We start from the raw sequence: 119,079 nt of genomic DNA, 5'->3' as shown, positions 1-119,079 counted from the left end.
GTGCAAAATGTGATCTCGTTTAATGCCTAAGACATTATGCTAAATGCTAAGTTATATATGTTCAGAAATACATTATTTGTATATTTATTCTAGATTTTTTTTCTGCACCAATAACACTTTAATATATCTATATGCATTTAGTCAGAATTATTGTTTGTCAGTATTTCTTCTATCTATTACGGTACCCAAGCAACAACATTTTGTTCCCAAATTCACTGTTGTGTCTTTGTGGAATGACAATAAAATATGTTTAAGTCTAGAAAGGTGGCTCTAACCTCTAACACACATACAATGGTTAAAATTAAATGGAAACATGAAAAATGACCCCTTGAGAGATGCAAAACATCAACTTAAAGCTATTCTCTAAAGGCTAACTTGATTTCTGCCATGTGTTTAGATGTGAAGTTCGGCCCGGTCCAGAGTTCCTCACCCGATCCTACACCTTTCATTCCAACCGTCACTTCCAGGCACTGCAGCACTACTACACTGAGAGCAGCTGTGAAGACCCGGCCTACTCCCTGATGATCAGAGGCAAGATCCGTCTGCTCCAGGCCTCCTGGATCACCCGTGGGGCCACCGAGGCACAGCACCACCTCAGCAGAGTGGGGATTGTGGTTCACAGCGTGGCAGCCAAGCAGAGGCTGGCCTCCAGGCTGCCTCCAACCTGCGTGAGCCTGAGCCTCAATGAAGCGGTGCCGGGAAAGCTGTTTGAGCTGTACAACACCCGCGCAGGCAGGGCGTGTCTAGCAGCCATGGGCTTCTCTGTGACGGAGATGGGTCTGGTACGCGTGGAAACGCAGCATCGCAGCCGTGGAGGGAAGGTTCAGGAGCTGTTTTTAGGGGATATTCACACAGACTGGGCCCAAAGAATCCAACACAGACCCGCAGGGTACCAGCAGCCTCTGCAGAACGCCATGGTGAGATTAATAAGAATCATTGATTGATGATCTCAAGACTGTCCAATAAGCAGATCAGCTGAAGTAGTACTAGCAGGGCATATAGGGGGAAAAAGTTATGACAATTCCAATTAAATTTTTTGTCATGGGGCCCAAGATTCCTGGCGACTGCCCTGAGTACTAGTACAGTACTAGATAACTTAACAAGTAACAACTAAAATGGCCAAAGATTTAGGTGTATTCACATCAGCCCTGTTTAGTCCGCTTTAATTACACTTCAGTTTGTTTGCCTAGAAAGTCCGGTTCCTTTGGGGAGGTGTGAATGCACAATCAAACTGTGATGCAGACCACAACCACATCAGCAGAGTGGGGATTGTGGTTCTAAATACTCTAAAACCTAGGTCTCAGGTCGGTCGAAGTGTTCGAATGCATTTGCACTATAACAAACTATAGTGCTGGGAACTCTGGGTAAATACAAATACAACCAAAACAAATGTGAGACTAGCTCTCGTGGTTTTTTAACAAAGACAAAGGAGAAATCCTACAATTGCTAAAATCTGATGCTACTCCATTTTTGTTTACATTTTGTGAAAAAGGAAGTTGTTCTCAGTGTTTTCTTCAGAGGTTTTCATGTCGTTTCCTTCAGTAGTTCTTGGTGCAGCGCCACCACAGGTGAACGTGGGAACAGATTGCTTAAAGGGTTTGGTTTGTTTTGACAGTGATGGCATTTATGATTTGCACTAAAACAAGTTAAGATTTGTTTTAGTGTAAATGTAAACTTGAAACACATTTAATAGCAAACCCTCTTATTCATGTAGTTTATTTTATGTAGTCAAGTTTGCATCTTAATTGCTGTCATCAGACAGATCAAAGCACTAATTTCTCTAAGGTTAAACAAATTTTTCTAAAAACAGTTATTAAAATCATCAAAGCTTCTCACCTGTCTCTGTCTTTTTACAGCATCACATCCATCCCTGCCCTGTGTGTGCCCTGGTGTACCGATCCTCAGAGCAGCGCCCCCCTGTGTTACCCCGCGGTCCTGCAGTTCCTCTGTCTCTGGCAGGCCACTGGGTCAGCCTGCGCTGTGAAACCCGACCCAACGTTCTTTTCCTCACCCGAGACTTCACCTTTAACCCAAGCCAGCACGCCTGGGAAGGCATCTACCGTCACTACTTGGACTCCGCCTGCTCACAGCCCACGTTCACCCTGAGAGCCTGGGGGCACTTCGCTCAGGGAAACCCCTCGTCCAAACTCTCAGGAGCCTCTGAGTTCGTCTTCAAGGTAACGCAGGTGAGAGTCACGGCCATGGACGAGTCCACTTCCAAGCTGCTGAACAGCACAAGACCGGGAAAGTGTGGACGAGCGGGAGAGTGGAGGGTCGGTGTGGAGCAGGACTTGACCCCCACAAACGGATGTCCTATGCTGGGCATCAAGCTGCCACATAAGGAGTATGAGCTCTTCAAGATGGAGCTGGACCACAGAAAACGCCCGCTGTTATTCACAGGAGAGAGACCGACTGACGGGTCCAGTCCAGATAGACCATTAAGGCGGCCCACCTCCTTTCAGGCTCCCATGGTACTTTGCAATGGGGGGGAGACACACCCCTCCTTCTCAACTTTTAATAGCAGGCAATTACAGTTAGCCAGTGGGACAGCAGGTCTGGAGAACCTGGTGCTACTGGTGTTTGGATCCGCACTGTGCAGCTGGCTTGTTGTTTACTAGAGACGTTCTCACAAATCAAACCTGGTTCTCAGCTCAAGGCGGAGATGGCTGTTTGGCAGCTGAAATCATCTGTTCCCTTTAAAGACTAGAGCTGAAACAAGAATCAGGGGACAGTTTAAAAAGCGCTGAAAGATTTTTCACATCTTGAACTCAGATGTCCACCTCATGAGTAAAAGACTAACCTGTTCAACAAGACCCCATTCGAGAATGAATTGAAAGAAGATGGGAAAGTATCTTTGACAATATTTATCCAAAAGTGCCATAATCCATTAAATAAATGAATTCTGAAATAATTATTCCAGATTTCTAGTGCAAATATCATAGTACACTTGAAATAAGGCAAAACTAACTTACATGTAGCTTTTCAGCAAGGCAAGACATAAGAGCTTGTTTAAAGTCAATAATTCATTAATATTGATGAAAAAGTATTAGTTCCATTGACAGATTATTTCACTTTCACATTTTTCCCATGTCTTGTTATAAAAAGAGATTGTAATAGAGCCACTGAATGCACTCAAATTCATTAGATGGCAGAAATTGTTTTTCTGGTTGTTTGGATAGATTAATGAGTTTTCATTAATCCTGAATATAAATAAAGCAGAAATCATGGTTTAGCCTGCAAATTAGGTTTTCTGGACAAGACTGAAGAAAAAAATAACTATGTAAAAGGCAAGTAGATTTATAGCTTTCCTAGTTACTGATCTATTTAATCATGTAAATAAGGATTATTTGTGTATATATTTCAAGAATTAATGACACCCAGATATTGATTAAATGACATATTTATTAATGGAGTATGGCACTTTTGGACCTCCATACATTTTAGCTTTGGTTTGGATTGTGCAGATGTTTTCCTCCGATGGCTCACCTGCATTCTTGAAAATCTAAGAATGTTTGAGGTGTAATAATTAAACAAAATACTAATACTGACATGAGTCATTTCCACATTAAAATTTAAGAGATGCATATTAATTCACATTTATCAGGAGACACCATAACCAATTCAGTTTGTACAGAACATTTTTTATTCTTCATTGCCTAAAGACTAGTAGCTAGATAACCACCGTCACTGATCCACAGACACTGTGGACTGAAATGTTATTTTATCTTGATGCCTTTCTACCAGCAAAGTAATCTAATCAAATGAGTATTTATTTTTTACCATTTATTTTGTATATTTACACAAAAGATCATTTTTTTGCTAAAATGGTTCCCTTGTCATTTAATATTTTGTATGTCAATTAAAAAGGACTTTTAATAACACATGGGGTTTATTTGTTATTTCAAACATGATCTCAAAGTTGTTTGTTCATGCAAGTTCCTCTCTTGAGAAAATTGCCTGTTTCCATACAGATAATGGAAACTGTCTTAGCAGTATCACAAATGATGACATCTACTGTTTTCCTTATCTGCCAATCACTGTCAGCAAAAATGAGTGGCACTCATGCACTGCAAAAACATAAAATCTTACCAAGCTTTTCTGCCTATTTTGTAATGCAAATATCTTAATACACTTGAATTAAGTCGAAACTAACTTACAAGTAATTTTTCTGTAAGATAAGAGCTTGTTTTAAGTGGGTAATTTCTGAATATTGGTACACCTGAAGATTATTTTACTTATGTATGGATATTTTCCCAGAAGTGAAATATTCTTCCAGTGGAACTGGTATTTTTTTAAAAATCAATATTAAGGAATTATTTACTTAAAACAAACTCCTATGCCTTGCTGAAAAGTTACTTGGAAGTTAGCTTCGCCTTATTTCAAGTGCATTAAGATATTTACACTATCAACTAAACCAACAATACTTGGCAATATTTTGTGTTTTTGCAGTGTAGATTGTTTCTGCTGTAGTTTGTCAAGTTTCTATTTCATGTTCTTTCAAATTTATTTAGACATTCTCTGTGGAAAAATATGCAGATATTCAAATTTTCCACAGACAAAAAAAGTTGCTGTTACATTCCACAGAAAAATTCCTAAATGCTGGAATACGCCGAGTGTTTCAGATCCAAGCAAAGCCCGGTGTTAAAGTAGCTCAGTCAAAGTCCAAATCTAAATCCAATTGAGAATCTGTAGCAGAGCTCAACAATTCCTGTTCACAAATGTTTTTTCATCCAGCCTGACTGATCTAAAGCTAAAAGATCTGTAGCTGCAACTGGAGTACAAAGGTGTTTGTTCAAAATTTTGACCTGCAGCGATTCAATACATATGCATGCCACATGACACTAGTAAGATTTATACTTTTTAAAAGGATTTGGAAAACGTTTATATCGGTGCTGCCATGTGGAAATGAGACGGTGATTTGTATTTCCTGATACTTTAATAGGAGAACAAGAGTGTAAAGACTGTTTTGATTTCATGCACATAATAAAAGGATATTGTTAGAGGTGGAGCACAAACATGGCCGCAAGTTTCACTTCAGTTATGAGTGGAGACAATATAGACAAAAAGGATTCTCTATCCTTTCCAACCAGTAAGACAGTGAATTTGTTGCCTTTGAATCAATCGTTTAAATTTATTGTGACTGCTAATATAAACCAGTTATACTGCACTGAAGGTGCAAGTTTGATTTAGGCCTTCACATTATTTTATTATATTATTCTAACCTTTCAATGATAGCACAGTAGCTGTAGAGGAAATACATGGATTTTGGTCCTGTAAAGTAAACATTTTACAGTTTAGCACAGACAGCTGACAAAGCCCAAATTAGAGCTTATGGGAGTGTTTGGACAATTTTATAAAAGCCTTCCACTTTGCAGCCCTGCTTGTCCACTTTCAGGTCTTGTTTTCCCCAAAGTTTGCGTGAGAACTGTCGTGTGTAACATTTTTATACGTCCACACAGGAATATACACAAGGCTCTAGAGGGTTCAGCATTCAGTAATCACTGACAATCTGCTCAGTAACTGCTGAAATATTTATTCTTGACCAAAGAGGTGAACTGACCACACTCGCAACAGCAATAGCGAAGCTTTGTTTGAAACATTTCCTGATGCAGCTGCTTTATTTCAAGAAGAACCAGAAAATTGAAGTGAACTTCATCTGCAAGTTGTCGTCTTTAGCCTGATTCAGAGCCCAGATAGTGAGTTAATGTACTGGCATTTAATAAATACCTGTCATATCTGGCCTGCAAATTATTCCAAAGACAACCCAGTGCAAATTCTCCTGAAAACACACAGAGAGGGACATCAGACAGCTGTCAGCACAGAAAACAGTCTTTGCAGCCAGTCTGGGAAGAAATGAGCCGAGGAGAGCTAGTGGAGGGAAATAAAACTCGTGCAGTGTTATGGCTAAGGCAAGTCAAGAGTTGTGAACAGACCTGTATTAATAACATACTGACACCTGCTTCCACAAAATGAAGATTGTTTTTAGTTTAACTCACTGCCGTGTCTCGAAAGAAAAATCCATCACAAAAGTTCTTTAGATTTTTAAAATCAAAAATAACTTCCATGTTTCTATGGTAATTTTTCACTACGCTCTTTATTTTTTTATTATTATCGTTTTTGAAATGCCCCCTATAATGATTCAGCTGTATGTGAGTGAGAATTTGATCATTCTGCTATAGTTAAATAACAACAGTCTATGTGATGCAAAAATCCTGCACATTCCAAGAAATATTAACATTTTTGCCTCTTATCTTTTCAATTAGTATTTTTTATTAGCTTAAAATAATGTCTGATTGATCTTAGGAACCCTATAGTTTACTTCTTCACAGCAGAGATATACACAAATTACTCCCTGACTACATAGAAGAGAAGCACAGACATCTTTTAGTTATTTCTTATGAAACATACTGGTGAATGGAGCAGACTATTTATGAAAAATGTTATGTAAAATGAAAATAGTTGACCCTGGAATGAATTGTTCTGGACACAAAATAGATTATACTTTTTGAAAAATCTTAGAAATCAGGTGGAGATTTGTCCCTGTCCTCCAGGGAAATGTGCAGCCTTAGTAATCCACTGTCACAGTTTTCGCTCCAGCGTTCAAAACATCTTGAGAAAATTAAATGGTGGTTTTTTTAATGAATTAGATGAATAAACAAAGATCGATTTGATTTTAGCAACACATTTTTCAGAGAATCTACATTATGACATCAAAGTTTTATTTACATAGCACACAGTTAAATACCAACTCTCCATCAAATACAGAACACACAACACTGCTAAATCTCTACTGCAAGAAAAACTTACTCAGTGGACTCGTCATTGAAAAAAAAAACCCAGAAGTTTAGTTTTTACTCTGTATTTAACCGTCAAAGTGAACAGTCTGTCAACCTTTTGGCTCTGTAACATCGTTTATCTTATTTATTCTACGATTATAAATTGAAAACGTTGCTTGTCCAATCAGAAAATGGAACTATTTCCACTTAGTGGCTTGTTTTTTTGCATAGACTGCACCAAATATAAAATCCACATTTATGCTCTGCACATTTTAAAAAATTATATTCCAATAAAATAAACAATGGTGCAAGTTGCTTACATTCAAGAAACATAGGAAAAGTAGTTTCTATATCCCCCAAGAAAGAAAGAAGAAATAACAGAAGAAAGAAAGAGTGTTCAGAGGATACATGCTGTTTCCATTAACTCCTGTGAAAATGGTGATGGCAGCTGCTGGCCCCATGAGGTCATCCTTCAGGCTCGGATGGAGGATACAGGTCTGTACCCCCCATACTGACCCCAAGCCAACATAGAGCAAAACGAAGACTGATTGGAAGAAAAACAGAGACTGGGTGAGCGCCATTTATCTGTTCAACAATGCACAGACTTTGTAATTAAGCCAATCATGATCCTGGATAAATCCCGATTCCCTTTCACTGAATCCAAAAGCAACCACACGGATCCATCTGGACGGTTGCAGGCTGGGGAAATCGCTGCGCTGGGGTCTGTTTGTGGTTTCTGTTGCACACCAGAAAGGCAGAGAGGAACACGATGCCAACCTGTTAGCAATCAGAACCGGTGGCTTATTAACTGCATTTAGGAAAATATAAAGCACACTCACAAATCAATTAATTACATCATACAGCGCTGTGGGTTTGGCTTTACACCAAAGTAACAGATTTCCTCTTTTCATTCACCATTTTTAAATTAATTTTGAGTACGCTGCATTTGAAGCCAGTTAGCTCACAAATTGTGAGCGTATAGATCTAGTTTCAGATTTGTATAAATGAAAATTAAATGACAAACACCAGGCACGGCTGTCTTCATGTTTTCACTCCAAATAATGTCCGTCATCTTTGTTTTTTGTGTCTCAAAAAACAAAGATGATCTCTGTCGCACGAGAGATTTATAACTCAATCCGCTAAATAATGAGAGGATTGAGTTATAAATTAAAGGCTCAGGATGTGTCTGCTTTTTAAATCACAAGTAATAGAGTGGACATTCTGTTTGTAAGTGGTACAAACAGTTCCCTGCTGATGTGTTGAGAATAGAAACAATCATAAATTATGATCCCAGATGCAGCCCATGTTATGCTAAATAGGCACAATTTGGTTCAAATGTTTTGTAACAGAGGTAACTCTTCAAACTTGGCGTGTAATGATCAACTGGCCCTGATTTTTTTTAATTTTGGGAGGCGGGCAATCAGCTGATCCTTACTTGGAAAAACAGTGTCTGACTTTTCAGACAATAAAATCAATATCAGAAAATTGCAATCGGAGCTCTCCTGCTTAAAACCTGTTATTAAAATTTAAGTTACTTCTTTTACACGTCATAGCAGAAGCCATAATACGAACTGATAACAATAACAATACATTTTATTTAGGACACAGTACAGATCAAGCAGCATATAGTAAATAAAGGCACTTTGTTCTCGAAGGCGCAGCTAAGTCCAACCAGGCGTTTTGCACAGCTGAATGGTTGTCATGGAGATTAAATGATTTCTTAAACATGCATGAAAGAATCAAGGCAACACTACAGGTATGATTTGGATGAGGAAATAACATTGTAACATGATGCAAAACTGAAAAACGTCTATTTTATATGATCCAGCATCTTTAAAGAACTAGATATTTGTAAAAAAAAAAAAAAAAAAATGCATTTAATGAAATACGAATGACAGCCAATAAAATGGTGTGCCTTTTCTTTAACTGTGTAAAGTATTGTAGAGTAACACCTTTTATTAAGATAACTGACACAACAGTTTTTAATCTAAGTCACATTTCTAAATCCACATTTTTGTTTTTTACAAAAAGCTTTATTTTTGAAAACTTGATAAACAGAAAATCTTTATCTTTTGCAGTGTGTTGCAGCACGACTCTCCCCTTCTTTCTTTGTCTTTTGTGCCCATCAGTAATAAATAATCATTGGATACGCGTAGCGCCAGTTTGAGCCATGAGGCTCATTCAAGACCTCAATAATAGCAAAATAACTTTCCTAGCTTTAGCAGAAAACATAGAATCAAACTATCAATAACTAGATTAATGTTGCTGAGACTAAAATATATAGATATTTATTACAGGTTTAAGATTGGGTCAACGTTTATTGAAATAGGTAGAGAACAAAGATAAAACAAAAATTAAAAGATTATACAACCACCATTTGACAGTGATTGTCTGTGTTGATTGCAGTGATACTTTAAAGCCAACCAAATGAATGTCCTGTTGTGCAGGAAGTCTTGTTTTTGGTGTTTGCTAGTTATACTCACAGGCTGCACCAGTATCTGTCCAACATTTTCCACTGACCACAGAGACACACAATCATCAGACGATTGGACCCCAGATGGTGAGAAGATTAATACCATTTTCAAATCTGTCTGCTGAAGGTGCAGCTGCAGCCAGCAGCCAGTTAGCTTAGCTTAACATAAATACTGGAAACTGGGGAATCAGCCAGCAGCGCTCCATCCAAAGGTAACAATATCTGCCCACTGACAGAGCAAATGCTTACCATCTAACTGCTTACATCTAGCCTGTGGAGAATAAATGTCAGGTGAGCTGTTTCACTTAAGTCATGGGAGAAAGTGAAGACAAAATGACTCCTTTTAGGCATAAAATGTGATACTGCAGGATTTTGTAAGTGCCAACCATTAAAAGACTAACAGAAATATTAAGAGACAGATGTGGTAATACATGAGAAAACTGGCCAAAATTCCTCCATTTGAAACCATCCAGGCTAGAAGTGTGATCCAAAATGATGTCAATCAAAAGAAAAATAATGTAAGAGGGAAACTTTTATGAAGGGCCAGTTGAGGAGTTCACAAAGTTGTTGTAAATCTCTGCTCCTCATCAGTTTTTTTGTTTAGAAATAGTTTCTTATGACTGCTGGAGTGCCTTTATTTTGACTCCAGGAACACATTTTTTGGTCTTAAAAAATAAAAGCAAGATTCCAAAAGTTTTTTTTTTCAGTCAAACCAAGTTTCCAAACCACAAATAGTTTAGTGGTTTAGTTTGACAAATGTTCTAGTAAAAGAAGGGCCGACTGCTGACTTTGGACAGGCTTTCTTCTGGTCGCTTCTCCAACATTCCCAAGAAAATCTTACATGTGCAGTTAATGCTCACAGACATGACTGAGATGATTTCACTGCGGTAGTATGGGTAACTTCCAACTTCTCCCACTCATTCAACATTTCAGGCTCGGTTTAGAAAAACCCATTATTTCTATAAGAATATGAGCTGCAGCCTGCATCAAAAAAAGAAAACATCAAAAACAGAAAACATGAGCCACAACTTGGTTGGCTTAGTTCAAACAATTGAGTTTCTATTTAAACAACAACCTTCTGTCCTGCTGGCCGCAGAGCTGCAGCGTAGAGCAGCAAAAGAGTTTTCCTTGATCTCAGGCCAAACAGAAAGCGGGCTCCTTTCTGTCATGACCTCATGCTCATACTCACTGAACCAACTGAACAGAACCAGCACTGCATTCTTTTCTGCTTTTTCAAGATGAACTCCTCATCTGTCACACCAACAAGCTGAAAGTTTAGACTTTTTTATTTCATTATAGGTAAAAATATATATTAAATGTATTTTTCTGCAGCTGCTATAAAATGCAAATCGGCTTCAAAAGCTTGTGATTTCCTCTGGGTCGCTTAGATTCCTGCATAGAAAATGATTTAAAAGAAATCAGATATTGTATCAGCACAACTCACAGATTAAATATTTTAACTGGATGTTTGTCCTTTCTTAGATTTGAACTTATTGCACTCCAGGTATTTTAATGTTTATTTATTTATTTATTTTGACCATCTGAAACATCTGACAAAATTAATCAAAGGTGCCCGTACAAAAATTATTGATAATATTTTCTTTTTTCTTGTCATTTATATTTTATTGATTTTTCACTTTTGTCCATTATAAATAAGCTTGAGTAAACAAACTGCAACATCAGGAAGAGAAAAAAATACAAATAAAATAAAATAAATAAAAAAGTTAATATGTTAAGATTTTGTGCTTTTGTAGTGTTGCATAAATATTACACTGCAAATACACAAAGTATCTTTGGTCTAATTTCAAGTGCAAATATCTTCATACACTTGAAATAACACAAAACTAAACAGCAAGTAACTTTTCAGCAAGACATAAGAACTTCTCTTAAATCAATCTTAATATTGACAAAACAAAAAAGTACTAGTTTCACTGGCAGATATTTTCACTTATAACTAGACATTTTTCTTATAAGTAAAATAATCTGCCATTCGGAACTAGTCCTTTTTTGTCAATATTCAAGAATTTATTGACTTAATATAAGCTCCTATTTCTTGCTGACGTTACTTGTAAGTTAGTTTTGTCTTATTTCAAGTGCACTGAGTTATTTGAGCTATAAACTAGACAAAAGTACTTGGTGAGATTTTGTGTTTTTGAAAGTGTATGTATAAACCTGGGTGACCGGGTTTTATGCAGAGTAAAAAAATAAATAAAAAAAAAACATCCAGAAGCCACAATTATTGCAATTTGCATATTACATATTGTTTGTTTAACCTTCTTCAAATTTTATGTTTTACCATGGTTACAATCTTCTGTCAAAGTCACAGGCTTGAATTTTGAAACTCATACTTTTCCTTTAAGTGAGACTTAAACCACAAACCCATCGTTTTCATCTTCTCAGTAATTTCAAGCATTCTCCAGCAATTTATTTGAAAATAGATTCTTTCCAAATTGAATATAAGAGCATAAAGTAATCTTGGTAGCTTACCGGGTTTGCAGCTGTGCTCTAGTCAAGCCAAGCCAAACAGCCGAGGAGCTACTGGCCCAGAAGGGCAGTTTCCTGACCCAACCTCAGCTGTGCTGCCTTCATCCAGGAGGTACACACAGAAACATTGTGTGGTTGCTACTCATGCAATAACACTGAGTGATTTACAGGAATTTATTTTTTCTTAAAACCACAACTGACTGAGTAAAATTTTAAGCAGTGATTAATTTGCTTGCAGCTGTAAATATTTTACCATTAAATCCACTGCAGATTGTGGTTCTGCCAAATCAAACAAGAAGGAGCAACCAGCAGAGCGGCGGCGTGGGCACAAATGGTACTGGCTGCAAGTCACTGGGGGAAGTCAGTTAATGATCTGTTAATTTTTACTCCTTACTCTCATTTTTTAAATTGCATGCTATATTCACATATTTGGAGTTTCCTAAGTCCTCAAAAACTATGTTTTATTTCCATTAATTAAGAATTAGACTCCTGAAACTAGCTGACATTATGAACATTAGCTACCAAAGGCTGGATCAGGGATCAACCATTCTTCAAATTCAACAAAACTCATTTTCATTGTAGTTTTTAAGAAATGAATATTAAATATGTTAGTATGAATTTGTCACTATCTTCAAATCTAAGCTACAAACCTGTTTAAAAGGACTTACAATTTATATCTATCTTTCTTATTGACTCTCAGTGTAATACCTGTTGAATGTTATCATGTGCTTGTATCATTTTTCTATTTTTGTAGATTATAATGATTTTTTGTAATTTTCTCCTTTTTTTTAAGCACTTTGAAATGTATTGATTAAATTTAACAGAATTTGATCTCTAGTATGGAAAGAAACATATTCCAGCTTTTGATTATCTGTGATTTTACTAGAATAAATGGTGGGTTTGGACATCTGTTGCCTTTGTGGATAAACCTGTGTGGCAAGACCTGTCATGCATAAACACATTAATGTAATTCCAGGGATATCGATGTTTACAGGTGCATGTCAATAAATTAAAACTTTACTAAAAAGTTAATTAATTCAATTATTCTTTTTTTTTTTTCAACCAAGAAAGGAGTACCTTGCAATGGATAATAAAAATAAATAAAAAGCATTTCCTTTGGAGAAAATAACTTGTCCTTAAATCTTATTTAAAAATGCTGTAACTAAAAAATCCAAAATAAATGATTCTAAAAAAAAAAATGCTGTTAAAATATGATTTTAACAGGAAGAAACCTCCAGCAAAACCTGGCTCAGTGTTTCATGAGTTTTATCAATCACAATAAAAAATAAGCTTAGAAAAACATTTTGAGCTCACGTAGTACTGTTACTCAGCAAACTTTCTTTAAGTGCTGTGTCTCTCTAATCCCATAATAATCTCTCTTCACATAACTTTTTTTTTAAACTAAAAATTATTTTCTGGTGTTCTGAGTCAGTAATAAAGCTTCGATGTTTAACAGAAAATAACGTCACACATTTAGGAAGAAGCTTTATTCATTTAATTTATTAAGATGCTACATAGTCCAACCAGGTCGGGTTGGATTGTTTTTTTTTTTTTACACCAGACTACTCGACTAAGAATTTTAATCATCTTCTCAGATAGACTTTTTATTTATATACATACAAAACAGTTTGAGTGCTTACAATGATCACGGTGATGTTCGGAGACTTCAGGAAGGTTCAGCATAGAACATCTTACAACCAGGCCCGAATCCGTTAGTGTTCACACATAACTGCTTTATTTGGTCAGTTCCATACGGTGAAATTTACAGCATCAGTCAAATTTACACATTTGATTACCAAGTTATAATCTGGTGTTTTTAAAAGTGCCAAACATTTGGACGCTCCAAACTGGATAGAACTAAAGAACAACTTTGTGGAAACACGAGAGACTGAACTGTAGCTCCGGTCTGCTCTGCCCTCCCTTCAAAGCAGAAAGTGATCCTCAACCCAAAAACCTCAGAGATACAGTAAAAACACAAACTCATGTTTATTTCCACTTACTTACTAACCAATCAGATCCATACCAACTTTTCCCTCCAACTCAACAGAAGAAAAAAAAATAGAACATTTCTGACATTTTCTTTATTTCTCAGCAAATGTGAACTGAAAGAAAGTTTTTGTCAACCTTTTTCTGATTATTTCATTTGTACAGATGAAGATAAATATCACCAGCTGCTTATTTTTCCTTCAAAGAATGACAACTAAAAAAAGACACTCGTCTACCACAGAATATGAATTTGAAGATGATTTGTGAACATGGTCCCCCAAGTTATAGCCCGACTGCATTCATTCTCTGCAAATCAGCTGCAGAAGAATCAGTGATCCTTTTCAGTTTAGTGCATTACAATGTTCGTGATGCAATGCAGAGATGAATTCACAAAAATAACTAAACAAAAAACTCAACAAAGGCGTGTATTTTTTTTGTTTTTTTAACATGCAATTTGCCAGAAATAAGACAGAATGTCAACAAATGTCACAATGAGACGGAGGAAAACAAGAGCTGAAAAAAGTAGTTTCCCCCTCACATTCAGGACCCTGATCCTGCTGATGTCAGGGAAAGCCATTTGATCTCCTTCAGTCTATTATGTACTGTAATTGTACCTCCATCTTGGCCTGAGAATAACTTGCCCCAACAGGTCACAAGGCAAAGCTTTCATATCGATTTACAGAAACGATCCAAACGTCACTTCAGTTTGCTGAAATACTTTTGACTGCTTTACCTCCAACCAAAGAAAAAATATATATAACATAAAACAAAAGAACTGCAAGAAAAAAGGACAAGGAGAAAGAAGGAGAAAAAAACAGCAATTAAATTGTGCAAATCTACAGTCAAATGACAAAAGCAATTAAATTAGATTCAAAAGTTCAGATGCAACACTCATGTGAACGCATGCAAACATCCTCCTCTGACAAGTGAGGATGTGGTGAGCAGTGATTGACAGGTGGCGGGAATAAATTAGGGCAACAAAAAAAAAAAAAAAAGGGCATGAGGAAATAAAACACCCGTTGTAGTGTTTCTTACACACATCAAAGCTGTTCCACAATCAAAGACGAGATTTTACAAAGCCTTAGACTGGAGAAGACTGTTGTAGCCCTGTGCGTGACCCCTGACCTTTTGGGTCCTCCCTTCCTTTAAAAACAGGGTTCCACCGGAAGGAAAAGCAGGATTTACTGTGCGGTGGAGTCGTCACATGTCGGAGAAGATTGGCTCTGGCGTGCATCAATTAGAAAAAGAAAGTCAGTCTAATCAAATAAAACGACATTCGCACAGCAGCAATCTGACCGGTCGCATCGACGCTATCTCGCTCGTTGTTAGAAGACTCACTGAACTGAATTACCAGTTAAATTATGAATCTGTTTCCCCACAAACCCCTGAAACAAATCATCTGAATACATGAAACTTTGGGAAGAAGGCCAGAAGGATTATGCGATGATTACAGAGGTGTTTGTTCTTAAGATGAGTCATTTTTTTCCCTCTTTTTCTCTCATAGATTACCCTTTTAAATTTAAACTTTTTACATAAATGGGACTGAATCAAAACTAGTACCGCCCCACCCACCCCCACCCCAACCCCAACCAGCAAATATGGCATTCTGATCCAAAAATCCCAGCTCCTGTGTGTATTTTCATCCACCATGAAAGCATGCTGCGGCTGACCGAAGTGCTGCGCTCTACAACACCAACTTCCCCACGATGACGCCGACGATGAAGAAGAGCAGGATGAGGGCCACGGAGCGGGCACTCAAACCTTCCTCCCTCTTCATGGAGCCTGAGGCATGCTGGGATGACATGATGTTGCTCTTCCTCATCCGATAACCATCATCTTCCTGCATCGGGTCGGAGGAGGAAGAGAAACGGAGGAAGAGGTTAAAAAAAATGTCCGGTTAGATAGTTTTCCTGCTAATATTATGACTGGGGTGGACATTTATTGCACCGTTCATCATTTATCGTGATAATTTTCTATGAATTTTGGTGCATCATTGTCACAATAAAATGCCAATTAACAATATTTAAAAGCCTCCAAAACTGTCCATATTGCTAGTTTATTTTCTCCACTGTTCAACAACAGAATCAATAAATATCAATAAAATTTAAAATATGTTTAAATGCAGTTACTGTAGTGCATTTAATTCACACTTCTTTAAGTGATTGGTGTCCTAAAGAAATGTATTATGAATGGACATGTTTTTCATGTTTTCGGAGGTATGATTGATGTATTGATGTAGTCACAGCCATACAGTTAGGTAAAAAAGAAATAATAAATAGTTCTTATGGTCACATTATCACCAAAAAATATTGTGATAAAAATTTAAGTCCATATCGCCCCTATTACCCCTAGTATATTCTCAGAATTAAACAAAAATTCTCGTAAGTCCGGCCCTAATACTCTGTGGGACAACTCACAGAAAGAATTATTAAAATGAAAACCACTTTTTGAAAACATTTTCTGTAACTTTCATTCTGGAAAAGATCTGATAGTTTTTCAAGTCATATCGCCCAGCCCTAGAAAAGAGTTTATTTATCAGCTCAAAGAAATAGGATCTGCTTAAAGTTTCATCCGAACCAATCCCCCGAGGAACACACAAGGCGCCAGGCTTTAACACACTTCATTTCCCAGCAGCGGGTGGGGCGGGGTCGAGGCGCTCTGTTAGTTTAATCTGAGCCGCAGGACCAGCCAACAATCGCTCTGCCTCTGGCAAAACCTTAAAGGGAGGGATGGTGGTGATGTTAGAGAGGAGGCCGACTCTTTCTTGGCAGCCTGGTGGGAGCGTGTGTGACTCATGCCCAGCCCGACTTTTACAAAACTCCTTTTCAAAACTTACCTCATCGATAGTTGTGACTGATAGCAGGCTCATTGATTTAAATTACTTATCGCAAAACTGGGCTTGAATAGCTGTCGAAGGGTGGAGGGCTCTCCGCTTTCTTTGACTCAACAAGCTAATTCATTTGCTTTACTTTACCGTGATTATTAATCAGTACCAAAATGACGGTTTATTGAAGTCATATAAACTTTGGATGAAAAGTTTATTTGTTCAATCTGTCTTTCATTTAGGAGACAGGATTAATTTCTGCCGTTTGGTTTTATACGCAGCACACATGAGAAGATTTAGGCTTATTAAGTTGCTTTCATGATTTCTCAGACACTCAAGACCAGGACTGAAACAATTAGTTGGATTAATCAGATTAATCTTTATTAATCGATTGTTGAAATAACTAGTTTAGTTATTGATTAATCATTATTTTGAGTGTACAGACGCAAATGAAGCCATTTTCTGAAGGAGCAGCATACACAGAGCAGTAATTAAACCAAAATTGTAGGAAAAATATGTAGATTTTGAATTTAAGAAAAAAAAACATTTGTCTGAAAATATGTTCTACCCAAAACTCATCAAATGGTATAATTTTAGTTTCACCTCGATTCACATGATTAAAAAACTCTCTCCATTTATTAGTTAGTGAATCCAAAAAATAATCAGTCAAAGAGAAAGGGCCAAACTTTTCATATATTGATGTTAGAAGCTTTTTTTTTAGCTGCTGATGCATCCTTTGCTGCAAATAATAAAACATACACTAAAGGAATACTATGTTATTGCATTTTAGGCAATAAATTATTTTATTTAAAAAGCAATTGAATTATTTGTTTATTTCTATCTTTTAATGTGTTTCTAATGTTGTGTAAAAGAGTTAGGTGAAAACTGTACAAACTGTGCCAAATTTTTTTTATCCAATTATCAGATATCAGATCAGATTAATTGATTAATCAATTACTAAAATAGTCATTGGTTGCATAAATATGACAAGACCTTCTCTTAGCAATATTTGAATATGACCTATAGATTATTTCAGCGATGAAACATTGTTTAGTTTTCTGAAAACAAACAAAAAATATATTTAAATAAAGTGTTTCACATACTTTTTTTTTGCTTATCAGCCAAGTGTTTTCCATATATATATATATATATATATATATATTATATATATAACATGTCATTTCTTGGATTGATACTCATAATGTCATTAATAAAAGTTGAAAAACTCTCTCTTAAAAACAAAAAAGAACATAAGACAGATATAAAAGATCCCTTTAGCTGATCTAATGCTAGCCAAGATCTTATTTAAAATGGTCTTGATGGAAGGATGGATGTCAAGCAGTTTTCCTTAGAAATGTTAAAAAAAAACTAAGATAGACTTGGAGAGACTTAACATAAATGGAGTTCAGCGTTTGAAACCAACTTTAAATCCTTTAAATAACTGAGCTCGTTGATCAGAAGCGTCCAAACATATTTTATCATTTGACACTCTGGTTTGAAAAACCAACAATGTTCATTATTTAGACTGGATGTCCCAGTCTTCAAAACAAAGAATAAATTTTAAACCACAATTAAAACAACCTTTTAGCCAAGCATTTTTAAACTTTATTTAATTTCCCCTTGGGCTCAATAAAGTATTGTTTGAATCGAACAAACTGAAGTTCCTGTCTATCTATTGACTTGTGAGCCTTTGAGAAATGGACAAGAGAATCAAGGAGGACGAGAAGGAATGAAGTAATTCTTGTCTTTTGAGTTGTTTTACTCACTCTAATCTGTTTGTTTTCTTCCCGTAGCCTCTGAGCCTCCATCTGCAGCCTCTTGCACTCCTCCATGATCTTTTTTACTTCTCCGTCGTCCAGGGTGGAGCTCAGCGACTTCACAGGCAGCGCAGATGACTCTGACTTCAGCAAGCTCGACGACATCTTGTTGGACTCCATATCATGCTGTAAGTGGGTTACGGAGAGTTGATGCAATCAGTAAACTGGTGCTAAAATGTTTACACTGAGATTCCCAACAACGTCTAAGTCGCCTGGCACGAAGTTAGAACCATCTGTTTACATTTGGGAACTTTAACACTGTTCACTTACAACGATGGAAAGACACAGACACCTTTTTAGGGGAGTTCACCCAGGAGTGCCTTTCATAAGAGGATCAAGCTGGTTTCCATCACCATTATGTCTGCCTTAAACACTCCATGGCACACAGCCCCTACTGGGAGCCCAGCAAATGTCTCATGTAGGTCAAAACTAATTCAAAACAACTACTGAAGGTTGTTTTTGCTCCTTGTGTGCAAGAAGCTGTTAGACTAAGCCGCTATCTCTGATGAAATGCTGTTTATACAGCTGAACGGAATCAGGTGGCCAAGGAAGAACCACAACAAAAATAAACTACATGTAAGGCTAAAACAAAGTGACTTTCTTAAAGGCTGTTTGAGTTAAAGTATGGTTGTTGTAAGAAAAGGTAAAGAAACACAAGAGGAAATGGAAAAATAATTGACAACCAGAACTTGTAATTTTGAAAAAGAAACCTGAGAGCGCAAAAAGAAAATAAATAAGCAGCCTCTTCTTGTAAAAGTATATATTAAATGTTGTAGATGTGCTGGAAAGAAAGAAATGTTAAATAAAACTATACTGTAGTACAACAGTTTGAATTATATGTAGTGACACAATCAGCATGCACAATAAAGCAAAGCAAAAAGTACAAGAGCTCACCGTTTTTTCATTCTCCATTGGCATCTCAAAAACACATCTCAGCTTAGAGTCCATCAACTCCTCTGGCTTTGCTTCTTTCCACTGCAGACAGAAAAATATAGGGAATGTTTTTATTATAAAGTCATTGGTAAGAAACTTGTGTTATTAGATAACACATGTCTCCTAATAAGCTAAAGGCTTATTAAACAATATGATAAATAACCAGAGTTATAATGAACAGCCAGCAGCACAAGAAATATTACATTAGCAAAATTAACCACACAGACTGTTAAAAATCACTTATTTTACCAATAATATATTAGACAGATTTAAAATAATATATATATATATATATATATATATATATATATATATATATATATATATATATATATTTGTACCATAACAAAAAAAAAATAGATTAATATTGGTATTATTAATAACCAATAACAGTGACATTAATAATAGATATTTGTAGGCCTGTCACGATAGCAAATTTTGCTGAGCGATTGTCTCAAAAAATTATTGCGATAAACGATAATATTGTTTGAAGACCTTTTTACACTGATTTAATGGAAATGACGTAATAATGCATGTGATTTCCTGCCAAAGATAGATACACTTTATTTTCAAAAGAATATTTAACACTGGAACTGATAAACAAAATAAACAAAACAACCAAAAACAAAATGGATTCTCAGTCTCCATTAACAAAAAATGTACTTGATAAAAACTAAACAACATAAAGTCAAAGTGGAAATAAATACTGCATTCAACCAAAAGAGTGCAGATTATGAAGTCTGTATATTATGTTGCCCTTCAGTAATAATTAGACGTAAATAGAGAAGATGGGCACATCGACTACCTGATGCAATAGTTCACACTACATGATTTTTTGCTCCTATTTTTCCCCTTACAACAATCTTAGACCGTTGGTCTTTCTAAGATTGTGTGGTGTGTTACGGTAGATCGTCGTTTCCGCTCCGATCTAAATCAGGGGTTTTCCCCGACTGGGATCTTTAACGCAGCCTGTTAAATGTGACAGGCAGCCAATCAGAAAGCCCGGATTCTCCTCTGTGTTTTCTGAGGGGAAATTACGTCGGGGAATCCCAAACAGCTGACACGGCGCAACCCGAAGTCCAGCGGACATTGGAGATGATATGTGGAAACAACATTAATGTTTATTCAACATGCAAAGAATATAGAAATGACAAGGGGAGGAGTTGGAGCGAAATTGCTACTGCAGTTGATAAACCCGGTAACTTTTCAGCTGTTCTTCGTTAACGTGACGTAAATATGTTCTAATGATTTTCATTCAGTCAGGACTTTACGCTGACACTAGCCACATGCATTGCAGGTAGATTGTAGTAAAGCATTGATTAATGTCTGGTTTTAAAATTAGTTAACTTAACTTGTAGCCATTATTTTGTGCCCATTGTTTGACACCACGCGGCAGGACCGAACCCGATCGAACAGTTATACCTAGGATTTCTGTCGGCTAATGTGCGGTCTGTCAGGTTTTGAAAATGGGCCGACAATCGCCGACAGCTCTAAGATCGTGTAGTGTGTGCTGGGCTTTACAGTAAGGAAATGAGGAAGGGAGGATCAGTGGAGAGCACCGGAGTTGAGCTTTTTTTCATTCGGTGTCATTAACAGAAAGAGAAAAAGGCCGGAAGAGACGATAATGCCGATAATTGAAATGACGTCGGTAGTTTTCATTTATCGTACGATTAATCGATTTATCGTTTATCGCGACAGGCCTAGTTATTTGTATTTATTTGAACCAGTTCATGATGCTCAGAACTGGTAAACAAAATTTGTGTTTTGTTTATCAAAAGCACATATTTAGTCTTAGTATTAAAATCGTAATTTGCAATGGTTGACACACTTCTGCTAATGCGCCAACAGTGGAGCTAATTTTTAATTTAGCACTTCTGCTAAGTTTGAATGAAAAGATAAATCGGCCGCGATTTCCTTAATTTTGGGTGATACTTGCGTGAGAAACCAATCATATCTACCACAGCAAAGGTTTGAAAGTCCGCCGATGTCACTGGTTTTTTTTTTGCTTTTATATTTGTTGAGTCTAACAATAAAAATGACAGACATGTTCATACTGGCATACTTGTTCAGTTTGAGGAGTAAGATTTAGAAAAGTTTGGCAGATCTGAGTCACAATTTTCCCTCCGTGGAATAAAGTTGACAATTTAGCACAGCTTGATGGAAAATGAAGGACCTTGTTAACGGTGTGAAAACATAAAAAGATAGAAGTAAGTCAAATCCCTACAGATTTCTATAGAATTTCACTTTTTACTGTGAGAGAAGGGTAACAAGTCTTCATCTTGAAAGATGAACATGGATACTCCATCATTTTAAATATAGTCATGCACTTTTAGTAAATATAAGATAAAAGTTTAGATAATCACACATTAATGCTTTATTTATCAAGATAAACCAAATACTTAAGTTATCATATAGAAAACGTTTAAATATTTAAAACTCTCTAAAGTAAAAACAGATGTCTTAACAAGATTCCACTTATTCTGACAGTAAGAACTAAATCTTCAAAATTATTTAGCTTTTGAAAAGTTAAATACATAAAACCAGTTTAGTGTCCTTCTCTGTTTTTCTAGATATTAGATATTTTGCCTATTGATTACACTAGAGCAGTGTAAACAATCAGCAAAAACATTATGACTAGGAAAACTTCAGAATCTTTTTTATCTTAATGAAGATAGTGAGAATGCCAGCCAGAAACAAAAATGATACTGTAATGGTTTAAGTGTTTTTAATGTGTTTTCCACATTTGCAGAACAAAAAAAAATGCAGAAACAGTTTAGATATACAGAAAGTATTTGAGTAAATATTCCAAAACTACAACCAAAGAATGATTAGAAACACTTACCACTCCCTCCATGTCAGTCATGTCAGGAGGTGCTAGCATGGACTGGACCATAAACTTGTGCTTACTTTTTTCATTTGGGTCGTATTCAAAGGGTTGCAACATGACTGAAAAACAAAAGGACAATCAATGACAGAAAAAATGAGCAAAACATTACTCTAGCTTATCTGAGTCACAATATATTTCAGATTTGCTTTAGGGAATTTTTTTAAGCCACAGCAGTAAATCTGAAAAGAATTTTGGTTGGAGATGAAAGAAGAAAGAAACAGTTGTTTTCAATATAATAATTTTTCATTTTCTTTTATTTGAACTGGCAACATTTTTTGAATATAAAACATAACTGTGCTTGATTTAAAAATCCCTTCCTATGAATAGTGATGCAACCAATAAATCTGCCAGCAGATGAAATGGGACAGTTTTTTTTCTTGTCAATGTTTGACAGATTAGACAGAAATATCTGTCTTTTCCCTGCTAAATAAATGCATCAAAATTTTATGAACCGAGTTTGAGTTTAAAAACATTAATGATTCTAAAATTATTTAAATCTAACCTCAAGTGCACAGAACCACAATTTCCAACATGTCATTATTTGTCACACAAATAAGATGTAATGTTCGTAAAAAAAAATTTTTTTAAAGTACCTGCCCTAAACCTTAGATATGTACAAACTATTTAAAATTATAACCATTGTACTTTCTTACCATTACTATATTTTTTTATTCACATTTTATTGCTTTACTTTTTTAGTTTCTATTGTCTGACCAAAGTCACAGCATGGTGTATGTTAGTTTTGTGGGTTAATAAAAACAAAGATACAATTTTGTCTTATTTTCTCCTTTTTATAAAAATGTTTATTCAAAAAAGTAAAAGGAAAGGAAGAAAAACAAAGTAATGCTGAACCCTTTCCTCCCACAGAGTATGAGTATTGTTTTCACGCCTTTAGTTTATTTATCACCTTCAGCCTCATGGAAATCAAAAATAGAATTTATTTTTGCATCAACAGATAAAACTGAACCACAGGCAGCATTTGTTACAGCTTGAAATGTCCATCATGTCTACATAAAAGTCAAAGGCTTTGTGACTACTTGTACAGCATGGAAAAAGTGGTGAATATGACTGGTTTCTGTTACCATGATGATGATACAGTGATGGACCAACAGATACCCCTGGGGCTAATCTTTCTAACAACTTTAAAGCCTTTTTCTTTCCAAACATTACATATTGCCCTAACAAAAAGCAGGTGTGGAGAATATTTCTCCTCAGCCCCTCGCTTTATCAGTCCTCCTAGTATTTGATGTCACCGAGAAGGTATTTTAAAGCTGTAAAAATGATTTACAGTAATCACTTACTCGTGTCGTCAAACGGAGGTCTGGAAAGATGAAAATGGTTATAAATGGAGGATAATTTACCTCCCTTGACTCCAACTTTTAAATCAGGATGTAATCAGAAGCCATATTTCTACGTCAGTGCTGACTACATCCACTATGTTTGTGGGATTTTTTTAAAATTATTTTTATTATAATTTCACTGAAAACAAATGACCTATATTCAAAGCTGGTCTGGATATCAGCATGACTTTCATATATGGCACATGCCAATGCTCCCAAGAGCAGAGTTGTGCACCATTTCAGCAATCAATGTGGCTCAACATTGCAAATCAGAAACAGACGGCATGAACAGATTGAGAATGTCCTGTTTCAGTCAGACCCAATTTGCACAACCATCTAGCTTGGGTCCGCTGGGACAACACCAGAGAATGGAGGCAGGAAAGTATGAATGCTTTTTAGAGTAATAATGGAGAGTGTTAAAAAGATTGTTTGAGATGAGAAAATGTCATAAAACCTCAAAAAGGGCTTCTTTTTTAAGTTGTGTTATTTATTGCTCTAGTCTAATGCCAGAACTAGCACTTTATGAAACTCTCAGGAGCTAAATATAATAAGCTCAGCAAAGGCAGCTGGGTAAACAACAACCCTGAAAAGAAGCCTAAAAAAAGGATCAACAGAATGGTTTACGTGTATAATTAATATTCAATACTCCACAATGACGTAAGTTGACCTCCTGAGCTAAAGTAGAAGATGTAAAAAAAGATATACAACTTATATTCTTTTGAGCTTATTTAACAGCAGATGAGGAGATACGTTTCAAATCAAAAGTTATGTACGTTTTGGCAAAACAGACTGAAATCACAGCTGCATTCAAATGTAAAAGAAAACAGTGCTGCTATGACGTGATGTCTTAGTGTACAGATTTTTACGGATAAACTCTTAAATCAGAACGTCTATACAAGTGGAAACTGACCGACATAAAGTGGTTTATTTGCATCAAGTCTGTAAAATCTGAAACTGGTGCACAGAAAACACTTTTCCCCTTTCTGACAACTGAAACAATGCAGTATTTTGTTAGATAGTTGTCTAATTCACAAATCAATTCATTCAGACGTAAAGATTTTACGCCTGGAAGCTAAGCTGCTACAGAAGATAAACATCAAACAACATTAAAGAGCATAACCAGGTCTTCCATGAATGCTAGTTTTCTTATTCTGTCTAGTAAAATACGTTTAAGATGTTTCCCAGATTTAAAACTTTTTAAGGAGTCTTATTTTGAAGTATGACAGGAAGAAGTTCTTGAGTTGTCAACCCAACAAGACAATTTCCAAGCGTCTACTGCTTGGAAATTGAGGTGTTAGCATATTATGACAGTCATGAACCTTCATGCACTAACATACTTCACTCAGAGGCCTCTTCACATATGTTGCAAGACTGACTGCTATCTAAAATGCTTCCTGCTCGTAGCATCACCATCCACAAAAACATTCTGTAGATACTTGGATGATACTAGTTATGACAATGTTTAATTTCCCTTTGGGACAGATAAAGTGATTTTGTATTTTAATTTTTGCATTGAATAAGGACTCCGCCACTTTTCATTTGTTTGTATTCCAATACCTTGGGTATCCAATAAAATTACAAACGGTCACAGAGAGAGAGAAGATCTATTTCTGAAAACACAAAAAAGACCGTAATCAGTTTTGTTTCATTTCAGATTCAGATTGAATTCAGATTCCTTAAAACTCAGTCTGTGATATGTGAAACTTTTACTTGTGGAAAGAATAGCTTTCCCTCAAAATATTGCGATAAATTTGCCTTTTCTTTTTCACATGGACCAAATACTGTGCATCAGCTGGTTTCTCGTCAGCTCACAGTCCAAATATCATTACTTTGGTTTAGATTTGTGTTCAAAGCAAAAACTTGTGAACAGAAAATCAAATCTACAAAAGACGTTACATACAGTATAGTGTGAGATTAAAGAACAGAGCTTTGTCGAAAAGCTCTGTTCTTTTTGACAAAGAACAGAGGTCTACATTGACCTGAAGACAAAACTAACAAGAATGTGAAAGCAAACTCTCCAAATGTATTCAGATTCAGATTTCTCAGGGCACAATGCCTTTACTCCCCTGATTATGTGCTTCTGAGACTGTCCTAGTCAATTAAATCTGAAAGGGAAATAAGTGCTGAGACTACACAGAAATAACCTACAAGTCATCGGCTTCCACTTTATACGTTGAACTTTGTTATGAAAATATATTTGACTTGAAATGGAGCTAGTACGCCCTCTGATTATTAGAAAACATCAGACATAACTCGGAGACTTTTGAGTTGATATATTGAGTAAATATCTACTCAGATCTCAGCTTGGACAGATGAATCAGTCTCTGGTTCAGTCAAAACAAAAAGCCCACAGGAAATAAATGTAAGGACAAGCTAATGAAATGATAACACTATCCAGAGCAGTCTATACTTTGTCATAAAAACATTCACAATGAGTTACATACATTTTAATAGTTGTGGATATGAAGGATGTTTTTACATGGTCAAGTTCTACTTTTCCATTTAGAAGATGTTAACACCAGTCATGAACAACATTCTTGTGGTCGCAGTCAAACTCAGCATATAGTTACAGCAAAGCGGTATATATAATTATATTAGGGCTTGGACTTTAATGCATTAATTTTGATTAATTATTTTGATACACTTCAACCTGTTTAAATGTAATTAATCGCTTACATAAATTTTATTTATTTTTATTTGCATGTTTTTGGTGTACCTATAAATCTGACACACAAGCAACATCCACAAACAGCTCAGTGGATTACATTTCTAACTTAATTACCTGGGATTAGTCTGCAAATAACTAATCTCACTTAATTGCATTTTAATTGTACACCATATATTGAGAAAATAAGTAACTTTCTCAATTCAAAAAAAATTTTACTGCTAAATTACTCAATATATAGATTAAGTGAAATGTTAGAATTCAGATGTTTCCAATTTTCTAAATGTTGCAAACCCACAGCAGCTCTTATGACTTTACATTAATAGGCTTAATTGGATTTTATATGTTTTAGTACCAAATCGCCACCAAAAGCAACAAGCGATGTAGATCCTGAGCTAAACCTAGACTCTTTTAAAACAAAGAAAGCATAAGGAGCAACAATTTGAATTAAATTTAGTAAAACAAGTCTAGTCAAATATGATTTGAGATAGTCAGTATAGATAAAATTTTACTATTTTTACTTTTAAAGGTATGAAAGACCTTAAATCCATCTGGATGTATCCATCAAAACAATGTGCTCTGTTTTTAATAACAATTTTCTCAAATGCAAGAATCCACATTTCACGGTTCTGTCTTCTGCAGTGCTTTAAAAACACCATATAAGCCCGAGTACTTGCTGGAAAAAGAAACTGGTTACAGAGCACACCTTTAAGTTTGCCAACAAAATTCCATTCTAAGGCAAGAAATCCTGTTTTGTGACTCCAAGCTGACCCTTTTCAGCCTAATAAGGGTAATAATTGATGGCAGCTGAGATGGGACTCAGCTTGTCACCTACTGTTGACAGCGAGCAGCAGTAACTCAGTCTAGGGTTGTTGACACCAGATAGGGGAAGCTGTAAAATGAGCATCTGGTTGGGGTGTCACAGTATGGAAACATTCGTCTCTTTACTACAGAGTGAGTAGAAAAGCAGCCTGGTAGAACTCGCTGTACTACCTGGCTCTTTTGAGAAAATCCTTGGGGAAAAAAATCTTGTGACAATCCAAAGAGCTGTATAATTAGATACTGGTGTATTATATTATTTTATAGTTACTGACTAAATATCCAATATTTTAATCCTAGTCAATAAACTACAGTGGCTCCCAGCAGCACATACACAAGTTTGATTGACGGCACTAAAATCCGCCTCCTGGCTCTGATTGGTTGTTTCTAGTTTCACTGGCAGGAGGCAGAAAAGTACATTTTTTTCACAGATTACCTGTCTCAAACTACGGTCATGATATAACAATCATTTTAACACATTTTAACAAATAAATAAAATTAAATAAAATAAAGTTACATATGCACAGTTGAAGCCATCTTTGAACAACTACATAAGCTAACACCCACTCCTGAGGGAACAGCCAATCAGTAGCAAGGAAAATAAATGGTGTTCCTGGACCCGCTGCTTTGCAAACACCGGCCAATAAATTCCACCTACATATTTCATCTTCTTACGCTCCATTTTATTTTGATTTACTATGAAAAAAATCCAAGAATAAGCAAATTTGGAGTTACGTTCCAGAGAAAAATTACCATAACGATTGGGTTTCACTGAAACTTGAAGGAAAATCTAACAAACAAGTCAGTACTACTAATTTATCCTTACCAGAGACATTGATTGAGGTGCCTGCATCAATGATGCCGCTGTTAGGCCGCACACAGTACCGGCGGGGCGCTGTCGTCTTGACCTTAAAACATACATTCCTGTCTGTCGGGTTGGAGAGCTTAAGATTTGTGGTGACCACGTCTGAAAACGGACCTGAGAGAAAAGTAAACAGAAGAGACCCGTAAAAATATGAACTTTACGTAATCTTAATGGTTGGGAAAAATAAGAGAAAAAAGAAAAGAGAGAAATAATTCTCGGGAAGAAACACATAAACTAAACCTGCAGAGAGATTCTTTTCATTTTATAGCTGGGGATGTTATGATTTGAGCGACCACACAAACGGGTTTATACCACTCCTTGGTCAGACTACTGCAATGCCAAATGCTAGAAAAGTAAGACAAATCAAAAAAGACAGACGGAGAATAAACTGTAACAGGCACGCAAACTCAAAAGGTTCGGAACGTCTTTAAGCTACACAGTAAAAAAAAAAAAAAACATGAGTCTAAGCAAATGATCAAGATTCATCAAAGTATACATCCATCATTTACTGCTACAGGGGAAACACCAGCAAGAGAAAAACAATCAAATAACAAAAAACCATTTCAAACAAATGCATGTTTTAATAAACTGGACTGAAAAGTATCTGTAATCCAGAAAAAATAAATCTAAATCACATTCTTCTTTTATCGTAAAACCTAAAAACAGGACAGCTAACGCACTTTGGCTTCAATTAACTACAGGCATCATTATAGATGCAGCCCACATCTCTACAAGGCTCTCCAAGGCCAGCTGCATTAGGTTGCACAGATTTGTCAATATCGCAGAAAACAAGAGTCCATGAAAAAAAAAAAACACCGCTTAATCTAAAAGGGTTGGCGAAGCTTTCATTAATTATTCATATAGATTGCTAAACAGCATTAACATTGTTCTCGTAACAAAGTTAAATCCTAAATGTAGAACAGACAGAAATTCCTGTTATTTGCAAAAGATTTGAAATTGAATGTAATTTAAAGTATTAAAGCTGGGGGCAATGAAATCTCAAAAATGATGACAAACAGCAGTTTCATTTGGCAGAGAAAACTCATCACATTTAGTTTGTATACTGGTCCCATATTGTGTAAATAAAGCAAGATGGCTGACTCAAGCTTGAAATACTTTAAAGACCTTGTGTTGTTCATTTAAAGCTGAAATAAATGACTCTTCGTGGAAACCCTCAAGGACTTAATAGGGCCTTGCAAACACAAATAAAAATTTCATGAATAAATAAAATTTGAGTCAAATTACAGTTTACATCCTGATAAATGTGGGGTTGACAGAAAGCTTTCAGGCCCTTCATGCTCTTTTTCTCATCCATTTACACAAAATTTATAACTATAACAAAGAAAAAATGTGGATTAGTAGTAATCTGGTATCAATTTAATTAAAATAAAACAGAAATATACAATTTAGTAAACAACACTTTCGGAACAGTATGAATGTCAAAACAGACATTAATGCATTCCTTCACAAAGAAATATGATTTTATTTAGTATTCAAGTTTACCAAGTTGAATTACTCTGATTTTTCCTGTATTATATAAAAGCAGAGGCAGTATAAAAATCATATAGCATAGAAAGGGATACATGGCAAAGTTAATAATAATACCAACTTATTTGTCAAATTTAAAGGGAATCATGAACTGTAATAATCTATCAGCAACTCCTGTAGCAGTCAAAAGTCAAAATACAGCTGAAGACATAAAAATAACACCATTGATAACAACACAGCAGTGTCAGCCCCCTTCTTTTACTTCTCTGTTCAGTAGATAAGGATTTAGCACTAATAATAAGTAAACATTAACAAATGTTGTGCTCACATGGAAGCTGACAAGTAGAGTAACTGTGGGAACCTACTCTGCTGAATAAAACAAAAAATATGATGAAATATAACCAGAAACAGAAACAAAACAGGCCTGTTGCTGGATACATTTTCACTGGCTGGATCCTTTACAAAACAAACTAAACTTTTTGTACAAACCAGATCCTTGTTTACATTGAATCTGGTTTGCCCACCTGAATCCAAAATTAATACTTCCATAAAGGACACTACTACTTCTAAGTGTTAGCTTATCTATGGATTAGCTATATGAAAAAAATAGCTAATGGGTACTAAATTCCTGGCTTCTTATTAGTTTTAATAAGAAGCCAGCTGTTGAACATATTCTGATCGTTGTCAGAGGCAACCCTGTGCTTTAAAAAAGGTTTCCACAGTATCAAAAAACAGTGGAGTATTTTTCAGTATCGAGTTTCAACTTTAATTGTGTTTATTAGTCCTAACAACTTTTCTGTGGTTAACAGGAATATGTTTTCATGCTATATAAGATAATAATCATGCTAATTCAGAATTATTTCCACTAGGGTGAATACGATTCGTTTTTCTCATTCTGAAACATAGCATACTAAATTCATCAAAACATGTTTTTGTTCAATTTTTGCTCCTGACTGGACAAAAGATGCATTGAAATGAATACAATACAAAGCGAAAACAAACAACGTCTCCTCGGAAACGTATCAGCATACTGAATGTTTCTTTCACCTTCTGCACAAATAGCATTGATTTGTTGAAATGTTTTCTACATTGGCAGAGAACTAACAAACTGAAATGAGTCCCTCCCGAAATAACAGTGATAAAGACAATTCATAATTGACTAAGCAACAATAAAAAAATCTATGATTAAAACTTGAAAGCAGATGAAATAGCAAGATCATACATACAGTTTACAGGCTAACAGTTTTTAAATGTAATGTTTAACTTCTAGAAGACTATTTTAAAATATACATATTTGTAATAAAATCCTTATTGTTTATTTGTAGCTAACACAAAATTAATATATTATATCAACAGTAATCCCTGTCTGCAGATCTTCTATATTGTGAAAAATGTTACAGCTTACAAAATACTATTTGTTTTCCTAATTAACAAGTATAAATTACTCCTATTGCTCAAATCAAATATATTTTATCTATAGAGGCAGCTACTCTGAGTATAAAATTTGAAACTGAGTAAAGCAAACTTTTACTGATAAAAACATGGACATAGACCAGATTTAAGATAAAGTTTCAGATCAGCAAACATCATCAACTACTGATACTTCCCTTCTTTTCTGAGCAAAGACAAAAGGTAAATTCACACCTTCATAATCTTGGTTTGACATCTAAAAATAAACTTTAATGAAACAATCCAAAATACTGTAACACCTGATCTACTTCTTCCTGGAAGTAGCTTTGGGTCTAATCCAATTTATGAAAACCATAAATAAAAGCTGAAGACTTATGAAAAGATTATATTTAAGAAAACATAATACATAGCTAGATCTTACAGTCGAATACTTTTTTCCTTGGATTATTATTAAGGTTTGTGCTGACAATAAAACTGTTCAAAGGTGAGAAAGTTCATTTCTTGATTATTTAGGATATTTAATCAAGAGGTCATTAACAAAGCTAAATGGTCTAAACTTTATTCACGGGGTTTTCACACTGTGTACCTACAGAACTACTTAGGGATTAATTATGAAGCATGTGATTTGTGGTTATTACCTCATGTGCTAAGACTGAAATCTTTCTGTCTTGTGCAGAACCATAGATTAACACAATTAAATGAAAAAAACAGCAAAGTCATGTGCAAAGGTCTAAAGACTTATAGGATTACATTGTTGCCCACAGTTATAAAAAACAATAAACTGCAGAAAGAAATAAAAAGCGGCTTTGTAGGAGTGGTTGCTGTTTTTACTACCTGGCATTACATCTGGGAGGCTGTAGGCACAAACAAATAAGAAAATACCTTGCAAGCTGATGTCAAATGCATCAACAAAAATAGTGCCACTTTAAATAATGATTGTGACTAGCTAAACCACAAAAAAGGTTATGTTTAAGGCTTTACAGCTTTTGTACAACACTGTATACATGTCCTACAAACTAGTGTCCAACAAGTAAACTATGTGAGAGGTTGCTTCGAGCCAAAAATATGATAGTGTGATAGATTTTAGTGTGTGGTAAAAGTTGTGCAAAAGTCAAAACTTGGACTTTTTTAAATAAATAAAATCGTGATTTTTTTTATACTCACATCCAGGTTGAAAAAATAAGCTGACCTCAGGCTAAGAGGAGAGACTGTCAAAAGAATAAAGAAGTTGCAAAACACAGATAGACTATTTATTTTATTCCACTACATGACCTCGCGTTTCACCTCTTCTTCGGTTACCCCGACCTGGCATGTGGCTCAAGTGATAACAAGATCCCAGCAAAAGTGAAACAACAATTTTTTTCTTCATGCATGTGGTAAAGTTGCCACTGTGTTATTTAAAACAATTTTGACCAGATGTGTTGGAGACTTAAAAACTGATATACCAATAATATAATTAATAAGACTTAAAGCCTATGAGTCACATTTTCACTCTAAAATTCTCCATTGTCTCCTTTGTTTGGAGTCATCATTGCTAATCAAGAATGATGATTATCTGTAAATCTTTGCATATTTCTGAAATCCTAATCACCTGTACATTGAAAATACATGACATGCATTACTTTGTGTAGTTGATAAAATAAGATGTGCATTAAATATGTCCTCAACAAAATTGCAATAAGTGCTAGTGCAAAAAGACAAATGTAGCAATAATTAAACATTTTCACTGATATTTTAATTCATCTAACTAAAGATTGAGTATTGAACTGCATAGGAGCGTGATTAGACTTTATGTTTCTTTTGAACACATTAAAATTTCAACTTTTTGCATTTTTAATGCCAACTAAAACAAACATAATTAATACATCATTTAATGAATGATTTGAATCATTCATTAAACCCATTCAAGCAAATATTTCACAATTACATGGTGGATATAACTATTCAATTTTTTTTTCTGTGTCTCTTATAAATATCTATCATTGTCTGAGTAGTTTATTTTCTTGAGAAATCAACTTATCTCTTTGTGCATTTCAAGAGCCAAAGTTTAATATTTGGAGCTGTGTCAGAGCGTTTTAATCTGCTGCAACATGCTGAAGTAGAGTACAATGAGAGTTTATGTAATATTATTTGGGCCTAAACGTGACTATCTCTAAACCCAATACAAGCGTAGCTAGGATGTTTGCTACTGTTGCTGAACCCTCAACAGTAAATGGTAATGATGTTAAACAGCAGAAGCTGCCCAGTGTCCCCGTCCTGTGTGCTGTCAAGTCATTAGATGACAGCTGGCTGGCCAATCAGAGAGCAGGCTAATGCTACTAAGCTATCATTGCTAGAGGTGATTTAGCTGTGGAGTATAGGCATTTTTACCATTTCACAAAGCCTTATTACGCACAAGAGATTAACAATACCTTCTATAAGCTAACAGGTGTGCGTTTCATGCATTAACTCTTAAATATGATTGCTGCAGGAAAAATGAGCGACAAGGCCCAGCTAACTTCACCGTCGAAAGCTAGTCCAGCTAGCAGATCACCTAGCATGAGTCCTTTCAGAAAAGCCTTGGGTCGTTACAGAGCAATACTGTCAAAATACAACTGTTCTGCAGCCTCTCTCCGTTTTGATTATTCCTACACTGGACTGCCCCCCATTTTCATGCTGGCAGAGGAAGCTCCCCCTCCCCTCCTCTCGTCCACAGCCGGGGCCCTCCCCTCTTACCTCTGAATTTCAGTTCGTGCTGAGGCTCCAAGAGCAGAACCTGTTCCGGCCTGGCCATATCCCAACAACTGGAGCGGGGTTATCGCACTGCAACCACTTCCTGACACCTAGCCCCGTGTTAGGATGTTGTTAAACCTGCTAAAGGCTGCTGTTTTCTGTGAACTAGCGGTGTATATTCCGTCCCCCGCGGTCACAAGTACTACCAGAGCTGCTAAAGGCTGCTGTGATGCAGCAGGAAGGGAGTCAGCCTAGTGACGTCACTGCCTCTGCATAGCCGCCCGGCTGGGGAGGGGTGATGCCGGGCTGGGGAGGGGTGATGCCGGGCTGGGGAGGACCCAAGGCTGGGGGGGGGCCTTCACCCTGCTGGGGGCTTTAGGAAATCTGAACCCAACAGATAGGTGCAGGTTTCAGCTTCAGAATGAAACACCTGTTTACACCCTGTCACTCTCAGTGCTGAAACAGACTCTCTAGTGTGCTGTTGCAACTTCTTTCTTTAATTCAGCATGTTAATAAATCATTGAATATTTTTAACTTAAGAATAAAAAAGCATAACTTTTTATTTAACCACAACGACAGGACAAATAATTGCACTGTGAAGTGTAGCACAAGACATATTTTCATTCATTTTTCATTTTATTTATTATTTCATTTACTTAATAATAAACATAGTTAATGTAGCAACTAAAAGAGCAGAGACAAAATATAAACTTATATATGCCCAATATTCACATAAACTAAATTAGCTATTCACCTCAGAAGACTATCAAAACGTATTTTAAATATACAAAAAATACACAACAAACCATGAGCTTATTCAACCCCATATCACTTCACCATAGTAATTTTCTATTTCTTTTAAATGCAGAAAAAGATTTAGATTGTTTTATTTCACTAACATTGTTCCAACAAACTTACAAGTAACTTTTCAGCAAGATATTGAAGCTTGTTTGAAGTCAATAATTCTTGAATATTCATAAAAGTACTAGTACTGCTGGTAGAATTTTTCACTCATAGCAAGAACTTTTTCCAATGTTATAAGTGAAAAAATCTGTCAGTGGACCTGATTTTTTTTAATCAATATTCAAGAATTATTGACTTAAAATAAGCTCCTGTGTCTTGCTGAATAGCCACTACTGTGTTTTTTCTTATTTCAAGTGTAACAAGATATGCCCACTAGAAACTGGATAAAATACTGGGTAATATTTGTGTTTTTGCAGTGAAGGAGAACATATAAAGAATGTTACTTTCTGTTTCACTGGGGCAAAAAAATATGACAAGATACAAGAGTATATTTCTCTCTGCCACTCTTCAAAATGGGGAAGACAAGAGAATGTGGCATTTAGATTGCATGCAATTCAAAATCCCAAAGGAAAAGAAAAGTTGTAATTCATGTCATCCAAGCATCTTCAGTGAGTTGTTGTGGATGGTGATGCTGTGGAGAAGGAAAGATCTCCAGCAGCAGTCAGTCTTGCAACAAATTTGATGAACCCAGTTGCTGGTTGACATGCTAGTAGCTCCATTTCTAGGTAACAGTAACATGTCCTGGATGACAACATCAGTTGTTAGTAAGTACTGCTAATCCACCTCATTTGCTTTTGCAGCTCATTTGTCTGAAAGTCGGGCAGAGAGACGAAGGCGTCAGAAATACGATCAATTAAAGAGATGGTTTGAACTTCCTCCTTCTCTCTGATACCCTGAAGCCTTTTCAGTTCTCCTGGGATTTGGGGTCAAAGTTCAGGTATTATTTGAGCTGTTGAAATGCTAATCAGTCCCAATTGTGAAAAAAAAAGAAGCAATACTTTGTTGCAATGGTTCGACATCATTAATCTTGTCTGTAATTGCCTAGAGCAGGATCCAAGTTTATTTTTCCACCTGTTGCACAGTAAGGAGGATAGTCATTGAGCTTAGTGTTGAAAGACTCCAGAATATGCATCTGTTGGTGTGAAGTTGTGCTATTGCTATAAATAATTAATTTATTTAAAACGTTTTTAGACATTTTTATTATGGGTATTAATAAGTCGAGAGCACTATAGTTGCTTTGACTTTTCCCCATGACTTAAAGTGTGTTGAAAGCCTTCGGCCACTTAACCACGCATCTCAAGTGTCATATTATATTATATATATATACAGCTTGGCAGCTGGCAGAAAACTAAACACAATAAACCGCCGACAACATTCTTACTGTATTCCAATGGCTAAGCGAGACATTTCTGTTGAGTATGAACAACTACAATTAAAAAAAGAACATACTCATGCTTACTTTTTTAATCAGTTTTATTAGTAAAAAAAAAAAAAAATCCCTTTTCACATATTTGGCCTTACACTGCAAACAAGTCTTAGGCATTTTGCTACAATCAATATGAAAAAATAAAAAGCTAAATATAGTAGCTACACTGCTGATATATGTATGTACTCAATGTGGTGTACAGAGATATTGTGTTTGCACAAACAATGGGAAATAAAGAGTAAGGATTGTGTGCAATATCTACACTGTAAAATGTACATGTTACAGACTGATCAAATTCCTAGGGCCAGCCCAAGACTTTTTGTTAATTTCAACGACAAAATCTAAACTGGTGCATTGTTAATGTCACGCCGTTGAAATAATCAGAAAAAAGATATGGGTTATAAGGAAACTGTAAATCATATCACATCAACAGTCAAGATGGGTAAATGTGCTTAAAATGGCTTTGGCACCAAAATCTTAAAAATAAGAGATAAAAATGAAATAAAAATCCAGGTACATATAATAGTTGGGACTTATTAAACTTCATCAAGTGATGGGACATTTACCAAAGTGCAGCGTTTATACTACTAAAGTGCTGTCCCTTTTCTATATATTTGCTGAAGTTGTGATTTGGGCAAACAAGACAACTAGAAGTGTTTTTTCAGGTTCTCAGGTCTTCACAAGTTAGAAAATAGCTAGAACAAAAATAATTACTTATTTAAACCTGCCAATTAAATATAAGTCAGAAAAAAAATTGTTTAAAACAACTGGATCTGTGACAAAAAAAATGCAACCAAAATGAGAATTATTCCTTCTACAACAGGAGTGCCATTAAGTGTGAAGGTTGTTGTATGTCTGAGCAAAACATTGACCAAACGCCATAATACAACATCTACTTAAACTCTTGGAGAAGGAGAAGAGGGGTTTACACTGATAGTAAAGGAAAAAAAGGCAGTTTGAACTTCAGTCTCAATATTCCAACATTTGTTCTCTTTCAGTTGCATTTTCAACTGGATCTAAAAAGCAAATTGTGGACATACAAAGACAAAAAGTCCAGTTCATGCTAGAAGAAAGGCTGAATAACTCTTCCACTGCAACTCAGAATTAAATTCATATAGAGGACAAGAAACGGCTCCAAAAATCATATTGTGTACAACAATTGAAGCAAGAATCAAGGCCCTTGTGTTAAAGAAGAATGAGGCACAAAAAGTAAAAAAAAGAAAAAGAAAATCCAAGCTCACAGTCAATTAGGGTCAAATACAGAGTTCAAGTTCAGTGAGGGGTCAACATTGTTAACACAAAACCACGTCTGATGAAGCTTTCTCACTTCTAACATGAGATCAGAGCTCTAAAATAAAAGTTTTCTTTAAACGAGGTCTCGTTTCCAGATCTCAGTATTTTCATCACAAGCCAAGTAGTAAAACAGCACTTGGACATGCAAGGCAGTGCTGATTAGGTTAAAAAAAAAAAAAAAAAAAAAGGAAGGATGAAAACATCTTTATTGGACAATTAAAGAATCAGTGGGGAAAAAAAACTGCTTTCCCCATTAAACAGTTTGGAAAGTAAAAGAAGGATGAACAGTTAGCACGGGCATGTGAAGCGGAGGGCGTCTTCTGTGACTATAATGAGGAAATGCAGAACAGATGGCAGGAGATGGCGGCGTTAACACAGAATAATTAGCCACTGTTTAAAGCCCTGATTAAACACAGAGCTGCTGCATGTGAGGTTCTTCTGATCAAAGAGGTTAAATTACAGTAATAACGTATTATTCCCTGGAACCTTACAAGTGCCAAAGAGACTACTCTTCAGAGCCAAAGAGAGAAGAATAACAGCAATTCAAATAAGGACTTCTAACATGCATGCACACTAACTTCAGATGTTTTTAACACAGGTTAGCCTGCTTTTGTCCTAATAATGCATCAGTAAACTAACACTTAATTTTAGTCCACACGCTGGACAACGGTACATAACATAGTTGAGACTTATTAAACTTCATCAAGTAATGGGACATTTACCAAAGTGTAAATGTCCCATCACATTTCAACATTTCAACCAAAATGTTGAAGTATTCCCTCGGTGTAAAGGAAGTAGGCTCCCACACATATTTCATTTCTGCATTGTTTTCTGCATGATTGTTGTTTGCATCTAGAGAACGTGAGGTGGGTTTGAGGAGCAGGGTTGCTTTGTCTGGAACAAAAAAAAGAAGTAAAAAATCAGGCAATAAAAGGAGCATATAAATAAATCACATATAAACGTCAAAGAGGAGATCCTTCATGAAGCTGAGATTATTTTTTATCTAAAAAAAATAACTTAGAACTTTACTTCAATGCATCTTCTTTTTTTGCTGACAGAAAATGTTATTTTTTTTTTGTGTTTTTTACAAATGTACAAGTGTACAAGTATAAATGACTTCCATGAAGAACACTGGAAAGCTTCACATATCACCTTTAAGGTATGAATGTTTGGTTTAAAACCTGAAAAGTTCTTTCTCAGTCATTTTTAATATGAATCATGATGTTTGGGGAAAAAAAAGGTCTTGGCTGCTGCTGTCCGAGTCATGCTGCAGTGACCAGATATGAGTGTTTGTTGGGGTTTTTGAAAAAACATTTTGTAATGTGTTGTGTCTTTAAGCTGAAGCACACCAGGAGAATAGTGGGGTGGGTAACGTTTAGTTCTTAGGTCACGTTGAGTTCAGCCACCAAAATTATCAGCAGCATGTCCTTCGAGACTCTGAGACCTGCCGTCCCAATTTGAAACTTTTGCCTGATGTTGCTGCTGCACTGTCAGCAACAGGGATCCTCTTACCTGCAAGGAAACACATAAACACGTTGATATGAGCCTTCACATTTTGTGAGAGATTGTATGTAATAAACCAATAATCAGTAGCGCAGAATTACAAAGTGGAAGAAAGTAAATTCTTGTATATTTTATATTTAGCTAGTTTTGCAGTGGAAAAGATCTGACATCAGAATCCTACTAATTAGTTAAATAGAGTTATTTAAATAGTGTTTAGTTTAATCTCAGTATAAAGGATAAGTTTCCAAAAAATATCCCAGGCTTTGAAGAGAGAGCACTGTTCAAACCAATATGACCGTCCACCTTAACGTACAGGCAAAGCAAAGAGCCGCATGGTGCTATAGTAAAATGAGACTGAAATGTAAATTTTTAGCGTGCATGTAAAATACTACATCTGGAGTAAAACCACCACCGCAAACCATCCTGAATACACAACCAAACTGCGAAACAAGATGGTGACAGCATCATGCTGTGGGGATGTTTTTCATCAGAAGTAGCAGGGATGTTGCTCTGATAACACATAGCAAAGAAAAAGATTATGGAAGAAAATCTGTTAAAATACTGAGGTTAAGGAGAACAACTATTGGTTTAGATCAGGGATGTTCAAAGTGTGGCCCATGGGCCATTAGAGGCCCCCCACTTCCCACCAGCACAGATGATTGATGCAGGAAGAGTCTTTGTTTACTTTTACAATAGTAAAGATGAAGAGCACAAAGCAAAGTATTTTTCTTTAATAACTACATCTTGGTCTTATTTTTTTGTAATTGACCATAAATTAGACTTTTATTTGAAAGCAGACTTTGTACCCAAACGTCTTTAAAATCAAGTTATTGAACTTTGAAAAACCTTATTTGTGCTTTGATCTGCAATAATTTGCACATACATTTTCTACAAATATCCAACTACTTTACTCTTTTAATTGATGTATAGCACATTACATTTATTTTGAGCATTTTAAAATTTTTAGGGCCCGGCCACTCTTTCTTGACAATTTTGGCCCATACAGCAAAACGTTTGGAGACAACTGGCTTAGATAAAAACAAATTCATGTTAGAATGAGCAAATTAACATCAAGATCTACATCAAGTGGAGAATCTGAACTAAATTAATGTTCACTGATCCATACATCCATCTGAGTACTAAGAGGAACTAAAGACAAATACACACCACACTAATTAGATTTATTTTAAGAAAAAATGAAAGCCATAAATTGTTTTCTTTCCACTTTGCGATTATGTGGTACATTGTGTTAATCTGTCATGTAAAATCCAAATTAAATGGATATCAGACTGCGAATATATTTTTAACGGACCAAAAAGAAAATATTTCACTTTTGTTTTACTTGTTGACTTATTTACACTGAGTTAAAACTCTTGAAACATTTTTTAATAAAAAATCTTAAATTATTCAAAAAGGTATCTGCTTTTAGATACAAAAAATAATAATTATATGAGGAGTTATGCTGAGGTGAAGAGCAGAAACTCACTTATCTCTACAAACACCTCGTTGATGTTTATGGCGTTCTTGGCGCTGGTTTCCACAAAGATTGCATGGATGGAATCAGCATAGTCCTTGGCATCTTTTTCTGGCACTTCTCTGTAAACATACGAGATATATTAGAAACAATGTTTAGCAACCTGTAAACCAATTCTCTCACTAAGCATCACTTTTTTTTCTGATTACACACAGAAGATTTCACAAGTTAACAGATAGAGGAGGGAGAGTGTTTATCAATGTTCAAGAAGATAACAGTGAAATAAATTAACAAAATCCCTTTTGCATCATTTTGAAGGAAAAGTCGAGTGTTTTCTGAAATTTGATTGCCCCCCCTTTCTTTGTTGCTGTGAATTGGGAGTAATAACCATCAGATAACTTCAAAACATAACTACTGTATAAGATCAAGCAAAAGTTTACCTGGAGTCTAACAGGTCACATTTGTTGCCAGCAATGGCGACCACTATATTAGGAGGTCCATGCTGGCGAAGCTCTTTCACCCAGTTCTTCAGAGTTTGGAAGGAATCCTGATGAGACAAGAAATATGTTATAAATGAAAGAATGCATGGAGAGGCTAATAAAGTTCAATCTCCACTGACAACAGGAAAACTGAAGCTTTTTTTTTTTTTTTTTTAAATAATACTTTTTTATTTTAAAAAAGGATTAAACAAGATCCAGATTGGTGCCACTCTCATGTGAAAATGCATAAATTAATTATAAAAATGTTATTGTTTGCAAGATTTTTTTCTCTTAAAGAACTTTTATTTCTTTTCGCACAAATGTAATGAATGTAAAAAGCTTATTAGTTGAAAAAAGAAAAGTTAAAATCACCTCTTTTGTGATGTCATAGACAATGATGGCCGCCGCTGAACCTCTGTAGTACATCGGCGCCAGAGCACGAAACTATGGGAAGATTGAGAAATCGTTGTTTAAAAAAATAAATAAACAATACTGTGTGGACCTTTGAAAGGGAAGCAACATAAATGATGAGTCTAAACTGTACAGTGAGTTTAATCTCTGCTTAAACCTTTTTTATATTCAGACATCATCAATCCTGAAAATAGCTTAAAATCCAATGAAATGTGAGAAGGATTTAGAATGAAGAATGCGACTGTAAATAATCCTATTACAAACAATCGACGCTGACGCATCAGTGAAGACCTTCATTTCCTTCCAGTCATTCATTTTGTGATATATGAATGCTAAATATATCAGTTCAGTATAACTGCACAGTTTTACACGATTACCTCCTACAGATTGTGGTTTTTCCATAGACTCTGACGCAGAAATGACATCACTAAGCTGGACAGTAGCAAGTCAAATAAAACTCTGATCGACACGTAAAAGATGCGTTTTTAAAAATCAAGCAGTGCAAGTCCTTTCTCCTTACACATTCAGATGTTATCAAGGGGAAAAGGAGCAGAAAGTGTCAAAAGATGTTAACAAGTAGACATTTATGAATGATCACACATTTGATCTAAACCAAAAGCATCATGGAGAAACTCCTTGATCAGAACAACCTGTGCAGAATGTGTAAACTCTGATTTACCGGGTTCTGGTTTTTAAAGAAAAAACTCTCCCCAGCTCAGACCTGACCTCATTAATAAGCCCGCTCAGCAGTGTTTGAATTTCTTTAAAGGAAATTACTATTTTTCTGTTGCAAGTGTGAGATTAAGCTACTGAAATACATGACTGATTTGTCTATAGTTTCTCACATATTGTTGGTAGATATCATCTACTTTCAGCATTACAGCATTAAACTACTGGTACTTGAAAGAAAACTTTTAATACAATAAGAAGAGTTTTTTAAAGTATTCTTTTGGCTGTTGAAGCATCCAGCAAAACAATGACTTGTTTTTTGATCTTGTAAATAAAAAGTAAAACGAAATGTAAAAATATTTGTTCATTTTCAACATATTGCTATCAGTCTAATATCTAAACTACAAACCTGACTCACTTACACCAGTTCTGTCAAGAGGAACTTCAACAAACTATTGTGAGAAACTTGGGAAAGGAGATCCTAAAAGCATGATCCAAGTCAAACAGCTAAAAGGCAATGTAATCAAGTACTTAAAAATACGTATAATGACATTAATAAATGAATCTGTGACATATTTTCTCATTATTGTGACATTTAGCAATTTTAACTGACCTAAAACAAGTGAAGTTTGGTCTTATTTTCCTTCAGACAGTGAGAATTTTTTAAAAACTTTTTATCCTATGTATGTAAACTTCTGGTTTAAACGGGTAACTCTGCAGCTGATAAATTCAAGTGTCACACATCAGCTAATGATATTTATTTGTAAAGCAATGACCCAAAACTCAAAATCCTGGGTGACCCAGCCTGTACGGCAATTCGGTTTTCCTTCACAATAGAACAAAACAAACCATTCGTCTTGGAGTGACAATGTTACCTCAGAAAAGCACACATTCCCCATAATTACAGTTGTTACTGGCCTAACGTCTAGCAGCAGGAATCCAGCTTGGGATTTTTTGGCAGAGGCACTGAGCAGAGCTCTGTCTGTTTCGCTGGCGAGTGCTCGGGCTTCGCCACAGCAAGACCTGTGTGGTCGATCGCCGCCTGAACCCAAAGAGCAATCACACCGAGGCCAGACGTCTGGCCACACAGAAGCAAAAAAAAAAAAAACAACTACAGTGATACCCTGGCAGAGCTGATTAATAGCTGAAACCACAAGCTGGGTGTACGAAAGGGACTTTCTTTTTCCAAGTGGATGTGAGGCTTCACTTCGCTTGATTTCTGTGAAACAGGGCAGTCAGAGGCAGTAAGCTTGGTGGGTTACAGTTGGGATCAGTTGTCGCTTGATGCCTGATCTGACTTTAAGATAATGGATGCTGAACTTGGGGAATCTCAGAGACTTCCCTTGCTGTATTTATGTTTCAGCTGGTTTTGTATTCCTTTCTTGCAATTTGTCAGATTTTGATGGGCCAAAGCTTCAAAGAGATTAGAAAACAAGGCCTTTAGATACCACAGCCGCTTTGTAGAAACAGGAACCCAAGAACACATGGTGCATTTGACTCTTTTACATTTATAGATATGGACTTGTTAAGCAATCAAGAGGTTGAAATGGTGGTGCATAATAAATGGGGCTGAAACATCCTGCATCCTTTGCTACAAATGACTGTATATGCACTAGAGGGATGCTATGTTACTGCATTTCAGGCAAGAAAATCTTTATTTTCTTATTCAAAAAAGGAACTGATTTACTTGCTTATGTATTTTTACTATTTTGTACAAATCTGCAGAATGCAGCAAATTTTTTTATCTAGTTATTCAATTAATCATCAGAAGTAGCGATAGAATCATAGCTAACTCAAATAATTGTTATTTGCAGCCCTAATTAAAAAGTAAAAAACAAAAACAGGGGACAGTCTGATGTAGAGTGGCAGAAAGCGTGAGATAAGATACACCAGAAACAGCAGCACACTGCCACAGGGCTGAGACGCTGAGTTCATCCTCCGGTCTTATCTTAAATAGGTCTGCACGGATGTCCCCTGAAGAGCACAAGGAAGAGGAATCCTCCAGAGGGAAGGAGGATAAAAGACGAGCCGTATCTTATCTCAGCTCTGCGGAGAGCGCTGACGCAGGGGACAAAACATTACAATAGCAGAAGGTTGAGCTTGAGACAGGGAAGTTCAGAGGAAAAAGGGAAGTTATGTTGGATATCTAAGGCACAGAGAGACAGGAGTTAGACAGTGAGTCAAAGGAGAAATGCTGCTCCTTTCACACAAAAAGACTGTCACTAGGGCTGGTTTCACTTTCAGTGTGGATTCGCTTTTATTCTATATGTCTTCTATCGACTTCAAGAAGATATTTTAAGAAAAGAAATGCACTTAGTATATGAACAAAAGTCAAGTTTGTGTCAGGGGTGACATCAATTTGAGACAAACACGTATCAGAAGCATCAAAATACAAAATATGGTAGATTTGTATTTGGCTTTCAAACAAAACAAATATCCCTCTCCGATTAAAAAAAAAAATACCACAGAAAATATTCCAGACCTCCTTCTATAGAAAGGAAAATGTTGCCCCCTTTCAGAAGAATTAGCTAACTGCAGGGGCTCACACACAGAATTAGAGCTACATAACTATTTCACTTGCTTTAGAAATACATGGAAATTTTGTTATACTTCAATTTCAGAGAAACTAAATGAAAAAATACTTACCCTCTCCTGTCCTGCCGTGTCCCAGATTAGGAATTTATGCATCTCATTTTGGTATTGCACAGTCTTGGTCATGAATGACGCACTGTTGGAAACAGTGAGCAGATAATTATTAAATTAATTTGAAAATTTCTGATGGGTTTATTTTTGAGGCTCAAGAAAATAAAGACAATAAATGTTTGATAACTGTTGATACCATCTTTACTTTTTTATTTTACCCACTTAAAATATTTTTACTTAATTTCTGATCAATATGTAATAACACTATTTTAACATCACACTTTAATTTCTTATTACTTTTTTGTTTTTCTAGGTTGATCATATTGCATTTATTTTACCTGCATTTAAAATCTTTTGTGACTTTTCAAATGTATTAGTGGTGCTGTTATTTTCAGTAAATGTTTAGAAACATAAGTGTTGATCTCTTTATTATTATAACTCTATAATTATAATTAGTAGATGGAGAATATTATAGAGTTGGATTTTATAGAGTATCCAGTTTCTGCACATCAAAAAACCTTGGGATTCTTGGCATAAATTCAATCTTGTTTGCAGTGTGGAATGGACTCTGTTAGAACTGCCTGGTATTCCAGATCCCGTTTAGAGTCTCAAGGTGTAGTAGTAGAGAGGAGGCTGTTTTGGGAAGATCAGAGTGTTTGTTTTTCACCAATTATTGATTGGCATGTGTGTTTGCATTTTCAAGCCATGATCTTAAACAGGAAGTTGACAGCTAAGTAGCTGGAATTAAAGCCAGATCTAAGTTGCAGGCCTTTTTTTTTTTTTTTGCCAAAGAAAAGATGGAATGCTCCTTTTGTTTTATGAATAATGATGCTGGATAGCTGCCCTTAGTGAGGGCATTGCTGTGATCTGTTGTGATAAAGAACGAGCAGAGTCGAAAACCAAATGTCTCAATATTCTGGTCTATCTACATTCCAGCCCTGACTTATGGTATGAGATGTGATTCATGAATGACAGCGCAAGATGCTGGACACAAATGGCTGAAATCAGCTGTGTCTGGGGAGAAGTCAGGCTCAGACTAGAGGGTAGGTAAGAGATGTGTCATCCAAGTGGGATGATGTTGGTCGTCTGCATCGAAACGGGTAAGCTCAAGTGTTTCAGGCATCTCGTCAGGACGCCTTTTTGAGGTTATACAAGGTTATTCAACTGGGTGGAGAGCCTGTAGCAGACACATGAACACACTAGAGGGACTTTAATTTCTTTCTGACGTAAGAACATCTTGAAATCCCACAAAATGACATGAAAAGTGATGCTGGGAAGAGAGACATCTGGATTTCTCTTTTCAGGCTATGACTTTTATGTCCTGATCGCAGATAAATTTAATTCAATTCAATTCAAAAATATTCTATTGATGCCAAATAAAAATTCAAAAGTTGTTGCAACTATAAACACAGTGGATTGATGGATAATAGTTTTGGGATATTTTTATTAATATTCTTATTAAGTTATTTTCTTAATTACATGTCAAAATTCTATTTAAAAACACAAAGTAGACCTAGTTTGCATTTAATAAGAAACAAAAACCTTGAATATTGTAAAGATTTTGGCAAACAATCATTTTAAAATAATTATCAAATGTTTGGCAATAAGATAGCCCCATTTCCTGTCAACATAATGCTTCTTTTCAGCTTTTACTGAAATCAATACCAACCATTTAAGAAAGCATTCTCCCAAAGCCACCAAAAATGTGACAGTATATTATAAGCCACAGGGGAAACTTACCCAATAGTTGGGTTGATATTTGGGTCAAAACTGTCCTCCACAAATCTACAAACAATACTTGATTTTCCAACTCCAGTATCCTGAAGAACAAAGAGAGTTTGTATTAAGCATGGACAAAAGCTATTTTGTGGCATTTTCTTCTTGACCACTACAGAGAATTAAATAGGAACCGTGAGTTCACATTATTTCCTTAGGCAAAAAGGTCAGTAGTTTAAATTAAGCTACTGACAAATTATTTCCGTGATTACTGATAGAATACTTTTAGCTGGTTGACTGTCCTCGTTCTTTTTTTCCTGATATTCTCATTAACCTATTAATTGGGTAGAAAGGCTGATAATTCAAGGTGCTTATCGTACGTATAAGAATAGTACATATGACAAATTGAATAGTATACAAGACGATCAATTTCCTAAAATTATGTTTAAAATGTACGTGCTAAACCTTCACGTCAGATCATATTGACTGTAGTTTTGATTACAAACGTAAGTACAACATCACAAACCCTATCTTACCATTAAACAAATCGACACCGTGACTTACCCCAAGGAGACAAACTTTCAGCTCTCTCAGTGCCATGTCGTTGTATCTTAAAGCGAGATTAGATTGCGATTATGTACAATTTTCTCCTCTTCTCTCTTATCTGAATATTCTTCAGGTGGTATCTGTTTGCAAACACTATAGCTTCATAGTGACCAAAAGCTGTAAATGGACATCCCGACTTAGGCAAAAAAATCCCACTGTACGCATCAAAACGTCTCGAAGTCCCTCATATTTCATTAAATATTGTCATTATTGAACGTAGCTAGCTAGCTAACTGCGAAGCCGCCGAATCGCGCAGGCTCCATCTTGAACTACGACATATAGTCACGTGACTGTATAGCTTCTCTTTTTTTGTTTGAAGGCGCACAAAGAAAAGCTCAGTTTTTGCTCAGTTATGTCGAGTTTGTACCAGAGCTGCAAAACAACAGTAACAGTAGTTGTTTAAAACATAATTAGTCGGTAAATGGCAGCATTGGGAAGTACTTTCAGGAAGTAGTTTGTTGCCGTGTTTGAGTGACAGCCCATAACGGGACGGCGGACGGTGTTGTATCGAAAAAGGCACCCCTGCCATGAAAAGCACCCCTGTCGTCGGAAGCGCATTAGAAGGCAGATAGGCAGCCCGCAGAGCCGAGCCGATACTCAAGATGGCAGGTAATAACACTTTTTTAAACCATATTTTCTTACAAACTTTTGGATTTTTTTCTTCTAGATAAAGTGGCATTTTATTGTTCAGAGTTGTAATACTTGAACTGCAGTAACTATTTCGCCACTTGTTTGATGTAATGGTAGATTAGGAAAGCCGACTCTAGCGCAGGGCTTGGACAACCCGTGTTAGCAGACTTAGCAACACTAGCCTATTCGCTAACGAAAGCTAATCAGGAGTGTCAAAATGGGTCATTTCAAAAGCGTGCTTTGAAAAATTATTTTCAAATTGAGAATGCTGTATTATAAAATCACCGAGTTAGTTTTATTTAAATACAGATTATCTCTTTTGTTTGGATTATTTTCGACCTGTTGTAATAGCAAATGCTATCGAGTCAACTTAGCTAACGTTAGCCGGGTAGCCACAGTCGGTGTCAGCCGTAAGCTGACAAATCCTGCCATATATCATAACAAAGTGTATTGTTTGTTTGTGGTCGTTGGGTATATTGTTGTTTCTCTTAAAATCTATCGCAACGTTTTCTATTTAAGTTGTAAAACACCAGGTCCATAACATCGTTCCAAGTTTAAGGGTGTTTTTAAATCTGGAGCACATTCCTTAGCCTCAACAGCTGTAAACACAGGCTTCGCCTCCTGGATCCTTTTCTGGGCTCCTCTTTTAACTTGTCTTTACTGGTGTTATGATTTATCGATTACTGAATGGTATAAAAAAGTTGTATTTTTTATTTGTTCTCTAATAAAATCCAGTAGGTTTAGAGTGTGTTGGTCAATGCAGGAAATGTCCCATCAGCAGTAGTTCTTTATTAGTAAAATAGGCTAAAATAGTACTGTACATAACAATATACATGTAAATGTCTAAAAGAAAGGACAAACATTGTAATTTGGAACATAAATTGGTATAAAGTATATAAACATATCACAGTCAGTTGTATCAATACTCATGCAGATAATATTTCTTTATCAATGTTTTATGTTGGCTACAGATTTTTTTGTGTTTGAGAGAGATTTCAGAGTTTTGAGGATCATTATTAGGTTTCTTTCAAATAATTAGATTGAGTAATTGGTCGATAAAACTATTAAATCGTAAGGTGCACAACGGGTTCTCTTCTTGTCACTCTGTAATGTTATTTGTAGGAAAACATTTAATAACGGTGCTTTTTGCTGAAAATCTTAATGATTATATCATTACAGTATTGGCTAAACTACAACATTTTTCAAGTTTCCTAAAACTCTATTAGTTTTAAAATCTCAGCTGCTCTAAACATACATTACTTGTGGGTATTAAGGGTGGTTAGTCCGATCCAACTATTCCAATATATTATCAGTTTTCAGTATGAATACCTGGTCTTCTAGTAAAATGCTGCATCCGAAATTATTGTTGTTTTATTATTGTGTTACTGCACTCGCTGACATATATGATAAAACAATTAAGATTCAATATAGTTTTTCAGTTTTGGTTATTTGATCACTTTTAAGCATGACTATTATTTTATTAAGCCAAGAAAATTATATGGGTCATACATCTTCTCTGTGTAATTTCTTTATTGGTTTTAAAAAATAAATAAGCAGACCGAACTTCTTATTACAATAGAGATGAACTGGATGTGAGGTTTTTTTCAATAGCGATAATGCTACTAAATATTATACTGAATCCCATGATCATCTTGTCACATAATTGGATTATCCTTTGAACCTTTGAACTGCACATCTTCCAAACAACTTTGGCCTGAAAACCCCTAATTTTATTTTAAGAGCTCTGTTTGGTAAAAATGTTTTTATATAAAATGTAATATCAAAGTATACTAAAATATATCAAACAAAATATGAATTAGTGAGGCAAAAGTGTAATTATGTAGCTAAAGAAGACAATTTAGATGTTGAGTTGAGAGAAATTATCTTATGCACCAAAGTTTTAATCATAAAGTGTGTTAAAATTTAAATAGAAGGCACAAAAAAAAATCAAATGCAGTCAGTCATCCCAGTATAACCTGATGCAACGCTGTTGTTCACCAAACGTTATATTTAGTTTATAAATCCAGTGGCATAAATCCATCTCCCCACCTACTGTTTTATTGTTGCAGGTCTATCTTTATACTTTGAAGATGGCCATGATGATCTGGACGACTGTAAGTATATCAATAAATCTGTATGACAAAATATAGACACTTCTATTTAAAAAAATTACAATGAATTTTATTCTGTCTAGAGGTTCTTTTTGTTTTTGGACAACTTTTTAGCGTGGATAGTATCCTATCATTGCAGTTTTACAGCCTAACATGTCTAATTTACATCAGCCAAATGAATTAAACACAGGTATATCTTATTAAATTGCTGAATATTCATGCTCAAGAAAATCCTGCACTTTATCTCTGACATAAAACTTTTTATAACGTCACGAGACTGCTGTTATATACATTTTTCTTGACTTTGATCTAGCTTACAACAAAATCAAATGTTTTCCACCCACAGTTGGATTTGATGATTATGCTGCAGATTGTGATGGCATCCGTATCACAGCATTCCTCGATGCTGGACAAGACAACCTAACTCCTCTGGGAAGGTTAGAGAAGTACGCCTTCAGCGAAAATACATTCAACAGGTAAGTTGAGTTCTGTGTTCAGGCGGCTAATCCTCCTGTCCTCTAAAAACAGGTCAAACATTAAGATCACTACCTCTTTTGCAACCTGTGCTTCACCTGTTTGCTGCTGATATAGTTTTAGAGAGAAAACAATCTAATATTTGTCTGAGAATCAAACAAATTCTCAGACAATTCTCCCTCTTAAAAAGGGAAGACCGTCTTCGCTTTTTATTTTATCAGAAGTAACAAATATTCCTAATAAAGCAGTATTTCTGTTTTCATCAAATGATACTCACTAGTGTTCTCTAAAAAATTTGAATAGTAAAAATATGCATTAGTTAAAGGCAAACAAATGTTTAAAAATCTTTTTGTATCTGCAGCATAATTTTGGCGTCTTTGCAACAAGGAGACGTCAGCAAATAAATCAGTATTTACATGGAAAGGATATTAACCGGAGTCAGTCATTACTAGGAAATTGTGCAGCAATAAAAAAATAATGTTCATGGTCTAAATCATAAATTGCATTAGGTTAGATAGTGAAATTATGTTATAGCAGTACTTTGTTTTGAAGATTTACTGAAATGAATTTAAGTGAAAGAATGTCAGAAAACTGTTTGAATGCTTCCTTACCTCTCTGTCTTTATATGTAGAATTTCTTTAATTTTAAAGATAGTTATGTTCTTAAGTCTGTTTTTGCCTGATGCAGCTTTCATAAATAACCCCACAGTTCTAAAGTCCTTTGTTTTTGTCTCATGTGGCCCTGCAAGTACTGATTCCAGCTGTTGTCTTCATGCTTTTTATGCTCTTACGTGCAGGACTAAGCCATCCTCTTATTTTGAAGTAGATGTGTGTGGAATGTACTTGCCATTGCTTTCAGAGCTGCATGTTGTGCTTTGCGAACTTGACCCTTGTAGGTATTGGCAGGCATACCACTAACTTGGAGCTATTGCTTTCTAGGCAGATCGTGGCGCGTGGCCTGCTTGATGTGCTTCGAGAGTTCAGTGACAATGAAAATGACTTTATCAGTGTCATGGAGACAATTGCCAGAATGTCAGAGGATGGAGGTAGATGTATTTTCTTGTCATTTTCTTTGTTTCAGCTGCCTTGTTTTAATTTGGTTTATTAAATTGACGCTGTGATGTGTGTGCTTAGAGCCCACTGTGCGATCGGAGCTGATGGAGCAAGTTCCTAACATTGCCATGTTTTTGCACGAGAGTCGGCCGAATTTCCCAGCCGCCTTCTCAAGATACTTGGTACCCATTGTAGTCCGGTATCTTACAGATCCAAATAACCAGGTAGGTTTCAAATAAATCACTTCTTTAGGTGAACTGTAAAACTAAGCAAAGCATTTTAAGTACAATTAAGTATGTTTTGGGGATTTTAAAAACAGAGCATTTGTGTTTTTGCATGTTGACTTAACAATCGACCCATTCATCGTTTGCAGGTGCGGAAGACGAGTCAGGCAGCGCTGCTGGTTTTGTTGGAGCAGGGCCTCATCTCTAAAGCTGACATGGAGACCAAAGTTTGTCCTGTTCTGCTCGAGTTGACAGAACCAAGCAGTGATGATGACTACAAAATTGAGGCAGTTGCTGTAAGAAACATTTATTCATTTGACCCATTTCTTCTTCCTTATGTTATCATTAAAGAGTATCAATGCAGAGAAATAAACCCAGTTTGATTTAGATTACTTTTATTGACCTCCTTTTACTTGAGTTCCCGATCTGCTTTCGTTCTGTCACATAGATCATGTGTAAAGTTGTCACCATGTTGAGCAAAGACACAGTGGAGCATCTGCTGCTGCCACGCTTCTGCGACCTCTGCAGCGACGCCAGACTCTTCCAAGTGCGCAAGGTAAAACCTTTCCTTTCTCACATTCAGAAATCTGAAGATGACCTTTAGGTTAGTTATGTTGCAGCCTAAAGCACGGCTCAGACAGCAGGCATGTGAGGTCAAGTTTAATTCTGTTTGTGTTGCTCTGTCAGTGTGAATTCAATCAGTCTGTGAATCAGCCTCAGTTCTGTTTCGTCCAGCAGGCTTTGCTGACACTACGCCGTTGTTTCCCCTCTGGAATGTTAATTCTGTCTAACTGGTGCCAGTTGGTGTCGGGGCTGCAAATGTGGTTAAACATTGCCAAGTATTTTTTTGGATCTCTTTGTAATTCTATTTTAATTATGCCCCCACGCACAAATTTGGAATTGAGTAGAGGGCAGCTCATAATAATCACAGTACATTTCAGCAAAGCATACTTAAACTATTAAATTTTGTCTGAAGTGTTTCACCGTATTTTCTCCCCATCATGCTTGTTACAGGTGTGTGCAGGGAATTTTGGGGAATTTTGCTCTATTGTTGGTCAGGAAGCAACAGAAAAACTTCTGGTGAGAAACTTCAGAATACGTTTTACAACATTTATTTTCATACTGGTTTTTTATATTTTGTCCCCATCAACAAATCTCTCTGCAGTCAAAAATCTCAGTTTGTTTTATGTTTTTAACACAGATGCCGAAGTTCTTCAACCTGTGCTCCGATAGCCTTTGGGGCATCAGGAAAGCATGTGCCGAGTGCTTCATGACCGTCTCCAACTCCACCTCTCCAGAGGTGCGACGCTCAAAACTGTCCCCGTTGTTCATCAACCTCATCAGTGACCAATCACGTTGGGTAAGTCTCACAAACTGTGAGAAATGTATTCGCATGTAAATGATTGCGTCGAAATGATTGGGACATTTATTCTGACAGTTAAAATTAAAAAGATAGAAAATGGGGCCATTTAAAATGGCTTTATCCTCAAATTACATTTTTTCTAATAATGTGGTTTCTTAACTCATTAAGTCTTGTAAAAACAAACTTTTTCCACCTTCAGGTGCGACAGGCTGCCTTTCAGTCTCTGGGGAGATTCATCTCCACCTTTGCCAACCCCTCCAGCACAGGCCTTCATTTCAGGGAAGATGGTGCTCTTCCAGAGGTCCCCAGGTGTACAACGGACAAGTAAGACCATCACTGAACTTTTATTATAATGACTCTGGATCACATGTAGGTGTTCTGTGTCATGTTTGTTCTAAAAGCTTTCCAAAATGTCTACATTTGAGCAAAACCGGTCATTTCAACATGTTGCAAAGCAGTGGTCGCGTAACTTCTTTCAAAACCACTTTTATTCATAGCTTCAAGTTGCTTAAGAAGTTCTCCATCCAACTTTAACGCTCCATCGAAGGAAAAGGCGTTGTTTTGTTTGTGTTTGAAAAGAAGCACTGCTTTCCCTTTATAACTGCTTAATCAGGAGCCACGGATTGGATGGCAGCGTTAGTTTCCGTCTCATCAGCACAATGCTGTATAGAAAAGATGTTTCTATAGGACAACAGGAAGTCTTACAGCGAGTTATTTAATCTGACAAACAATCTCTTTTAAGTAAACTGTCTTGGAGCTCTGATGTTTGAGTGTCATTCCTTCAGATTACTGATTGATTTAGATTGTATTGAAACTAGTGGTGATAATTAATCACAATTAGTTACATTTTAATCAAACTATATATCGACAAGTTTAAACAGCATTTTCAAGTTCATTTACCATATAAGCTTAACAACAGAGATTTCCTCTTTTTGATCTGTTATTTAGGTCATCCAACCCTCAGATTTGTTCAAGGGGTTGTTGTAATGTTTCAAGTATTTCAGGAAGCCAGGATCATTTATGGTACTTCTTTGAAGAAATGCTGCTGCAACAGGTTTAGCATTGAGATGCTTAACCTGTTGAAGCTTCGCTGACAGGCTAACTCCTGTTAGCACAACATGAACACAATATTATTTTTCAGCATTCCATCATATTGGTTTCTTTTTTTTAATGAAAAATTAACCCGCAGTGAGCCAAGGGAAGTGGCTTTGTTGTCCGACATTGTTTATGGATGATGTTGGTGCGTCAGATTTATAGGCGTACCAGAACCGCCGTAAAAGTCCCAGCTGGAATCTTTGATGTTTAAAAAAAAAAGAAAGTGGTTAATTGCTATTACATCTCTAACAAGTTGAAATCTATGTAATTAATAAATAAAAATAAACATTTTAAAGTCCTGGTTCTAATTAATATTGTTCAACATGTTAAAATGGTCAAACAGTAACTCTACACAGGTGGGTTTTAGCCTTCATTTAAAGGAACTCAGTGTTTCAGCTGTTGTGCAGTTTTTCTGGAAGTTTGTTCCAGATTAGTGGCACCTTTTATATAATACAACCCACACCAGGAGGGTCAGTGTAGCACAAAGCAATCCCTTTTTGACCCTGTTCTATTCAGAAACGTCTATTCTAATTAAACAATCCAATTCCACTTTAAAAGCTGTAATTATTGTTCAATTATTATTAATTATTATTCATTAAGATCAGAGTTAAGATTCCTGTAGATGCTGATAAAGATTTGCGAGAATAATTCGGCTATGTTTCGTGGATACCTCAATTGTAGGGACTGTTGGTTTCTGCAGGGAACTTGTAAAATTTGCTTTCTACTTTTGAGTAGAAAGCAGATATGAGTGATGAGTTATAAAGTTGTTTTTTTTAGGAAATGTGTGTGGTAATAGTTTATCATGCACAAATTTGTCACATTTTTGCTTCAGACAGACAAGATCGGATGTCCTCTTGGCTGAGGAAGCTTCAGCTTAGTCATTGGTTGAATGAATCACAGTTATTAATGAGACATGATGAACAGCCTGTTCTTTTATTCCTCTGCGTTAAGTTTCATTACCAAAAAAATAGACAGACAAATTTTATTGTTTATACAAATGAAACTCTGTTTTTACCATAGCAATCTTGCTTATATAGATTTTTGGGGGGGGGTTCACACCTGATAGTTCATTAGAATCCTTTTGACTGGGAACCAAAATTGCAATATTTGTTACATTATCATCCGGTGGGGTTGACTTTGTCAAACAATCCAAAATAATTGGATTGTTTGACAACAATTGTTCACTTCCTCACCTGTGGCGGCGCTGTATCAAAAATCACTGAAAACCTTTGAAAAAGACATGGAGCGCAACTTCTTTGTGCTCAGTGTTGCACCTGGTGTTCTGGTGTTCAATTTTACGCGTTGTGGGATTTCTCTTTCGTCATTGGTGAAAAACCAATTTCCCATTTCTTCCACAAGTGCTAGACTTGGATTATTTCGATTTGATTGTATTTACACAGAATGTCCTGCATTATAGTTTGCTTCCTGCTTTTCGAGTGGTTTCCAGTCAGTTTGGTCTTCAACCATGTATTTGAACCACACCAGAGTTCACTAGAACCAAACTGAGCTTTTTTGAGTGTGATTGCGCATTCACACCTCCCCAAATGAACCGGACTGTTTACTTCAGTTATAACTTTGTTTGTAAAGTTACTAAAATAGGAAGCACTGATTGTTTCTGAACTTGTATTGCTTTGCAGCAGCTGCTCTCTGAACTCCCTGAACTGTTCCGACATTAGCAGCTGCCACAAAGGACAGAACCATCACACATACGCCTCCCAACCAGGACGGCCGGGCCACGCCATCGCCGGAGCACGTGGCGACGCCAGACTGCGAGGACTTGAACCACTTCGAAGACGGCCATTTTTCTGTTCCCGGCTCGGCTGTGACAGACAGCCGTGACAGCCCCCTGGTTACAAACAATGCTAAAAACACAAAAGAGACGGAGCAGGCCGACGACAGCTTTAACTCTTTCATCTACTGGAGAGAGCCTCTACCTGACATCAGCGAAGAACTGGAGATGCTAAACTGTCAGACATCAGAGGAAGGGACGGAGAAAAAGGTAGAAGAAGAGGAACCAGAAGAAAACTGTTCAGAGTCTACATACAGCCATGGCAAAGCTACCAGTGATCAGATCCAGAAGGTTTTGGATTGTTTGCAACCTCACATTGATGATCCAGATGTGCAAGGTGAGTGTTTGATGCCAGAATGTGTACGGTGAGATTTCTGGGAATGCAGATTTAATTACAGATGTGGTTTACTGCTCAGCTCAAGTTCAAGTATTGTCAGCGGCTCTAAAGGCTGCACAGCTTGACAGCCCAACAGAAAAGCAACCCAACTGAACAGCAAGACGAACTACTAGAATCCAACCCCGAAAGCCCGCTGGAGGACAAATCCACAGAGATTCAGCCGCATGAAACCGAGGAAACCAGCACAGAGGAGGAGCAAACGGCAGAAACTCCTCCAGCCACAGAGCCGAGTCCGGTCCAAGAGCAAGAAGATGAGCAGACACAGACAGAGCCGGAGGAAGAGGAGGAAGAGGAAGAGGAAGAGGAGTCTTCTCCTGACTCTCCAGCACCAGTAAGACACGCTTCAGATTGTTAACATTTGGTCAGATGTAGATAAGAAATGGTTTTTGGGCGACATCACTTAAAAAATGAAACCTTTTTTTTCATACCAGATCTTTCCTTCCTTTTTTTTCTTTCTTCTTTCCTGCCTTCTGAACTTCCTTCTTTCTTTATTCCTTCATATCTTACTTTCCTTATTTGTTCCTTCTTTCCTTCCTCCCTTCCTTTCTTCCTTACTTCCAATCTTTCCAAACGTCCTTCCCTCCATTCCTTCTGAATTTTGATCCTTTTATTTTTTCTTCCATCCTTCTTTCCTTTCTTCCTTCCAAATTTCATTAATTTTTCCCCCTTCCTTCTTTTCTTTTTTTATTTGCAGTAATTAAGTAAAACATTTGCGAAATGTGCCAATATTTTTTTATCCGATCATTTGATTAGTCATCAGAATAATGGATTACTAAAGTAAATGTTAGCTGCACCTTTAATTTGAAGTGTTTTTTGCATGTAGTCAGCTTGGTTTGTTCCATAACTGTATGGAACAAACCATTTTCATTTCATTTCATTTTTCCCAGGAGTCTGAATCAGACGAACCCATAGAGATAGAGGAGGTAGAGGTGATACAAACCCGAGTGTCCGAGGACAAACCGAAAATCCAGGTCAGTTTAAATACACCAGCCTGTAAATATTCCACACATTCTCTCTTTCACATGATTTTTTTTTTTTTTAAATGTTACTCTCTCTGTGCTGTATTTGCAGAACGTTATACCCCAGCAGCTGTTGGATCAGTACCTCTCCATGACGGACCCGGCCCGGGCGCAGACGGTGGACACAGAGATAGCCAAACACTGTGCCTTCAGCCTGCCCGGCGTGGCGCTCACGCTCGGCCGGCAGAACTGGCATTGCCTCAAGGACACGTATGAAACGCTGGCCAGTGATGTTCAGGTAGGAAATCGGCCCAAGCGTCTGGTAGAGATGATTATTTACAGCCTAGATTTTATCTCAGTGGGACGTGTTTATGTTTAAGCAGCTGTTTGAGCAGCCAATCAGATGGCTGTTAACTTTTTAACAGATGTGATGATGCAGGTTTTTGTCTAAAAGAAAAAGGATAGGTTTTTTTTTTTTAGGATACCTGGGGGTGGAGAACTTTTTAGGATGTTGTGCATTAGATTATATGTAATGGGATATTTTTTTACATTTTTAAAGTGTGGATTAAGTAGTTTTGTCCAAAAAACCCCAATTCTTTAACGGTTTATGAACTGGCAACGTGCAGATTTTGAGAAATTAGCTCGAATAGCATCGTCCCATACATTCGTTAGCCTGATTCCTTACAATTCCTATTTTTCTTTAACATAACTTAGCTTTTCTGAGTCATAAGCACAGGTGTTTTGAGGCGTTAACAAGACAGTTTCTGCAGGAAAGTGATACTTGAAACTAGGGCTGAAACAATTAATTGAGATGAATCAGTTATTGAAATAATCGTTCACTAATTTAGTAATCGATTCATTGTTAACTGGAGCACACAAACTCAAAAGGCAATTTACTGAAAGGACAAGGTTGGAGCAGTAATTAAGCCAAAATTGTACAAAAAAATAGATTTTGCCATTTAAATGTTTAAAAAAAAAACCCATTGTGGCATAGTTTTAGCTTCACGTGGTTAAAATTCAGTATAGAAAGTTTTACAAGGAAAATGTGTGTTAAACTGAGCAATTCATAAAGTAACTACAAAATTCAACTTTTCCAGTGAAATCTCGTTTTTTTCAGTAGTTGGACTACTTGTTGTCTGGAGTCCATGTTTCCTTTAATAGAGCATTTTAATTATTTAATAGTCACAGGTCCTGTTGTTACGTCCTCCTAACGTCGTCCAGTTCTTCTGTTAATGCAATATTTCTATTCTCACTCACACTGCTGCTGATTCCATCCTGACAACTTTAAAGGTCAGGGCAGCTTTACAGGCTTTTCCTCAAGTTGAACAGTTGGAGGACATGTTGGGACAAATAGATGCCGGTGTTGTCTTTACATGCCCCAAGTCGTTTCTCTGACAGATCCATTGTGTGAAACTCCTGACTTACCACTGAATCCTTCACTTGGATTTTATATTTCAACAGTTGGCCCTTAACAGCAGTTTTTTAGCCTAAATATTAAGGTTTTTGCTTGAAATGTGGGGATTCTGTTTTAAAAAGTATTTCTATTATATTTTTTCTTTGATAGATATTGTTGGAAAAGGCAGATTCAGCCCTGCTTCTGTTAGTCATTTTGCTCATAAACTGGCTTTTATGTAGTAAGAGTGCACTTTGTGTTCTTTATAAATTAAAATTCTGGTCATTTAGTTGGGATAGGCTAAAAGGTCTGAGACTGTTTTCAGTTATTAAGCCATAAAACTTTAGTTCTGCTGGATTGAAGTTGGGGGAAAATTGCACAAATGGGTGGAAATGTAGAAACATTCTTTAACCAGATTGTTTTTTTTTTTGCTTTGTAAAATGTTTAATGGTGATTTTTACTGCAACAAGAAAAAAACCAAATGACAAGTTTAGAAGCTTGAGAGTCGCAGCTTGGCCTGTCGCAATAAATCAATTAATAGCATGATGAATTGAAACAAACTTAATAATTTCCATTGGATGATTTATTGTTTATTTTCTTTTTTTCTCTTTTTACCAAAAACTGGATGATAAAAGTCTTCAGTTTGGTGCTTGGGTGTCAGCTAACTCTATTAAAAACACAATTTTGTTTACAGAGACTTATTAATTAATTTTATTTGTTCTTTCTGTTGTTTTTTTGTTTATATTGGATATTTAAAATGTCTTTCAGTTTCAATGTTAAATGTTCACTAGAATTTAAAGTTTGAATGTTATTTGCATTATTATGCAATTACCATTATTTGAAAATGGTCTCCAAACTGCAAAATTATTGTTTATTGCTGCAACTTCTGGGACAATTTATCGTCCAGTAAAATGTGTTATTGTGACAGACCAGTCACAGCAGATTTAAACGTAACGACATTTAACTGCTGCATCGCGTTAAATTGCAGCTTCCCCCAAAATTATGCTAGATGTTTACTAAACATTGCTTAAGGTTTTCAGCAAAATTACAAAATTTTTTGGTCTTTTTCTTGCTCAGTGGAAGGTGCGGCGTACTCTGGCCTTCTCCATCCATGAACTGGCGGTCATTCTCGGCGATCAGCTGACGGCGGCGGATCTGGTGCCCATCTTCAACGGTTTCCTCAAAGACCTGGACGAGGTTCGCATCGGCGTGCTTAAACACCTGTATGACTTCCTGAAGGTAACAGCTCTGGTTCAACTGATGGAAAATTGACGCCAAGTACTCTTTAAATCTCTGCTAACGAAGCTGGTTTGTACTTCCTGCAGCTGCTGCATGCAGACAAGAGGAGGGAGTATCTGTACCAGTTGCAGGAGTTCATGGTGACGGACAACAGCCGCAACTGGAGATTCAGATACGAGTTGGCAGAGTAAGTTTGCTTTGATTTATGTTTTATTATTTGTCATAATGTGCTGTTCTTTTCTGCTTTTTAGTTGACTATTTACCTTTTGTCTGTGTTTGTGTCCAGGCAGCTGATCCTAATCATAGAGTTGTACAGCCACTACGACGTCTACGACTACCTCAGACAGATAGCACTCACGCTTTGCTCTGACAAAGTGTCAGAGGTCAGGTGGATCTCCTATAAACTGGTGAGTTCATAGAAGAGTTTGAAAAGTATTTTAGAAGAAAATAAATTTGAGATGTAAAATGTTCAGATATTAATATATTGGTCATATTTGTTGTGTGAGCAGCAGATTTTACATTGCAAATTCTAACAATTTGCATCTGTAGCGTTCATCTGTGGAAAGCTACAGATGAGCCTTAGTGCCTCTGTGGGGAACAAATTATGTTTCTGAACCTCAAAATTCAGACTTTTTTTTTTCTTCAAATTCTATTTTAGAATTATTTTTGTTCTCAAAATTTTCTTTTTCTCTGAATTTTTTTCTGGAAAAAAATTGACAAAAAAAAATTCTGATTTATTTTTTTTTGGTGAAAATCAGGATTTTTTTTTGTGTGTTTTTTTTTCATTTTCTCCTGTGGAATGATATATTTTTCTCCTTCAGTAATTATTTTTTCTCTATTTTTACTGTAAAACTGAGATTTCTGTATTTTTCCTCTATTTTTTCCTCCAAGTTCTCTTATTTTTCAATATTTCTTGTTTCACACGGAAATTGTGTTTTTCCCTCTGTGGGAATTGTGTTTTTTTGCTGTTTGTTTTTTAACCTTCCCTATTGATTTCTGTATGTTTTCCTCAGGATTGTGTTTTTTCCATCTTAACCCTCAAAATTCTGACTTGAATCTTGAATCTCAAATTCTTATTTTCTCAAAATTCTTCAGAATTCATTTTTTAGCTATTTTTTTTCTCTTCAGAATTTTTTTTCCCTTCCAGTGTTCCTAATTCTCTTCTATGAAAATGCTTGTTTATTCCCGGTAAGCGTAGACTGACGGCTCGTTTTTCGCTTTGTGCTCTCAGGTAGTGGAGATCCTGCAGAAGCTTTATGCATGCGGGGCCGATGAACTTGGTCTGACCTTCATCAACGAACTCTCAGTCAGGATTCTGTCACTGTCCCAAATGGGTGGGCAGGCAGGCGTTTGCTTTTATCTGCCAGGTCTGTACATTTCTCCACTTGTTATTTTAGTATTTCTATAACTTTTGATGCCTTTTAATCTTTTTTATAATTGTAAAGTAGTTGGTTTTTTTACACCATAATGGTTGTTTTATGTCATGTCAGTGTTGTATAATCTCTAGACGGATGAGAATGTGTTTTGACCGTAAAACTCTGGCAGAAAGCCATTTGTCGATTAACCGGTCTGATTAGATTGTTTCTGTTCTTGTCACATCTTTGCGTCATAAATACCTTTTCCCTGGGTGCTTGTTGCAGCTCAGTCTGAGTGTTTATGTGTTTTTGCTGAAGGCCATTGTGGAGGAGGACTGCATGCCCATGGATCAGTTCAGCCAGCACCTCCTGCCCAGCCTACTGAGCCTCTCTGCCGACCCAGGTGGCCAACGTCCGCGTTCTGGTGGCCAAGGCTTTACGGCAGAGCATCATGGAGAAAGGTAACTTGAAGATGAGCTCAATGATTCGACAAACGATAAGTTTAAAGGGTAACTACTATGCAAAATTCACTTTCTGCACATTTTACACCTCCATTTGAGGTACAAACAAACACCCGGCCATTTTTTGGCAACAAATTTGTTATTTGGTGTCTGGAAAATTAGCCATTTCAAAAACCTTCCAATTAGTGAGTCTCTGCTCCGTTACCTAGCAACCCAAATGGATCTCCAGCAAAACTTTTTCAAATTCCACAAATGATTAAAAAAAGAAAAAGAATCCCACATTTTCAGTGTTGCCTTTAAATAAAAAAACTTGATTAAAATCACACATGAATAAGTTTGTTCATGTAAATAAAAAAACATGCCACGCCATGATACTCCAACTACTTCCTGTCTTCTTTTTCGTGGTTTGCGGGCGCGGCAACATTCGGTTGTTAGTCATGAGATGCGAAAAGTGTTTTCATTACAATTTAGCAAAATAAGCCAATTTTGAAGAATTTTTAATTAATGAGCTACAACAGCATTTAATTTTTTATTTTGGATCAATGACTGAATTTTGATATGGCTACAGAATCCACCTCAACCTAGCAACAAAACTTTTTCTTAATCAAAAAACAAGATTTTTTTTCTAAATTTCCGTATCTCCATTAAGTACATTTATTTTCAAAATGTCAAATTGCACAATTATGTGGTGATGGGAACACAGTCAATGGCTGCTAGAAAACAAAAATGTTTTGTTGTTGGCCAACCATCCACAACCCACTTAATGTATTCTTGTTGGTTGTGCAGGAGTCTCTACTAATGCTTTTCACAGATGTATGGTTATATAATTGCACATTTGTTTGCAGCTGTTTTCTCATGCAAGTGTAAATGTTGCGTTGGGGGTTGTGTCTGGCAGCAGCTTATTTGGGTTTAAAGTGACAGGAGGCTCTATAGCAGCGACCAGACTAAAATCTCATTATTAAGAATGTTTTGTATCGCACATAAACAGATCCTAACCTGTTCAAGGAAGCGTAACAGGTCACCTTTACAGCTTTTCTTCCTACTAACCGAGTGTTTTTGTGTTCAGCTTACTTTAAGGAACCAGGCTGTCCCTACTCGGACAAGTTGGAAGAAACCGTTATGGCTCTGCAGTCTGATAAGGACCGGGACGTCCGGTTCTTTGCCAGCCTGGACCCAATCAAAGGCCTGATGGACACTGCTCCATTGATCTAACCCCGCCCCTTTCCCCGCCGCGTTGCAGCCCACCTGCCTGTCTTACCTGTCTGCCTGACCGACCGACCGACGCACAGCCGGCGTAACGTACTACACCAGCACCCGACCGGGTCCCAAGCCACTGGCCTGTTGGGCAGAACTGACCACTTCCTGAATCAGGACCGCTGTTCGGATCAAGACTCGAAGGGACGGTGCAAGCCTGTCTTCTGGTTGGGCAATACGAAGCGCACATCTATTGAAAAAAAAATATAAAAAAGAAAACGAGCCTACTTCTCAGAGCTTTTGGAGAAACAACTGGACTCGGGCGGCTAAGCCTGACCGTTCCTCCACACTAACATCCACCGCAAACTCAAGTCAGGCTTACCTTCTCCAAAGCGATTTCTAAGCTTGGTCTGATTCAAAATACCTTTTTTTCTCAACTCTTTTGTGGGTTTCTAAACCAGCGGGCCTCGGGGCGCCTGACTCTGTGCACTAACTCAGGGGGACTTTTCTGAACCTGAACAGCATTATGAAGCTTACAGCTGGAACCTCTGAGCAGCAGACCAGCCAAAACAAGTAGCTCTGCTGGTAACTTGCCTCTCCTCCTCCTAAAGTGTGTCTCAGATGTCCGTTTTTTATTATATTTGTTTGTTTTTTTTGGTCATCTGTTCCCTTCTCATATCACGTTCCCTCACAGAAACCACTAACTGCTTCACAGGAAAAGCATAATTTAAAACCATATCTTGAAACTTTGAAACATGTTTTGGAAAAGCAAACCCTCCCCTCAGCTTTTCTCCGACATGAAGGGGGGGAATCGGGTTCTGAATGTCCATTTTTCTTACTTTTTCTGAAATAAAACAAGGGCTGATGATAAAGTGACACCATAGAAGAGCAAGAAAGAAAGCACACTGTTGAATAATGCATGTTTCCCCTCACGTAGTGTCTCTCACTTCCTTCAATGTTGACGTCATAATTGCTTTTGGTGAATCTGCTTGGTGGCTTGTACAGTAGAAAATAGTGTTGGTTGTGTAAAGAGCTTGAAAGGTGCCTGATCAGATTCCCTTGCTTCATTGGGATGATTGTTTTTTTTTTTCTTTTCTGTACAGTGTGAACCTTTCGAGGACAGAAAAAAAAAAAGTATTTTAATGGAACCAAGGCCAGTTTAGTCGAGATGTGTGTGAATAATGGGAGCAGTCACCAAGTCACTTTTTTTTTTTTGCCGTCTTTCAAGCTCAGTTGTGTTGTAAATTGTTTCCCCTTTCCTTTTTTCCCTTGAATGAGCTTAATTGGAGAACTAGAGCTGGTTGTGGTTTGTGCTGTGCATCTCTGGTCTTTGCTTCCTTTGAAAGGAGAGCTCATCGCAGTAATGGCGGTGTCCACTCATCTCGTCTGTCTGCATTTTGTGTCCCCATCTCATCTTTTTTTAATGTAGTAGAACAGTTAATATATACATTTTATGAAATTTATTTTTCTTTTTCAATTATACACCACAGTTCAAAGATTTTATATCCTAACTTTACAAGATTTACAACCTTTGTAATATTCAATGGTTTCTTTTAAAAAGACATTTTATGTAATGTTATTTTTAGTATTCTGTAATTAAAATGATGAAAAATAACTGTTTGTCATTAATAAAAGTAGATCATTTGATATGCTTTTATGCAGAACAGCATCTAGATTGGTTTTATTTTTCTTAAGACTAAACAATGGGATAAGAAGGCTGGTTCTGTTTTGGGGAATATAGTGACTTCATAAAGTTTAGAAAATTATACACGATTGTCTTTAGTCAGAGGATTCTTCAGAGTCGCTGTAAGACTGTTTTCTACAGGACATTCTTTGTCAGCATCTGCAGCAACTCTGACGTAAATTTCATGAGTTGCAACATTTAGTTTCCCTCTAGCATTCTAAAAAATTAATGAATTTAATTTTGTCTTCAGTCAGAGGTTTCTTCATATTTATTAGAAGACTGACTGCTAAAGGAGATCCTTCTTGCCCACAGCATCACCAACCATAACTCCTTAATGAAATTAGTTACATTTAATTTACTGTTGGGATGAACAAAGTATTTTTGAAATAAATATTTTCTAATTGTTTTTTTTATTACCGTCTTCACTGTGTTCTATTTTTAAGTAATACCGTTGAAATTATTTATATATATCCCCTGGCAGATACGTCTTGATAATGAAATCAGTGTATGGTTTTGGAAGATGTGACAAAAAACTTATTGGGAGTCAGTCAGAGTCACTTGATTGTAGTGAGTAATTCTGCATTGCTTACTCCCATCATAAAACGACATGGTACACTTATACCACTTTTTTTCAATGTTCCCCAATAAGATTGTTTTTTTTTCTGTTAAATTACATAGAATTTGTTGCGTTTAAGGCGGAAACTGTTAACCTTGGTTTTGTTTGTTTACATCTCAAAGAACTGGGGTTTTAAAAGTCATAAAAAATCCTTAAAACTCATCTGCGTCTAAAAAGCAGCAGCTTCCGGTCCCATGCGGTGCTGCCGAAGCTCTGCATAAGCTCCATGCCACAGTGTCTCTCCAAATGCGCCGTGGCGTGTTCTGCAACGTCGCCGCGGATCTTCAGGGTCTTAAAGTGATCGAAGTCCGAGCGGCCCAGCTTCCTGAGGCGGCGGGCTGCAGAGCGGTAACACTTCCAGGGCTGAGCCTCCAGCAGGAGGTGGGTGCTGATGGCGGCGAGGCGCGACAGCAGCTGCAGCAGGCCCGAGTCTCCGTGGTTCAGGTGGACCCACATGGTGACGGCCAGGCACAGACACAGGTGGAAGTGGGAGCAGCTGTGCTGGCTGAGGAAGTCTTGCAGCTGGTTGGTTTCCTCAGTGATGTCCAGCTGGATGAAGGAGATGTTGCTGTGGAGAGGGTTGGTCTGCTCTGCGCGCTCAACAAGAGTTTCATCCAAGTCAAACCCCAGAAGCTGAACTGTGCTCTCCTCTGGTTCCTGGACAAGATGCTTGTAGATGGCCACACTCAGGTCCTGGTGTTCACACAGGAGGAACTGAGTTATTGTTCAGACAATATCAAAGGAGGTTTCCTTTCCTGCTTAAAATTTAGTTTATACCAGGGGTGTCGTAACTATTTGCCACATAGGCCAAAATCATGAAGTCAAAAGAAATAGAGGGTCAAAAAAGAATAAATTATTTTACCTACTCAACAATAAACAAAGAATGCAATGTTTTAATTAAACAAAGTAGTCAGATATGTTGTTGGGAAGGAATATGTAAATTATCACAGATCCAAAACTTAAAAAAGAAATTCTAGATATCAACATGGGGAAAAAATAGAACAAAATTTAGTCAATTCTGTTTGATTAATAAAAAATGGCAATTTCCTCAAAGAAAATACTCAAGAGTAATTAAGCCAAAATAGTACAAAAATATTTACATTTTGCATTTAAGATTAAACAAAAAACTATTGGTAAATATGTTGCATAGTTTTAGATTCACCTGGTTCAAATTCTGCAAAAGAAAAGAAAAACTCCTACTAGGGACCTTTTGCAATCCAATTATCGGTTAATCCAAAAAATAATCAAAAGATCAGCACGACACCGTTGATGTTAAGCAAAGCAGAAAAAGCTGAACTTTTCACATGTTGATGTTAGAAACATTTTTTTCCCGCTGCAGATGCTTTCTTTACAACAAATAATCAAGCATTCACTGAAGGAAATGAATGCAATGTGCTGCATTCTGGCACCAAAATGTTTGTTTTCTTATTAATAAAGGAAATTAATTATTTACTTGCATTTTTATGTAACCTAATATTATATGGAATACGCTTAAATGAAAAATCCGCAGAATGAGTTTTTGCTCGATTAATTGATTAATAATCAGAATAATTGATAACTTAATCTAAGACTACAATAATCGTTGGTTGCAGCTTTAGTTATTGGTCTATGTTATGAAGCATGGTGGGGCATTGCATTATAGAATAAAAAATATACGTTCAACTAGTCTAACTTTACACTACAGCACCAAACATAAATACACTAAAGTGACAAAGTAGAAACAGGAACTTAAAAAAAACGCAGTATAGCACCGCACGTATAATTTAGTCACCCCAAGAAGACTGCTATTATCACCACGAGCATTTTAAGTAACAGCATAAACAGGAAGTGTGTCATTTTCGCACCCCTGAGTTGCACCCCACGTCCAGGATGAGCGTGGGCTCGTCCCCTCCGTCCCTGTAGCCTAAATCCTGCAGGAGCGTTGCTGGGATCAGACTCAGGCGGTTTTCCGGAGGGTTAAAGCTGTAATAGTTTATAAAGTTTCCGTAAGGAGCAGCACCGGGGTCGTTTACTGCGTTGTCAGGATCTTTAAGATTCGGACATGTTGCCATCGTAACGTGTGTGCTTGAGAAAAGATTCCGGGTGGAAATGTCGTAAATGGGTTCCACTAGTTTTTCCTCTTATTTTCACGCCTGCTGTGGGCGCGGCCATTTGAAGAAGTAAAGAAAACGGTAGCTAAAATATTCACCGTTATATTTATCTATGGTGTTTCTTTTCACTCCTTCTACAGGTGAATGAGTGCAAAACACTCAACGCGACGCTTACAGTTTTAAAATCTGATGCTTAATAGAGTTAGTTTCATTTATCACTTTTTAACTTTAATCAGAATTCAAATGCAAGATGTTTTATTTAGAAACTGAAATGTCCATTTCATTGTTTTATTTTAAATAGCCGAACCCGATTTTCCAATATCAATATAGATAATTTTATACTTGTCATTACTATTTATGACCTCCAGACGGCCAATATTAAATATTAAATTGAAAATAAATGCAATATTTTTAAGCCTTAGACCTTAAATGATTAATGTGTTATTGTTGGGGTGTATCTAGTTTTTCTTGTAAATATATATTAATTTTAGCACTTTATGTGTTATATGTGATCAAACGTGCTCTGTTATCAATTTTTCAGTTGTAAAAATTTTTTATCACTAAGTTAAGAAAAAAAATTAAACACGGGTTTTGGTAAGTATATCCAATCTTAACATTTTAATTCAGGGGTTTTAAAATTTAAAATTCAAAATTTTGAATGACGTGGTTTTATTTTGAAAACCGGATTGCACTTTACTCGATAGCTCTGCCTTGTTGCTTTGTTTTTCAAGCAGAAGATTGTAAATTATAACTTCTGCATATGTTTTATATTGATATAAGGCATCAGACGTCCAGGTCATGTTAAAAACTCCCCCGAGTGCTGAATGAGTGCTTCAGAACCGCTTTCTGAGGGGAAGAAGTAGGGAGTTAAATAGTTCGAGGTAGTGTAATATGACCTCCTGACCGGGTGGTGGCGCTCTGCTGTCTGCCAGTTTTTACAGGACAAGAGTACCAGTTTCCGCATCTTATGGAATACGAAGGTTAGTTAGCAAACGGCTAGATATCTGGATTCTTATGTTGACATTGAAGCAAAGAAACTACCGTTTGTTGCGTTTACTTTTTGTTGGATAAAAAGGTAAGAAAACACAAAGATTTTCTATCCATTTTATCCAAAAACAGTCTTGAGTAGTGAGCGTTTAAGAGTAAATATGTTGTTTGATTTGGGTACGTCTGTCACCAGATCCATAATCTGTGTAATTTCACTCTTAAACACCATTTTTTGTGATAGTCGACTTATCTGTAGAAAAATTTAATTTAATTTCTAAAATGCATTTCAATTGGGTGTAAAGTGAATGGAATAAATAACTTAAAAACATAAGAGATTTTAAAAAGCACACTTTCTTTTAAAAGAGCACTGAAATCTTATTTTTAAGAAAACGTATTTTTTAAAATCTAGTTTCGTGTGTGTAATTTGTAAAATATGTCTGATTATTCTACACTGAACAGAAACATAACGCAGCACTTTCGTTGCTCTCATTTTTCTTGAGCTGAACTCTAAGATCTAAAACACATCACAGGTTTGTGAACAATGTTTGAGAGAAATTATTTTGTGTATATAGAAAATGTTTCTGATCATTTTATGAAGTGTATGGCAATGTTGAAATTCTCTTATATTCAGAGTTGGGTAGTAGATAGTTATATTTACTCAATTACATTTACTTGAGTAACGTTTTTGAAAAACAAAATTTACTTTTAGGAGTATTTTTACTACGCTATACATTTTACTTGTGTTTGACTAATTTTATTATGAAGTATCGCTATTCTTGTTTGAGTAAAATTTTTGGATTCTCTACTTATTGGAAAACATGTTTCAGCCAAAAATTCACCAGACACAAACACACACCTGCAGTTTTTGCTAAAGTTTCGTAAGTTTTCTATTGGAAGAAACTGATTTAGAAAAATTTTATTTTGCCTGATTTCGTTACTTATATAAATTGTAATTTTAGTCCTTAAAATAGCAAAATTTTCACTTGACTTTACATTTTGGTGATGTAATTTTTAAATATTAAATGACTGATAATGTGATCAGCTACTCAGTACCTGAGTAGACATTTTTCCAAATACAGTTTTTACTCTTGAGTAATCTTTTGACGGCTAATGTTTAACCATCAACATTAGTAAAAATAAGCTGAAGCATCATTACTCTTACTTGAGTACAATTTTTGGGGCATTCTACATGTCTTGTATGAGTATTTTTATCAGTTGGAAAAATACCAAGGAAGATTAATAGTAAACACTTTAGTGGAAACTAATGGGGATCATAATAAATTAACAAATTAGACTTGAAAATGTTCAGATTAATTTTTATACTTTAATTTCTATGAGTTATATAATATGATAAAATATTATAGTTTAACTACTGGAATAAAGTACTTTCTGCTATGGGCGGTCCCAATATTTTTGAGATTATTTATATAGTTAGAAGTATTTAAGCAGTTATAAGCTTTTTGCCTCTAACTAATCCACTTATCAATTTGTCATCTTTATTGACAGATGACTGATTTTTTAACTTTTCAGTCTAAGTTGTGTACTTTTATAAAACATAGATGCTTCCAGTATTTCCATATAAAAACATACTTGTAATTATCTTAAATGTCCAAACTTCAGCCTCTGAATGTACCAGTCGAGTTAAGCCCAGTTGCTGAAGCTGATCCAACTTCTCCTCTCCTTCAGGATCATCATCATGGTGACGGCAAAGCGTCTGGCTGATATCGGTTACCGCGCTTTTTCTACCTCAATGATGCTGCTGACGGCATACGGAGGCTACCTGTGTGTGATGCGAGGACACCGATACTGGGTGAAGCAGAAACAGCTGAAACTGGCTGCAGAGAACCAGGACACTGCAATCATCAAAGACTGACGTCACCTGGACTGCACTGTTACTCCAACTGGACGTTTCCCATTCCTCTAATCCGTCTCAATGGTGAAGAGAAGGATTCCTCCCCGAGTGTTTATCTATTCCCACACAGATTTAGTTTTTCTTTTGTTGTATAAAATTTAACCAAACAATGGTAGAGAATATATTTGGCCTTTGTCACATCCGCAGAGCATAATTTCAAGTTTGTATTGTATAAAAATGCCTTAAATAAAAGTGTGACAATTTATCACAGTTCTGCATTAAAAGAGTCATCATCAAACAACAGAATATATTTGGAAATGCATTTCTACAAAGCACTCAAGTCATCCTTTTCATGATTCACACACCTGGCTGTGAAAATCTCATACACGATTGGTCTTGGAAGAAGTAGTTAAAACAGTTACAAAGTAGCCAGACATTGTTGAAAAGTAAGTTCACATCATTTTGCAGAACTGCCAACTTCCTGCTACTCATTCAGTAGGTTTTCTGTTTTTCAGAGCTGACAAAAGCTCAGCTGTAACACATGTTCATCTTTATTTGAGTGATACCTGCTGTGGAATGGTGGCTCTGTGCAAACTGTTGTGAATAAACCCTTCAGGATAAAAATAACTAAGTTCCTCTGACCAATAAAACTGGGAGAGAACATTGAAACTAACCAATCTCTGCAGTCAAACTCATTAAACCCACTGCCTGGAAAAATAAGGCTACGCAAATCACATGATTCGATTTCCGCACAACGCTGTCAGTGTCTGCACATCCATCCACCGATTCTCAAATCTGTGCTGCTGTCAGTGTTAATATAAAGTGGGAGAGAGCCTCGCAGGTCAGGCAGACATAGCTCTTTGGAGGCTGCAGGGGGCGCTGTCGGCTCCTCGTCACCAGCTACTGTGGTTCTGAGTTCGGGCTCTGGCCGCAGCACAATGGCCGTTGGTGCCGTTTTCTCCCTTCGGGGTGTGAGTGGAGGCCTTCAGGCCTTCAGTTGGGCTGTGAGGTTCTTCTTCAGAGCTGCTCTCAATGTCGCTACGGACATCATTACACACCTTTGGGACAGAAGGCCGAATCCAATATTAAAACCAATATGAAAAAAATAGGTTAAGTATCACTACAATGTGAATTTTCCCGCTGGTAGCCATTTGTCTGACTTATTGTTTTATTTGCTGCATTAAGTTTTACTTAAAAAGGCATCAGAGCAGTGGCACTCTCCTCCCGAAAAATTTTGGCCACCCCAGAGAATCATATTATAAATTAATAATAACAAATTTATAGAATTGCAAATAAATGTATAAAATTCCAAATAATTGAATGTATCATTTCTATAAAAAAGAGGAGAATTTATAATTTAGAAATATATTTATTGATGTGCCCCCTAAATCTTTTACTGGCCTGGACAAAAAATTAAAAAAAAGACTTCTTGATTGAACTGCTCACAACACCCTTAATTGCCACAGGAGGGTGTTGTTGGACAATTTCAACAACACACTCCTGACTAATTGGAAACAGTTGGACATACCTGACATTCATGACACCATAACCACATTACTCATCATTTTACAACTCTCCTCCCACTGCAAGCGACACTACAGCCACACTTAACATTGTTGGAACAAACAGGAGAGATGAGATTAAGACTTGAGAGAAAAGGGCAGGGAAAGTGGATGGAAACTTACAGCCAAACACAGAGAGATGGCAAAGTTGTCAAGCAGACAGAGCAGATGTAGAGAAGTGAGAGCAGCGGAGTAGGAGGGCGGGGTGGTGGGGGTCACTGGACAAAGATAGAGAGAAAGACGGGATCTCCCACTCTGATTCTGGAGAGGGGGAGGGGGATCATCTGCAGGGAGAACGAGACGGAGAGTCAGGGGCAGATGGGAAAATACAGAGAGAAGGGGAGGCAACAAATCTATCACCAAAAATAGCAATCAGCTTTCTGTGGAAAAACGCAGATGGGACTTTTTATCTGTTCATCTGTGATACTGTTACAGGAGCAAAAAAAATCTGCAAATACAAATCATGTCAAATACAGTGAAGTGAAACTAACAGGTGGTGACAAGTCAGAACATAAGTACTGAGTTTAGAGAAGGGGTCTGTAAAATTCACAATCAAAAGAGCCATTTTGTTCTCTAAACCATCAAGTGCAGCAAATGTCACATGGTTTTTTTTGAAAAACTTATTTAGATAAATATCTACAATAGGAAACTTGTCATTTTTGAAGCTTTTTCAGGCTTTCTGCCAGTTTTACCAACTCCAATATAAGACTTTTTAAGAACATTTGAATGGAATTTAAGACCCATATTACAACAGAAATGTACAAAAATTAACGGACGTAAAAAAGCTAGCTAGCTTTATCTTCGCCAGCTAGCAATTAGCAGCTAGTTAGCGCTGAGTTGAGTCACAGAAAGCAGAAAAGATGTTGGCGCACGACTCAGAGTTTTGAGTAGCAACAAAGATCCTCAAGAAAAAACAAAACTAGATGGAATAAAATTCTGTCCACAACACAATTTAAGACCTGTGATTAATATATTTAAGGCCAACTTATTGTTTTTTGATTAATTTAAGACAATCTAAGGCCTTACGTTTAAATATGTGAATTTAAGACTTTAGGAATGTGCAGAGACCCTGTTTTTCTGTTTTGATAAAGAAACAAAATTTAGCAAAAAGAGGATGGATAGGCTTTTCCTGTGGGACAAAAACTTATGTAAAAAAAAAAACAGGGTTTCAACCTAATGACAAGAAAAAAAGATATGAAAGCATATTACTAGTATGCCTAGTGTTAGTCTTTGTGGAATATTGTAGGAATAAACTGAAAAACTGTTAAAAACCCAAGTTTGTTATTATATCAAAATTTAGAAACAATAGCTGGTTCTTTTTCATTTTTAGCCAAAGTTATCAAGAGACATTTTGGAAGGTCCCACTTGTGGCCCCAGAGCTGTAGGTTGTAGACCCCTGGTCTGGACCGAATCTATGTAAGGTCAACAGATGCCACCAACCTCCTGGTTACTCAGATTTTCATAACAAAGCCACAAAAAAATGCTTTTGCTTTGGATTTGACAAACCGTAGAAAAAAAATATCAAACTTTTGAAACTGATCTCACCTTTCCTCGCATAATAGCTTTGAAAGCTATGCGGAATATGAGGTAAGCCCAGAAGACGTGCATCACTTGGAGGAGAAGCAGCAAGACATTGAAGACCCACCAGGACGGGTAGGGTCCAATGATGGCCCAGCTCTCAAACATAGTAGAGTTCAGGACCCTGGAAACCCAGAAAGATAATCCATTATACAGAAAAAGAACACCTAGCAAAGACAGACCCATCTCCCCCCCGGAAAGGTTTGGATTTCAGTCCAGGTAGCTTCACCACTCATTCATTCACACCAAGACATTGAATATAGCTGCTCAGGTTACTTCTGCCAATGACAGGTTCCCTATTGTTGGCCTCTCTGTGGAGGCAGAGCTGCAACTTTTAGTGCTCTGTCAAAGAAACGCAATCACCTAAAAAGCCTTTGTAGCTAAAGGTCAACCCGAATATAAGCATGTCTTTACTCCTGATAGTTCAATAGACTTATTTCAACCGAAGTTGCAGTATTTGTTAAAGTTTCAGCTGGTGCGGTTCTCTCCCCTCGCCTATGGGGGCGCTGCACCAAGAACTGCTGAAGAAAACATGAGCTCAACATCCGTCAAAATATCGTAATGAGTGTCGTAATATTTTAGAGGGCAGAATTTCGCATTACGCATTTATTAAAAGACCACAAGTCATTTCTAACGATAGGCTCTTGAATTTGTTTTGGTTGCATTTACCCAGAATGCCCTGTGCTGTAGTCCACTTCCTGCTTTTGGAGGCTTGGCATTCATATGTGCATTCATACCGCACCAGAGTTCACTTCAACTCAACCAAGACCAAGATGTTGTGGTGGACTAGGGTTCACTTTTTTATCGATTGCACATTCACACCTCCTCAAACAAACTGGACTTTCTAGGCCAACGGACTGGAGTTCGGTTAAAGTGGACTAAAGGCTAAGGCTGGTGTGAACGCAGCCTCAGAGTTCTGACCAAGAAATTCAATGATATGTGGATTTAAATTTTATCGTTCCCTGAAATCCAAAGGCTCAAACCAAACACAAATTCTCCAAAATGGTTTCCCGAAAAGTGTTTCATGTTCTTGTGAAACTCCAAACCATAGTTCACGAATGTGTCACTAAAACCAAACCAAATATTAAGTCTGACTGGCTGAAAATACTCACCATACTGGAAATATAATAAGCCGTGTGATAAAGAACACCACACTGAACACAATGAAGAGGGAGTCACACAACCGCTGGTATTTGGAGTAGTTTGCCATCTTGGCTGCCTGTTGGAGAACAAAGACAACAGAAATCAAACATTATGATAAGATGGTAAGGAATGTTTGCTCCAAATATAAGAGGTTTTAAAAATATGCAGTCAGGGTGAATTCCAGTCAAGACAAAAACAACTCAGCTTCCATCGTTATTGGAAGCTGAAAAGCTGTACCTGACTCCACATACAGAAATATCTAAAACAAACAGACTCTACTTTGGTCCACCTACCAAAACGATATTATTGTGCAACTTGTGGTTTCTTCAAGTGCAACTTTGTAAATGTGCAGTAATTTGTTGCTTATATTCCTTTTTTTCCTGGCATATTTTTTGCAAACATGCAGGAAATGTTTCAGGACTCCAGAGGATTGAAGTGTCTCATTTTTCCCATGACATTCACACGTGTCATATGCATGATCACATTATCATACAAAAGAAACCACTTATAGTGAGCTACAAAGATAAATAAAAAAAATAAAAGGTATATTTTTACTACATGTAGTTACTAAAACTACACATATGATGCTTATTTCTGATTCAGATGTAAAATGAAGCACAGCAGAGACCATTATTTATAATCTCATGAGTGTTTCCAGATTGTTTATGATCATTACTGACCTCCAGCAGGAAGTCAGAGGCATCATGGACACACAGCACCAGGCTCCCCACGCGAGCCATGTTGTTGGCGTAAGAAAAGCTAATGAGGCTCACTGTTGCTAGGTGATGGATGAACATGATGAGGAAGTCCTGAGAATAAAACAGCAAGGAGACAGTGATCAGTGTTCAAGGTCACAGAACACACACACACACTTATATATATGCTGATTATATATCATATACCATTATTACATAATATATGAAGAAAATTATTACTACTATTATTATGACTAAGATCGGTGATCAGTCACAAAACAGCAATCAATGCATCCATTGTTCATATTTTTTGTAAAGTGATTAAATTTTTTTTTACAAATGTCTTCATCATAATCATTTCAAAGATGAAGAGGAGAAAGGTACAACGTAATGTGATTAAATGTTATTTTTAGACTCATGCCTCTGACAAAACTGCTGAGTAATCTTGTTATTACACCCACAAGCAGTGACTTAAGAGCATGGCCTAAACAAAGGACGCACATTTTGGAAGTTTAGGCAAGTAATCCTAGACAAAACTAACAAACAATACTGGAAATATAATTCCCATTATTACCTGGAGTTTGTAAGTTACTCATATCAGAATCATTTTGCATGGGAATATATCTTAGTTTAATATCTGCACATCAAATTTATGATTTAAACAAACGTTAAAGAAATAGCGAAGAAGGGATTTTAGAATTTCCCACAACGATAAAGGATGTGGACATAAAAATAAACATCTAATCAAGAAGCTCCCTAAGCAGACGTTGTAGCTGCCTCCTCTGAGCATCCAGTAACAAACAAGAGTTAAATCAGCAAAACAGCAAATAAAACCAAGTTAAACAAAATCACAATTCAGTAATCTTCTGCAGAAAACATCTACAGCTCTGGCATTCTGAGGAATTTCTGCAATTCTGACAGACTCAGGCCTGCTCCATCCTGCAATCACATGACACACTGAAAACACAGAGCATTCACAGACTGAGTGGTAGGAGTCACACCACGCCCCTTTAGAGGGAAAAACCCCCACATGTGACCTCCCATCTAAAGCTAACCTAACACAGAAACTATAAAACACACTGTGAAGTATCCCAGTACACCATAATGCTAACATATACAGCTGAAGAAAAAAAGAAGTGTTGCATCATGTGCACTCTTTCATGCATTCTCTGCTCCAGCTAAATGAGGAACAATAGACATATTGACAAATGTCTAAAAGGGAGTGGCCCTGGAGAGGATCTTCTGCAGTCTGACTAACAGGCAGAAACTCAATCTGAGTTACACTCACCTTCCGTTTTATGTCCGTGAACTGGGAAAACATAAGTGACCAGTAGAAGGCCAGCTCAGTCACGTAGTAGTGATAAAGACCTGGAGTCATGACCTGGAGAGACAGAGATTAGAGATCAGAGAGCCGATCTGAAAGCAGCTTCAGCTGGTTTTACTGGGTTCTGCAGAAAAACAAACTACACTCAAAGCACCTTTTCTATTTAGTAAAATCACAAAAATAGTTAGGGATAAATGCTTCAAAAACATATAGAGGATAATCTGACAATTCCTTTAAAACTTCTAATTCTGTAATAGAACCTGCAGCACAGTTTCCTGGTTTTATTCCCTAAAAACATTTTATTCCCTAGAGCAAATTCGGCCTTCTGTAGCCTTTTATAAGTGTTAGAACCTTCAAAATAGCAGTTGTGAGCTCAAATATTATTTTTATCAATCAAACCACAGAAGTTTTAATCTGTTTGCTGCTAAATTACATTAATTCCCTTTTCATAATTTTGCGATTGCAAAAATTAAACACGAAATCATCAGATATTCGCGTTTTTTTGCAAGCCATGCAAAGTTGTGCGTTTATTACAAATTTTCCGCAAGAATAGTCAAAAACATCAAAAACATCGGGTTTCAGTTACTAACTCCCACCTGTAGGTGGCAGTATTTATTACTTCTACTACACTGCTGCCTCAGCCTTACTTGAAGTAAAGTTGCACTCGATAAGGTAACAAAAAATCATATTTACAGTCGTACACAAGCATATTGCAAAATATGTTGCATACATTTCTAAGCACAAAATTGGTGATTTTAATTGCAAAACAAAAGAATCACAAAAGCAATTTCATTTTCAAAAGTGCATATTGAATGCAATTCGATATTTATTAATATTTTTAACAGTTTGCTAATAGGTTTTATCAATACATTCTGGTACAAGCAGCCTTTTAAGAACATTTCTTATTTTAATATTGATCAAAATGAAAATGAGTTTGACAACCCTGCCTGAGAGGAATCAGTAGGTCATCAGTATTGGCCCAGAAAAACCTGACCGTTGCATTTCTAAGGATTTATCACCATTTAACTCCTCCCTCCTTTACAATAAAACTAGCTTCTTGCTTAAAGTATAGCAAACCAAATAAAACCATTATTGTGAAGCAAATAGATGAATCTGGTTCGTTCAGATCATTTCAGTTGAGGAGTGAAGGTCGGCCATTAAACATCGGCAGATGCCCCAGGCGACAGATAACGCAGCACAATAACATTTTTCCGACGTCTTGTGGTTTACATTGCCATAAAGCCCAACCCTAATGGCCGTACTGAGTGACAAACAGCAACACAACCATCAGCCACGAACACTGATGATGTTGATTCAGCACAAAAACACAAAGAAAGAGAGATTTCTGGCCAGCACCAGATTCAGTACCGAGAATCTGGTCATGTTTTGTCCGTCCTACCCGAGACATAAACAAGCCGTTTTAATCTCATCTAAAAGGAAAACAAGAACATATCTGAAAGTTGTCTTACTGCATTTTATGAGAGTGGCATGCATTCAAGGAGAGGCAGTGGAATGAAGGTAAGCAGATAAAGCCGTCCCAGTTTGATGGCTGGTTATGATAGTGGTAAAACTTTATTTAGAATGGTATGGGAGGAGAAAAAAGGTCAATACTAAGCCTAGCAGAAAAGATGAATTTAAGACTTTTTAAAGACGTGCGGAGACCCTGGATTCGTCTCGTACTGCAGAGTGTTTTATGAGTCCCAAGACGAGTAGCAGGCCAGAGAAACGCTGGTTGAGTTATTTAAATGGAGTGTTTTTGATGCTAGTTTGCACTTTTTGTTTACATAAACTTTTGCTTATTTTCCCTGTCTGAGCCTTAATGCTTTATGAAAGGCAATTTTGTTAAGAGGCTTTATTTGTTTTTTTTTGGGACTATTTAAAAAGTCTTCTAGTTGCAGTATCCTTTAAAAATTAAAGGACACTGATTTTGAGAATGTGTACTTGCATTATTATGTCGTTTTGAGATAATTTTCAACTAATATGATAATGGCATAATAATGCAAGTACAATTAGGTTTCTCACAATTATACATTTTACTGGACGATAAATTGTTCCAAAACTTATGGCAATAAGCCAATACATAATGTTGTTTTGAGACCATTTTCAAATAATATATTGATGTCATGATAACGCAAATTCACCCTCTAAAAGACAAATAAACTTTAATTTAGAACAGAAAACTCCACAGTGCTACTGGTAGACATTTTAAATATCCAAAATAAAACAACAATCGGTGTGTATCTGAGGAAATGTGGCCTGTTATCCTCCTATGTTGTGTAGACATCAGAAGCCAGAGACTGAGCCAGACATCTTTTCATGGGTAAACAGCAACTAAACCTCTGAGTCACAACACAGCTGATGTCTGGTCCTACAAAATATTAGACTAATATGGTTAATATATGAGAACTGCATCATACCTGGTAGGGGTAATTGTACCAACAATGCCGCGTATCCCACATCCACGGACACTGGAGACAGAAAAACAGTAAAAGGCCCATCAGCAAACAGACGCTTGTAATGCTGGATTAACAATGGATTTATAGTGACATCCAAAGTTGGTGAGCTACCTGCCACAGAAACTGGAACCCATAAATAAATATCCCCAAATAAAATGAAAACCTCCACCTAGAAACAAAAACAGAGAAAAAAAAACACGTTAAATATCCACCAACGCATTTAAACAGGAACAAGCCTCCACTCAAGTTAGAGTTAAACCTACATGCTCTCGCAGAACTTAGTGTGTGTGCTGGGTTTATCCTGATTCCTGCGGTGCCTGAACCAACGCTGGACTTTTCGCACCTCCCAGTCCAGCTGCTTGGACAGGCCATCCAGATGCCGCGAGTCTGGACTCTGTCACCAGAGGGTGGAAAAAACAACAATCAAATTAGTGTGGAATGAGGAGTTTGAGCCAAAAAAAAAAAAAAAGGAAAGAAACAAAGAAAGGAAAATCCAGGGACATTATTGAACTACTGAATGTACTGGTAGTTCATAATGTGTCTCAGAGTTTAGATTAGATTAGAATAATCCTTTCTTTGTTCCTCAGAGGAAAACCTTTAGTGTTTCAGCAGCAAAGTAAAGGGGAAGTAGAGGCACACAGGTACGCACATTAAAAATAGATAATAAAGTATAAAGTATATGTATACAAACATACACAAAAAATCTATGATCCAAGGCTGAAATGATGAATCAAATTAATCATGATTATCAATTATTGAAATAATAGTTAACTGGAGCACTCAGACTCTAATAATTGCTGCTTTGATGAAAGAAAACAGTACAGTGGGAACAGTAATAAAACTAAAACTGTGCAAACAAATACAGGTTTTATTAATCAAAAAATAAACAGATTAGTAGACAGTACTTTTCTAGCTGCAGATGCACCTTTGCTACAAATGATCAAGCATTCGCCCAAGGAATGCCATGTTATTGTATTTTAGACAATGAAATTTGTCTTTTTTCACAGAAAAATTATTTTAATAATATGCGTACTTGCATCTTTCAATGTATTTCTATATTGTGTAAAAAGGCTTCAGTGGATCGATGAAAAATCTGCTAGAATGTGCCCATATTTTATCCAATTAATCGTCAGAATAATCAATTACTAAAATAATTGTTAGTTGCAGTCATAATATGATGCCGATTATGCAGTCCAAAAGGTTTTAAAAGTAATAAACAATCTGAAACAGATGTTCTGAACTGATTAAATTGGATGTAATCAGTAAATAGCAAAGCCATAACTACGTTTTTATTTTTATTTATATATATTATTTTAAGCCAACAAGGAAACAGTGGTGTTACAGTTAGTTTAAGTTTAGTTTATTATTGGAATGAAACTTTATTTTTGTTTTCTAGATATTATTTTTATGTTCTGTTTATTTCTTCTGTTCTGTTCTGTTTATATCTCATGTATTTTAGAAAACTTGAGACTGAAAAGAGTGTGCTGTAGGAAGTAATTTGATTAATAAAATCTCAAATAAATAAAAATTTAAAACCAAAGGCCTCCTGAGCGTAAAGGGAAAAGGGAAATTACACAAATTATAAATGGGAACTGCAGATTTCCATCCATCCATCCATCTTCTTCCGCTTATCCGAGGTCGGGTCGCGGGGGTAGCAGCTTCAGGAGGGAGGCCCAGACTTCCCTCTCCCCGGCCACTTCTTCTAGCTCTTCCGGGGGAATCCCGAGGCGTTCCCAGGCCAGCCGAGAGACATAGTCCCTCCAGCGTGTCCTGGGTCTTCCCCGGGGCCTCCTCCCGGTGGGACGTGCCCGGAACACCTCACCAGGGAGGCGTCCAGGAGGCATCCTGACCAGATGCCCGAGCCACCTCAACTGGCTCCTCTCGATGTGAAGGAGCAGCGGCTCTACTCTGAGTCCCTCCCGGATGACTGAGCTTCTCACCCCATCTCTAAGGGAGAGCCCAGCCACCCTACGGAGGAAACCCATTTCGGCCGCTTGTATCCGCGATCTCGTTCTTTCGGTCATGACCCAAAGCTCATGACCATAGATGAGGGTGGGAACGTAGATCGACCGGTAAATCGAGAGCTTCGCTTTTTGGCTCAGCTCTTTCATCACCACGACGGACCGGTACAACGCCCGCTTAACGGCAGACGCTGCACCAATCCGCCTGTCGACCTCCCGCTCCCTTCTTCCCCCATTCGTGAACAAGATCCCGAGATACTTAAACTCCTCCACTTGGGGCAGGACACCCCCCCGGACCTGGAGAAGGCACTCTACCCTTTTCCGGCTCAAGACCATGGCCTCGGATTTGGAGGCACTGATCCCCATCCCGGCCGCTTCACACTCGGCTGCGAACCGCTCCAGCGAGAGCTGCAGATCATGACCTGATGAGGCCAGTAGGACCACATCGTCTGCAAAAAGCAGAGACGAGATCCTGAGTCCACCAAATCGGATCCCCTCAACACCTTGGCTGCGCCTAGAAATTCTGTCCATGAAAGTGATGAACAGAATCGGTGACAAAGGGCAGCCCTGGCGGAGTCCAACTCTCACCGGAAACGAGCCCGACTTACTGCCGGCAATGCGGACCAGACTCTGACACCGGTCATACAGGGACCTGACAACCCGTATCAAAGGGCCCGGTACCCCATACTCTCCGGGAACTGCAGATTTGAGAGCTTAAATTGCACCAGGCTCTTCTTTTGAATCCAGAAACCAACCTTTGTGATGGAGGTGAACACCTTCTCCAGCACCGCGTTGGGCTGAGCTCTCCTTCCAGCACCTGGCTGAATGTGGAGACCTCGGGCGCAGGCACTGGCGATAAATCTGTGACATTAACCAGAAACAAAAAGTCACTAGCTGATCGCAAAACATGCAAACAGAACTTAATACCTGCATCACTGCTTGACTTTCATTCAACGAGGAAGGGATGTTAATTTGCCTTGAATCAGGGAAGTTGTGCTTTGAGGATTTGACTACACAACCTGAAATAAACATTCAACAGGTGAGCTCATGTGCAGCTGGACTACTGTTGGATATTCTTTCCAAGCTTAATGCCGATCATATTTATTTTTGATCATAACGTTACTGTTGTAAGCTGAATGTAATGGGAAAGCTTCCACAGTAAATGACAGAAGTCAAACAGAGACAGACTTTGGTCTCGGAGTAGAAATTCTTGCAGTAAAACAGCGTGTAGGCCCTCCAGAAACAGGCAAGTGCAAGTTAATGATGAAGCAGGTACAGCTGACGTAACAAGCTTCGTTAAAACTGAAATAAAACAATTTTCACTGCAAAACAAGATTCATTAAAAAACTTCAACATTTGCAATATTCAGCCTCTTTTCATGTCACAATCTGCAATCAGACTTCTTTACAACCATAAAGTGGAGACTTCATTTCAATGACACAAAAATAAATCTTTTTTTTTCTCTTTTTACAGTTAAAAGACGAACGTTTGAAAACATTTTACTTGTGTGAACTATTCTGGAGGTTATTCCTGCAGGATGTTGGTTGATTTAACAATCAAATTATTTTCAGGCCGCTCTCACGTTATAGTCAAAATGTACTCAGTCATTGATTTGCCTAATCGTGTCTCTGAAAAATGCAAAAGAATATTTTAATTTAGTGAAAACTAAAGCTTGAACAGCAGAGTTTTTCCATTTCGTTTTCACAGGACTCTGGAAAAAAAGATACCAAATGAAAATCACTTTATACAGGACAAAACAAAAAGTCATAAAATGATAAAATGTGATTTTCTTTCCTCTCTTAATTTGTGTAGCATGTGTAACCGTTCAAACGAGAAATAAATTAAATAAATTTAATTAATTGTTCAGGTTTTTCATTTTTTGCAATAACTTGCTTTGTAAAAGTGACTCCTAAATTCTGCTGGGTTTAAACTTAGTTTGGGATCCAGTTTGTTCACCAAACACTGACATTTTGTTCTATTATAGTGCTCATTTATTCTACCAGTTACATTTGCAGTTTTGATTGTCTAGGGTTGAAACGAATAATCAGATTAATCATAATTAATCATTTATCGAAATCATAGCCAACTAATTTAGCAATCGATTGATCTTTAACTGCAGTGTGCAGATTAAAAAAAAGGTAATTTGATGAAAGAGCAACGCTCAGTTTTGGGCAGGACTTTGCCCAAAATCGCACAAAAAGACATACATTTTATATTTAAGATAAAAACTTTTTTCCTGTAAATTTGTTCAACACAGAACTCAGAGAGTGGCACTTTTAGCTTTCACTTGGTTCAAAATTTGTATATAAAAAAAAAAAACTCCTATTAACCACTGTTTTATTAATTATCAATAGAAAAAACTAATCAACAGATTAGACCTACACTGTACTGATTATGAGTCCAGCTTTTGATGTTGGAAACAATAAAGGAATGCTGTGCTATTGCATTTTAGCCAAGAAAATATTTTTTTCTTATTTAAAAGAGCAACTCAATTATTTATTTGAATGTTTAAACATATTTCTAATACTTTATAAAATAAGCTTAAGTGGTTAAATGAAAAGTCTGCAGAACATGCAGAATTTTTATCTGATTAATCGCCAGAATAATTGACCACAAAAATAATTGTTAGCTACAGCTGTAATTTTCCATCATCATGATGTGTATAATGCAAACCTGCAGCAGGCTGCGCTGCATAATGAGAAAAATCAGACGGAACCAAAAGTCTTTGCCGTTAAAATGACGTCAAGTTACTTCTTACACTTCTGGTTCTTCCCGTTTTCACTGCCACTCACTTTACAAGAACTTAATTTACTTTATCAGACATTGTTTGTTTTACCTTGAGGTAACTTTCAAAGCAAAAATGACAAACATGCCCATAAAATGCAGCGCTTTATGTAATTGTTACACATGTCAATCGACAGTATGGATTCCACCTATAACCATTAAAAGTTGAAGGTTACAAATCACCTGTTTGGGATTTCTATGCAATAAAAAAAGATGAAAATATATCAGACCCCTGGTTAGTCAAGTTAATGTTGACTGCAGTTTGAGTCCATGCAACAAATAAAATGCCTCAGCTGTGTAACATACCAATAACTCAAGGTGCAAACAAAACAAAACCATTTTTGTAGCGACGTTAGGTTGGACAGATGGGTTTCACTGTTAAGATGATGTTAAACATTACTCAGCGCAATCTAAGTTTTACTGTTCAAAGCTTTAAGAAGCACAGTCCACCCTGCAGCTAGCGTGCTTGACTTTTTGATCCACCTATAAGCTCCATAACGATAAGGTGCTGAACGGGATGAGTTGTGCAAGTCTGATTCACCCTGAACTGGCACCACAAGTCAGCTTTCCAACAATCTCTATTAAATTGTTACTCAATCCCATGGATGGGCAACAACCTCGGTTCTTGTCTAGACAGGTCCTTCACATTTCTGAAAGGAACGAAGATGACTTAAGCATAAATCCGATGAAAGTTGAAGCACGCAGCCCTAATAAGTAGAAGACAGCAACAGGATGAAGGAAACTGAAAAAGACATAAGTTAATCTATTTATGTGAAATGTCCAAACAGCCCTGCTCCTTCTCAGAAACTGACCCCCACCAACATACACAACTGGCTGTGACCAACCGAGAGGCTTGGTGTGGTCTGTTTACACGGAGGCTACCCTGACACTGCGACAGTTTCCAGTTTGACAGCTTGGCTCAACTCATATCCCACAACTTCATTTTTTAATCAAGTTCATCTGATTTTAAAATATTTCTACCCAGATTCTACATTTCCAGAATATAAAAAAATACACTGAAACAAGTGACTGAACAAGGCATGGGAAAAGTGTTTAGATGCATAACAACTGAATTCTGTTTTAAGTATATACACTCACTTCCTGGATAAGGTGAAAAACCTGCTGAAGGATGAGGAAGTCTGGAGACGTGTAATCTCAGTTTGTGGCACTTGAAAGCCATGACACGGCTTATTAGAGTATGTACACACAAGGAAGCTTGGCTGCGCACATCTACAAAGTCAGAGCCAGGAGCAAAGCAATGATTAAGATCAAACAAGAATGAACTGGCTGTTGGCTTCCAACCTAGACCCCCTAGCTTCTTGTGAATATCATAAACCTGATCCACAATATGGAAATGTTGACTGTTACAATACGGCGCAAAAAGGAGAAAGGAGAGAAACTTTGGGAAAAATGGGATCATTTTATTGCCAAAGGTGTATGACAGTTCATTTTTGTGACTCCGCATCACTCGGACAGACACCTGGGAGTTTCCCTCTTTGTGATGCCATACAGTGAAATGTCTGTGAAATTGTAATGTTCATCATCAGTATGACTGCCTGCTACCTGCCCTAGTCCTCATGTTTGATTTTATGTACTTGTATGTTTAAAAACAAATAAAAATAAAGTGTATATATATAAAAAAAGAATGAACAGGCTGAGAGGAAGGGGTTCTGCGCAGAGATATCTTTTAAGGAGCAAAATCCCTGCACTTAAAATGGGAATTCACTTAATAAACCAAGACAATACATATCAGGGACAAATATCAGGGATTAATCGATTATTGAAATAATCGTTAATCAGTCATAGATTAATCATTAAGTCTGCAGACACAAAAAACAGTAATTTCCTGAAAGAACATACTCAGAGTAGCATTTAAGCTAAAGTTGTACAAAAAATATACATTCAGTATTTAAGATATAAAAAAAAACCTTTGTAAATCTGTTCGACCCAGAACTCAAATGTATAGTTTTAGCTTCACCTGATTTAAATTCTGTAATAAAAATCTCCTATTCAGCAACTTTTACTATCCAGTTATTAATTGGTTAATCCAAAAAGCAGTCAACAGATCAGCCCTACACTGTATTGTATTGATGTTAAGTCGGGCAGAAAGGTATGAGCTTTTCACATGTTGGTGTTAGAAGTATTGTTTTAGCTGCATCCTTTGCTACAAATGATCAAGCGTTCACTAATGGAATGCTATATTTTGGGCAACACAATTTTTAAAAATGAATTATTTGTTCACTTGCATCTTTTAATGGATTTCTAATATTTTATAAAAATGGCTTTTAAAAGTGGCTAAATGAAACAATCTGCAGAATGTGTCACTTTTTGTTTCCGATTAATCATCAGAATACCTTAATTGACTACTAAAATAATCATTAGTTGCAGCCCAAGTGAAATTCAAATTCTTAACAACGTAATGAATGCATGTTGTGCAACCACTTTCACACGGGTGGAGATGGATACTGCTTTCCTGTGTTTTCCTGGCTGTTCTTTCATAAACATGTTTCGCTGCATTGTTTCAGCAAGGTGAACACATTGCAGACTCAAAGGCCTCCACCTAGTCGAACCTGTTCTGATGCACCGAGCCTGACAACTCAGTGGCATGACTCTCGCCGCTGTCGGCTCATAAGGTGCAACAAGCCTGACCCTCCCAAACTGTGCTTTACAAGCAGAAAGTCCACAACTGACTCGGCTCCAACAAGTTGCATCAAGGGGTCTAATGTTACATTTACGGCTCACTGACAAGAGTGAATTGTATCGTCTTTGAGAAATGCCATCAGAACCACAAAATGGAAAACTGAGTTTTGAGAGCAATACTGAAGAGAAACAAAACTGTTTACACTATGTGTGCTCACTGCTGCAGGACTGGTGGTAAAGTAAATACTGTGCTTAACTATAAGAGACAATAAAGGAGGTGGAATCAAAGTGTTGTTTCCGACAGTTAAAGATTCACTGTGGGTGTTACTTTGACAAAGCTGCTGAATGCAATAAAATTTATATGCACAGTTGATGCTGTGTGTGCTGTTCAAAGGTTAGATACTGAGAACTGGGCGGATGAAAGAATAATAATTACTACGGTGTAAGGAACTCGGATTCCTAAAACTGTTCAAAAACCTGACATAACTGAAAGAGAGGCTCTGCACTCTATTAATGCAGGTGTATAAGCAGATTTTATGTGTGCATGTAGGGCTGAAACAATTAATCAGATTAAGAGATTATTTATATAATCGTTAACTGATCAATTAATTGTTAGCTGGAGTATACAGACTCAAAATAAATGGCATTTGCTGAAAGCACAACACAGTCAGAGCAGTGATTAAGCCAAAACTGCACAAAAAATATACATTTTGCACAGTTTTACCTTCACCTGACTCAAATTCTGTAACAAAAAAAATCTATTAAGCCTCTTTTGCTGTCAAATATTTGGTCAGTCAAAAAAATATAGATTATCCCTACAGTGTAGCATGTTAATTAAATTAGAAAGGGCTGAGCTTCTGACATGTTGAAGTTAGAAATATTTTTTAGCTGCAGATGCATCCTTAGCTACAAATGGTAAAGGAATGCCATTTTATTGCAGTTTTAGGCATAAAATCTTATTTTCCTAAAAAGAACTAAATTACTTGTTTTGCTCTTGTTGCCTTTTTAATGTATGTCAAACATTATAAAAAGGCTTAAATTGCTAAATAAAAAATCTCCACTAGGTTTTTTAATTCAATTAATCAAATATAATCAATTACTACAATACCCTTTAGCTGAAGCCCTTCCAGTGTAGAATTGTTAAGTCAAGTAGAAAGAGCTGAGCTTTTCACATGTTGATGTTAGAAGTATTTTTAGCTGCAGTGGCTTTCTTTGCTACAAGCTGTCAAGCGTACACTAATGAAATGTTATTAGTTATTATTATTTAGGTAATAAAATGATATTTTCCTTTTTTTTAAAAAAAAAAGGAAGTCAATTATTTATTTGCATTTTTAATGTATTTTTTAAAAATTGTGTAAAAAAAAAAAAAAAAGCTTAAGTGGCTAAATAAAAAAGTGTGCACAATTTGCCAGGTTTTTACCTAATTGTTTGAATAATTGCAAGAATAATTGATTACTAAAATAATCATTAGCTGAAGCCCAACATTGCATTCAGTGTTAATTCAAGCAGAAATGTCTGAGCTTTTCACACGCTTGAAGTACATTTTCTAGCTGCTGATGCATTCTGTGCTACTGATAAAGCCCACACTAATGAAATGTTATAAAGGTTTACTTTCCTATTTAAAAAGGAACTGAAATAATTTGTTTATTGTATTTTTAATGTATTTAGCCTATTGCAGAAATAAGGACTTGCGTGGTTAAATGAAAAATCTGAGGATCGCGCCATTTTTCATCCAATAAATTGATTAATCGTTAAAATAATTGGTAGCAGCCCTAAGAGTATATATCCTGGCAACAGCAGGACGCCTTATGTACTCTGTAGAGCGTCGTGTAGCAACCGAAGCTGTGCTGTCATGTATTCTGCTGATAAATAAATAAATGAAGGAATGAATGAGTCAGTTTGATCTCTGAGGTGTCGGCATCAACAGAAAGTGATCGCTCTCTGATAACACCCTCCAGCATCGGACCACACTCTCCTTGAACACACCTTCACATCAGGAGTCTGGCAGCTCTGGCACCTGAGACAGATGGCGAACAGCCAAGTGCATCTTACTGAACACTTGAACATCTCGGTCCTTTTACGCCTCTAATATCTGATTGCTTCTTATTTACAGTCACTTGACCACAGCTGGATTAAAGCAGATAAAGGCACAAACAATGCTAGTTGGCGCTACCCGCATAACACCGGCATTACAGCGATGTTTAAAAACCTGGACCATGTCAATCTGCCCTACCTGTTGTTCTGAAAAGCTTAGAGAAGCTCAGGCTAGTTCCTGGATGTTTCTCCATATAATCTGCAAAAGCAGAAAAGGACTTCCTGGTGTTGGTTGTCACACCACTAGTTAAAACAGAAATTCAATACTATGGATAGAAACCGTTTGAGATTGTTTTTGGTTCAATCATCTTCATTTCCACCTGAATGAATGGTTTGACCACCAACATGCCAGCAGAGGTTTGAATTAGAGCAAAGACTCTGGGAACTGGTTCAGGAAAATTTGCTATTTTGAAAGAAGGTGGAAAATGAGCAATGAAGGAAACTACTGGATCAAAAGTTACATAACATTTAAACGTTTGTTCCTTATTTCAATACTCGTATATTCAACCAAATGTGTCCGATCCATAAAAGCAAAACTATTCAGTTTAATTCTACACTTCATGCTCTGAGCAACGTCAAGCTTTCTCATTTTATACATCATATTTAGATTGAACCTTTTGAAAGACTGTTGTAGTTTATACATCTGACAAAGACAGTGGACCTATTGTTTTCATCAGTTTCAGTTTCTCTATTTATTTTACATTGCCTGTTGTATTCCTACTCGCACTGACTGAACAAATTAAAGTCGTTTTTACATGTTTGACCAAGCTTGTGAAGTTATTGGAACATTGAAGTGTGTTGTACTGGTGCAGAATTATAAATAAGTGTTTAATTTTGTACATTTAAGTATGTGTTCAAAAAAAGAAATACTTTCAGTCAATTCAGAGCTGTTTTTCTTTATAGAATCTTGTAGTCAACCAGCACTAAACCTCAAATATCAGCATCGGAAGTGAAAAAATTGGATCGGTGCATCCCTAGTTTCTTTTATATATGCAGGACATATGCATCCAACCAGAAATTAAGCACAAAATTATGTAGCATATCATATTTCTCTAACTTGTATCTTGTTTTCATAAAACATTACAACGTATCCCAAAGTACACTTTAATGGTTGATGACGGGGGTGAAAATCTATATTTTCATTCAGAGTCTGACTCTGAAACCTCGTGTCAAAAAATACAATTAAGGCGTCACAATTACGATCAAATACAACAGAAATAAGCCAAAAACAAAACAGTGCAATAATAAATCACTGGCCCTAATCTTGGTGAACTGTCCCCTTTGTTCTTCTAAGAGGACCTCTGACTCACTGTGCATGGCGTCAGGAACGTTAAAGCTGCTTTCATGGTGTCCTGTACCAGCATGACGGAGTGCTGTGGGTTGTGGCGTTTTCTCCTTCATCAGTTCGGTCAGATATGACGCATTCTATGGATGCTAGGAATTTCTGGAAGCTGGGCCACTTATAGTTGTTAGTCATTTCATTTCTACGTACTTTACTTCTGAGGACCGAGACTTTATTGTCCTCTTTTAAAGGGACCTTGAACAGTAGCTATTCAGTCTTCAAAAATGTAGATGAAGGACAGAAGTTAAAGTGTCAGGCTTAAAAATTATGCACATCAGATAAACAACATCAGAAAATCCGTCATGTCTATAATCAAAATAATAATAATAATTAAAAAAACAGTTAGCAGTGACTGCAACTTTGAAGCTGATCACAGATTTAAAAAAAAAAAACACTGAACTGCCAATTCTGAATTTGGCCAATACTGAACTTTTTGGTGCCTAAAAAAGTGACTGTTGCCAACTTAAGTCATTAAGTTGGCAACAGTGGGATGATAATTGTTAACCACACAGTGCAGATGTGACCTGGTGGGTGGGCCTGTCTGTCTGTAAAGCGGCTGATTTTCAGACTATTGCAGAGATTAGATAAGATTTGTTTCACATGTAAGTATCGACCGATCGCTGATCACCCAAAATTAAGAAAATCAATCTCATCAATCAGTGAACCGCTAAAAGCAATAATGATTCTGAAGACCAGAGACAGGGCCTGAAAGCTTCAGAAATCATTTTTTGTTAGTAAAACGCAATTTACATTTGTGAATTTGTGTTATTTTTCAAAGGTAGTCTAGAACTAGATTGAAAATGAATGAAAAAGTATTCAGTGTCTAAAAAACACTAATAAGCCTGAATAAACAGTGTCCAAGACCCCTTTAAATGTCTACAGTGATGCCTGGCATTTTGAGAGCAAAACAAATAAATAATGGAGAATTTATGACTTTTACACAGAGCTATTCTTGTACCTAGCACTAACCAGCAGAGTGAAACAAATATCTCACCTTTTTAGGTCAAAAGGCTACCATAATTTGCATAACAAAATGTCAACTACAGTTTACCTGCTTAAGCTACATCATGCATACAGACAAAGGAAAAAAAAACATTCAACTAGTGAATGAAAAGTTGGTCTAATCCTGACCACATTCAAAAATAAAACGAAAGTGAACAAGTTGTCAGATACTCTTGCACAATGAACTAACCATGCTGATGACCACCAATGAAACCAAAGGTTCAGGGCATTCAGATTTAGATTTTCTGTTACCAGTGGGTTTCCTGTTCCTGCTTGGGGAGCGTCAGTTCCCATCAACATCGATCACCCTCAGTTTTTACACTTGATGTTGTTAAGTTTGACCTCTGTCGTCTGGTGAAACTGCTCCCTTCAGCTTTGAGACTGAATGAGTTTACAACACACACCTAAAGATTCAGTAGATAGATCACAAAAAGCATGTGGGAAATGTTTTCTTAACTATAATAAAGTAGTAAAGTTTGCCTTAAAAGAAGGCTTGGTTGGCAATAAAATGGTTAACGTGTCACTTGTGGGGCTATAGTCAATACAAGCCTTGGTTTTAAAATTAAAAAATCCTTCAGGTTATAAGTCTTTTGGCAAACTCAGTAAGCTGGCCGGCGTTCAAAAATGTAGAAAATTGTGGTGTGTGTGTTACTGAAAGTGTCTTACGAATCCACGAGGCTGGACCGTCACAAGGACGGAGTCCTTCATCCTAATCAGTCATAGGCTCTCTAACTTCACATGTGATGTAAACCTGACCAGCGTTGGCACTTCTTTTAATATGAATCAACTTAAGACACGTGATAATCAATAATAGCTTTCGAACTAGAAAGCTATTATTACACTTTATTTTACTTATTTATTGCCAACCGCCCATAAGATAGTCTTCAAAAAGTGTGAAAAATATAATTTAGAGACAACAAAACTGCTGTTATTTTACCTAAGATAATTAAAGAATCTCTTTTTTTAACTTCCAGACAAAGATACTGATCCTCCCACCTAGCTTTTGCTAATCCATCATCATCCGCTGATGGACAAAAAAAACGTGCAACAGAACAATTGGAGAGCTTTACTTTCACTCCAGCAAGTCGTGTTGGACAATACGAACCTTTCGAAGAGTATCCTCACAATAAAAATCCCGAGAGCCAGCGGTAAAGCAGCCAACAAGTGTCCAGCTTTGGGATACTCCACCCCGGGAGCAGGGTCCGCCAGATCCGCCCAGGTTACGTTGTGCGGTAGCCAGAACCTCTCGTTCCAGAACCAGGCTGAGAGAGCAGCCATTTTTCACCGCCTTCCCGTCCCCGGATGCTCGGAGGAAAGTGGTTTCTCAACTGAAAGAGACGGCACGTTAACCGCGTTGGACGTCTCCACTTCCCTCCCAGCGCCACTTGTTTGACTCGCTACACTCAACTTTACCGCACCGACATCAAGCCCGCCGCAGTACGCCCAAACTTCCGGCGAGGACTTTCAAATCAAGATGGGGGCGTTTGGGAGATCATTAAAATACGAACACATTTATTTTACTCATTGCCACGACAGGTCGCGAGTGAAAGAAAACTGTTAAAAACACTACATTAATAAAGAAAAAAAGAGAAAATGAAAGAATTATCCCGCCTGAGGGAAAATCAAACAAAGCTGGTACTAATGGTGCATTCCAGATACCTTTACAGTCAGAACTTGAAGCTGGAAATGACGTCAGACCCCATCTAACGGCTCTGAGTGGGAAGTCTGGTTTGTGGAGGATTTGCGGGGTGTGTTGCAGATGTTTTTTTATCGACCGACTTCTGACTAAAACTGGGGCGTAGTAGCTACATTGTTGACACAACTCTGCATATTGGATCGCGAAGTTAGTGTTAAAATAAAATTGTGCAATTTTCCCGAAGTTCAACTTTGGGGAGACAGTCCAGTTGATTTTTTTTTTTTATTTACCTAGAAATAGGAATTTCTGAGTTCTGGATACAAATAGAAAGCGCCATAAGATCCCCAAACAAGTTGTTTTCTCACAGTTTATGTATATCTCATGAAAACATTTCACATCTAGAGCTAGAAAATAAATACAGGATGTCTTGTTATAACGAGATGAGTACCTTCGTAACAACTCATGCTGAAAAAACACTGACAGATTATGATTTCAAAAAAGGCTTAAAGGGGCTTTCCATCTTCTCAGGGCGAATCTCAAATATCCCATAAATTGCCGTTTTGCTGTTTCGCCCTTTGTCATTTAAACCAGAACCTATTTTGATTTTAATGAGATGGAGATCTCATTATAAGAAGATATAAAAGTTGTTATAATTAGAAACTCATTTTAACTAGATACTGCTCCTGAATGTTTATAGGTCTGGCAATTAAAGGTTTATATGTTTTATAAAGAAAGAGTCTACTTTTATTTGTTCTGATATTGAAAAACTTTATGTATTGTTTAATTGTTTCAAATGAAAAACGTAAATCTGTTTCATATTTAAATTCATATCATGAACAAATTTACTTGTAGTGTAATTTTATGGGGCAGGTGCCTGACCACTGTACAGACCCCACAAACACATCTCAATGATAGATAACCATTTTAATATTGAGTTCTTTAAAAGTATAATAAATTAAATTCAACCTCTTCTTCTCAATTGTAACATATTTGTTTTAAAACATTACATACCAGGTACAACTGCAAGCCCAAATGAGAAGTTAGAGAAATAACTTTTCCTCAACTGAAAATGTATTCAATATGCTATAAATAGTAAATTAAACAATCATTAAAACGATTGTGTAGTGAAGTAATGCATACAAAGCCAGTCTAAGTATTTGTTGTCTCATTGGTAAGCTGTAATATAAATTATGTTAAATGTAGGTTTTCACAGATGGATAGTATTAAGCAGTTGGTGGGAAGTGGGTCTCCCAAATTCAACTTCTGGTCAAGGCCTCATATAATAAAGCTGGCACTGGGCAGCAGCCATATTTATTTTTACCTATAGTTTATATTTTTTTTCTCACAGGTCCTAAATATACTCAAAAGAGAAGCATTATTTTCTTAGTTCTGAAGCTACCACCGTCCTATCTTCCGGTTGTGTTTGGGTGTTTGCGGCTAACTTTCCGGATCTTTCGCTGCCGCCCGGAGACGAGAACAAGAATTGAGGAAGTGAGGCGAGTCTCTCCTCCCCGCTGGGCGCAGTGCATGCATGGATTCCTTCTCAGCTCACCTCAGTTTAGCTCCGGCAGTCAAGCTGTTGTTATATTTTAAGTTTTGAATTATTCAAATATGCGTCAGCAACTTCTGTTTTTTTGATCCGCCTGATAAGTTATCTTAGCAACTACTGCATTAAAGTCATAAAAGGATGACAATGGGTTGTGTAGACTATGATTGATGTGCTCGCACCCCCAAGTGGTCAAGAATTGTATTACAGACAGAAATTGTAACTTATTCTGTTTGCATTAAAAAAAAGTGTAAAATTTTCCCGCCAAATGTGTAGTAGTACATTGCTATTTTTAAATAGAAATCTCACATATATTGAAATTGTACATAAATTGTTTTGAGAGACACAATGAGGGGAAAATCCCTCTATTTCTATTAACAAATGTGAATGAGGCAGCTGTCTGCTCTCTAATTATAGATGGACATTTGCTCCTTTGGGTTGGGTTATTATTAGAGATCTCACAGGGCACTTGACTCAGTAACTATTCGAGGGGTCATACAGAGAGAGACCGTTAAATAAGTAGCAACTGATTTCACCACCACAGTGAGCAAGAAAGATGCTAAATTATAGAATGATAGTAAAAAAAAAACACAAATCATGCTGAAATACATTTCCAATTATCTGGCGATGTATGAATTAGGAGTCTTGCAACAAAGGCTATGTGAAGAGCCATTGTCAAGGTTAGAGGAAATGAGCTGCCAGTGACAAATGATTTGTGTAGACAGAAGAAGGATACTTTGATTGGTACCTCAAGGAACAATTGTCCCTTGAAATACTCAAGGAGATTCAGGGTTAGCAATGTGAACAGCGCAGAAATTCACTTATGAGGCTTAAGACTGAGACTAACCATGCACTAAACGAAGGCATGATCTCAACGCTCAAGAAAATGGTAAAGGTGAAGAGTTTAAAGTGGCAGCCGGGCTGAAATCAGGTCCGGTTACAGTGAGGCTACTCCTCCAGTGTGTACGAGTGCATCATGCCTGCAGGCACACACCAGCAAGAAACACAAAGCTATCAAGATTAAAATTATTTATTCTAAAATACACAGTGCAAAATTTTTGGGCACCTTTCATTGTTTGTTATTGAGAAAAATACTTAATGTGAGTCCTTTGTGTCCTCTTGTCTTTATCATTGGAAGCTTATAAAGAAAAGGGATATTTGTTATGTTTTATAAAACTCTGGTTATTGTTAGTGTATCTGCCAATATAAGACAAAAAAACGTTTAAGACTCAAATCCTCCGTACAATATTTCAACAATCAACCTGAAAAATGCTTCTGTCAGCAGTTCAGGTAGGAAAAGGGCAAATGAAGTCCATTTGTCTCTTTTCGTTTTTCTAGTGGTAGACCAAAAAGCGATTGCTGGAAGGGAAAATCAGACCAAACTTCTCAACACCATGTTAACACCTTGGTTATAGTCTGTCCATACATCAGTCCATCCATGGGTCCTGGTTTGAGTCTTTCACATGTGCTCAGGGTGGTTTTGCAAACACTTGATGAACTCTGCGACTGGCTGGCCATTGAAGCAGATCTCATATACAGCAGTGAAAAGAGGAAACCTGAATGGAGAAAGTGAAAGAACAGAAGGGAGTTTTATTCTAATAGAGATGAATCAGTTTGACATTATTACAATGGATGCAGCGCAGGCTATTGCTATGTTTTAGCTGTTCTAAAAAAAAAAGGAATTAATATACCACAATATGAACTGAAAAAATTGTGGGAAAATGTATGTCGTTTTTTATTAATACTGGGCATAAATATTAATGCTAGAAGAACTGAGCTGAGTTTTTCCATCTGAAACAAAAAAGCACAATTTCTGTTCCATAAATATTACTGTAAAGTCTCATGCATGCTCTCTATTAAACTCTGTATTGTACAGTCACAACTTGAGTGCAATTAGCTGATTCCTTCATTACTTGTGATTCTGTAGCTTTTAAATTTCCCTGTGAGTACCTCATCTTCTAAAGACAAACTTACCTGTCCACCATGTTCTTCTGTTTCAATATTACATTAACTTCAATGGCTGTTCCTGGACCTTGAGGCTTCTGGCCGTTCAGCAGCTCAACCTCCAGCTGCTCCAAGCTCTAAACAGAATAATGTTGCATTATCTTATTGTAAGAAGACAATCAGAGTTGAGAAAGCTGCTCCATACTTTTCCCGTTTTTGCAAACGCCTCTCCGATCTTTCGATTGCGCCCCCCGTAGCAGGTGGTGATGAGGTCAGCGACGCCGCAGCTCTCCAGGAAGATGGCAGGCTTGACGGGGCAGTTTGAGCAGAAGACCTTTGCGAAGGAGATCATCTCCATCAGGCCGAGGCGGATCACTGCAGCTTTGGTGTTGTCGCCGAACCCGAGGCCGTCACAGAAACCCGCTCCTACTGCCACGATGTTCTGGGAGGATTTAAAAGAGATTTCTCTCCAATTCGTCTTTTATGCACCAGTTATGTAAAACAATGTATTTTACCACAGGATTAACCTTGAGTGCACCACAGATCTCCACCACATCAGCCTCTTCCACCACAGTCACACGGAAGTTGTTGGTCTGCATCAGCTCCTTCAGCAGTGGTCCGTATGCTTTGTCTTTGCACCCTGAAGTAACACAGACAATGTAAGAGATGCAGCATTAAGTTTCAGCAAATTTCTTTATTCAAAATCATTTGAAATTTGAAATATCAAAACAACAAAAATATTTGAATAGTCATGTGCCAGGGTGATAAAAAAAATATGTAATGATACAGGAGCAACTCATGTTGCTTTGTGGAATTGCTGAATTTTGACATGAACAAGATTTTTAGTTACAAAATAATAATACATTTATTTGTATAACCCTTTACAATATTAGTTAGGTTAACCAAAGTGCTTTTACAGTGGGTGATATAAGAAAAAACATATAAAACACAAGAAATGGTACAATGGGTGTAACAAAAATGTAAACGTCTTGATTCAGGCTGTTTAAAATAATAAAATCAGTACCAATAGTTGTTTCACAGAACTTCTCATCAGCAACCTCATTAGCGAGGTTTGCACCCATGAGGACCGTCATGGTGATGCCGAGTTTCTCCCGGATGACCTCAGAGATGAGCTTCAGACCCTCTGGGCCTGCGTCTACACCCTGAAGCAAAAAAATCATCATGCAAACAAAATGGAGAGGAGGCCTGAATCTTTACTGTGTTTACTCAGAAAATGCCTAGAGCGTTAAAGTGATAAAAATATATATATACTGTATATGTTACACTTCTTGACCTAGATGTGTGGGTTTTAGGGACATTTATTGGCAAGTAATGATCAAATAAAATTCTTTAAAAAAGGCATCTTGATATTTGGTATTACTTAGCTTTAATTTAAAAGAACAATCTTTTCATAATCTCTGTGTCATTCAGAATTGAAGCAGAAAAAGGCGCACCAAGTCTTAAGAGTCCCATCTTAAGACTCTTAAGACTCTTAAGATGGGACTCTTAAGAGTCTCAAAGGTTTGAGAGCAAACCTTTGAGTTTGCTCTCAAAGGTTTGACAGACCTTGATGAGAGACATTCCAATAGAATCCTTTTTTATGTGCTCTTTGATGGTGTCGCACACTTTTCCAATGAACTGGTGAGGAACCACGAAAATCAGGATATCGGCTCCTTTCACAGTTTCAGCCAAGTCTGGAACGGCCACCTGGTAAAGGATAGAGGGGGAATTTCAGTTGTACAGCGAAACCAAATGTAGAAATCCCTTTGACTAGCCCCCCCCCCATCATTAGCCAGTCGGATGTCATGCTCACCACATTATGAGGCAGCTTATGACCAGGCAGGTACTTCACATTTTCATGGTCCGTGTTGATGATTTCTGAAAGCTTTCGGCCGTTCACCACCTCCTCAAACACCCACATGTTCACTGTGGAGTCAAACTTGTCATATTTGGCCGCATTGGCTCCAATGATCTTGGCAATGGCAGTGCCCCTATTGACATGAAAAGACACTATTATCATGTTGTTGATGGAATTTTATTGCTTTTGTATTAATAAACTGTCAATAATTATTGTATGAGGCGCACGAATAAAAGACAAATAGCTCACTCTGATTCAGTAAATTACTTCAAGGTTGTTATTTGTAGTGAGGATATTTTATACTGTTATACAGTACAGACCAAAAGTTTGGACACACCTTTCTAATTCAATGGGTTTTCTTTATTTTCATGACTATTTACTAAGGCAAGAAATCCCACTTATTAACCTGACAGGGCACACCTATGAAGTGAAAACCATTTCAGGTGACTACCTCTTGAAGCTCATCAAGAAAATGCAGAGTGTGTGCAAAGCAGTAATCACAGCAAAAGGTTGCTACTTTGAAGAAACTAGAATATAAGGGGTATTTTCAGTTGTTTTACACTTTTTTGTGTAGTGCATATTTCCACATGTGTTATTCATAGTTTTCGATGCCTTCAGTGTGAATCTACAATGTCAACAGTCATGAAAATAAAGGAAACTCATTGAATTAAAAGGTGTGTCCAAACTTTTGGTCTGTACTGTATGTAGGAGTTTAAACAGTTCCAACTTGAAAATTGGCTTTCAAAAGCAAAGTATACATTCATCCGTCTATTTTTTAAATCTATTTATATTTACAGGGACAGATGCCTAGTTCCAGCAGTTATGGTGCAAAAATTACAAAGGACATTTTTTGTTAATTGTGCCAACATTTCCATCGACTCTAAAATGTATTTTTAGAGCTCATCATGTTTAATTTATGCACATTTCTGTTAATCCAAAACTTGATATTTTTACAGTACATCTCTGGGTACATTCACAAACTTTTCTGTTATTTAAAACCCTTTTATTGTCATCAGTACACCAGTGTCCTCACAGACTCATTGACTTACATCTAAATGTTTTTAGGGTGAAAGTTCAATGACTAAAATTTTCCCTATTTTTACAGAACGTCTCATAAACATTGACAAAGCAGAAAATACAGGAAAAAAATTTGCTAAAAGTCTTAGCAGAAACTTTCTTTACATTTCTATGGTACATTTACCCATTTTTTAATGGATTTTTTAAAAAGTGTACCTAAGGGCAAGTTATTTTCAGTTAACCTAACTAACCTAAAGTGATGTTGTGATAGAAAGCAGGAGTACTCAGAAGAATCCATGCATGCACATGGAGAACATGCACACTCCATGCAGAAAACCCCCAGGTCAGGATTCAAACCCAGAACCATCTTTCTGCAAGGCAGCAGTGCTACCAAATGCCCCATAATGCAGACCAGCAAATAACTCATAATGTAATAAATTTAAATCAAAATTTTCAAAGTTAACAAACAATATAAAATACATAGTATCAATTAAAAGTGAATTCTCACTTCAGACCTGGGTCAAACTACACATGCATGTTTATTCTGCACCACGTCACGTGTTTCTTCTCTGTGGAAGCGGCTTGTTACTGTTTGTTTTAATTAAAGCCCATAGAGCGGACTTTGTTCTTCTGAAATAAAATTAGTCCCTAACTGGCTTTATCCCCTTTTCACTTTCACCATGAACTGATGGGAAAAGAAACTCCATTGTCCTTTCATTTTTCAAAAAATTTAAAACAGTGTAAATGTAGACATATGTTTACATTAGACAACACAAGGTAAATTTTGGTGAGGTCAGGAGAGAGGGAAAACATTTTATAAAGCCTCTTTAATAAACAGATTTGCATTTTTTTAATGTAAATAGGAAATTACAGCTGCGACTACTAATTTCCTCTTCAAGCCATCAAACACTTACTTGAAGAACTGCCCAAGACACAACAGATAAATACATAATTTACTACTCCACCTGCCCCTTTAGTTTCATGTGTTGAAATAAAAAACTAAGTAAATTTAATTTAAAAGCTTTAAATATTTTTTTTTTCTTTCAGAAAATGAGCTGAGAGTCTTGAGGTAATTATTAATGAATGATAACATTTTAACTCCAAATGGGTTACCATTTTAAAAAGTCTACTATAATAATTATACATCATAATTAGGTATCCTTGAAGTGGACACAGAGAAACTACTATTTATGAAAAAGAACTGTTTTATGTACTACAATATCTAAATTTTATTATCTAAATAATTTAAAGATAATAAATTATTAATATTATAGATATTTGAGGTTTGGCTTAGAGAGTCTGGGTGAGATTTAAGAGATTTAAGAGTTGCATCCAGCTCTGACTAAATGTCACACAGGCTGAGGGACATCACCAGCACTATACGGCTGATTCAGCATGCTCTGCAGACTAATAAAGTGGCTTCTTTAATAAATATTTTATAGCTGGGGAGTCTTTGACTCAGCAGCAGTCTCAGAGAACGTCCAGTCTGCAGCCTTGAAAAAAGGCAGGTGGGTTTATGAACTTCATTAATGATTTATCGGCTCTTAAAGTTGCACAAGTTCTCCCACTTTTTAGTGTTTCCACCAGAAGTTTCACTGTGTGCTGAAGCAACAGCCACCACCTGCAGTTTAAGCTTAACATTTTTGCACTAAAGCAACACTGAACGCTCCCACTCACCAGTTACCGGAGCCGATCACACAGACTTTCTTTGGCGCTGCCATCGTGTGCCAAGGGTTCCCACAGAGAGAGAGACCTGCAGCTGCTGCTGTGAGGACGGACTGAGCTCCGGAGCAGACTGGGTTTATACCAGACACTCCCTCTCCTTATGGTTGGTCTGATCTGTTGCCTCTCATGGCTCTGCACTGGAACAGCAGTGCCAGTCTAGAGATCCAGATGCAGAACAGCCCATTTATTTATAGACAAAGGCTTTGATGCTTTTGATGATCTGCAGGGAATGATTACTGCACTTCAGATGTGATTGAATCACATTGGATTAAAAATAAGCCATACAGCTGAAACGGATAGTCTATCAATCGGTTTTCAAACTTTTACATCTTTCATCAACTCATTATAACTAATTACCATTTAAAGCAAAAATAAAAAAAATCATAGGTGCACCATTAAATTTTAAACCACAGTTTGGAAATTTATTGGAGCCCTGGAGACATGTTGGGATCCTGGAACATCGGCCACGCATGTTGGATTTTTAAGAGGATAGTGATTTAAAACAAAATAAAAGAAATAATAAAATCTTCCTAGTTGTTTAATTCCACTTTGAAGCTCAGGGAATTTCGTACAGTAAATGTTTAAACCGTAGTCTGAGACAGTGGTCTGCAACCTCCAAATCTGCAAAATTATATTCATGTTTTCAAATATGGATAAAATAACAATTGTGTACATTTTGCTTAAAAATATGCTTGTCTTTAAGTTGAAAATATTTTTTTTCCATATTTTCCAGAAATAACATTGCATAGAAGAAAATGTATCCCCCTTAATTTTAAAATCCTAAAAATCAAAATACAATGGTGGTCCTTAAAGTAGTCGACATTTATAAAAAAATAAAAATAAAATTATTGTCTTTTTTTAAGAGGTCATGTAACATTAGTGGTGCTGAACAAGTTTTGTTTAATTGGACTGCGGACATTTTCTTCCATTTAGTAAAATGCTATTTTATATGCCTTCCATTTCTGACATAGGAGTTATTAAAGTACAAAGTACAAAGTAAAGTAGATGATCAACTAAAGGATGATGTATCTCTCAGGTCTTTGTTGGATTTTTTTTGTCTTGACAATTATTCATCCTTTGTTAATTTGCTAATTTTTAAGCATGCATTACACAACATGTTGTCAATGAATATTTCTTTGAAAATTAAATAAAACAGTCCAGGGTCCACCTTCCCACATCCCATTGTTGAAGTGCAGTGGGAAGATTACGCAATAATCTGAAAATGTAATGACAAATTATGGACTTGGTGCATTATTTTATTAGATCAGTGTTTTGAAATTCCTGTCTAAACTTCAGAGCTCTCAAACGAAAGTGTTTATATCCTTGCTGGTATTTACAAATCTCTGTCATTGCAGTTTTATGTTTTTTATACATTTGAAATAGTCTTGGCTAGCTACATATAATCACGTTATGACTATATGTAGTCAGATATAGTGATTACATATAGTCACTTTATACATACAGTGTATATGTACATATATACATATGTGACTATTACATATAGTAGTCACAACGTGACTATATGTAGCTAGATAGCCAGCAAGCAATTATTAAAAGGTATCCACACAAGGCTTGCTTCTCTTAAGTGAATATGTTTTTTATAAATTGATTTTTTGGTAACTTGTATACAACAGATTGGTATCCATGGAAAGACATGGATACATTTGTATCCATGGATACAAATCTGTCCATGTCCGCGCAAGGATAGATTTTTATGACAGCGTACGGTACTCGGTGTCGCACAGTAAACTACCCGATGGAAACAGTGTTCACATCGAACTGGTTTTCATGTGACACCGGGCTGATAAGGTTGAGAATAAGGGTTTTATGAGTTCATATTGTTTCAAATTTGACAGCAACATAACAGTCACCATAAAGTTGTCACGGGGACGTGATAGACACGTAAGCGAAAATGCTTAACAGCAACAGGTTTTATATATTCACGCAAACATTGGCATGGTGAATTATGCAGAATGATAAGAACAAAAAACAAGACATCATCCCAGACTTCTTTATCAGCAGAGAGCTGGTCCGAAAAGTTGAGTCTGACTTTTTTTTTTTTTTAGGAAATGATGATCGGGTATGTGCTCATTTTCGATTGCTGCACAAATTATTACACCGATCACAATTGTGCTTTCGGGACATAACAAAGTTTATTGAATGGATCCTGATTACAGCTGAAGCCAGCGCAGCCTCCTGCTGCTCCTCTGCCCGCAGTAGGAGGCTGCGCTGGGTCCGGGCAGCGGTTCAGTCCTTCCCGGATGAACCGACATGTGACTGCCATTCTCTGTCCCGCACTGAGAGATGAGTTAAAGCCTCCCAGATGGAGGAGAAACAGAGCGAGGCGCCCAGATAGTTCATCAGACTTGCTAGTTGTCATTATTATTGTGTGAAATAAAGGAATTTGTCACGAGAGAAATTTAGGTAATCAGTACGAAGTATGAAGAGCCAACTGTCCGCGGACAGGACGTCCGAGTATGTTGGGGCCTTTAGGATGAGTGTTAATTAGAACAAGAAGTTTTAGTACCTGAACAAAATGCATTAGCAGCTCATACATAAATCTTAATGCGACACTCAAAGATTAAATACGCAGCTATACATCTCATCAACCAAAGAAAAAACACGTCTCTTCCAAAGGAACTAAAGTTTTCCAGCTTTCGGATACTTTTACTTTGTTCCGAGTAATTTTACTTTCTACTGCCTAAATTCTTGTTGACATGGTTACCACAGAAATTTATGACAGTTTGTTGCCAAGAGCGCCCACTCCGTCATGTTTCTACAAATAGAATGTGACAAAGATATAACTGATCAAATTTAAAGGTCAATTTTCTATCAGCCATGCTTAGCGTGAATTAAAGTCATACAGTTAGCCAAATATCAGCTTATTTCCACTATGAACTAAATCATAGTATTTGACCATATAGCATCCCACCACTGTGGGACAATAAAGGATATTTCTATTTATTAAGATCCATTGAAAGTCCAAAAAAGAAGAAAATTTTTTTTATTTGAACTGATGGTCAAACTAAAATCAAAGTGAATTATTAGCAGATATTTAAATTGAAGGTCAGCTTAAAACATCTTATTGTGATTACATTTTGACTTATTTAAAACAAGAGGAGACAAATACTTTTTACATATCCTTTATTATAACAGTAACATACAGAAAATAGGTTTGGTCCATGAAAAAAAGTTTGCAGATTCACACAGCTCTACTGTCCACTCAGTGTTTTTACATCTCAGAGGCCAACTCACACACTGCCCCAAACCCACATTAGTGTATTCTTTGAATTAATAAAACTCTCAAGTCAAATTTGTTCCCAACACTCTTAACCTGCGACGGGGAAACAACCCGATTTGCAGGAAGAAACTAGAGTGCGTCTTATCGGCCTCAGTCACCTGTCTCTTTATATTAGTGAAATATGTGAAGTTAATTTGACAGGCAACATAATTTTGAAAGCATGTTGCCGTTAAGAGAGGTGGTTCAGTGAATTTGAGCAACAAAGAGCCAAATAACTGCTCTGTCAGTCTAGTCAATTAATATAAATACTGTGGCAACAATCAGAGTAGACAAAAACTTAAGACAAAGATAGAGGTTAACTTCATATCCATCTGAAGTTTTTATTTTTGCTCAGTATTTACAAAACTAAATAGACTAGAGGTACCCATACTAGCTACTTTCATGATTATCTGTACTATCTAACAAGACAAGTATGGATGTAATACATATTTTTAAAACAAGGATCACTAATAGCAAAAAAAATTACTAAACTTCATATTAAAAGGAAACATTAAAAAAAAAAGAAAGAAAGAAAGAGAACCGTCGTAATGCAACAGTGTTCTCTCCACGATTCACTGAGCCAGTAAAATGCCTCACACACCGACTGTGGCGCTGTCAAAACAAACCAACACAGCTAAAATCCAAGTGACACACAAACGGTCAATATGCAGCAAAGAAGCCCAACTGATCACAAACAGTCACGATCAATATTTACCTCCAGGGGTGAAAACCTGAAGGCTGGTCAGGAGCGCAAAAGGTCATTTTTAGTCTCAATACAACAGAACAAAGGCGCAAAAGCGGGCGCAACATTTTTTCCCGGGAAATATTACATTTAAAATTTCCAAGAACAATCCAACATCTCTCTGGGTTTGTGTCAGTGTACCAAATACAAAAGGAATGTGATAAAGCTAACCAAGCAGCAGAAAAATAAACCTGTGCTCAGAGAAATGTGGTAGGAAAAAAAAACTTTACATAAAACCTAAAGCAGAAACTAACCTAATTGTTAATCTGCATGAAAAAAAAGAAAAAGTAACATCATATTTAACAGTAAAGTCGTTTGACATCCATTCTTTCAGAGTCTTAACGAAAAATTTGCAGACTTCAGTTTGAACACACACACACACACGCACGCCTACACACACACCCACACACACACTAATCAACTCCAACAGCACAACTTGGCCCATCTCCATTCTGACGGGATGTTTCGTGGGGAAAAACCTCTTCAAGTGTTCCTGATTCCAAGCGCCTGTTCCAGCTCCTGCCGCCTCTGCTGGACCTGAAAGAAGTTTTTAAATCCAGAAAAAAAAAGTCACCAGAAAGAATGCATTAAAGCATTTTGGGTCAGTGTAGAAGGAAATAAAGACTAAAACTAAATAAATTTGTTCAAACATTACTTTGGAGTAGAAGTAGCGACACACGGCCTCCTGAGCCCACGGCTGATAGTAAAACTCTGCTCTCCGCTCCTCTTCTGGGTTTCCCACAACATCTGTAATGGTCTGGAAATGACAAAATTCTAAATTATATATTTATATAACTAAATAGGATTCTGTCTCAACAGGAACTGCAGCTGATGAAAAGCACATGGTCTCCGTTAGAAGGACTGGTTTCATATTATTTTAAATCGGCATTACCCTCCTGTGCTGCAACCATTCACTTTTTGTTCTCTCCCATACGAGTCAAATCAAGATTATTGATACATCACATTTCAGCAACAAGGCAGTTTAAATTGCTTTACACCATATAAACATCATACAGTCACCCCACTAGTGATTGCATGATGTTTACATAATCTACAAATTAGATTATGTAAAATACCATCATCAAAATTATCAAGCAACTCAGCATCAAATATATTGATCAATGTTCCAGTTACTAGAAACTGGTCGTAATTTATTTCTGGGATGCTGCATGTAAAGAGACGATAAATGTTCATGGTGTTTGGCCTCTGAACCCTCCTGAGCAGGTTTTGCTTTTTTTAAAGCTACACTGATTTCATCTGAAGACAAATCTCAAATCTGTCTAGAAAAAAAAACAAAATAAAAATGGAATATTTTCATACAGACATAAATGTTATTTGAAGACATCTAAATACAAAAATATGTTCTGTCAAAAAAAAAAAAAAAGTCAGTAATTGGTGAAAAACAATGAGTCATGCCAATTTACTTTTGTGATGCATCCTGTGTGCAGAAACAGGCAGTGCTGCGTTTTCATCTTTTTGAGCCCTTAGGGAATTTATTCTGAATAGCACAATCACACAGAAGGGCTTACTCAGCTTGGACTCATCTGAAAACCTGACATTATAACCAATATCTATGCTTCAGAACATCAGAAGAGAGAAATATTTTTCTGAATTCAATCATGTGCCATATCCTCCGTGGAAAATAACCGAAGAGAGTCGAGGGAGGATTTCTGTAGCTAAACTTGCGCGGTATTCGCTGTAACATTGAAGCACAGATAAGCGGGCCAGTCTGAGGTCATGACACACAAACTCACCTTGAAGTCCCTGCACTGGGACTGAAGCCAGTCGTTGATAAAGCCCTGAGGATCCCTGGCAAAACTCAACATGAACTCCCTCTGGGTTTTCAGCTGGTTGATGGTCTCAATAGTTTCATGGATCTGAGGAAAATTTGACAGGGGAGGGTTCATTCATCTCTTTAAAGTAATCATAAATGTACATATTTGATCAGCGCTAATCAAACAGAATATCAGAAGCACTGATTATCTGAGAACAAGGGCTGCTTTAATAATTTACTCATCCAAAAACGCTGCATCAGGAAAACCCTTGAAGAGGTGTCTCCAAAATGTTCTGGGCTTTTTTATGAGGTAGGAAGGCTGATAAATCTCAGAGTGGTTGTTGTCACTATTTTAATCTGTAATGCACCTTTAGATACAAGCTTAAAATATAACATAAACAGAACCTTACATTTTTAAGGGATTCCGCACAAGTTAGTAGGACTGAACATTTTGATTTGTTTCCTGTAACGTGAGAAAAGCTCCTACTGACGGTCCTGAACTGTTCCTGTGGCCTGTAGGTGATGGCAACATGCCAACAGATACAGATAAAAGCCTTGGGAAGGTTGTTAAATTTTGGGCAAAAAAAGGCTGAGTCCCACAGGAATAAGCAATCCTCACCAAAGTCAAAGTAACTTAAGAAAATCAGTGGCGAAGCCCTTAAATAGTAAAAGACTTTCCTGTATATTTACATCATTAAGCTGTCTCAGAACAAAGACTGGCCAGGGGGACGTCCTTCAGCAGGACAGCTTTAGGCCTCATCAGTGTGATTACAGGCCTCACTGTCAAGGTAATGACTGCTAGCAGGAAGTCAGGCAGGAGGAATAGCAATTTTCACAATTCCTTCATGTAAAAATTGCACATGCAAATGTGCAGAGATGGTTCAGGTAAATGAAAACTTGTTTGACAACAAGGTAAAAAAAAGTAAACGAAAAAAGGTTTCATTTACTGGTGCACCGACTGCTGTTTTCTGGACTATCACAGATCTTTAAAATATCCTTGTTTGGTCGATAGTAATTTTACTTTTTAAACACTGTCAGGTGTCAGAAGGTTAATGTTTTGGTCTTATTTTACTACAATGCAAACCTGTCTTACCTGCACATGAGGTAGTGTTCTCAAATATAAATGAAAAGTTTAGAGCTTTTCCTTAAAGTTCAAACTACTAAAATAACTAAAAAATACATTCAGTTCCTCCAATTTTTCTCATCTTAAAAACAAAGCCTCTCACCAAAAATTAACTGCACAGCAGCATTTTGCTTTTCAGAATCACGAGGTTTGAGGTCAGGTGAGGACAATCTTAAAAATCACCAATAACGTGTCCTGACTTTTAGGTTTTCTTGTAGTGCAATAAGAAAATAGCTGTTAAAATGTAAATTAGTTTAATGGATAACATCAGTTTCACATGCAAGTATTCGCCAATTGCCCAAAATTAAGAAAATCAGGGCTGATTAATTGGTGTAACTCTAATTTCACTTGTTTTCTTTGAATTAAATGAACTTAAATCTGCCTTAGGAATAATAAAAAAAAAACAAACAAAGAGGAATCTTAAATCTGAATCTTAAAAAATAAATGCTCAGTGGAGTTCAAAACTGACTAAAACCCTAAATACTATTTGATATTATCTGTAAAAACATGAAAATACTTCCGCACAATTCCTTCAGAAAACACCCAGACAGAGTATAAACTAGGAATTGCCTCAGAAAGCTGCTAGACTCTCGGGTCGAGGTTCTTACCTTGTTATCCAATCCTGCTATTTCCTGCTGACTTGCTGTGGAGAGCAGGAATGAGTTCATCTGTGTCTTCAGCGTGTCATCCACCTCCACATCAATGTCATAGCAAGCAGTCTTCTTTTGATCATTGGGATCCACACTGATGAGAAATATTCCCCATCAACTCTGGATTTCACCCTTTCCAACCAGTATTTGCAAAAAAAAAAAGATTTTCTTCCAATCCTTCTTACTTTGATTTGCCATTTTGTTTGGAAAATGTTTTTAAATGTGTTTAACAAGACAAACCAATTCAAATAACTTCAGAAAACATCTGAGCTTACTTCTGCACAATAAACTCAAACATGGTTGTCAGCGCAGCATCAATATTTACACAATAACAGTTGCAAACGACTGTTTGGATGTAATTGTGGTCAGCGATTGTACTTCAAGGCCCATGATTTCATGCTGTGCATGCCTGTGATATATTTGTCCGACGGTTAACTCAAACTGTCCTTCATAGACAAAACTTACACAGAAATGCTGAAACTCATGCAGAAATCAAGTGATATAAAAAAGACAGGAAATCACAAAAAATATCACATTTAACATGTATGTCGAGTATTGGTGTTGTCCTAATATTGTTTAGGATATGTGACATTTTTATGAATAAAAATATGTGGCACTAAACTATTGACCTAAGACATAACTACAGTAAATAGTGCCAGGCTTTTTAAATTAAGTCTGCATAAACTTAACAGGCATTGTTTAAATCCATTAAAACACATTAAATTCACATGGAACTTCTGCCTCTTGTATTCATAGCCTTACCTGATCACATGGTTGATGATGATTGGTTCTGGAGGCATCAGCAGAGCATGCAGGCGCTGTGGGATTTCGGAAAACTTCATTCGCTGAGTTTCAAAAATCTAAAGAGGGAAAAAAAACTCCAGTTATTTCAAAGTATTCACAAGTTTCAGATTCCAACAGCTGTTTGGCTGAATCAAGCATTGACTAAGCAACAGACACGAAGCAAAATATTTGTTTACATCAAGAATATTCTGTAAGTTTTATCTATAATGGCAAACTTGTAATCCCTGCTGCTGTTTCTTAAAAAGGAATGAGAGTTCTAAATATTTCTGTGCTCTTTTCAACATCTCTAAGCTCCATTGTTGTAGTTGAAACAAATGAAAGCATATTCTATATAAACATCATACATTTCACACATGGATAGTAAAATAAATCCTTTTTAGGTTGTTTATCTTGGCAAAGAACTTGTGCCGAAATTCCTGGGAAACCAGAAGGACACCAACAAAACTACAGCCGTACAAGGACACAGAGAAAGAGAGTCAGACTGTAAACAGCGAAGAGACAAGAACCAGATCCACTCCGACACATCAGCATCATGATCACACAGGTTTTATTGGACATATTAAAATCAGTGCTAAGTAGGACAATAAATGCAGAAGTTATCTACTCACTTGCTGGAGGTATTTGTCACAGTTGATGAACTCGCGCTCATGCGGATCTTGGAGTTTGTGTGTTTTGACGTACTGCCACAAAGCCTGGATGATGACAGGTCTGGTCTGAGTGTGGATACCCAACATACGGGCCAGTCGGGGGTCCAGCTTGAACTGGGGGGGCTGAAACAATGATCAAACACAAGGTCATTTAAAGCAAAATGGACCGGTCTTTAAATAACTCCAGACAAAAACAAAAACACACCTGGTAATCCAGCATGAGCAGGACGGTGCAGCGAACTCCCACATCACCGGGCCTCTTCACCTGGAAACCATCCGTCTCCTGGGTAGTGGCTGTCCTGTGCCACTAAGATAATGCACACACCATTTTAGGATATCTTATATTTAACATAATTCAATTCCTACTGTAGCAAGACCAGAATTTCTGTATGTTTCACAAACTTTTTAAGTGCATTATGGATGGAATTTAGACCTACATTTCCACAGAAACATTTAACATTTAACACCTACATTTCCAGGCAAATGGCGATAAACTTGCACTCATGCAAAAATGCTAGCTACTTAGCAAGAAAGGCTATATTGGCAATTAGTTAGCAGTAGCTTCAGCCATCTCAAGTCATAAATGCGATGAAGATGTCTGAGTGCGACTCAAATTTTTGCCTGACAAAAAAAATCCCAGGAAAAAAAAAATACATAGAATGTATGAGATTAAATAGTTAAGACCTGGGAATTTAATTTAAGACATTTTAAATTAAATCATTTGTCTAAAGTACATTTTAGATAAATTAACTTTTTAAGGATGTGTGAATACCCTGAAAACACTTGATTTCACAATCATATAATCTACTTTTCTAAAAACAATCATATGGAAGAATAAAACAAACAAAAAAAAGACAAAGACACAAGCAGATCAGTAAATGAAGGAATCCTGTCGTACTTCCACAAGGTGATTATCCGGTCCATACAGGTCTTTATCCAATTCGATCACAAGTGACTTAAAGAAGGAGGAGAACTTTCTTTTTTGTTTGGTAGCTTCATACTTGGACACAGCAGTCTGCAAACAGGTTGAAACAGCAATTTACACATTTGTTTTAAAGAGAATTGAATTGTATAAAATCAAAATTCAAGTGTATATTAGTGTAACAGTTTACATCTTCTAATAGTCGCCCTTCAACACGCAGCTCCCATGATGCAACTGTGCCTTCTCCATCCTCAGCATCAGGCTTCGCAGGATTGAAGGTGTTGGATATAAAGATCCGGAGCTTTCTCTTTTGCTGTAGAACCATGCAAGAAAACATTCACTTTATGTTTTTGTAATTACATAAACAATCAGCTTGATTAAAAACAAAGTGTGTAACGCTTTACAGAAAGTAAACACAGGAAGGACAGTCAGTGTATGAGCAATATTTGTAAGACAGGTTTGACAGCCTTACAATGGCACCAACACTTTCTTTATATAAACATGATATCCAAAGAGCTTCCACAAGGAGATCATCATAAAATAAACCCACATGAGCATAAACAGTATTGTGAAAACAACTTGAAAGCCAAAGCATTTTACTGAATAATAACTGATTAGTTAGAAGGCTATAGACTAAATACCTTTATAGGCCTTTTTAGGGCCTCCTGAATGTCGAGCCGTTTGCGCATGATGGTCTGATCCAGCTTCCTCTCAAAAGCCAGAAGATCCATGTAAGCCTGAGACTCTGGGACCAGCTCTCTGATCTAGGAACCAAACAAACAAGGATGACACTTCAAGCCTAAAGGGAGCACATCATGCAAAAATCGACTTTTTAAAATTGCTTAAATACATTTTGTTGTGTACTTGGAGTCTCTAGGAGTGCAGAAAGGTTCAACAGAGTCTCTCCCACGAACTGCGTAGATATTTATATTCTATTTGGGCCATATTGTTCAATTTTCTTTATTCCTAGTTACATTTTCTGAAGTTCTCTTTGTTTGCATGAAGCACTTCAAGGATGAGTGTTTCAGCCTCCATTGGTATTAAGAAGGATTTGCTGAAAGACTTCTGTTTAAGCAGGTCAGTTCCTTCTGTCTATGGAAACGACGGATGCAGCAAAGCGGCAAGACGCAAATAATGCTAAAACGACAATATACTTTATTTTAGACATGAATCAAACTACAGAAATGGTAGAATGGGGTGTATTTAAAAAGACAGCACCAGCAGGAGTTGCTCTTAGATGAGCCTCAGAACAGCCTGTGCAGCTTCAATAATGATTGATGCCAAAGCATTGCAGTCCCACTTTATGTTGACAACAACTTTATGAATTACATGGAAAAATGAAGAATATAAAAGTATGATATATCCATTTTAAGAAGCTAAGAAAAAGACAGAAAATTTTCTGCTCAGGAGAACCAAAACTGGAATTACAGACAAACCATGTCACAACAACTACAATTTTCAAAGTGAACAGAAGTACAGAACAGTGGATGACAAACCAGGCCTAGTAAAGCATCAAGTCGAAAGCTTTAAATAAAATTTGAAGCATTTTTTTGTTGTTATATTAAGATGTACCCTTTTCAACTGAGCGAATATTGCAAAAACGGATATACAAAAAAATAAACTAGCATTTTTTGCGGTACACCATCATGTTTAAATGGTACTGTCAAAAATCTTAACCATGTTATATCAACTGTACTGACCTACATTATAACTATACCTTTTCAAAACAGCAGTAGGGCAAATAAGAGTTTAGTTGGAAAAGTTCATAATTCATTTAATTTCCACAAAGTAAATACTCACCCTCTGAGGTAGAATTTTATCAGCCATCTTCTTCTTCTTTGTGCTGTAAAAAGCAAATAAAAAAAATGGACATGAGTGTAAGTTCGCTTTAATCTGAGATCTCTCATCATAAAGAGACCATAAAGAACCCACACACACACACAGAGAAAAGAGTCCAAGCATTACCACCATAATTAAATTCCTTATTTAGACTGGAATTGAATCAAAACTGCTGCAGCCATTTAAATCCTGCAGCTGCAAACGTACTAAATTAAACATATACATGAAAGACAAACATTTTCCATCTGCCTTCCAATTTAAACAAAGCCACTTCATCTAGGCTTACTGACTAAAAATAAACTTCGAGGTGTGTTATATAAAATCTCAATGGTTGGACCAATGTGCAATTTGATCATTAGCTTTGGAATTGATCACCGGCTATCAGGTGTGGTCTAAACAACTCAACAAACAAAAACTGCTTAGCATAACTGACGAACAGTTTAACACAGAGTTTCATCAGAGGAAGATTTTCTGTTCACCCATCAAATAACATTTTTAAAAGTTTGTTTTTTACTTCATTTTATAATAGTTTTTCATTCTTGTTGAATAAGTCATTGTGAGAAACAATGATTGTTTGTATAAACAGATATCTGCCCTGCTGGTAAAATTTAAAACATTTTTAAGTATTAATGCTATAATGGAGATAATTAAACTCCAGCTCTAGGCATCGATCTTTTTGCTTCCTGCACGGCTCAATCGAGAAAGCTGAGGAACTCACTGCTGGTTGCGGTTCTGCTGTTGCTGAACCTGCTGGATCTGCTGAGGAGCGGGTCTTTTCCGGGACGGGTCCATCACGCCGGGCATCCCAGGGCGAGACACGGGGCTGCTGCCGTAACCCGGTGGGCCCATGGCGGGGCCTTGCGGGGTCATACGGCTGGATGGGGGCATGCCCGGTCTCTGCAGACAAAACACAAAGCAGATCGTTAAAAAATGTTGCTGAATTTCACCAGAAATAATGAATGAAAAGAAGGTTTTCAGGTGTTAAACATTAACTCCTGTTGTATTTCTTACTTTTATTTTCATACCCAGGCTGCTAGAAAAACAGTCTCCATTTTTGCAAAGTGTTGTAGATGTGAGGTTCTCACCAAATGTGACAAAAAAAACATTTTAATGCAGTGATTTAATTGGAGATACAGGATTTACAAAACCTTGTAATCTATTCTTTTGAGATGTAAAGTCTCTTGGCAGTAAAGGAAACATCCAGTTAAGCTGAGGACACATTTTTCTTCCCTTAGATTTTAGCCACAATTTTCAGTTGGGTAAAGAAAGCACCAGTCTGCCATGGCTAGTTGGCATAAAAATCTGACACTGTGACAAAAGGAAAGATTTAAATCTTTAAGTGGTGCGAGGGGAAGAGACTCAACTTCATCTCAGTCGCAGTTAATCAAGCATGTTTGAAGTTTCTGAGTTGAATCTGGATGCGGTTGGTAAATATGAAGTAATTATCGACCCAACTAACACATGCTGTCAACAGCTGACGAGAAGCGGAGAGTGTAAACCCACTGTGGGCAACATCAATGTAAACACACAGGAGCTTGTTATAAGAAGGAAAATGAATGGTTTTAAGATTAATGTTTGAAATTTAAATGGAAATCAACCCAATATTTAGAGTTTACAGGAAGGAAGCAAGTCAGTTATATAGGATAGTTTAAAACGTCTGCATAGTGTTGAGGTTTTTGTAACTTTTTAGACATAAACACTAAACTGAAAGATCATTTAAAATGCACGAGTCATTTTTGTATTTAAATGTAATTTTCTGAATACAGAATTTGTAAAAAAAAAAAAAAAAAAGTGAATATAGGTACTACTAAAAGGCAAAATTGTCATCCTTTTATTTCTTCATCTTCTTTTAATAGTAGTTGGCAAAATGTTTTCTAAACTACTAAATTGTTAGTAGTTTAGCAAACGATAGTTTTGTGTTCTGTTGGTTTCAGTTCCTTGTACAAATCATGCAGTCTGTAATCTCTCATCAGGTACAGACGTTAAGTGTGTGATATCAAGTCTTTTACTCATCATCAAACATCTGCTTAATCCAGCCTGTCATTGTTTACTCAGAATCTTTTAAAATCTTTAAAACACTGCAACAGATGTTTCATGTTTCCCCTTTTACTTAAATACTGGCAGGCTGGCAAACAATAGGAGCAAATAATTGTTGAATAATTGCTTGAATCACTGCAGTATTAGTTTGCTTAAGCAAAGTGATAACTAAAGCAAATGTGCTGATTTTAATGGAACTACTAATAGAAGTACCAACAGTAATCAGTAAATAATAGCCTTGCAAATGTAGCAATGAAAAAGACAAAAACACCAAATTATAATAATAAGCTCTTTTATTAAGTTTCTTTTCATGTGGACTACTGATTCAGATTTTGGCTGAAATCCAATATTTTTGCCTGGAAAATATCTACAAATCAACCAAAATCAAGGAAATGGGAGCCAAGTTATTGATGCACCCCATGTACAATAAAAAAAAATATTTCCAGGCCTTAAAATTGGTTATGACAGTACAAATTAGTGATCTGTAAATATGAACATTTGATTCAATATTGATATTCAATATTATTATGTGCCACTATGCACAACATTTCAAGGCTGTTATGACTGATAACCGATATTTACTGATATAATACACATTTCTCTACTCATTTGACACCATAAAAAAACCCCACAACTCCACTGATATTCTTGGTTTCAGTTAAAAACCCAACAATTCTGTACTGCAACACTATCACATGACCACACAATACCACAAAGGCAGTGAGATTGAAAACAACATTAGTTATCAATATCAACCCATTTTACTTATGATAAACAGATGGACATTAGAGTATTAGCAACATCAAACGTAACCAATGTTAAAGCCCATATATTGTGTATTCCCAGTACAAATAATAAACAGTTTTCTCCAATTTAATCCTCAATATCTAATTATGTAAATTTATCACCTAAAAAAATCATAACATTTTAGCTAGGACTCCAGCATCTAGGTGTTTTGGTTTTAGCACATTCAGCAGTCATATTTTCAAAATGTTAATCCCAAATATTACATCTTCAGTCAAAAAGGATAAATGAGTATTTAGGGAAATATTGGTACATCAGCATAACTCTCCCATTAAAAAAACTATTATGTCTGCAAATAATAACCAATAAAATTTCCATACAAAAGTTCCTGCTATGACTGCAAAGAACACAAAGCATATTTCCAGTGTCAAAATGACAATTTAGCTTCACTATTAGTTCCTTTTATTAAATAACACTGTTATGAAGTACATAGTTGTTCACATAGCAACAACATAAATGCATGCACAATAAACTTTAAAGATACCTACAAGGTTTATACATTAGTGCAAATATTATAGAATTCGTAAAACCCAAAAGTAGTAGTGAACATTAAGGAAGCATACTGGGTGTGTGTAGGTTTCACCAGACAAGCAAATTCTTCCCATGCCGACCTGACAGGCAAATACAGAGTAACAACTTCAGTCAACTCACCAAGCCATGTGCTAGAAACTCAAACAGACGACTTCTTGTGTTTGACTGCATGAGTGCAGAAGAGAGAAGATAAACCACGAGATGCTGACTGCAGCTTTTCCTCCAGCAGTAAGTCCAGCAAATGGGACAGATGAGAGCAAAACACACCTTCCTCAAGCCGTGCTGGAAGGGAGGAAAAGTGCCCGACTTCAACAATATAGGCTCTGCCTTTTCCACACAACACTTATGAGTAGGCAGAGGGAGACTGCATGGCTTTCATTTAGTGCTTTTTACACTGTGCATCAGTACGACCTTGCATTGCCTGGGAACAACTAGTGATGTGAAGCATTCAGAACAAGAATCCTCTCTTTTTTTCCCCCCACTGTGTTGTGAAAGGCTGCCTGTGTGAGTGAAAGCAGCCAAGGACACCGGAGGAAAAAAAAGAGAGAGATGCAGCATCTTTTCTCTGAATTGTGCTCCACACTGACAGCATTCTGCAAACCGCCAATAAGGGATTTAACATCCCAATCATCACTATTTGCACCATATCAAGCAGCATTATGGCTTTGAATTAAGGCACAATACCACTAGCAAAAGGAAAATCTATAATCTAGAAGATATAAAAGAAGTTATCTAACCATGAATCACTGCGACCATGAGGGTATGATTTAAAGCTGTGTGTAGTGATAAGATGAAGGGCATACATTAAAAAATACAAACACTAACCTCTCATGTACAGCCGATCACTAAGCAACACATGTATTATCAGCTTACAGAAAACATGTCTGCCATTACTCAGTTTCAGTCTGACTGATAATGTGATAAGACAAAAGAAAACCAGCCAACTCTTCTGTTATACAACTGAGCTTTTAAAAATAGTGATTATGTTTTGTAGATCTGTCATATTCATATGGAGGTCATTTTCAATTAATTCTAATACAATAGATTTTGCTGGACAGTGACTGGAATGACAATCATTCCAGAGGTTATTACGATAAACAATAATATTCCTTTGTGCAGATTTTCAAGGAATATAATGCTGATAATAATGAAAGAACACATTCTCAGAGATCAATAAGCTTTAAGTGTTATGATTTAACACTTTAACTGGAAGACATTTTAAATTTCCAAAATCAATATACAAGAACAACAAATAAAATGAGCTATGAAGTTTCTGTAGACAGCTGTCTTTCAAGAAAAGTGCTAGTTGAGACTGAAAGGTTTTGTCATTCAGTTTTTGGTAGAAAAAGAGAGAGAAGAAGAAATACAATCAATCACAAAAAAGGAAATTATTGAGCTTGTTTCAATTTATCATGCAATTAATTAATTTATTGCAACAGGCCTCGTAACAAATAAGTTTTTACCCAACCGTATGTAATTGTAAAGTTTAACGCTGGACAAAACACTTATGAAATACTTTAATTACAGTGAGGTTAATGCAATCATTGTATGCCAATTTATATTTCAAGATATGAAGAGCTGAAATGCCATCTTTGCTAAAATGCAGGTGTGGTTGAACCACCATGCTGATGTTCTAACAGCAGGCAAATGCAGTGAAATTTGCCTCAAGCACAATTTATTTTGCCAATATGCAACTGTGATTTCTTTCCAACCGAAAAAAATAACCTGATTTGTGTCACTTCCATAGAGGATACTAAATCAGAGACATATCCAATAGTTTTCAAAGCATTCAAAGTCTGAACTGTCATGTCGTATTTTATTAGATCTTAACGTCGTTGAAGCGAGACGCGTCATAATTCTGCACCAGAAGAATGCTGCAAATCTGGATGTAAAAAGTGGCTGAAAGTTATAATTATAAACTCATGAAAGAAGCCTTTGTCAGTGAAGGCATCGCATCACAATCACATCACCCATGGTCCGACTCCACAGCCATAATGGTCTTGTTATGATCTTGACAATCTTTTTGGCTCCCATTGCTAAATAACTTTAACATTAATCGACAGATGGAAGCATCTGCGTATGCAGGTCGCTATGGGTTATGAACTGTTCAGACAGAAGTCTGATTACAATTGCATTTTATTAGTAGCATGTGCAAAAAAAAATAAATAAATACAAATATTAGAGTAGAGGATCACGACCTTCTGTGTGAACGCAGTGTCAATTCACATAGGCCTTAGGACATCTTGTCTCTTCTTTAACAAACAGCAAGTTTTAAAGTAATATTCCATCATCTACTTGTGGTCTGTAAAGGTATGTCATTATGATACTAAAAATAAAATCATATCCCTCGGAGCGCTGGCATCAGAACCATAGAAAATGGCTGTAAAACAACATTTTCTCAACACAATATTAAATTAAATTCTGCTTGAGATTTTATTTTAATTATTAACACCATAACTTTTATAAATACTTAGCTACAAAGAGAAATAAATTGACATACAATGGTTCACACTGCAGTTGGTAACTTTTATAAAAATGTGTTTTGGGCACATAATGGCTAGAATACACATATGAAATAGTAATGCATCTACAGATGTCGCATAATGCAATGATTATATTATAATAGGCTGGCAGAACATGTAATATTCCTTTGACACAATGTGTGCACTGCTAAACGTCCAAAATAAACAAATGTTTGTTTGTTTCCAAGTATGTCTGGTGAATTAATGATAATGAGGAAATACCAGATGGTTGTAGATAGTGGCAACCCATTTCATTAAAACAATGTTTCTTAATCAACCATTAAATGTTATTTTAATGGTACAGATTAACTGCGCATTCATGATTATATGCAGAAGTTAAAAAGTAAACTAATTTTCAAGTTTAAAGTGATGCAGATGTTTAGGGGAGATGATGATATATAATTACATACAAACTTCTAATAAGATGAAGAGACATTTTACAGCTCACTAAGACTAAAACCCATCCACGTATACAAAATTTTCCCCAGAGAGCATCGTCAATTTATCCCATATCAACCAAAAACAGAAAATACTCAACTAGTTTGACCCTCTTCTGAACTTTTCTTATCGGAAATCTGGTTTGTAAAAGTCCTGATTTCAGTGGACGCTTTTAACTCAAAAGTAGTTTTGAGTTTAAAACTTCTGTGTATCACACAGCCACGCCTCATCAAAGTAAGATGTTAAAACGCTAAACTTACTTTCAGGGCAAATTTTATATTGCTTGAGTCCCTTTGTGAAAAATACTGAGCGAGAATGGGGAAAAAAATTACCGAAGCGCAGTTAGCAACGTTAGCAAGCTAAGCTAAAGGCCAGTTGGGACTGAGCTAACTTTAATGTTAGCAAACTGCAGGGGAACAAATTCAAACTGGAAACTCCGACCATAACTCAAAGTGAGTGATTAAAATAAGTCATCGGCTGACTCCATCTGTTAGGTAGTGGTAACTTCGCTTTGAACTGTTTCTGAGGATAGTGTTAGCCACTTGTGACAAAGCAACGGTGAGCGGCTTTGTTCTAGCGGACTGATGGAGCGATAACTCACCGGGTACCCAGGCCCGGGCATCGGAGAGCGGTACATGTGGTTCTGTGCGCCTGACGTCGGTCCCATTCTTCCAGAGGGAGTCCCAGGTCCCATACCTGGCGCTGCGCCTGGTACCGGTGGCCCAGGTCCCATTGCTCCACCGCCACCAGCAGTCGGTGTTGACTGAAATCCCCCTCTGGCCGCCATCTCCTCCCTGAATATCGCCGCCGGTGCTGGAGCGCAGCTACCGCGAGAGCGAGACCTCCGTGAAGCGTGACGTGTTTATCAAAACACAGCGCCCTCTGCTGTTCATTTTCAGTACAAACGCAAGCTGACGGTGTGAGAAACTGCCTTTCAAAAGTATCAGTATCCCTTTACTTTTTCACTTTTTCTCACATCCACAAACTTCTGTGTACCGGTAATTTTATTGTGATTTGCATATAATAAACAAAAAAGTAGTGCATAAATGTCAAGTGGAAGTAAAAATGACACATGACTTTTAATACTGAAAAGTAAAGCGGTGTGCCCCAGCGTGCCTTTCTCAAAAAAATAATTTGCAAAAATTTGCCTTTGAAATTCATCTAATTAATAAACAGCCTATAGTTAGGTTT

General features: G+C 36.8%; 9 protein-coding genes across 14 annotated transcripts in view; 3 read left to right on the top strand and 6 right to left on the bottom strand.

Annotated features, from left to right (window-relative positions):
* apcdd1l (adenomatosis polyposis coli down-regulated 1-like) overlaps window positions 1-3,881 on the top strand; it is a 14,275-nt gene extending 10,394 nt beyond the window's left edge. For all 5 annotated transcript variants that reach the window (XM_032550180.1, XM_032550177.1, XM_032550178.1 and 2 more), the window contains 2 exons: window positions 398-917; window positions 1,857-3,881. In XM_032550180.1, coding sequence (XP_032406071.1) covers window positions 398-917; window positions 1,857-2,618 — 1,282 coding nt within the window. In that variant the 3' untranslated portion in view covers window positions 2,619-3,881. The remainder of the gene's footprint in view (window positions 1-397; window positions 918-1,856) is intronic.
* Window positions 3,882-15,361: 11,480 nt separating this feature from the next.
* On the bottom strand, window positions 15,362-33,735 carry vapb (VAMP (vesicle-associated membrane protein)-associated protein B and C). The gene is made up of 6 exons (XM_032549659.1): window positions 33,483-33,735; window positions 27,831-27,983; window positions 22,136-22,239; window positions 19,255-19,335; window positions 18,310-18,486; window positions 15,362-15,559 (listed from the first exon to the last, which is right to left on the bottom strand). Exons 1-6 carry the CDS (start codon window positions 33,538-33,540, stop codon window positions 15,404-15,406), a joined length of 729 nt encoding a protein of 242 aa, XP_032405550.1. The 5' UTR covers window positions 33,541-33,735; the 3' UTR covers window positions 15,362-15,403.
* A 4,310-nt stretch (window positions 33,736-38,045) lies between these two features.
* rab22a (RAB22A, member RAS oncogene family) lies at window positions 38,046-46,762 on the bottom strand. The gene is made up of 7 exons (XM_032549879.1): window positions 46,462-46,762; window positions 45,922-46,001; window positions 44,185-44,266; window positions 40,831-40,902; window positions 40,420-40,526; window positions 39,992-40,101; window positions 38,046-38,514 (listed from the first exon to the last, which is right to left on the bottom strand). Exons 1-7 carry the CDS (start codon window positions 46,495-46,497, stop codon window positions 38,417-38,419), a joined length of 585 nt encoding a protein of 194 aa, XP_032405770.1. The 5' UTR covers window positions 46,498-46,762; the 3' UTR covers window positions 38,046-38,416.
* An 84-nt stretch (window positions 46,763-46,846) lies between these two features.
* On the top strand, window positions 46,847-63,391 carry ppp4r1l (protein phosphatase 4, regulatory subunit 1-like). The gene is given in 24 exon segments (XM_032549874.1): window positions 46,847-47,112; window positions 49,203-49,247; window positions 49,591-49,720; window positions 50,657-50,763; window positions 50,852-50,994; window positions 51,144-51,290; window positions 51,443-51,550; window positions 52,009-52,074; window positions 52,196-52,354; window positions 52,557-52,681; window positions 55,090-55,138; window positions 55,140-55,578; window positions 55,658-55,716; window positions 55,718-55,969; window positions 56,526-56,609; window positions 56,710-56,895; window positions 59,068-59,229; window positions 59,316-59,416; window positions 59,516-59,636; window positions 60,461-60,541; window positions 60,543-60,596; window positions 60,903-60,986; window positions 60,988-61,045; window positions 62,112-63,391. Coding segments are annotated over 24 exon segments (2,913 nt in total). The 5' UTR covers window positions 46,847-47,105; the 3' UTR covers window positions 62,258-63,391.
* A 6-nt stretch (window positions 63,392-63,397) lies between these two features.
* bcdin3d (BCDIN3 domain containing) lies at window positions 63,398-67,431 on the bottom strand. The gene is made up of 2 exons (XM_032549877.1): window positions 66,384-67,431; window positions 63,398-65,232 (listed from the first exon to the last, which is right to left on the bottom strand). Exons 1-2 carry the CDS (start codon window positions 66,588-66,590, stop codon window positions 64,699-64,701), a joined length of 741 nt encoding a protein of 246 aa, XP_032405768.1. The 5' UTR covers window positions 66,591-67,431; the 3' UTR covers window positions 63,398-64,698.
* Window positions 67,432-67,550: 119 nt separating this feature from the next.
* On the top strand, window positions 67,551-69,738 carry cox14 (cytochrome c oxidase assembly factor COX14). 2 transcript variants are annotated; one of them, XM_032549880.1, is made up of 2 exons: window positions 67,551-67,704; window positions 69,303-69,733. In XM_032549880.1, exon 2 carries the CDS (start codon window positions 69,313-69,315, stop codon window positions 69,487-69,489), a length of 177 nt encoding a protein of 58 aa, XP_032405771.1. In that variant the 5' UTR covers window positions 67,551-67,704; window positions 69,303-69,312; the 3' UTR covers window positions 69,490-69,733. The 2 variants fall into 2 exon arrangements, with proteins under 2 accessions (XP_032405771.1, XP_032405772.1); XM_032549881.1 differs by lacking the exon at window positions 67,551-67,704 and adding an exon at window positions 68,013-68,146 and having other exon boundaries at window positions 69,303-69,738.
* Window positions 69,739-69,761: 23 nt separating this feature from the next.
* On the bottom strand, window positions 69,762-91,494 carry cers5 (ceramide synthase 5). The gene is made up of 10 exons (XM_032549875.1): window positions 91,155-91,494; window positions 80,943-81,048; window positions 78,490-78,620; window positions 78,338-78,395; window positions 78,188-78,238; window positions 75,735-75,827; window positions 74,432-74,560; window positions 73,721-73,827; window positions 72,576-72,732; window positions 69,762-70,526 (listed from the first exon to the last, which is right to left on the bottom strand). Exons 1-10 carry the CDS (start codon window positions 91,325-91,327, stop codon window positions 70,362-70,364), a joined length of 1,170 nt encoding a protein of 389 aa, XP_032405766.1. The 5' UTR covers window positions 91,328-91,494; the 3' UTR covers window positions 69,762-70,361.
* Window positions 91,495-94,245: 2,751 nt separating this feature from the next.
* On the bottom strand, window positions 94,246-99,859 carry LOC116710702 (glycerol-3-phosphate dehydrogenase [NAD(+)], cytoplasmic). The gene is made up of 8 exons (XM_032549876.1): window positions 99,728-99,859; window positions 96,989-97,166; window positions 96,742-96,882; window positions 96,200-96,338; window positions 95,703-95,815; window positions 95,381-95,617; window positions 95,206-95,312; window positions 94,246-94,787 (listed from the first exon to the last, which is right to left on the bottom strand). The coding sequence occupies exons 1-8, from the start codon at window positions 99,769-99,771 to the stop codon at window positions 94,691-94,693; spliced, it is 1,056 nt and encodes a 351-aa protein (XP_032405767.1). The 5' UTR covers window positions 99,772-99,859; the 3' UTR covers window positions 94,246-94,690.
* A 3,043-nt stretch (window positions 99,860-102,902) lies between these two features.
* Window positions 102,903-118,717, bottom strand: smarcd1 (SWI/SNF related BAF chromatin remodeling complex subunit D1). Its single transcript, XM_032550048.1, has 13 exons — window positions 118,490-118,717; window positions 112,275-112,453; window positions 111,518-111,560; window positions 110,359-110,481; window positions 109,908-110,030; window positions 109,694-109,810; window positions 109,001-109,102; window positions 108,757-108,918; window positions 108,107-108,204; window positions 107,303-107,438; window positions 105,552-105,674; window positions 104,453-104,554; window positions 102,903-104,334 (listed from the first exon to the last, which is right to left on the bottom strand). Exons 1-13 carry the CDS (start codon window positions 118,673-118,675, stop codon window positions 104,281-104,283), a joined length of 1,548 nt encoding a protein of 515 aa, XP_032405939.1. The 5' UTR covers window positions 118,676-118,717; the 3' UTR covers window positions 102,903-104,280.
* Window positions 118,718-119,079: the final 362 nt, after the last annotated feature.

This window comes from Xiphophorus hellerii, chromosome 20, assembly GCF_003331165.1.
Source record: "Xiphophorus hellerii strain 12219 chromosome 20, Xiphophorus_hellerii-4.1, whole genome shotgun sequence".
In the NCBI taxonomy this organism is placed as follows: domain Eukaryota; kingdom Metazoa; phylum Chordata; class Actinopteri; order Cyprinodontiformes; family Poeciliidae; genus Xiphophorus; species Xiphophorus hellerii.
The sequence above is the reverse complement of the archived record's forward strand: the minus strand, read 5'-3'. Positions and strand labels throughout refer to the sequence as shown.

Bases quoted from the DNA above. Each gene is read 5' to 3' on its own strand.
- bcdin3d (XM_032549877.1), bottom strand. From the start codon at position 66,590: ATGGCAACATGTCCGAATCTTAAAGATCCTGACAACGCAGTAAACGAC. The intron at 65,233-66,383 runs GTGCGAAAATGA...TGTGAACACCAG, and splicing joins ACGTGGGGTGCAACTCAGGG to GACCTGAGTGTGGCCATCTA.
- cox14 (XM_032549881.1), top strand. From the start codon at position 69,313: ATGGTGACGGCAAAGCGTCTGGCTGATATCGGTTACCGCGCTTTTTCT.
- smarcd1 (XM_032550048.1), bottom strand. From the start codon at position 118,675: ATGGCGGCCAGAGGGGGATTTCAGTCAACACCGACTGCTGGTGGCGGT. The intron at 111,561-112,274 runs GTGAGTTCCTCA...TGCTTTTTACAG, and splicing joins CAGCAGAACCGCAACCAGCA to CACAAAGAAGAAGAAGATGG. The intron at 104,335-104,452 runs GTAATGTTTGAA...AACTTCTTTCAG, and splicing joins GTCGCTACTTCTACTCCAAA to GTCCAGCAGAGGCGGCAGGA.
- rab22a (XM_032549879.1), bottom strand. From the start codon at position 46,497: ATGGCACTGAGAGAGCTGAAAGTTTGTCTCCTTGGG. The intron at 44,267-45,921 runs GTAAGTTTCCCC...TGTTTCCAACAG, and splicing joins AATATCAACCCAACTATTGG to TGCGTCATTCATGACCAAGA. The intron at 40,527-40,830 runs GTGATTTTAACT...TTGTCTCATCAG, and splicing joins TCTATGACATCACAAAAGAG to GATTCCTTCCAAACTCTGAA.
- LOC116710702 (XM_032549876.1), bottom strand. From the start codon at position 99,771: ATGGCAGCGCCAAAGAAAGTCTGTGTGATCGGCTCCGGTAACTG. The intron at 95,816-96,199 runs GTACTGATTTTA...GTGTTACTTCAG, and splicing joins GTTCTGTGAAACAACTATTG to GGTGCAAAGACAAAGCATAC. The intron at 94,788-95,205 runs GTAAGTTTGTCT...TTCTCCATTCAG, and splicing joins CAGAAGAACATGGTGGACAG to GTTTCCTCTTTTCACTGCTG.
- cers5 (XM_032549875.1), bottom strand. From the start codon at position 91,327: ATGGCTGCTCTCTCAGCCTGGTTCTGGAACGAGAGGTTCTGGCTACCG. The intron at 78,621-80,942 runs GTTGGTTTCTGG...CTCTGGTGACAG, and splicing joins TGTTCACCTCCATCACAAAG to AGTCCAGACTCGCGGCATCT. The intron at 78,396-78,489 runs GTAGGTTTAACT...TTTTGTTTCTAG, and splicing joins ACTAAGTTCTGCGAGAGCAT to GTGGAGGTTTTCATTTTATT.
- vapb (XM_032549659.1), bottom strand. From the start codon at position 33,540: ATGGCCAGGCCGGAACAGGTTCTGCTCTTGGAGCCTCAGCACGAACTG. The intron at 27,984-33,482 runs GTAAGAGGGGAG...CTTTTCTCTCAG, and splicing joins GCACGAACTGAAATTCAGAG to GTCCGTTTTCAGACGTGGTC. The intron at 19,336-22,135 runs GTAAGTGTTTCT...TTCTGTCTGCAG, and splicing joins TGACTGACATGGAGGGAGTG to TGGAAAGAAGCAAAGCCAGA.